This window comes from Amia ocellicauda, chromosome 11, assembly GCF_036373705.1.
Source record: "Amia ocellicauda isolate fAmiCal2 chromosome 11, fAmiCal2.hap1, whole genome shotgun sequence".
Lineage (NCBI taxonomy): Eukaryota > Metazoa > Chordata > Actinopteri > Amiiformes > Amiidae > Amia > Amia ocellicauda.
Genome location: NC_089860.1, coordinates 5,342,517 through 5,486,695, shown reverse-complemented (window position 1 = coordinate 5,486,695; position 144,179 = coordinate 5,342,517). Strand labels below are relative to the sequence as shown.

Here is a 144,179-nt window from a genome sequence, read left to right as displayed (position 1 = left end):
TGGTTTACATCAAAGTGGCAGTCTTGGGAGGATGGCACAGAGAATGGGCCGAATGGCTTGGGATCCCTGCTTTGAAATGTCTGGGGAATAGGGTCTTGCGGTAATAAAGAAGCTTTGAAGTGGACGAGAGCCAAAATCCCGACACAGAGCTACGAACCCGGGCCAACCGGCATTTCCAAAAGATGGCATGGATTGACATCAGTCATAAATCAAGCCTCCTCCAATAGGACACTGGGGGCTGAAACCGAAATCCAATCTCACAAACTCAAGAACCAATCATCTATTGATCTGACAGGTATATAAAGGGTAGCGCACGGCATCTCTCTCTCTCTCTCTCACCTGAACCAGTAACTCGCTGCCACAGCTCAACCTGTAGCTCTGTTGCCAGAACCAGAACCAGAAACGAAACCAAGTCTTTGCCAGCAACAGAAGAGTTAAACTGGGAGAAGGAGATTGAGCCGTAAGAACTTTATTCAGTTAAAGAACTTTAGAAACTGCGCATGCCCGCCTGTACCCATCTGATCAGTGGAGTTTTACAGCTGGACAATTGACTAAGTCGACTGCAATACAAAAGTGTTCAGTCATTTAAATAGCTATTGAGTCTTAAGAAACTTGACCCTTGGAAACTAACAGGGCCCTGCTTTCCTCAAAGGCTTTGTCTTCAAGTAACTATGGTGGAAAAACCCTGCTTGCAAAGAAGATTTTGTGCACAACCTTGAGCCTTCAAACCAGTGGAAAATCTGTTTGGAAAAGACTCTGTTTCGCGAAACCCCAACTTCCAGGTGCATCGACTTAGTGGAAGTTCTTGGACAAAGCCGAACCGGACTGCCTTAGTTCCACACCACACGGACCTCGTGCCGTGTGCTGTTATCTGAGCCCGAAGCCAGAGAGGCCTCTCTGCGACGAAGTTCAGTTAAGTTTAACAGTTTGGAGTTTATCATTCATGACATTTGAGAAATCAATTAGAAATGTTAATCTAATTCATAACTCTAGAATGTGTAATATCATTTAGGTTTGCTTAAATATAAATGTGTGTTGCATTAAACTTTTTTGTTTTGACAATTTTAGAAATAAACCTGTCAACGCCGAGAAATATCTTCTCATTCCTGTTTAACTGTTTTAGTCTGAAATTGACACACGTTAATAGACATTAGATTATTGGTGGCCCTGCCTATCCTTAATCATTGAATAATAATCAGTTAAGGGAAATTGTGGTAACAAGTAATGATAGGATCTTTCTCGGCACCTAAACGAAAAATGAGACTGATATATATATTGAGAAGTTACCTGACATAAATACTAACCTGCGCAGTTATTTGATGTCCGACTAACAATACTAATGAGAGACCTTCGTCTTACTAACCGGTATTGTAGTCAATGTGTTTATAACCTTTTTTGTTTAACAATTTGTGTGTTATCATATGCAATCCTATGGTCTTTGATTTGGTCACGGAAGTGCTTTGTCTTTGATTTGTTGATCTAGAGTGAATTTTAATTAGTTTTTCCCTTTTTATATGATTAGTGTAGTGCTACATTTAGTCTTTGTTTTTAATAAATGTGACAATTTATATCTTTGGAATTGGTGTCTGTGTCCAATTATTACGGAAATTGAGTTCTACAAGATTCCAGGATTCGTGATCAGGTGATACTATAAATTCACTTCTTTAATTGAAATTTATAAGTGTACCTTACGCTACATAAGAAATATAAAAACATCAAAATATAGTTTAATATATATTACAATATATTGTCATTTTTCTGGAAAATATAGTATCTTGTAATATACTTTAAAATATATCAATTGCATTTTTTGTATATTGATATATTTTGTGAAATACATAATTATATTTTTAAAACATAAAATATTGAAATACATAATATTTTATATGTATATATATATATTCTAAACTTCTAAATATATTGTAAACACTTTTAAATATAAAACATATACACTGAATGAAAACTCTTTCCAGGTACCAGATGACTTGCTTTAAAAGGTAAATGTATGATGAATGAAATACAAAAAAAATAACCAGTGTTTTTCAGTAACCCTTTACACTCCTGTGTATTACATGTCCACTGAAGAGAAACACATGTTTTGGTTTGAACAAATAAAACAATGCAAATGCAATATACATAACTTTTTAGTTTACAATATTATACTTTATAATACCTACATTTTGTAGTAATAAAAACAAACAATTCACTTAAATGCAAATAAAGAAAACAAATACAAATAATATGCAACAATGAAACGCTATAATGATAATAAACAATGAACAGTAATTATCAACTAAAACTCATCAAAACCTGTGCCTGTGTTCAATACAATAAACTTGGAAGGCTGCGCTACAGGGTCTGCTGCACAACACTGGCTGCCGCAGATGTGCCTTCATTGCCTTCTATTCAGCCCTGTTTTCAGAACCCATCCCATCACAGGACTGTATTCCTTTTGCTAAAAACTACATAAACTACAACTTAACCAGTACAACTAACAATAAAACAAGCAATAATAATATACAACTATGTATATACGTGTAAAAGGTGAATGGATTGCTGCAATAGACAGAAAACTTCTATACACGCAGAGGTACAGTGGAAACTCTAAACGACATGCGATTGGATAGAAAAAAAAGTCACATGATCGCCTTCTGCCACGGGGCAATTAACAATGAAATAACACTGTTTTCCAGATGAAGGTCAGGTGTCCTCCTTCTCCTTCAGCTGGTAGTGATCTCGTTGATTTTTCCATTGCGTCTTTCTGATGTCTCCTTGTTTAGTGCCTGGACATTTCTTTGGTTTCTTCTGTGAAAATAAATTAGTAATAAGAGAATTACGTTATGAACAGTGACTAAGCCCATAGGATTCACGGTGACTGATCAAAATAATGTATGTGATGTTTACACAAATCAAGTATTGACACTTGTACTAGACAAATCAAAACTTAGCTTTTTACCTGGATTATGTCCACAGAAAAATCACTAGGTAGGGAAAAAGGCTAATGTTTAATAGACATGGTTACTTCATCAGAAGATGTGTTATTGAATGATATTTGATCACCTGTACAAGAATAACTGTAAGCACAAAACAAAAAACATCCCAAGTTACACACACATAGAAAACACTGGATTGCATTTCGCATTCCTGTTTGAAGTCTTCATTGTCATTTTGCTCATTTTGTTTCAGTGGAAGCTCTGGTCCCGATCGCCATTGGTTTAAACTCAACAAAACAAACTGGCGCCAGCGACTCAATCCCAAAAAACACACGTCAGCAACAAGTCTTTTAATTCTTGTCCATGCAGGAAAACATTTGACATAACTGACATGAAGCAAAAAGGAAAACATTCTGTTTGTTGTCCGAATCTCCATCTTCCCAGGGCGACTCATTCAAACCTTGTCTCCGCTTCCGTCTTTGCGTCACATGCACCCCCCTTCCTCCTCCAATCAACTCCAAGTATCCAGTGTTTCAAACCAGCTGAGCCCAGTCTAACCAGCTACTACCCACTTGGGACCCATCTGGGTGTGCTGGCTGGGTAGTTACATATTAAATATTTTGAGTTAAGATACTTGTCCAGACAATGGCTAGTAGACAATGCATACCTCCATCATCTGAATTTGAGACCCAGGCATTTCACTACAATGCAATGTTAAATATGTATTATTGAAATTGGAAATAATATATTCATATTTGATTAAATATATTTTGTAAAAATTAAAAATACATTTGGTGAAATATATTAATGTAAATATATTCTTAAATGTAATTTAGATATAATTTAGGAAAATTATTTTGAACTGAATATATTTTACATTATATCGAATTATATGTCCACATTTTTATAATATATTGCCATATATTTCCGTATGGGAGCAATCACACTGGCAGCAGCGAAAGGTCAGTGCACATAGGGACAGAGAGGGAGACCCAGTCACACAAGAGTCACACCTCATGCGTCATGCGTCAACCAAGCTGGCTCTTCAGTGAGATCTGCTCATACATTGGTTTTACCCCAAAACAACCAGCTGCAGAAAATAGAAATGAAGAAAACAGAGGGAACAAGGTAGGCACAGAAAGATGGTTTTAGAGGAGTGGACTTATCATTTTCCTTTTTCTTTTTATTAAAAGTTATCAATAGTTATAAACAAATATAAACAACTTCAAATCTGTCTGATCTTTTGGTTTTAATACAACCTACTGCGTGAAGCTGAGAGAACATAAGAACATAAGAAAGTTTACAAATGAGAGGAGGCCATTTGACCCATCATGCTCATTTGGTGTCCATTAGTAACTAAGTGATCCAAGGATCCTATCCAGTCTATTTTGAAATGTTCCCAAATGTTCAGCTTCAACCACATCGCTGGGGAGTTTGTTCCAGATTGTGACAACTCTCTGTGTGAAGAAGTGTTTCCTTGTCAGGATGTAAACATGGGAGAGTGGTCTCAAGCAAGAAGTGACACAAGTCCCAAATGAGAGTTCATATCCTTTTGGCAATTTACTTTATTGCAAGCACATCAAGTGTAGCGGACAACTAAATCATCAAACAGCTTCAAACAGCTCTCCTGCTGTTTCAGATTAACAGTTCTTTACCTTCCTAATACTATCAAAACAGAATCTCCACCTAGGTCTCATTTTAAGTCAAACCCCTCTCTTGGTTACCAACATACTAACCCATTTGTAGCTGTGGCTATATCCACCTCTTCCCCAGTTAAATCATTAATCAGACCATTGCATAATTATTAATTTAAATATAAATAAATAAATATATTGTGTTATTGCACTTGAAACTATTAATAAATAACTCAATAAACAAATACATATATATGGAATCACAGTATCAAATAACCCTACCAAATAGCAACATATACACAAATAATCAGTCAGTTTTAACACCTCCCGCCACCAGAATGCGCTCTTCCCAGCTCGTATATGCATGGGTGAAAGCCGCGCACATGCGTTTTGCAATGTTTGTAAAGTTTTATACGCAGACATGTACGCAATCATACAGTACAGAAGGCATCTATTAATTTTACACTCTGTGATGCTGCAGTGAGGGAGCTCAGACTAAAGCTGCTCTGTCACACTCCTGTTTTCCATCTTGAATGCCTTGAAGCCCAATTTCCATTTGTCTCCCCGTGTCCTTGTGTCCCTTAATTTGAATAATGATCCACTCTAACTGGATATCAATGAGTGAATTTGCCTATCTCTGTCTGATATTTGCTACTAATTAACATTCGCTGAACTGTGTTATTAAAATGAAATTCTAATTAGGAGAAGCTAATATCCTTATTAATCACTTTCTAATTGTTCATTCTACTCTGAAAGCTTTTAATTCCAGGAAATTATATATATATATATATATATATATATATATATATATATATATATATATATATATATATATATATATATATTATATAATATACAAGCTTTAATTTGAAACTTATTCTAAGTAGTCTCCAGCCGCCCCAGTCAACTGTCCTGATTAATCATATATCACTGGATTATTGGAGTTGTAGTTTCAAATGAATTTATCAATTTAAAAAAATCATTATAATAAATACAAAATATGCTTAAGTGGAAGTGGAGATCATAATTGTCACGAGGACCAATTATCGCAGGGTTCGATTGTCGCTGGGATGAATTGTAGAGGATGAATTGTTGTGGGACGAACTGACGGGGAAGAACTGTCATGGATCCGTTTCTCACATACCCATGATAGCGTCCTCAGATCAGAAGTCCTCTGTTTCAATACCTTGAGTCTTCTTCACAATATATAGTCACATCTCCATTCACACCCACCATAATCTGGGTGTGATATCATGGTGTTCTTGCTTGTAATTTATATGGTTTATGGGCAGAACATTTTAATTCTGATAAAGACACAGGAACTTGATTACTACTAAACTTGATTACATTCATATGATATGATTGTTCACATTATTATGTCCTTTTAACACTAACATTTATCTATCTTTCAGTTTTCACATATTTCAAAATGTTTACATTCCTTGCTGGACAATGTAGGGGGAATGAAAGGAAAATGAATTTTAATATTCTGTAACATGTTTTTATATTTTGTAACAAGGGTGTCTGCTAAGAAATAATAATTAATAATAATAATAATAATAATAATAATAATAATAATAATAATAATAATAATATGCAATGTGATCCGTCACAAAGAGCAAAGTGGATTAGAAACAGTCAAAATAGATATAGCCTTAATATATTTTAGAACATCCATATTCCAAAAACTTTAATCTAGGCCCAATTCATCATATAATAAAAGACATGTTCATATTCCATTAATAATAGAAATATTAAGTAAACACCACGCGTTTTCTAAATGTCGCTGCTGTTTTCTCTGGGAAGTGTGGGTGTTGTTTTTAATGCCGTTGATATGTTTCAGATGTTTCCACCACTTTCTCTCCACTGGTTGCTGACGTGTTTTCAAAGTTACTGCCCCCTCTCTCTCCTGGTTGCAGCAACGCCTTCTTCTGAACGCTGCTGACGATTTTCAAATGTTACCAGCCCTTTCTCTTCTCTGGTTGCTGCAACGTCCTGTTAACGAGTTTGTTTCGCTTTTGCACTCCTCGGCTTCCGTATGTCAGAGTGCTGGAAACAAAATTAACATGTGTGATGCCTTCTTGCAGCCATGCACGGCATAGCAAGGTTAGCTAGAACAAAAAGTGCACTATTGTTTTAGGTATTATTCATTGAATGTGCTGCTGTTCACTTTATTAATTCATGAAATCTTGTATTTTTGTATTGAGATCTAAAGTAAACCGCATTGAGCTATATATACTTATGTTTTCAGGTAGCTACAGATGCTCTATTTTTATGTATTAATAATTTACTTGCACTTTATATTGAGAATAAGCCTATCAGGGAGCACTATCCCGATTTTAGGATACCAGGTTAATGTAAAAAACAAAGTAATAAAGGAGTTGTTATTTGAAGTCGCAACAATTTGAAGTGTCTTTAGCTTATGCCACTGATGTGCTACTCAAAGAGAATGTCCAGGGTTGGCAGGTCTGATATTCAAAATATTTTAATAGTTATGTGGTAGTACAGTAAGGATTTGAAATTTACAAATTAATCCCATTTATTTCATAATATATTGTACCTATTGCAATATGAAGACTATCAATATGTGAAACTGAAGAAGTTGGATACCTTCTGGTATGGTCTTAAAGTGAGATTTTTTTTTTATTATTTTACTTCCAATCTGCACTAAACAATAAGGTTTTTGTATGTGAAAAAATTTAAATCTGAAATGACCAGAGAGATTTGTATGCAGTGACTTGAAGGTCAGAAGGAAACAGTGAAGTTAACAAAGGAAAGACGATTATCCAGTAAATCATAAAAATGCAATGAGATTGTATTTCTTCATCAGGAAAGTGTATGTGCACTGTAAACAATGTACAATAACTTACTGGCAGCAGAGTTATCAGTACTGTACTGTAATGATTACATAAATATGAGAGTTACTGTAAGGTGTCATACAGTACATTTTACAGTAATAATGTGTTTACTGTAATTATTACAATAACATCTAGTAAGTTACTGTTTTCTTAGTGCTGTGCAGATATACCAGCCCTGTTTACATTCCTCCCCTTAGAAGTAAGCGCTGTGCCGTAGGGCAGATTAGTGTATCGATTTTTGTTATCTTATCATATGCCATTTAATTGGATCATTATTGTCGGCATAACTTGGACTGGCCAAGATTCAAACCTACAATCTTCCACACTAGAAATTATTGTATGTGACTCACCAGCGCACTTCCTTCCCCAACGACTCTGCCAGGATAACATTTATAATCACCCTCCTGACAGGGAAAGCCCTCCAGTGGGCATCGGCCTTCTGGAACCAGCAGGAGAAATCTCAATCACTCACTGCTTTCCTTTCTCACTTCAAGGAAGTTTTTCATCATCCGGCAAAAGGGAGGGATGCCGGTGAACAGTGTCCTCCGACAGGGTGCTTCATCCGCTGCTGAGTATGCCCTTAAGTTCCAGCAGCTGGAATGAATGTGCCCTTCTGACTGTATTCAGACAGAGGCTGAATCTTGAGCTTCAGTCTGGTATAGCCTGTCGGGATGAAGCCCTTGAACTCAAAAATCTAATTCAGTTGACTGTCTGCCTCGACCCGAAAGAGATCCCACACAGTTCATTACTCCAATTCACCAGTCCCAGTAATGAGCCTAGTTCTGTCACTGAACCAGTATCCATGCCCCTTGGTCACACTCATTTAACTCCTACAGAGAGACAGAGGAGTATCCTGCAGCGCCTCTGTCTCTATTGCGGCGAGTTAGGTCATTTCCATGACTCCTGTCCAGTCTGTCCTGGACACCCTGCAATCCCCACTGTTAAATATGGGAAACAGGGGCAATGTGCAGTCTTCACACACTCCAGATGTCAAATCAGAGAAAGAATCACATGGGGTCGAATGAAACACGATTTCAGTTCCATAGCTGCACCTCTGACTTCTCTTCTTAAAGGATTCATCCTTCTGGACTAATTCCGCCGCTAATGCTTTTGCTCAACTCAAGAACCGTTTCACCACTGCCCCCCATTTAGAAGCACCTGGACCCCTCTCTTCCCTTCATCGTGGAAGTAGATGCCTCCAAATCTGGGGAGGGGGGGGGCAGTGGGCAAAATAGCTCTCTCTCATCTGTCCTGTATCTGTCTTCTGCAACTTCTATTTCTGTTTCTCAATAGCACCTATTGTACCTTTTAGCTAACTGTCACCTATTGACACTTAACTAACTCCACCTGGCACAAAGCAATTAACATAATTCTTCAAATTCCATGACTATCTCAACTTTCCTTAAATCTATTTACTAAACATCAAATTAAAAAACATCAAATTGGTGGCAGCTTTATTCCCTGACATTTCTCTATTTCATATTTGCTTAAGAAAAAAGAATGACAAATAAGGATGTAACACCCTACACCTGACAGAACTTAGCTTTTACCGTCCAGGATGTAGGACCTCACTTACTGTACTTGCCTGTGTAAATTGTAAATTAGAAGTTGTAAAATGTATTATATTTTGAATTGCTATGTTTTATGTAAATTGAATTTGTAATGATTGATGCCTTTATTGAGCTGTATTTTTGCACTTTGTTTTGCACTTATGTTGTAAGTCGCCCTGGATAAGGGTGTCTGCCAAGAAATAATAATAATAATAATAATAATAATAATAATAATAATAATAATAATAGAGCCTGGTAATCATGTTCCAGTAGAATGGGATCTTAACCTGCTCCTTGTTATATATGTTGCAGTGTGCAGGATTCTGTCACTCCTGGCCCCTTTTTCATCCATTTATTAAGTAGAGCCTGGCCCTGTGGCCTCTGCTCCTGATTTCTTTGAGTCTCGTTTTCTGTTGTTTTAAACTGTAAGTTTAGCCCTCCCTTAGAACACTTTGGCCTTGGGACTGGCTTCCTGATCTCTCCACTCCACCTCATGAAATTTTGGTTATAGTGTACCCCGCCTTTTGGGTAGTTTTCTTGTCTGGAAAGACAACAATAAGTTTCCAATGCAACCCCGGTTATCTGAAAAAGAGAATAATACCTAAAGGCTGAGCGATGGAAGCGTCAGTAGATAAAGCAGGCAGGAGGATCTGCCTGAATGACTCTCAGGACTGCAGCTTTGTAAGACAATTGTGTTCACTGAGTTCCCATGGTAACAACAATGTCCAACCTCCTTTGGGTAGTATTTACTTTTCAGATAAACCAGGATTGCATTTGCAATGTGTCATAATTATTATTACCACTGTATGTAATCTACCCCATCTAAAGAATGCTAGGCAGACGAACGTGAATACTGTGTTGTGAGCCCACCTTTCTAGGGGCACTAAACCACCCTAAACCACTACTTTTGTGTACATAATCCATGCATGTATTCATTCTGTAAGTAAAACCTACAATAAACAGTAAAGTGTGTTCAGATTGAATAGTATCTGTAGATTTATACATAAAAATCAATACATGCTGTATGTTTATGCCTTTTGTTAACACGCTGAAATTCTGCTTTTAAATAATATGATTGAGTATGTGAGTTACAAGTGTTTCAAGCTTTAAAAACCTTTGAGAGTTTGATCTGTTAGCCTAGGTTGCACATGAAGTAGTCTTCATACCATATGTAACACAAAGATAAATCTGAAGGCTTAGAAGAGTCTGAGTAAATTAGGTGAGGAGATCAGTGTCAAGAATCCCTCATAACAGTCTATGGCACTTTCTCATAGGACTTCTGTTCTTATTAGCAAATACAGTATGCTGAATCGTACATAAAAGTAAGCTACACACTCTGTACAGTTGGTACAATCCAAATAAATCTTTTTTTTTTTTTACATTAAGAAATTATGTTTTGATACTGAAGCATCCTCATTATGCTGCACAGTCAGCTGATCAGATATCTGTGGTCCACATCTTTAAGATCAGGGGTTCCCAAAGTGTGGCCCGGGGGCCAAATGTGGCCCTCGAGGGTGTTTGGTACAGCCCATCAAAGCCAACCTCCAACAACCCCTTTTCTGAAGCTGTACTATATTTTTACATGTAACATTTTCTGTTACAAATTACACATGTAAACTGGGGGACAATAATAAAACAACAATTAAAGTTAATAAATGTTCCCTAACAGAAATGTATAGGAAATTAAAAGGTATGATTTGGGATATATGTCGTTTTCATTGGTGGTTCATTTTCTACTGCGGCCCCCCATCCCATGCAACCTCTGGAAATTGTCCCTCCATCACCAGACATTGGGAACCCCTGTTTTAGATAAACCACAGCAATAACAGGCAGTCATTCATTAACAGAGTTGCCACCTGGGCCCATAATTCCAGGAAACAAGTTTTTAACTGGAATTAATAAATATAAAAAAACTATATTACCAGACAGAATTTGCTACCATTGTATTTTTATGAAACTGAAGGAAAAAAAAACATTGTGAATATATATTAATTATCATTAACATTGGCTATACATTGTTTTGGAAAAACTTAGGTTTTTCAGTTTCAGTTTCTTGTGGAAAGAATTAGAAAAATAACAAAACTTGAACACATAATGAACAGTGATCTATGAACTGTTGAATCTAAATTGCAGGTTTTATTTAATACATTGATTTCATATTTCAAATGAGGCTGGTACTTCTTTTGCTCATATAATACCTTTAGTCTAAACCAAAAAAATAAAAAATAACAGCCCACTTACTGTATATATATATACACACATATATATATACAGTACTGTGCAAAAGTTTTAGGCAGGTGTGCAGTGCTCTGGACTGAGTCAAAATTTGAAATATTTGGCTGTAGCAGAAGGCAGTTTGTTCGCTGAAGGGCTGGAGAGCAGTACACGAATGAGTGTCTAAAGGCAACAGTGAAGCATGGTGGAGGTTCCTTGCAAGTTTGGGTCTGTATTTGTGCAAATGGAGTTGGGGATTTGGTCAGAATGAATGGTCTCCTCAATGCTGAGAAGTACAGGCAGATACTTATCCATCATGCAATACCATCAGGGAGGCATCTGATTGGCCCCAAATTTATTCTGCAGCATGACAATGACCCCAAACATACAGCAACGTCATTAAGAACTATCTTCAGTGTAAAGAAGAACAAGGAGTCCTGGAAGTGATGGCCCCCACAGAGTCCTGATCTCAACATCATCAAGTCTGTCTGGGATTACATGAAGAGAGAAGCAACTGAGGCTGCCTAAATCCACAGAATAACTGTGGTTAGTTTTACAAGATGTTTGTTTTGAAGGCAAAGGGTAGTCACACCAAATATTGATTTGATATAGATTTTTCTTCTGTTCACTCACTTTGCATTTAGTTAATTGATACATATAATCTATTAACATGTCTATTTTTGAAAGCATTCTTACTTTACAGCATTACACTAATGTGTATATATACTAATATATATTTAGTACAGTAAGTGGGCTGCTGGTATATGTCACATTTGCAAATAGTGCTTTATAGTGGACTTAACCTATGCTTACCACAGTACATTGTTTCTAAACTCCACAATTAGATTGAAGCAACTTAGAACTGGAAAAGCTTTCATCAGAATGTTTGCCCAGCTCTATTCCTCCATTTACATTTACAACCACATTTTTATAATCCCAATTTGTTATCAATTGTGAAAGCAGCTGTTAATCATCTCAGTTTACTGCTATGATCCCTGTGTGTACCACATTACTGATATATGCAGCTCACGCTTGTGGGGTCAGCCGAGGAAACCTTAAGCCCCATTCACCACATAGAAAGTTATGCAGTCTTTTTTTATGGCATTTTGTTGCCCACAAGGTCTGTGTGAAGCCAGCATATCAACACCAGGAATTCTTCACCTCGGGACCCAGTCATATTGGGGGCAACGTGTCTTTACGAATGGAGCAGGATTAAGAAAACCAGCATATGACATGTCACGTCCTCGTGATTTCTACGCAGTATGTGACCTAACTGACATAACCAATCAGAATAGTAGTGTGTTTTCATGTTTTGACCACAGCACAACCAGGTTAAGCCACCTATGACCAAGAACATGACCGTGACCGTGAGTCGTTAAAAATGGCGCAGGTTGAAAATAATGTAGTTGATGAACCAACAGGTTGGTGATGTATATAATGCCACACATATCTGTCACAGGTGGTCTTGTGACAGCGGTCTCCTTCACTATGCCACCCCAGTTGTTCGGGGAGAAGGGGACCCTCGCACCACTATGTATGCTCCCCCATACAGGCTCGGATTAGGATCTCATCACACCCACCACAGACACCAGGTATTTAAATTATAACAGGTTTATTTACAACACTTATCAAATAAATCAAATAAATAAAAGTAAATTTCTTAGAGCATCCTTGGAAATGTCTAGTGGTTTATTTTTTTAAATACAAGTAGCCGAGATGCTGTGATGACTAAGACCATTTCCAAGTGCAATAATGAGAGCAGATATAAAACTAGGGAATGTCAAGAGCAGATTACTGTGAGTTAGAAAGTAGATTATAAGGTGAGTACCACTTTATCCAGAAAGGGAGGTTTGATGTATTACAGGAGCAGCTCGAATACTTGGTGAATCAAGACTGACCTAACTTAAATCATTGCTGTTTACAACTTTCTTGTAAAGAAAATGTTTAGTTATCAATATTTTTATTCAGAATATGATATTGATCAGGTGGAACTCATAAAAACAGATAGATCCAAAATGTTTGTGTTTAATGGCCTTCATGTCAATAAATTAGTCATCAATTTAAAATGATAGTGAAATATACTTCACTATCATTTTAAATTGATGACTTCCTTATTGACATGAAGGTCATATTATGTTTCCATGTCATAAGGAAAATAAAAACATTGTGTACGTGAACCATTAAAAGTCAAATGCAAGGTCACAACAATGCCACCCCCGGATTCTAATCTGACTATAAATTGAGATGGAGAATCAAACAGAAAACAGAGAAGGAGACTCAAGCTAGAAAAACAGAAGACGCGACACAGAAAAACAGAAGACGCTGACATGGGTATGTGAGATTCTTGAAAAAAATGAAATGTTTCAATATGTCGGACTGCTCTGTAACAAGAATTTAAGAATATGTCAATGTTTTGATGCAGAACCTCAGATAGGTAATCTGATTTCAAATTACATCCTTTTTCAAAATGATAGTGGATACAAATGTGAATCATTCTGGAATTCTGAAAATATATATATGCATGAGTATATCTAATTGAGTGGACAGTTTTTACATTTCATAAAATATTTTAACAAAATGAAAACTTGTATCCTGTAATATCATACAATTAAGTATCTTACATTTAAATATTAAGATACAATTAGGCTAAGTTATTTTTGAATGTATACAGAAATTGTAACTGCTGGTAGATTCTTAACAGAATTGCAATTACTAAACAATTCTGGTTGCAGTGCAACAGAAATGCATAATTATTAATGATATATCCAGCACTATACTATATCCATTAATAATATTTACATTGCTATGCAGATCACTGCTTACTGATCATTCACACAAAAAACTCCATATTCCAGTTCATATCTTGATTCACCTAGTTGCAAAATCCAATTTAAGAAATAAATAAGCACTGTAGCTTTTACGATTATTATTATTATTATTATTATTATTATTATATAATAAATATTATTTATTTCTTAGCAGAAGCCCTTATCCAGAGTGACTTACAAAATATAAGAGCATTATAAAAGTGCAATACAGTCTAGAATTACAGATCAAAGCACAGTACAAATTACAAGTTCAAAATTACCTAAGTGCATAAGAGAAATATACAGTTAATACAAGTCCTAAATCCTAGATTTGTGAGCTATTAACTGCAGATATGAATTCATAGTTAATAGTTCAGGGGAAGGGGACATAGCGGCAAACAATATAAACAACACAAGTACTAGCAATGTAAAAGCAAGCTGTACAATGAAAACTAGATAAAGTGCAATGTAACAGGAGAGCTGAGCCCCGCAGGGGAATACCAGCTAAGTTACAGATACAGTCTGAATAGGCATGTCTTGGTCAGGGACTCTGCTGTCCTGATTTCAGTGGGAAGGTCGTTCCACCACTTAGGGGCCAGGGATGAAAAGGAGCGGGCTCTGGAGGAAGGGGAGTGGAGAGGAGGCAGAGTTAGTCTTCTGGCACAGGAAGAGCGCAGTGGTCTGGAGGGGATGTATGGAGAGACGAGTGTCTAAAGGTAGCTTGGTGCAGTGTGGTCGCGACAGCGGTAGGTGATGGTCAATGTCTTGAACTGAATGCGTGCCGGTATCGGGAGCCAGTGGAAGGAGCGGAGTTCTGGATGAGCTGGAGTGGGTGGGTAGTAGTTGCAGGCAGGCCGGCTAGGAGGGAGTTGCAGCAGTCCAGGTGGGAGAGGACCAAAGACTAGACAAGCAAGCATGCCTCTATCTGGGTAATACAGTGTATATACTGCATTATATTTTACGTAGAAACTGTTTAAAAAAGTGTGGTGTAATGTGTCGACACGTCTGTAATTTAATACAATTAAATTCTGTACTTTCTATTTGTTTTTACTATTATTTTTTTATAATTCTGGACCTGCTCTCTTCAGACCTAAATTACATACTTTTCTTTGATTTAAGATCTTCATACTTTCTTAGCCCCCCAGACGAGGTGCTAATTCAGTGTATTGTGTAGAGTGTCTTCAGGTGGGTCTAATGGGAATGTTTATCTCCTAGATGCTGTGAGGACTCTGGCTCTGGCCGCAGTGTGCCTGACTGCCCTGGTGTCCTGTGTGCCGTCTTTGTCTGACCTGAGCTTCATTGAGAATCCACAGCTCTTAAACAGTTCCCACCCACAGATCAGCAATCTGAAAACACAGCAGGGGAGAAGTAAATTCACTGAGATTATGAATACAGGTGAAGCTCCTGACTTGAGGAGGGTAAGACGTCCTGTCTTGTTAACTGGCATCTGAGGAGTAAGTCAAATACAAGAGGTCTACCTAACAGATCCTCCCAGAATAAGGGGTTTTACATGTTTAAGCACCCATGACAATTTTATTCTGATTATCACTTGTTTTTTTTCATTATTAAACATATTTTGAAGGTATTTTAATTATGTTAATTATTATTAATCTATTGATAAAAATGTTAATTTGTTCATAGCTTATTTAACACAATACACAAAAAACAGTACTCAACTACTTGTACATGTCAAGGTCTTCTTGCCATTCCAGAACACAGAACTGCATTTTAGAAATGAAGGACAGTGTAGCTTCTATGTTCCAAAGAGATGACCAGTCTGACAGATCTTTTCCTCTGCTGACAGGTTTCCCCATTGATTGTAGCCGTCTCTCAGTCAGCAACCCCAGTGGTGTCTATGTAATACAGCCCATAGGCTCTCATCCTCTGGTGGTGTATTGTGAGAAGACAGAAAATAAGTTCTGGACAGTGATCCAGAGGAACTCCTTGACCACAGCAATGAAGTGGGATGAGTCCTGGACCACCTATAAGAATGGCTTTGGCTCTGTAGATGGTGATCACTGGCTGGGCAATGAGAACATTCACAAGCTGACCTCCCACAATGTTTACAAAGTCCGCTTCATCATTTTTGACAGCCACAACAACTGCAAGTATGCAGACTACAACACATTCAGAGTGGAATCTGAAACCAATGGCTACATTATTAGACTGGGCCAGCACTCAGGGACTGCTCCCAACTCAATGCAGACTTTATCTTCTAGTGTATTACAGGACAACATGATATTTTCCACCAAAGACAGAGACCAGGACCTTACTAGTGTTAAGTGTGCTTCTGGTACTGGTGGCTTTTGGTATAATGCCTGCTATAATGTGTCCCTAAATCGTAAAGCATACCTATACTGGGGCGGTCTATGCACTGGAAACTGCAAGGCATCAGTTATGATGATAATGCCCTCAGATATTTGTGCTTAGGTTACCCCATTAAACCATTGCGGCCTTCAAAACCTAGATGTGTCATTGATTTTCACTACCTTCGTGTTATCTGTATATAAACCAGGAGCATAATCCCTCAAACACATTTTATGACACATGTAATTGTTAACAAATTGTGGGTAACAGCTAGGTCCAATCAATAGACAACGTGATCTTCCATGTTCAACATAGCTCTGGATTAAAACAAAATACCATGTTATTCTGTGAAATACATTATGATTTTAATTTGTGTACAATTTCATGTTGTAACATTAAGTAAGTACTTAAACCTAAAATATGAAGTGAATGTGATATGTAACTAAATTTATGTGATAAAAAAAGGAAAAACAATATTTAAGTTGTTTTTAATATACAAGTTGTTTTTAATACAATACACACAATCTATAACTCCTGCCACTGTCCAAAATAATACCCTTTGTGTTCTTATATCATACATGAACTCAAGGTCTTAATTCGGTGTAAATACATAGATAGATATATCAGTAAATACATATATAAATAGATACAGTATACATATCAAAGCATTTGGTAGGCAAATTCATGTCATGGTTGGTGAGAAACTATAAACCTTATTTGCACAGACTACGCCACCCCAAAGGAACAATGAGGCTGGCGAGGCCTCTTCTCCACCCTTACTTCCCCCGGCAGGTCCAACAAAGATCTCAGTGCACCCAAACAGACACAAGTTTAGCAGCAATTATCACAATTTATTTATTTGCTTATACATCAGTATACAAAGCAGGGCAAGAAGTGCAGTGTATAGAAAACGATACTGTTAAACCACTAAACCGCTGTAGTTATTGAAAAAAAAGGGGAGAGCTAATGACTGAAATATCTATCAATAAAATCACCTTTATGCAATCAGGGTGAATAAAAGTGTCACGTCAGTCATAGTGGAACAGTTTGGGGTGAAGATGACCCAGGTGTGGAACGTAACCTGGTCAGGCGAGAGGTCAAGAGCAAGCTATCTGGAATCATTGTTGGATAAACAGGCAGGAGGTCGAAACACAGGCAAATCCAAGAGTCGAGGTCTGGAAAAAACAGACAATGGCATGCTTAGGTTTAAAAGGGGTTATTTTTTCTTTGTATCTGAAATAACAAACACAGGAGCACATGTAATCAGCACTCCTGTCGCATTGCAACCTCGGTCTACTCCTGATGAAGCATACTGTGCGCACCTTACCTATGACCTCTGAGCTGTCTAAACAATTCTGGAGTAACAATAACCATATTTTATAATCTAAATATATCTTACAAAATACGTGGGTGTACAGTATATCTTTAAAATGTCTGGTCTTATTCAAGTATTAAGCAAAATAACAAAAATAAGGGGGGCCTCATTACGGGGGGGGAAGAGAAAATTGAACTAGGCTAAACGGGAGATCCAAAGGTTGATGGTCAAAAGATGGAAAGTGTGGAAAGAAGGTTTGAATGTCTCTCTTGCAAGGCTTTACAGCTAGTTTACATAAAGAAGATGTCAAGATTAGTGTCAGGCCAGGAGGTACCTTGTTCCGTATCTAAGAATATGCTTCCGGGAGACATTGTTAAACTGTGTGATCTAATAATACCCTGTTTCCACTAGCCATGTTCAGGTGCACCTCTGCCTGGCCTGGCTGTAACCATGCACCTAAAATTTGCTTGCAGCGTTTCCACTCACATTGTCCTGAGGTACAGCCAGGGATGGACTAGGACTCAAAAACGACCATGGACTTTGACCCAGACCGGCCCACCACAACCGACCCGTGGATGCTCCACTTTGCTGACGCACACACATTCACACAACAGCCCCTAATACCACCACCTAGCTACATCACAGCTATTGCTGTACACTAATGCAGTACTATTTTCAGGGTGCTACACAACACACACTCTCTGTAAACTGTTAAGAGTTATGACTGAATTTTCATGATTGAACAACATATTTTTCTGAAGCCTAGTATAAAACAGGGACGGTATAATAGCTAGAACACTCAATGAGACCTAGATCACTGTCTGGCAGCCTCTCATGAAGGGCTGGCTGGCTTCACTCTGTCAAAGCAGTTTACAGCTCTACTACAGTTCACATATTTGATGGCACTACTACAGACAGCACAGTGGACCAGGAAAAATAGACCCCAGAAATGCAAGTTATAGAAAAATATGTCCTACCTTATTAGAGGAGCAGTTTTCTCAGCAGCTCACTTTTTTCTGCAACTCTACCGATCACCATGTCAGTATCCAGGGCCATTAGGATGTCCTTCTCAGGTGTTCTTGTGAAAGGGTGCTCCTGAGTCTGCTCTTGATAAACTTCAAGGTAGAGAAACTTCACTCACAAGCTCCTGTGTGACTGAGAGGGTGAGTAGAAACTTATATCCAAGGCCAAGGATATGATATGCATCAGTCAGCAAGTTGTACCGTCTCATTATCTGGTAACAACACAGTGGACACTCTTTGCAGGATGAGCAGCCTTTTTTTATAATTTTCACTTCATCTTCTTCTCCATCAGGTCCATCCTCCACTGTCCTGGTCATGTATTCCTACAATCCTGAGGTTTTCAGTCTCTTCTAAGCTGCACGATTAATCATATCACAATCGCGATGTCAGCCTGTGCGATTATATGACAGCAAAATGCTGCGATTTTATTAAATAAATAAGTGCATGTGTGGACGTGACAATGCATTTTCTCTGAGAATTGTTTGCCCATTTTCTACACCGCTAATAAAAAGATGACCAGTCAGTCTCAGTTTAGGCAGTGGCATGTGTGGCGCGTATAGTCATGTCATGTGACTTTCTGGTGTGCAGCGTGGAGACCAGGTGAAGATGGATGCCGAGCAGACCGACACTGAACTTGTGGCCAGACAAAATGCTACCTCTGTTAAATGGCGATATTTTTGCTTTAAGATAACCGACACTGAGCAGAGAGAGTACTGTGCAAAATTTGCAAAATTAAAGTTGCTACATCACGTGGCAACATGACAAATTTATATCAGCACCTGAAACAGCACAGAGAAAAGTATGATGAATGTATGATGGTGAAAGCCAGAGAACAAAAGAGACAGCTGAACAAAACAAAGCACAATTACAGATGTGTTTGCGAGTGTCACGCCATATGACAAGTCTTCACAGAGATATAAAGAAATCAGCGACTCCATAACGCACTGCTTGGCAAGAGACATGATGCCCATATACACCGTTAGAAATGTGGGATTTCAGAAAATGATCCACACACTGGACAAGAGGTACCAGCTGCCCTCGTAAAACTATTTCTCTCAAGTTGCAATCCCTGAGCTTTACAGCAAATGCCGTGGTGAGGTTCAACTGGAAATGGTTACGGTGAAGTTCTTTTCAACCACTACGGACCTGTGGTCAAGCAGGACGTCTGAACCACATATTAACCATCACTGTGCACTTTGTCGACGAGGAGTTTGAACTGAAAAGCTGCTGCCTGCAAACATTCTATTTCCCCGAAAAAAACAACAGTTTTAGTGGTTTGATTGAGTGAACCACACTTTTATATCCAGCTTTTCAAAAGAGTTTATACAAAGTATATGTTACATCCTGCTTAAATGTTTGTTTGGACAATGTTATTTTCATGAAAATGTGTATTTTCTTATTTATTGTTCTATTTATTTTACGTAGCTGTATTATTGAGAAAATAACAAGTTTGCAGTAATGCAAATATGTTATTGTTATTTAAGTTTGTAAAAATAATATTTTAATTTGAAAACACTGCATTTCTAATTGTTGTTGCTAATTTGTATGTTTGAGTTGAGAAATACACATTTTAGCATTATCAGTAATCTGTGTGCATTTTCCTTGATAACCAAGCAAGTTGACTCATGATACCATTTGTTTATTATATTGCAAATCGCATATCGCAATCACAATATTGACCTCAATAACCGCAATATGACATTTTCCCCAAATCGTGCAGCCCTAGTCTCTTCCACTGTTGCTGCTGTCAATTCTAAGCAAACATTTGCGGAGATCTTGCATGGCTGTCTGGGGCAGACCACTGGATGTCCAGAAGGGCTAGGTCAGCATATAGAGTGCCATGAATTAGAAACCGCCTGTGGATACTCTCTGTGACTGTGTCCATAATTTGATTGTGGACTTCAACCTTATAGGCACTCTCTGCCTCTGTCAAAGCCTCATCTTGAGCCATGTCTCCAGGCATTTTTTTTACTTCTTTCTTGCCCTTTTCTGTGGCAAAGTGGCCTCCACCTCCTCCAGCTCTGTCTCCTCATCCTATTCTTGTATTGTATCAGCCTTGGGTCTCTTGAAATAATCAAAACTTGGGCTGGCACCCTGGCTCTCCCTGACTCCCTCTTCCACTGTAGCTGAACTGGGCCCATCATCCACCTCAACCTGGATATGAAATAATGAATAAACGTATGAATTAAAAAGGCCCAATATTTTGGCAAAAATACAAAAACACATCAGCAGCCCCTCCATTTGATCAAATTAATGAATTAATGAGAATTGATAATAATAATAATAATAATAATAATAATAATAATAATAATAATAATAATAAAACTTTATTTGTATTGCATGAATGGGGCTGGAGAAAAGTAGCACTACAATTCAGTTGTGTTATATCTGTCCCGTGTAGCCACCTTTCACTAGCATCATGAAATATACAGTCAGTCTATATATGTAGTTTCTTAAGAACAACTAATACATGTATATATAAATACGGCTACAGCACTCTGAGATCCATAACTTACTAGAACAGTCTTTCCACAGATTCAGTGTTAGCATGTTTACTCTGTATACCTGCAGCTTTATCATTGTGCAAAATAAGAGTCACATCAATAACATTGCGGGTGGCAATGGCATCAACCTTTATTTTTAATGGGATTCCTTTAATAAAACACATTTGACACCGTAATTAATGGATCAGTTGTATTAATCGCTTGTAAGGTTTGTATTTCTTCAGTCGGTAAAGCGTCTATACTTGCCATTAAATTACCATTAAAATATAGTTAGTGTTAATGAGGGTTTACAAATATAATTAAATTATGCAATTCTTCATGCGATTAATCACATAGAAACAAGCCTCTATTTTAAACATTTTTATAGTTTTAAGATAAACAGGGGGAAGCTAAAAACCGTGCCATTTAAATTATTTTGAGAGAATTTACAAGACATCGGGACATTTCATTTAAATCCAGGACAAATATTTCATGTTTGCGTGTATTTATAACAAAACAAAAAGAATGTATTTCGTCACGGCACATTGTATTGCAGTCCGATGTAGTCCTTTCTCCGGCAGGATTTTCATGATCTTTTCAAACACTCTTAAATGTCTTTCTGTGCCAAGCAATTGATCCTGTGTGGCACTTTTCCACCGTACATTAATAACTGCTCCAGATTAATCGTTTTCCCAAGGTAAACGCACATATTCCTTCTTGTGAAAAGTTTCTACCGCATCTCTGTCGTCGATAGCGGTCGCCATCACTGTAGTTACAATTTCCAAATGCAGTGGCGTTGTGTAAGGGGTGTCACAGTACGTGCCCTGGACCAGTTTGGGACTCAGCCGATACGATATAGGAAACTGCGCTCCTGAAACTAGTCCGGGCACAGGCGGAGGTGCAGCTGAACCCTAGTGGAAACCCCCCGGCACGGCACGGCCACGCTGAGCTAAACGTGGCTAGTGGAAACGGGGCATAAGTTTCTCTTCCTTATTTGTGCATTAGCCTGGAAACTGTCATCCATTTCTTAATATAACCACATTTGTTTACTTTCGCGTTTAAAGGTGTAAAACTATTTATCATTTCGATTCACTGTTCCTCTCCACGCTGCGTGAAATACGGGCATTGCAATGAACTCACTAACCCGATTCAAGGCTGATTTTTTCCCAGAAAAGCAAGGGTCAGAAACACGGTAGAAGTTTAGAAGTAGAAGTGGGTAACTAGGATTTAATTAACGGCTTTTTTGGAATCATTGTAAGACATGAATGTAGTGACCGATGGTGTAAATAAAATAGGAGAGCGAGCGGATTGCAATTCACTTTATTTAATCTCAGAACCGGTTCAATATGGCTGCACTTTCTTTTCTTATTTATCTCTCCTCTATCTGTTCCACAAGAGAGTACAGTATGTCATTATGTAAATTGTATAAAGTATACTGCCACCTATCGGGTGGAATGTAGAACTCAGCAGGAGAACGTAACGAATAGTGTAGCAGAACAGTATATAATTAAACAGTAAACACAACAATTAAGAAGTATTCGAATTAAATTAAACGAGACAGTAAGTGATCAGGTTGTATTTATGTAGCTACTGAATTGAATACGTACTGTATCTGTTATGTATTATTTGTTTTTAGCACAGCTTAAGCGGTCATTTCCAAAAGAAAACTTGTTGATGACTGTAGTGTATAAAGGGTTAAAATAAAATACATTTTATTTTAAAAGATGCGTTAGTAAAAAGCAGTCTGCTATTGAGTGTTCAATTTGGTGGTGTGATGCTTTGTTTCTTTTCTGTTGGCTATTGATGTATGTGATCAGATGGTAAATGTTGGAACCCGTATGTTCAGTGTATATAAGCTACAGATCAGAGGGCTGTACTACGAAGCGAGGTAACTGGCTTAACCATTTAAATTCAGGAGTAACTTTGTGAGGTCGGGTGTAACTTCCCGGTTAACCCGTACTACGAAAGGTGGATAAGTTTAACCCGAGGTATGCTGTGTCATGGCAATATACGCGGCATCTCTACACTGCTCCGAGCACGTTATGTTCGTGGTTAACTCGGTGTTACCCTGTATAAGCACCGCCCCTCCGCCCACGATCTTGTCGGGAAAAATGCTGCCACATTTGGAAGACCCAATCGACATCGCCGCACGAATTGTGAGGGGCTCACTCCGCAGGGCGAGGGTGTTAGAGACCGTGCAAATCCTCTATCTTACCCCGATGATGCTCTCTATGAAAGATACGATTCTCATCGGAGGGAATTCAGTATCTTTGCCGCTTCTAGGGCCAGACGTCTCCAATGCCACTCGCCGGAGTGATGTCCTCACTGTTGAACAGACAGTGTGCCTTGCTTTGCGGTATTTTGCCAGCGGACACTTCATGTATCCCATCAGTGATGCTGAACATCTGAGCAGGAATTACTGTATGCCGTGCACTTGGTGGCACTTGCTCTCTCTAAATTGCTGGATGTATTTGTTGTGTTCCCTGGCCGTTTAAGCGTGCTAAAGATCAAATAGGCTTTTTATGCGATCGCAGGTAATTCGCAATTTAGAAGTTCTTGATCTATTTTTAAGATGCATAGGCTGGGCCTATATACAGAACACATTTCTTTTCCATAGGAATGCCGAGGATGATTGTTGCGATTGACTGTACGTATATCGCCATTAGAGCACCCCTGGGAGAACATGAGGGGGATTATGTGAATAGGAAGTCATTTCACAGCATCATTTGATCATATCGTATTTGATCTGACATGTAGGTGTGGTATGCTGAATAATTCTCCTTACACTGGATAATTCTCATTATAATTATAACAGTTTATTGTTCCTTGATAGATTTTATTCCTTTATATTTTTCTCCCCGTTATATGTTGCATGATTATTAGCACTGTCACAGTTTTCTTATGTATTTCTGTGTTTTCATGTGTTTCTGCTTAAGGGATTCTTTACAAATGTATGTTCGATTTATATAATTATTATCATTACGGTTTTCATCATAATGCTTATTACAAATATTTTTGGTTCTATAATAAGCATTAATGTTTCCAATTAATATGGTATGTATTATTGTAGCTGATGGATGTGTGTGATTGGTTATACGTGCATGTGCGCGTCCTTGCGTACATTTGTAGAGGGAGTTCTCGCCATACGCTTCATTTGTTATAAAGCATCGGTGAGGAAGCGTTGCTTGAACGTGTATTCATTTAATATCATCCTTAACAGGTGTAAAATGTACAAAATGCACACCATAATTGTTTTAATCGCTGTTTTCTATATTGATTGTTTTACGAGATGTGTATGAGTGTTATGTCTGTAAACTCTGTTTAATGTTAACGATCGGTGCTGAACACATGGTTAGCAGATGTGCCGCGATTAACGTGCATGCTGGTGAATCAGATGACTGAATTACCGACAGTATAAATGTAGTGTTATTGTATGTGTTTCCTGTTTTCCTTAATTCATTAATTTACATACATAGCATGAATTAAATTGTGAAAGTGTTTACATTAACAGCGTATAATTCAAATTCAAAGACTATGCACATGTGTCAATGTACATAATTTGTATTAATTTATGTTGAGATTCATTAATTACAAAGCATCGGTGAAGAAGCATCGCTTGAACGTGTGTTCATTTAATATCATCCTTAACAGGAGTACTACATAGGCTAGTCTACATTATTTTCTACTTATATTCAAGACAATTAAAGACACATTAGGTGGTGAGCCACGACCAAGAGGGGATTCCCGAAATATGCGTGAATCATGCCCACCTCCAGTTTTGAATAGGCTATTATAAGTGTAGGCTACATAGCACATCTGTACTGTACTGTGTATTACTGATGAGAAGTATTAATACACACCACTTGATAGAATATTTTTATATTTCATCCGGACTTGTTGCAGGTGCGCTTTCCTGGGGCTGCAGCTGAAATGATTGTTACAATGAAGTTATTCTGAACACAATAGCATTCAATTCATACAGGCAGCCCTACAGCCTAGGTACTGTAGGTCTTAATTAATTAACAGTGAGTAACAGGTCAATTTCAGAGATGTAGCCCATGTGTAGGCTATAATTGAATTATCCTAATTGTTGTCACATATTTAGATAGACTATTTTACGTGTCCTTACATCTCAATCATATTACAAATAAAAGAAGAATCCGTAAGACAAAATAGAGAACACATGACAAGAATACTGTTCTTACGAATTTACTCTGCAATGCGCTGCCAGCAAGTCTCCCTTGGCTTTGTTGGCCACCATGGTGTTACATTTAGCCGCTAACCTTTCTTTAAACCCTCATATCCTGACATTATCAGCTGCATTATTGCGGGGACAGTCCGGCGCTCAGACACTTCGCACACACTGAGCATGCGCACCAAGCACCAATGCGCACCAAGTGTTTGTCAACCATGACTTTCCTTGATAACCCCGAGTTAAATCTGAGAAGGATAAACTCCCTTCGTAGTACACCCCTCAGGGCTTCCCAACCTTTTCCATCCCAAGGCCCACTTGATCAACATCATAAACCTTTGAGGCCCACTAACCACACAATCCTTTCAAAAACACATTTGTAAATAAGTAAATTTAAATAAATTAGATACATTTGCATAATTGGTCGATGACATCACATTAACAAGTAATTTGTATAGAATAGATTTTTTTTTTTTTTACAGTTAATCCATACAAACAAAATAAAACATTCCCAGGTAGTATAAAATAAGTTATCGTGTTCTAATTTATTTTTTACAAGCACACAGTTTATATACAGCTAGGCTAATGATTTATCTTGCTATTGACTTAATTTTACTCATAATAAACTGTATGGTGACATATGCATGTTAACTTTAATTTGTATTTCATTAATTCCAGAAAATAGTGTTGGAAATATGGCATCGATGTGAACCCCTTGATGAATATACCCCAGTATTCAGTAACATTAAAAACGACACAACTATACTGAAAGTAGTAAATACTACTAGTAGCAAAAAATACCTAACCTAATAGTTGGGTTAACTATAAGTAAAAGACTCCCTTCTACAGTTTGTGTCAACATTATATATATATTTGGTATATAATAATAATAATAATAATAATAATAATAATAATAATAATAATGGGTCAATTGCAATTAAAGTGCAGAGCTGTGTACTAACCACGGGATCGTCTCCAGCACTCTGCTTCCAGTGTGTTGCAATTGACCCATTAAGACTAATACATTATGCATAATAATTTAAACTTACATTGATTAAATGATCCCGGAGACTGGTTGTTCACCCCGTTATACACTCACCTAAAGGATTATTAGGAACACCTGTTCAATTTCTCATTAATGCAATTATCTAACCAACCAATCACATGGCAGTTGCTTCAATGCATTTAGGGGTGTGGTCCTGGTCAAGACAATCTCCTGAACTCCAAACTGAATGTCTGAATGGGAAAGAAAGGTGATTTAAGCAATTTTGAGCGTGGCATGGTTGTTGGTGCCAGACAGGCCGGTCTGAGTATTTCACAATCTGCTCAGTTACTGGGATTTTCACACACAACCATTTCTAGGGTTTACAAAGAATGGTGTGAAAAGGGAAAAACATCCAGTATGCGGCAGTCCTATGGGCGAAAATGCCCGACTGATTCAAGCTGATAGAAGAGCATCTTTGACTGAAATAACCACTCCTTACAACTGAGGTATGCAGCAAAGCAATTGTGAAGCCACAACACGTACAACCTTGAGGCGGATGGGCTACAACAGCAGAAGACCCCACCGGGTACCACTCATCTCCACTACAAATAGGAAAAAGAGGCTACAATTTGCACAAGCTCGCCAAAATTGGACAGTTGAAGACTGGAAAAATGTTGCCTGGTCTGATGAGTCTCGATTTCTGTTGAGACATTCAGATGGTAGAGTCAGAATTTGGCGTAAACGGAATGAGAACATGGATCCATCATGCCTTGTTACCACTGTGCAGGCTGGTGGTGGTGGTGTAATGGTGTGGGGGATGTTTTCTTGGCACACTTTAGGCCCCTTAGTGCCAATTGGGCATCGTTTAAATGCCACGGCCTACCTGAGCATTGTTTCTGACCATGTCCATCCCTTTATGACCACCATGTACCCATCCTCTGATGGCTACTTCCAGCAGGATAATGCACCATGTCACAAAGGTCGAATCATTTCAGATTGGTTTCTTGAACATGACTAAACTGTACTAAACTGGCCCCCACAGTCACCAGAACTCAACCCAATAATGCATCTTTGGGATGTGGTGGAACGTGAGCTTCGTGCCCTGGATGTGCATCCCACAAATCTCCATCAACTGCAAGATGCTATACTATCAATATGGGCCAACATTTCTAAAGAATGCTTTCAGCACCTTGTTGAATCAATGCCACGTAGAATTAAGGCAGTTCTGAAGGCGAAAGGGGGTCAAACACAGTATTAGTATGGTGTTCCTAATAATCCTTTAGGTGAGTGTATATCACTTTTCAGTGGCAGCTTACGTTCAACTTGTGGCGTCTTCTGTGCATTTAGCATCCCAAACAGCAGGCGTTCTTCTAAATATTTGTTTTGAAGTCGAAAAAATTAGCTCAAAAGCTCTGACCTAATAATTACGTATTTTTTCAAAATTACCCCGAGCACACCGCCCCCCGTAATACACCAGTGTAATGGGCTTTATACAAATCTGATGTTTTAATTTAGACATCTGAATTCACTTGCAGTATTCAAAGCCACATACTACCCATACTACACATACTACATATCAGCATGTCATTAATATTGGTATGTAGTACGTGTAGTATGGGTAGTAATGCAAATACAGCTAGTTTATATTAATGAGAAAAAAGAATGATGCGATTGTCACGTGGGTTCTAGGGTTTGTAAAAACCTCCGAACGAACCTTCGAAGACAAACATAATTATATATATTTTTATCTCACAAAAAAAAGAATTCCTATTTAAAAGCATTGTTTCTTAAATATTTTCACGGCCAACCTGCACTACCTCTACAGCACACTAGTGGGCTCCGGACCACAGGTTGGGAATCACTGCTATAGACTATTCTGGAAGAATACAGTAAAATGGTAGCTGTGACCAGCATACACTACTTCATGCCGATGCCTTTTTGAAGTCCGAATAAAGCAGTTAATTCTTTGGAAGTTTTTGTCTCATTTCTTTAAATTTTATCTATTAAATATACAACAGAATTTGGTGACTTTAAAATATAAAGAGTAAAAGAATAGGGCAACTTTCAGGAAATCTGATGATTTTCACTTATGAGCTTATGAGGACAGGCTACAGCAGTTTTTTTAAACTAATGACCTGAAAGAAAACAACAAAAAAAGTCAGTGTTTCTCACAATAGTGGAGCGGAAAACTCATGGAGTTCTAATGGATTTGTGTTCGCCAGTCAAACCGAGTGTAAAGACTTTTAAAGAAATACTGGAGGATATACACCGATCAGCCATAACATTATGACCACCTGCCTAATATTGTGTAGGTCCCCCTTTTGCCGCCAAAACAGCCCTGACCCGTTGAGGCATGGACTCCACTAGACCTCTGAAGGTGTGCTGTGGTATCAGGCACCAAGACATTTGCAGCAGATCCTATAAGTCCTGTAAGTTGCGAGGTGGGGCCTCCATGGATCGGACTTGTTTGGCTAGCACATCCCACAGATGCTCAATTGGATTGAGATCTGAGGAATTTGAAGTCAACACCTTGAACTCTTGATTCATCAGACCAGGCCACCTTCTTCCATTGTTCCGTGGTCCAGTTCTGATGCTAGCATTGTAGGTGCTTTTGGCAATGGACAGGGGTCAGCATGGGCACCCTGACTGGTCTGCAGCGATGCTGCCTCATACACAACAAACTGCGATGCACTGTGTGTTCTGACACCTTTCAATCAGAACCAGCATTAACTTTTTCAGCAATTTGAGCTACAGTAGCTCGTCTGTTGGATCGGACCACACAGGGCAGGCTTCGCTTCCCACGTGCATCAATGAGCCTTAGTCGCCCATGACCCTGTCGCCGGTTCACCACTTTACCTGCCACTTTTGATAGGTACTGACCACTGCAGACCAGGAACACCCCACAAGACCTGCAGTTTTGGAGATGCTCTGACCCAGTCATCACAATTTGGCCCTTGTCAAAGTTGCTCAGATCCTTACGCTTGCCCATTTTTCCTGCTTCTAACACATCAACTTTGAGGACAAAATGTTCACTTGCTGCCTAATATATCCCACCCACTGACAGGTGCCATGATAACGAGATTATCAGTGTTATTCACTTCACCTGTCAGTGGTCATAATGTTATGGCTGATCGGTGTATGTGCAGAAAATAAACTTCGGCGCAGAGAGATGCAAGTTCCATGAAACCAGCTAAAAGGTGAGACCATAAGTGAATACATGGCAAGCTTAAAGAAGTTGTCAGGGAATTACAAATTTGGCCAGTTCCTAGCCATACCGTTTCATCTACGGACTAAAAAGTGCAGAGTTAAGAGACTGCCTGTCGAACGCATTACCAAGTTACCAAGAAAATGCATATTTTGCTCCTAAAATGTTCAAGGCAAATGTAGAAAAGAAGAAGACGTAGAAACTGATGATGACTCATCTATGCTACCGCTGTTTGGGAAGTAACCACGGGGCCAAGGAGTGTTGCTACAAGGATCTCCAGTGCCATGTCTGCGGAAAGCGAGGACACATCGCCCAGGCCTAATGTAGACAGCCAAACTCCAAAGCCGCGTATTTGACTGCCGAGAAGCATGCCAACTGGAGAAGAGACTTGGTAGTAAGCAAAATGGAAGAAAGGGAAGCGGAGTATTCGCTGACAGTTTTCCAGGCTTGCGAACCAGGGGAACATGAGTGTGGTCCTGTGAATGAACTGTTTGCTTTAGAGTCTACTACTGACAATACCAAACCATACTTATGTAAAAATAAATGATGTAAAGGTGAAAATGGAGTTTGATACGGCAGCCACCATTTCTGTAATCTCTGAGAAAATGTACAACCGTAGATTCAAGATGTTAAAATGTACCCTGCAGATTGTGTGCTTAGAATATACACCAAAGAGTCTTTAACATTGATGGGTAAAATTAAAGTGAAGGTGTCCTGCAAAAATGAAACAAAACTCCTGGAATTGTTGGTTGTAAAAGGTGATGCCCCTGCCCTGCGAACTACAGTTAAATTGGTCACGTGTAATATGCTGATTTGTCTGGTGGTACTAAAGTTACCAAGCTTGATTTATCGCAAGGGTACCAGCAGGTGGAGGTATCAGACAGCTCTAAACCTTATCTTACCACCAACATGCACAAGGGCCTGTTAAGGTACAATAGGTTACCGTATGGAGTTGCCAGTGCACCTGCTGTTTTTCAGAAAATTATGGATCAGGTGTTACAAGGTCTGGATGGTGTAATATGTTATCTGGATGATATCCTAGTAACGGGTGGTACTACCAAAGAGCACTGAAGAGGATCTTAAAGCAGTACTAACCATGTTACAGAAATACAAACAAATGTGTGTTTTTTTCAGGATAGTGTGTCTTACTTGGGACATGTAATTGAGTGAGGTTATTCATCCCATGAAGGAGAAAACAGAAGCCATAGAGAGTACATGAAAATGTTACAGAGCTCAGGTCATTCTTGGCTTTGTTAAACTACTATGGCAAGTTCATAAAAAACCTGTCTACTGTAATTCAGCTTATGACAGAGTTACTTCAGAAAAATGCAATCTGGGTGTGGTCAGCAATGTGTCAAAGATCCTTTGATGAGGTAAAGACACAGCTAGCTTCCGCTAAGGTGCTAGTGCATTACAACCCAAACTTACCTCTGATATTGGCATGTGACACTTCTCCTGTAGGAGTGGGGACTGTAATTTCACATAGAATGGACGACGGCAGTGAAAAGCCTATTGTTTTTGCCTCCAGAATGTTAACCAAGACAGAGAGAAACTATGCCCAAATAGAAAAAGAGGCATCGGGGTTAGTTTTTGCGGTCATGAAAGTCCATGAATACTTGTATGGGAGGAAGTTCACTTTGCTCACTGATCATAAACCTTTGTTAAAAAGTTTGGGTCCAAAGACTGGTGTTCCACCCCTTGCTGCTGTGAGAATGCAAATATGGTCCTTAATATTGGCAGTTTACCAGTATGAAATTCAGTACAAGCCTTCACAACACAACATGGCAATGTAGACTCACTGTCAAGACTTCCAGTGTCTGATTGTAAAGATACTGAAGCAAATTCCGTGTACAGAGTATCTTTCATGTACCAACTGCCTCTCTCAGGAACAGACATTGCAAAAGAAACGGAGAGGGATCCTCTGTTATCTAGAGTAATGCGCTACATTTTGTCTGAGTGGCCAAAGTATGTAACTGATGATATGCTGAAACCATTTGAAACATGTAAATTTGAACTGTCTGTGGAAAATGATTGCATTCTGTGCGGGTACATAGTAGTGATCCCTTCAAAAGTAGATTATTAGTAGAGCTACATGAAAGTCCCTGGGAGATAATGAAAAGGAAATCCCTGGCCAGAAGTCACTACTGCTAACTACTGCTACAGCTAAGACTACTGAAGTGCTCAGGGATCTATTTGCTGCATATGGTCTGCCTGAGGAGATTGTAACCAACAATGGACCTCAGTTCACCTCAGCAGAATTCCAAGAATTCCTGAAATTGAATGCAGTTAAACATATCAGGTCAGCTGCATGGGTTAGCAAAGAGGTTAGCTCAGAATTTCAAACATGCTCTGGAATAAAATAAACAATTGGGTTGTAAAAATGTACAGCATTGTATTGCTAATTTCTCGTTCAGTTACAGGAACACTCCACATAGCACTACACAGAAAACATCAACAGAATTGTTTCATACTCAGATTCATACTCAACTGTCTCCGCTGAAACCTACTTTTGCTCACGTGATGGATTCCAAACAGGGTGAGAAATCACAAAGTGGTGGTAGAAAGAAAGCACACCTTTTCATTAGACCAGCCTGTGCTTGTAAGAAATTACAGGGGAGGAGAAAGTGTAAAATGGATAAATGGTAAAATTAAGAAAGTTCCGGGTCTTGTCACTTACATAGTAGAAATTAATGGAAAATGTGTGAAAAGACATTTACCAGATGCTTGATGCAAAATATGACACTGTAACAGGTAAATGAAATGGAAATAGAAATGGGGAAAATGTTTTGGAGGAGTTAAATACTGATGTATTTGGAGACCCCTTTGGAGATTTCAATGTGCCTGACATAGACTCGGTGGGAACTGTGGTTGAAACAGGGCAGGTACAATGCAACAGTGATACTGTGTTGGTGGCAGCTCCTGTGAGCCGTCCTCTCCAAAATGTCTGTCCTCCTCAGAGGTTCAATGTGTAAATGTTTTTATTTATTTATTTATTTATTTATTTATGAATGTATTTGAGAGTTACAGGGAAGGAGCTGTAGTGTATAATGGGTTAAAATACATTTTAAATACATAAAACCCCCCTGTATTAAAATGGCATTGCCCCCCCCCAGTTTAAAAGTTTTACATAAAAAAATGCCATAATGTAATGTAATGGAAATATTGTGTTCCAAAATCAGGGTTTCCAGGTTTTTCAAAGACAACAAGCTCCATTGATTCCCAAAATACAGCAACCAATCAAAGAGATGGGACGGGGCGGCAGCTGCATCAACGTGCTCCTGACTTTTGTTATTCTGCACAAACTTTCACCAATTTAGCCAATGGTTTTCCGAGAATCTTCTGAATTTGCAGAATCTAGACAGAATTGTGAAAGTCTGTGTCTTGAATGCAATATAGAAAACTACTACGAATTATTGTATGAGTTAACCCTTTACACTCATTGGGGAAATTCCACAAATTTCCATTTGGTGGAAGTAATGGAATATTTCAGATTATAACAATTCTCTGTGTGAAGAAGTATCTCCTGTTTTCTGTCTTGAATGCCTTGAAGCCTGAAGAGGGAAAAATGAACTTTCCTAATATCAAACTGGACTCTCATACCCAGTATGAGTATGAATAGTATTGTGAGTATGTATGAAATAAGTAGTATGAATGAAATAATGCAGTATATGAACAGCAAAATGTATGAGAAAATGACCAAAAGTGGCTGGGATCCAGGGTGGGCCCCAGGCAAACCGTGTGAATGGTGGGGTTTATAGAATAAAGAGAAAACTGACAAGGGAATTGTAATTTTATGTCAAATTTTTCCACAAATTCAAGAGAAACTGGTGAGAGTATTGGGAAGGATGAATAATGTACAGGAAGAAAATACATTGTTGACAGAGCAGCTGAAGTTTGTGCATAAGAATATGTCCAAAGCTGAAATAATAACATAGAAAGTGTCTAGAGTAGCAGACATTGGAAGTAAGAAGGCTTTGAACAGTGATGATATTGATTGGGATCTGTTGGAAGAAGAAGTGGCCAGATATAGGGAGGATTGGGATGATTGGGATTATGTTACAAATCAAGAAAGTGATGGTAGTGAAGAGAGATGGCAGAGCCAGAGAGGCTGACAAAGGAGGGAGTAGTGGGGGAGCCGGGGAAAGCTCCCACTGTAATCTTGGACCAACAACTCGGTCACAGATTACAAGAGAAACAGTCGAAGTATATTCAAATAACGAATGGGGCTAAGAAATAGGAGAGACTGGTCACATTGCTGCAGGTCAAGTTTTAAGAAAAAGAGGGTGCTGGTATTTATAAGCACAATTAGGGGGCTAGTTGTGTGACGTGCTATAGGACAGAGGTTCCCAAACTGGGGTCCGTGAGGGGGTGCTAGGGGTGTCCGCGGCAAAATCCCTTCCCCCGCGCATTTTTTAAAATGCGGTCTTGTACTCTGGAATCCCACCTCCCTACCCCCCCTTCCACTGCCATCCTTTGATAGGTGGAGGTCCTCAGCCAAAATCTGGTCCGGCAAAGGTGTCCCTGGGTCAAAAAAGTTTGGGAACCCCTGCTATAGGATACTGGGGCCTCCATCTCAATAAATAACCTACCTCTTTTCCATTACCAGTAGTGTGGAGTAATGGTTAGGGGTCCAGATTTGGGGGGGTAGAGGGCTGTGGGTTCAATCCCAGGTGGGGGACACTGCTCTCGTACCCTTAAGAACATAAGAAAGTTTACAAACAAGAGGAGGCCATTCGACCCATTGTGCTCGTTTGGTGTCCATTAGTGATCCAAGGAACCTATCCAGTCTATTCTTAAATGTTCCCAAACTTTCAGCTTCTACCACATCACTGGGGAGTTTGTTCAGATTGTGACAACTCTCTGTGTGAAGAAGTGTCTCCTGTTTTCCATTTTGAATGCCTTGAAGCCCAATTTCCATTTGTGTCCCCGGGTGCGTGTGTCCCTGCTGATCTGGAAAAGCTCCTCTGGTTTGATGTAATCGATGTCAAACCAGAATTCATTTTCATGATTCCCTCAGTCTCTCTGAGTAGGAAATTCCCTTCAGACCTGGAATACATTTAGTTGCTCTCCTCTGAACTGCCTCTAGAGCAGCAATATCCTTCTTGAAGTGTGGAGCCCAGAACTGTCCACAGTATTCCAGATGAGTTTTAACTAGTGCATTGAACAGTCTTAACATTACTGCCCTTGTTTTAAATTCTACACTTTTGACAATATACCCTAGCATTCTTTTTGCCTTTTTTATTGCTTCCCCACACTGTTTGGATGGAGAAAGTGAGGAGTCCACATAGACTCCTAGGTCTTTCTCATGTGTTACTTCATCTAGATCTGCACCTCCCATAGTGTAATTATAGTGGACATTTTTCTTACCTGCATGTATTACCTTGCACTTGTCCACATTGAATTTCATCTGCCAGGTGTCGGCCCACAACTGAATAAAGTCCCTTTGAATAGCCTGTGCTGCCGAGGTTGTATCTGCTGAGCCACCTATTTTTGTATCATCTGTTACATGACTGGATGTAACAACCCATACTTTTATATGCGAGTGTGGACGCCATACACTCAGATCACATTCAAATCTTAATAAAGACATACATTTGGAGTGTATAGTACCATGGGAAGCCTGTTAGTTTGGACTTCATGTTTCGGAGTTAGGGATTTATATCACATGATTGGATGTAACAACCAATACGTTTATATGCGAGTGTGGACGCCATACACTCAGATCACATTCAAAACTTAATTAATGCTGCCCCTTTTAAAATACAAGTCTGAAACTTGTCACTAACATGCCAGGGTACATTGCGGATGCCCACCTACAAGTAATAATAATACTGGGGAATATGTGTGAGAGGTGGCAAAAAACATGTAACTTTTAAACATTATTGGATATTGTGTCCATTTTCAAAGTTACACAGTTTTATGTATTCAAGACAAGTTAAGGAACAATCATAGGCAATGAAGTGCTAGGACAATTAGTGGCTATACTAAATGGTAACTAAATGAGCAGTGAAGGAGGGCAGGTGACTTGGTGCTTGTTTCCATGTTAGTTCTGTAAAGTATATAATTAGAAATGGCCTGATAGCAAGTGGGGTCAAATCTGTAAGTCGGTGCCTCGGGGGGGGGGGGGCATTGTAATACAAGAGTGTACAGAATTACAAAAAAAAAAAAAAAATCCGTACCAGGGATACCAGGACCCCCACAGAAACAAAATTCACTACAACTAGAAGCAGTGGAGGCAGCTATAGGAATATTTAAGCTATCCAAACAATCAATGCAATTGAACTCACCTTTGCTGAGGTTCCACAAACTTTATTTTACTAACTATATTTTGTCTCCGCAGAGTCTGAAGACAGAACTAACTATTCTTGTTGCAGGTATTAAAGGATCGAGACCCCGGGCCCCTTCGCAGGACAACCACAACAGTGAGACAATAGGTTCTTTTAAAAACATATATAATTGGGCAATGACACAGGGTGGGACTGGACTGAGGTACCGATTGGTTTTATAATATCCCAAATTTAATAGTAACAGGACAGAAAACACAGGGAATATGGGGAGCCTGATGAGGGGTAGGAACTCCATGAAATTGTCATACGACCAGCCCTTATCCGGCGAATGATAATAGGGGGCATGGCGTGACAGATGTTCCACCACAAACGCTGTATGGAAAATCAAAAGCATTCATATGTGCAGGTTATGGGGACTTCAATATGAGGCGTGCAGGGATGGTAATGAGATGTGAAATTGGACCAAATAATCCTACAGAATAGAGGTGGGATTGACCAATTTAGCCAATGGTTTTCCAATAATCTTCTGAATCTGCAGATTCTAGATAGAAGTGTCTCCTGTTTTCTGTCTTGAATGCCTTGAAGCCCAATTTCCATTTGTGTCCCCGGGTCCATTTGTGTCCCTGCTGATCTGGAAAAGCTCCTCTGGTTTGATGTGGGCGATGCCCTTCACGATTTTGAAGACTTGAATTTCAAATTTCAAATTTCAAATTGAATTTCCTTTGTTCCAGGGTGAAAAGGTTCAGTTCCCTCAGTCTCTCAGTAGGACATTCCCTTCAAACCTGGAATAAGTCTGGTTGCTCTCCTCTGAACTGCCTCTAGAGCAGTTCTTGAAAGTGTGGAGCCCAGAACTGTACACAGTATTCCAGATGAGCTCTGTGCATTGTACAGTCTGAACAATACTGCCCTTGTTTTAAATTCTACACTTTTGACTATATACCCTAACATTCTGTTTTCCTTTTTTTGTTGCTTCTGCACATTGTTTGGATGAGTCCACATAAACTCCTAAGTCTTTCTCATGTGTTACTTCTTCCATTTCTATTCCTCCCATAGTGTACTTTTTTCCCAAAAATTTACAGGTGATGCAGGTGAGACTGATTGGTGTGTAATTTCCTGGCTCAGTTTTGTCCCCTGTTTGTGGATTGGTATGACATTTGCAGTTTTCCAGTCAGTTGGCACTTCCCCTGCATTTGGGATATTTGAGTTAGCAGCCTATAAATAATTTCCCTCATTTCTTTACGTACTGTTGGAAATATACCATCTGGCCCAGGTGATTTGTTTGTTTTTAATTCTGCAAGTCCCTTTAGTACCTCCTTTTTGAATTACATGTTTAACTGAAGGGGTCCTGTGTGGGGTGGTTTCAGTATTTTTCTAAATACTCTATTTCCCTTATATACAACATCGTTGTGTCAAAAAAAAAAAAAAATATGCGAAATACATGAATAAAAGACTAAATAAATAAATAAATACATAGATTAATAAAAAAAGGAAATTGAAATATATATCAAGTTATTTATTTTGGCACAAATTACCCTCCATATTTATTTACTTAATTGAATATGTACTTTCAAAAACCGACTACAGCTGTTGGTGTAAAAGTGATTAACTGACACTAGTGAAATGTTCATGATGAACTGTCGCCGGTGATGAAATGTGCATGATGAAAAGATGGGATCCTGTTTTTTGGGTCCAATACTGATAACTGGGAAGCAAAATTTTCGATAACCGATATATCAGCCAATATTTACTTATTTTTTTAGCATACAAAACTGACAATTTTCTTGCATGGATTCCTCAAATTTGGCTCTCAGGGCACCACTTCTCATGATTGCTTTAATGACAAGCATCTATAAAGATTTTTTTATTTGCATTACAGAATTCATCCCAGATGCACACAGATGATGCTATGTATAAACAATTCGTGGAAATGCAGGAATTAATGTTGGAAATGTATAAGAAAATTGACAACATTGAGAGAAAGTTGCCAGTAGGAAGAAGAGGTAATGGTCCTTATTATAAAATAGTCTATTAGTCATTCTTGTTAAGTTTAGTATACCAGTCTCATAATTATTTAACTGTAAATTTGACATTTTATTTGGTAATTAAATTAATAAGCATAATTGAAATTAACATCGTAGTTAGTCAATTTATATTTCCATTGTTGTTCCCTCATACTCCCTCATTGTGCCACAGATCCATCACCAACAACAGCAGAGCATGTGGAAAGATCACCAGTGCAACGGGCTGCAAAGGAGGCACGCAGTAACTCATCACCCACCCAGGTAACAAGCTATCAACTTACTCTGTCATTCAATCCAAAGTTTTAATGTGTGTGCGGTCACACTTAAACCAATGCTCCGCCATGAAGAGGAATTGTAGAAACCATGGCCCATATAGGAGAAAATATTGTCCAAATCTTTTTGATGGAGTAATAAGAAAATAATAATAGAAAGAACAATAAGTTGTTTATTTCAAACTAACTTATTTTGTTTGTGTGGAATGCTACTGTAAAGCTCAGCTTTTAATGTGCATTAATGAAATGAAAGGTGACAGTCTTTATTGATATCTAAAAGGCCAACCCCAATAAGAGCCTGAGAAAGTGTGTGTGAAAGTGAGTAAACTGTTTTCTAATGGTTAAAGGTAACAGCAAACAGTAATATTTGTCACTATATTTACCATACATCTCTTTAATTTCAAAGGTACATTTAAGTTATGTCTCTGAAGTTGGCACTTTAAAAGTTCTAAAGGGGTTTGACGAGGAGGTGGTCCAGTCATATAAGTTCCTGGGGGTCCACATTGACAACAAACTGGACTGGGGAACCAACACTGATGCCCTTTACAAGTCGGTTGTTCTTCCTGAGGAAGCTTAGATATTTTAATGTGTGTAGTAGGCTGCCCAAGATGTTTTATCAGAGTGTTGTGGCTAGTGTCATTTGTTTATGCTGCGGTGTGCTGGATGGGTGGGTGGCATCTTTAAGAGGGATGCAACTGCTGCTGAGAAATTAAGTTTACTCATATAGAGTTATCTTTAAAAATACGCATGTGCAGCATTGCATAGAAATCTAAGAAGGAACCAGAAAGGGGGCTGGGAACTTTTTTATGGCTGGTAACTATTGTATCCTACACTGGCTGCAGCACTGCCAGCTCCAGCGCACAACTAACAAAATCTATCCAGCTCCGCTCCAGCTCTGGGTCCTGGTTGCATGGCGAACCCTAGTCTGGATAACACATGGGCTCCTGCATGAAACACGGGTAACTGAATCTACACGCTGGAAGAAAAAAAAAAAACTTAAATTGCACTTAAATTGATGATTTTAAGAGTGCAGTTCAGATCCTGATGCATTGCTATATACTTAAATTGTCAAGTTACAAATAGCAACAGAATCAAACCTTTTTATAGAAACATACTTCCATGTATAATCGTAAAGAACACAGGAGCGAAGATGGGGAAAACAAAACTGTCTAATATCACACAACCCCTAACCTACTGCACTTATATACAACTGAGCTTGTATCCCACAATGCTCTTGTATCAGGCTCCTCCCCTGTAACAGAGTTATGATTGAAATTCAAGCCCTGGTACTGAAAACATGGTCTTAATAGCCCATTTAGAAAAGATCCACTCTAACATCACATTTAAGTTCTGATGGGAACATTATCAGATGGTTTCACAGACCATGCTTCACACTCGTGTTGGAAAACTCTAGCTCAGGGGTATCAAATCCTGCTCCTGATGAGCCCCAATCCACTTATACTTATAGGTCACCCTAAATCACCAATTTCTAAATACTGGGAACAAAAGTGTGTTATTAATCAATTAAGCAAGTCAACCAAGTGATTTCTTCCCTAAGGAGGCTGCAGGCAGATAATTGCTCCATTGTTTCTAAAGGACTGAATTTACCACACCACCTGCTTCATTGATCAGAAATAAAAACTTCCAGGTGTTTATAAATTGGTGATATAAGGGTGACTTTTAAAACCTGCTGGAGCGGGGCTTTCCAGGATCAGGGGGGTATTCCAGAAAGGTAGCATAAGAAATCCTAAACCATAGCCTGAACTCTGAATTGATTGACAGTTCAGGATTTCTCAGTTCCATAAAGGCTGATTCCAGTTTAAGAAATCAAGTTCAACCAATCTCGGATAGGTTGAACTGAAATTAGGTGTGTTCACGTAGCATTTAAGAAGCCATCACCTATCGATCAGAAAACGAATGATTAATCATGGATATGAAACAGTGAGCTGCTTACTTTTCAAGTCAGGAGCAAGAAACCATCACGAGAGCGTATAATTAATACATTCACATCTTCTCCAGAAAAAGTAATACGGCAGCGAAAGAACAAGAGCAGACTTGGCAAAAAATTGCTGATAGAATTAATGCATACGTTCTTCAATCAAATGCGTGTCTTTCAAGATAATTATTGCAATAGCAATGCGAAAATGTGTGATTTTTGGACAACGTTTTAAAAGAAGTTCATTAATGTGTTGTGAATGTAATTGAACTTGTTACCTACAACAATTATGTTTTCGGTAGCATATTGAAATGGATTGATATTTGTGCCTTTCTTACAGTTGCAACCCTGGGGGTGTCAAGCGAACTTGGCAGCAAATAAGATTAAAGTACAAGAACATTGTTCAAAATGGTAAGGTCATAAACGCTTTATTTGCCTTCACAGCTGCCTAAGCAACACCAATTCAGACGTATAAGCGTTGAAATGGTCGAGCTCAATATACTTGTATGTGCTTTTACTCATTAGCCAACAGGAAAAAAGTGGAGCAGAGGAGGACAGGAGGAGGGCCCCCACCACCAGCCTTTACCACTGCAGAGGAGTTGGCTCTGGATCATAATAGAGGCAGGCCAATAATAGATGGCATTGCTGGGGGTAGCTCATATGAGCCATCTACCCCCCATGACACAAGTGTCTATGTAAAGGTAAGCTGATCACATTTATTAGCAATTGCTCATCCTCATCTTCATATTCATCATCTTCCTGTAGTGACTGACCTCACCGTTAATCTGCTGGAGCCAGGGACCATTGAAAGTACTGTAAGTAATTTCTGCAGTATATGAAACCAAGTTAAATGTGGAGTTGTGTAAGATGTGGATGGCAGGTGTACACTTTAAACCTTGTTGTATTGTAGGATGAGCATGATGAGGACACAATCTCTGCATGTTCTGAGAGGCCTCTAGAGGTACTATTCTTTAACATTGAGTCTGAATTGATTTGGCCACAATCCAAATCCATATCCTCCATGTACTTCAGCAGGACATGGTCCCTTCCACCACTGCAACTTCTGCCTCTGCTGAGCCTTCCACCTCAAGAGATGCTGTATAGCTAGACTTACTTTACTAACATTTTATGTGTATGCTTGTAGCCCATGTAATTTAAAACTGACTCAAGTAAAATAACCTTCTATGTTTATGGCCTTTAGTGAAACCTGTAAAATGATGTTTTGTATCCCCTTTCAGGTGGATGTCAAAGAGTTATATAAGCGCCATCTGGAAGTGGAAATCGAAAAATCAAAACTCCAGATGGAGCATATGAAATTGAAAATGCTAAAGATTGAGTAGGAGATCACTTTACTGGAGCACCAGTTAAAGGTGGGAACACTGGACCTTGTTCTACAATGGTATGAAATAATGTGAAAGGACATCCAGTTGATGATGCCATGTTTTTTTTATTTGCAGCAAATCAAATAAAAGTGCCTTTTTGACAAGCATCATGCAGCACAGACTTATTTGTGTGTGGGGCGGGAGAATGTAACAGAATATTTTACATTATGGTTAAACTTGAAAATGATTGTTGGCAATAGTGTCTCGCACAGCCCTGCCATCTGTGTGGTCCTGGATGTGGCCAATGAGGTCATCAAGGGCCAATGGAGCAACGGGGGGGGGGGTCTCTCTCTCTCTCTCTCTCTCTCTCTCTCTCTCTCTCCTTATTACTGCAATGTTATGGAGGACCACACATGCAATAGTAATATCACATGCCCTCTCTGATGTGACCTGAGGCCACGCAGACAGTAAAAATGGAACTTCATCATGCCCAACCCTGGCTCTTGTCTTGGCATGGGCTGTGTTGAAAAGCATCTGGGTTCCAGGAGCAGGGTCAGGATATGGGGTCATTAGAAAGGGCAGGCAGGGGTACCCCCTATCCCCAAGCAGATATCCATTAAAGTGCCCTATAGTGTCACAGAACACCATTACCATAGGTTGCACAATTTGTATACATTTTATGGTTCTCTGCCTATATGGTTGATTCTGTTGCAGAATACTTTGCATATATCAGTCCAAGAAGTAGGACTGAAAACCTGCTGCTTGGTTTCAAATTCGCAATGTGTCACTATCAAGATATACCTTGCTGAAATCTCTAGTACAATGTGGATTGATGGAAAATGCGCAAATCATGTACAGACCCAGGCCACTTGGTTTCCACATTTGTGATCAGCTGCTGTGTGTCACAAATGATCTAACCAGAGGAGGAAAAAGCTGTGAGTGAAATGTAATTTTGAAATCAAGGTGTAATTTTGACAGGGTTAACATACAAAAGACTCGATTGGTGTCATCATTTATGCATTTTCAATTTCAGATTGACAACATTTACCGTGGAAATTCGTGGCCCCCTACATGGATCATAGGCAACTGCACAATACCAGCGATTCTGTAGAAGTCCTCTTTAATGGCATCCGGGGATTTGTGGCCAGGGAACGAAACAAAATGTGCAAAAAACGCTTTAATGCAACACACACTCTTCTAATGGCCCTGCATACCGTGGCTTTTCTGACGTGTTCTGCATCGCCTATATGGCACAGAAAGCTTCCATTGGCAAAAAATCTAAGGGCAATGCACAGTATCTTTATCTGCGTGAGTGCAAATCCAGGTTGTGCGACGTTGGAAATGTGTGGCTTCAGTAGATTGCCGACATAAACGATTGACTGCACGAAAAACGATAACGCTCATAAAGATATAGCTCTGATGAGACAGGACATCTATTCGATGTCTAACAATTATTTCACGGCGCAAAGCTTGTCGAACAATGCGCACATGGCCATGATGTCCAAGGGAATGATTGGTTGACAAACCATATTTATATGTGCTTGGTCAGGTTAGCACAAGTTATCCTGCCAGGTAGCAGGTTAGCTTCAGAGGATGAGTTGTCATAGTTACTGATATAGAACTACTTTGATCTTGGTTTGTGGAACAGCAAATTCAGGGTTTTATCAAATTCTGTCTCAACAGATCTCGATTACTTGCTAATCTCGCTTTCTGGAATACCCCCCAGGAGACTTTAGCCTAACCTTGGTTAATCCAAGAAAAGTGTTAAACTGGTTCTATGATACCAGTCCTATATGTTATTTTTCCATCCATTTGCAATTTAAAATTATTAGAATATTAAGATAAAACTATTATTTTAATATAAATAGTTGCATAAGAGCAGTTGGCTATAATCCAGTTAATAATCATATGCACAATAATTGATTTATATCCCTGTGTACTGATGGTATCAATTGATTGCAATTTGCAACTGTTTATTTTGTTGATTAAGCAAAACATGTATATAATTCTTAGATAGGCTGAATATGTATCACCTGTGTGCCATATAGTGACATTAGGATGGATTAAATTAAGTGAATGCAATTAAGGCAACTATGTATTGCCAATTAACTAGCACGGAACAGATTTTCATTGTCGAATTAAGGTTTTACGTGACTGTTCAGGACTTTGAAGAAACATTTTGTGCCAAAATAGTGTCCCTCATTAAATGTTAATTGTTTCCCAAAAATCAAGCTGCGCTTTTTTCTATTTTCTTTCACACAATTTAAGAGACTCAGTGATGTTCCTTTATGTTCTGCGCTTCATTCAGGGACAATTTTAGGGAACAATGTGGTAAGCACTTGCGGTTGCATTTGACATGAACCACATTCTTGAAAAACTTACTTCCCAATAGTTTATTCAACTTATAGCACATTTCATACAGGGTGGGAAAATTCGTGTACATAACAAATGGTGGAGATTTTTTAACCACCCATAAACATTTAAATACAATGTTTTCCCTCACGTGCTTCATGGTTAATAAAGAAAAAAAACACGAAAAATGGACTCAAAAATGTGTCAGCTTTTAAATAGAATAAAGCGTAAAGAATTGTACATCAAAGCGATTTTTAAAGGGTGATTTGTAGAACTGAAAAATTGTATTAATATTGTTAAGGTGCAAAAAGTTGATGTGGGACATTGACATCTTTCAGAAATCCCTTCGCAACGAACATGATGCCCTTTTGAAAAAAAAAACTGATTGTGTTTATAGCATACAGAGTCGTCTGTCCATCGTCGTGTCGGGAGATTTAACCGCAAACGATGTCTAAAAATGCCAGCACTAAAGTCTCCACTCTCCTTCTATTTTCAGGAAATCCCACTTCAGCCAAAGGAAAGCGAGGTTATTTCACTTCCTGTCCCACCAGCCAGCAGCTCCGCCCCACGATACCTGCTACCGATGCCCTTCAGTTCCTCTTTAACACCGACAGCGCTGCCCATTTGTGCCGGTTAACAGCAGTACCTGAAATATGGGCAGTGCTTAAAATATTCACAGCTTCCCTAAATAATGTAGATTTTTAATTCGTATTGATGAAATACGACGGAAAGACGGTAACTTAAATGCAATTGAACCCGAGCGGCCCCCTGTTTGCAGTAGGGGTGCTACACTAAATCGGATGCTGCTTGCTGATGATAGCTCATCTCTGGTACGCATTAATGCCGACTCAGGCTGGAACTCACAAATTGTGAAATTTCTGAGACCTTAACTTACAACACAAATGTCAAATTGAACACTTGTCGTTAACAAGTAAAAAAATGGAAACTAAACGCGTATAGATTGAAGGTAAGTGTTGTATTTATTGTTTTGCTTTCGATTACTAGCTTAAGCTACGCTTTTGGATATGGATATTTGCGCCAAGTGCACTCTGTGTCGTAACAAAAGCATAGGGACTGAAGCCACGATGAATATTGACTGTACAGTATATTATTGACAGCGTTTGCTCTTGTATTGAATCGGTGGACGCGTCCTTTGGGCGTGCCACTCACTCCATCGTTACGAAACAGTGATCTGAGATGTTTGCTAATCTATTTTATTAGGTTTTATTTTTATGCTAGTTTTTGGCAGCTGATGGATGTGAGTGAATTATAATTTCCTGTTATTTGGAGTTCTTAAAGAAAAACAACAACAACATACAAACATCATGCATTTTCGAAGTTGAGAAAATCTCACCTTGCCTTGGATTTTAGTGGCATATTAGTACACGTGGTTATTTTAATTCCTGTTATTATTACATGTATACACAGGTTATCTAACGAGGTTGCTCAGGCGATTTGATCATAGAAGCAGAGGGCGATGCCATTTTAAAATATTGTGTATGATATGGATGGCATAGCAGCCTATGTAGCCTACTACTCACAGCACACCAGAACAAGGAGGTGAGGGGCTGCTGTGGTGGACAGTTTGATCATCCTGACAAGAGCATTTATCTATTCACGTCCATGTCATCTCTCGGCGTCTGTTGTCATAATGTAGTTTCATATTTGTTTTGGTGGTTTGTGTGTGTGTAAGATGGTTACTCATTCCTGACACGTATTCACGTGTAAGATAAATCGAGTCCAGAGAGCAGTTTATGAGCAGGATGAGTGTGAGAGAGGGTGGAAAATCGCACTTGTTATATTAACAGCCTTGGGGAAGTCGCAGTAGTTGGCCTACTCCAGTACTACCCGACACACCTTCATGTTTGGGGCACTTTTTGCACGGAGTTCTGCACAGTAGCGTTCTGGTACAATAAAGGAGTTTAGCAACTAGCTCGGTCCTGACCGGTTAACTACTGTGCTGCCGCCCAAGTTGGTTGATACTACAGCGGATGCATTACAATCCTGTACACAGTATAATTTTAGATTACAGTGTAAAGAAAACAAACAAAAAAAAAAACAATACTGATCCGGGATTATGGCCACAATCTCCTCCTCCCCAAAACAAACAATCAAAGACAAAACAATCCATTTAAGATATTTATTATAATACATGTAACAGCTAGCCTTTATTTCAGGGTGCTTCTACAATTGAAGTATAAACAAAATAATAATAGAACACTTTATTTTTAAGCAAAAAATAAAATGAACAAAAAAAAAGTTTCTAAAGTCGCTCTTTTGATGTATTTTAGGCAAAATTGAGAGGATTATGTCATACAGGACAACAGTACTGGGTTAGGATGTTAGTACTACCTTTTGAAACTAAGCCTAACTCTCATCTCATTTTCAGGCTGTTTTTTCTTCCAACCCATTGTCCTTCTCTGCTGCTATGCAACAGATTAAAGGTTGGTGATGCTATCAGACCTTTCATGATTTAGCTGCTAAATTAAGATGATGATAAAGCACGAACATTGTACTCAAATACTGGAATATAAAATTCCAGGAAGTTTTGTACTTTTTATCATATATTGTGCTATGTACTTCAAGTTAAGTTGTTGATTACATAAAGCCCTTACCTTACCCTTTAAACCTCCTAAATATTAACACCCATCAGCATAAATTAATGTGCTGTTAAGTGTTGTTACACTCAATTATAAAGGGGGACCTAACGTTTCTTTAAAATGCATCATTTGACAAATATTTTTTTAATCTTCCAGCAAGAGCAGTGTTGTGAGCTGTGCCCTTCCCCCAACCCAGTTCTCTCTTAAAGACCCCCGCCCCAGACCCCGTCTCCCCTCTCCCATCATGAGTGCCCAGCGTGTGGATGCCAAGGTGGTGATGCTGGGGAAGGAGTGTGTTGGCAAGACCAGTCTTGTGGAGAGATATGTGCACAATCGCTTCCTCATGGGCCCTTATCAGAACGTGAGTGCCTTCTAATGTGGCAACATTATGATCTGTAACTAAGACTGTACAGACTTAGCCTAAATATGCTGAAGGCCAAAGAATCAATAAGCCACACATTTTAGACAATTCTGCCTTAAATCACATTCCTACTTACAGCTTGGACAGAGGAGCCACACAGGCTGCAGTGAGGTCTAGCAACGCAATAGAGTCCCTACGAGTCCCTCAAAGGCACAAAAGGTGGTTAACAAATTTGTTCCAAAATATCACTCCCTGTTTTTAAATAATCAGCCCCACCCCAAATATCTGAGTTCTAACTGAGTGTCTGCAATCAGGTCGCATGTATAACCTGTAATTGTAATCCACCATTATAAAACTTGTTTTCAAGCATAATACTTGTGAAATTTAAATATTTAAATAAGTATGTTTTTTGCATAGTCATTTTCACATTTCTGTAAGTTTAAATCACAGGTGTCAAACTAAGGGACAGGCTACACATTATGTTACAAGTAGTGTACCTTAAATCAAAATAACCTTTTAACTCTTTAACTTTAAAATGTTATATCTGCCTAATTCTAGGGTCACACTACACGTTTTCTATAATCCGACCCGAGTTGGAGAATGGTGGCCAGTTCATACATAATGATTCATGTCTTCTGCATCGTGAACACTACACGATTGTTAAGTACAGCTCCAACACAGTCTCAGAACTCCCCAAATCTTGTGGAAACCTGCATGATCCATCCAGAGAAAAAGTAAACAAACATGGATCTGGACACTCGGCTCACTGCTGATTGTCTATGAGGACAAACGCAAAAAGCGTAGTGAAAAGAGGATGTGGGTGAAAACATGGCTGGGGAGGCGAGGGCAATAGCCTGTATACTCTGCTGTGAGAGCTGGAGGTGATTAACAGTCACAGACTATATCCATCCCACATTATGAGCATTGTATTGTAGGTATTGATATTTTGCACAGACCTGAGTCACTTACAGATACTAATTGGTATTGAAAATATTATCTTCTCTCTATTACAGTATTTTTAAATAACCTGCCCCAAAACAACCATTGTTATTTGAAGTATTTGAATAAATAAGCTACTTATGAAAAATCAAATACTCTTGTCATTTTTGTTCTTCCTGGGCTTTTTTTTTTCTTCAATCAACACAACTCTCATTGGCTGCTGCCGGTCTCCGTGTGACCCTGATCACATCACCCTACGCGACCCGTGCCGTTTGAGTCGTAAATATTATACATGTTTAATAAAATCATAGGGGCGCCGACTAGCTTACGATTGGATCAGAGGGCAAGCAATGGCATCGTGGACCGTCTCACACTACACTGTCATCGGGCACACACTCTGACCAAGCTGCTTGTCGTCCCGATCAGTGCAGATTTGTCGGGAGGGCCCAATCAGGCAAAAAATTGTGTAGAGTGACCTTAGCTTAATTGATCAAATTACATGGTTAATTTGGTAGTTAAAAGTTCCAGCTGGAAACTGCATTACTCCTGGAGCTCAGTAAATGAGATTTTCAAAAATGTTTACAAGCTTATTACAATAGCGATTGCATTGCAATAGAAGTGATACTTATGCAAATACAAAATAATCACTAACTACAGCAAATCTTTATATGCATGTATCATTTAGTTCACCAGAAATTGTTTGAAAATAAATAATTTCAATTGTTGAATTATAATAACTGTTTGTAATAGGTCTTGTAAGATGATACAAAGTCCAAGATACAAGATACCGTAAAATTTGAGGAGGAGCAAAAAAGTTGATAAGTGTGCACATTATGTTTGTGCCTGCCTGCTCCTAGATAAGTTTAAGTCACTTGCTGCTGATATAGAGGTTGATAACTTATTCAGATTTGTTTACTTTTACAGACTATTGGAGCAGCATTCGTTGCCAAACCCATCCAAGTGGGAGAGAAAGTAGTGACACTGGGAATATGGGTAAGCAATGGAAATCCACAAATCATGTAAAGTGAGTAGATATCCTTCTAGAACTGCCATCTTACTGGGTTAATAGTACACGACTCCTTGATGCTTGGTCTCCATGGTCACAGCTAGACCTGTGCAAATTGCTGTGTGACTAAATTTAAAAAAACACTTTAAAAAAGTATTTGGATTGGAACAATTGGGACAACTGCAGTTAAACTAGGGCTGTCAAGTGGTTTCCGAATATTTTTCCTTTAAGTGATTTTCGGAATGCAAACTATTTAATTCAGCGGTGTAAAGTTCTTAAATCTTTGATGTAGTTCTGCATATAGTCTCCATTGTGCTTTCAATTCGAACAGAACAGTCAGGTTTTTGATTATTGTCACCTCAGACATCTCTCCTTGTTTCACTTCAGACTTTACGGTAGAATAAATTACAATAACTCCAAGCAAGAAGGGGAAATTGTATGTATTTATTTTTAAACCCCTACTGAAGTGGTTACACTTGATTTTACCTGTGTGTTTAGAAGCTATATCTGCATCGGACACCAAGAAAATCAGGTGAAGTCCAGTACCGACAATCTGTATTATTGATATATTTATATACTCAATGAAAGTATTCAGGAGACTCTACATAGAAGGATCTAATTTCATTTACGAGCCAAACTGCTGAAATGAAGGTTCAGGGAAAAAACTTTGGTTCAGACCTAGTTTTAGCAAAGGTTATGTTGTAAAGTTTGTAAAGATACAACAACAACAAACACAACACAATGCCTCTTTCCTTCACTTTGCTTTTACTAAAACCACAAAGTAAAAAGTTTGCCACATGTAAAAACTTTTTTTTTTTTTTACCCCCTCCCCATAACTTGTCCCAAAACAGTGGGGTAGACCATCCATTGATGGTGTGGGTGCTGTGTTATAAGTGGTGGATGCGAGAGCTCTGTTTCTTAACCTTTTCCCAGGACACTGCTGGTTCAGAACGCTATGAAGCCATGAGCAGAATCTACTACCGGGGAGCCAAAGCAGCGATCGTGTGCTATGGTAGGGACACTGCTCTTGATCACCAGGGCCTTAAACATGGGCACCCACCGACTTTCCTAAAACTAAGAAGAAATTAAGAATGTTCTGCTATACTCATAATTAATTCAGTTCTGGAGTTAGATCAAGTGACGTGGGGCTGAATTCATAAGAGTCCATGGCAATTCGCAATGTCTGACACATTTTAACACTTTACACTCAGCCCCATTTGTGCCTGGTTGGAACTACTTAGATTTGCAAGTGTTTAATATGGACATTATAAGGAGTACAGGTATGTGACACCTATCAAATTAAGCTAGACAACCTGTACTATAATATTCTCAGTGGTGGTTCTAGCTTGTATGGCTCCCTGGGTGAACCCACTTTCAGCGCCCCGCCGCCAACCAAAAAAAAAAAGCACCATTCTGTGCTGTAATAACTAATTTTTATTAAGACATTTGGAACAACACAAATAAATATACAATTTAAAACTATATAAAATATATACAAATAAGACTCATAAATATCAAAAATAAACAAATTGTAGTATATAAATACAAATAAAAAAAGAGAATCGAATTAATACACTGTTACGCTATTGCTAACAAAAAACACACAACTAAATTGCACAAATTCTAAATCACACAAATACACAAATAGAATAACACACTTATAAAAAAGAGAACCTGATTATTACACTATTTCACACAAACCAGAAAACAAATGCAACTATGTCTGTGAAACTATATATTCACAGTATTATGAATGAATTGTGGTTTATTTGGTAGCATTTCGTAGTATGACTGATTTTACTTATTGCATTAGTACTGTACAAAGTTAGAGGTGCGCTATTTGATAGATTCCCCCGCTTCCCCTACCTCGGGCTTCCAGTGGGGAGACCTGAGGTCAGCCTACCCCCGCCCCCCTCCCCATCTCGTACTTCTGAGTGGGAGACCTTCCCAGGCAGTAGCCTGCCTAGCTCACAAACTAGAATCAGGGCGCCCACTCCGACAAGGTTAATTGGCCCACAGTCCCACATGGTGACATGATATCATTGATGTGACGTGCAAATGAGCAATAGAAAACAGATCATGCAAATGTCACCATTCCAATTTTTTTTGTGTGGGCGCCCTGTGCCGCCCTTAGCAAGATGCTGCCCTGGGCCTGCCCATGTCACCTATACATTGAGGGGAAAAAAGTATTTGATCCCCTGATGATTTTGTACGTTTACCCACTGACAAAGAAATGATCAGTCTATAATTTTAATGGTAGGTGTATTTTAGCAGTGAGAGACAGAATAACAACAAAAAAATCCAGAAAAATGCATTTCAAAAAAGTTATAAATTGATTTGCATGTTAATGAGGGAAATAAGTATTTGACCCCTTCGACATAGTACTTGGTGGCAAAACCCTTGTTGGCAATCACAGAGGTCAGACGTTTCTTGTAGTTGGCCACCAGGTTTGCACACATCTCAGGAGGGATTTTGTCCCACTCCTCTGTGCTGATCCTCTCCAAGTCATTAAGGTTTCGAGGCTGACGTTTGGCAACTCGAACCTTCAGCTCCCTCCACAGATCTTCTATGGGATTAAAGTCTGGAGACTGGCTAGGCCACTCCAGGACCTTAATGTGCTTCTTCTTGAGCCACTCCTTTGTTGCCTTGGCTGTGTGTTTTGGGTCATTGTCATGTTGGAACACCCATCCACAACCCATTTTCAATGCCCTGGCTGAGGGAAGGAGGTTCTCACCCAAGATTTGACGGTACATGGCCCCGTCCATCGTCCCTTTGATGCGGTGCAGTTGTCCTGTCCCCTTAGCAGAAAAACACCCCCAAAGCATAATGTTTCCACCTCCATGTTTGACGGTGGGGATGGTGTTCTTGGGGTCATTCCTCCTCCTCCAAACACGGCAAGTTGAGTTGATGCCAAAGAGCTCGATTTTGGTCTCATCTGACCTCACAACGAGGTGAGATCTTGCATGGAGTCCCAGACCCAGAGGGAGACTGACAGTTATTTTGTGTTTCTTCCATTTGCGAATAATCGCACCAACTGTTGTCACCTTCTCATCAAGCTGCTTGGCGATGGTCTTGTAGCCCATTCCAGCCTTGTGTAGGTCTACAATCTTGTCCCTTACATCCTTGGACAGCTCTTTGGTCTTGGCCATGGTGGAGAGTTTGGAATCTGATTGATTGATTGCTTCTGTGGACAGGTGTCTTTTATACAGGTAACGAGCCGAGATTAGGAGCACTCCCTTTAAGAGAGTGCTCCTAATCTCAGCTCGTTACCTGTATAAAAGACACCTGGGAGCCAGAAATCTTGCTGATTGATAGGGGATCAAATACTTATTTCCCTCATTAACATGTAAATCAATTTATATCTTTTTTGAAATGCGTTTTTCTGGATTTTTTTGTTGTTATTCTGTGTCTCACTGTTAAAATACACCTACCATTAAAATGATAGACTGATCATTTCTTTGTCAGTGGGCAAACGTACAAAATCAGCAGGGGATCAAATACTTTTTTCCCCTCACTGTACCTACATTTGCTGCTGAATATGCTGCATAGTTGGTCATTATTAAACAAACTATATTATAGTACTACCCATTTTCTTCCCAATTTTTTTTTTTTTTTTTTTTTACATTTTTACTCCATTAAAGTTTGTGAAATCTTGATATGAAAAGTTAGTTGAAATACCACTCAAATTTAAATTTGTAGAAGTTGTTGGGTGAAAATAGCATAAGAAATTAAGGAATAATGTGCATTTGAAAGAACCTAGCCTATGCGGAAAAGTTTAGAGAGAATTTGTACCACAAAATACTTGCAAAAGGGCCATTATAAGGGACATTATAATCATGTGGGACCAATCAAATTAAAGCATACAAACTACAGAATCAGTTTCTGCATTGTTGATCATGATTAGACACCCTGTATTGCAACACTACCATCTTTTTTCCCCAAGATAAATAGCATAATTATGAATTATGACATTTGTGGATTTTATGAAAATTACAAGCTGGGTAAAAATTGGATAAAAAATAAATATTTTTTGTGTATTAAAAATGTCAATTCTCGAACCCGAATCAAGCTTCCCCCCTACTTTGCATTAGAAGTCTCCTTTCCAAAGGCAGCACTGTGGCTCTGGACTTGTAACCGGAAGGTTGTGGGGCAATGCTGTTGTACCCTTGAGCAAGGTACTTCACATAGATTGCTCCAGTAAAATACCCAGCTGTATAAATGGGCACAAATGTAAGTCGCCCTGGATAAGGGCGTCAGCTAAGTATCTGAATTATTATTTGATACATCTGGTGTAACGATGTATATGGCTATAATAGTGCCAGAGTTATTAATGGATACATCTCAACCCATCGGTGGGTTGAAAACAATGGGGCTAAGCTCAAAACAAAGGTAGTGGGCTACTGGCTGAATACCAAGTGAAAGGTATAGTTTGGAAATGGAAAATGCTACACAGACTGACTGGCGGAGTGCACAGAATTGTTGATTCTTCTTCCTGCTCCTTTTTTCTTTTTTTTTTTTACCAATATATTCCTTTTCCAAAATGGATAGCTGGTTCAAGTGTAATGCCATTCCAATGTGTCCTTTTACACAGCTGTTGTTGGAATGTTTATGATTTATTTGAACACAATTATTTCAGATGTTTCCCCAAACTTTCCCCAAATTGATGCAAATATGATCCCTTTTCTCTGCCAGTACAGGGACCTTTGATACTCATTGCAGGAGCTTTTCCTTCCAATATAGAACTTTGGGCTGTTTCCCTACATTGGGTATTTCCTGCCTCAAATTATCCTGCAGTTAATTGTGTTGGATTGCAGACTTTTTTTCAAGGGATTGCTTGCAAGGCATTTTTGTTTTTTGTAGTAAGAAAGTGGCATAGTATAATTATGAGACTTTTTTTGTGTGCTGTTGCAATAAGGGGACATGTTGCTAATTAGTAGTCATCAAAATAACCATCAAGGACAGATGCAATACAGTACTTTCTCTGTTGTACTTCCCTCTTTCACCTTCCTTGTCTCTTGTACTTTTGTTCCATCTTTGAAGCACTGTACACTTAATTACTATAAATAAATAAAAGCAAGAAGGGTGCCTCCAGTAAATACATTGCCTAAGTGGTAATGTATTCAGGGTGTGGCCTATTGATTGGGTGAGCTGGTCTACATTCCAGCCTTTGGCGGGGAGATCCCAGGGAGGGTGCACGATTGGCTGAGTGCTGTTGAGGGGGGAGTTGGGCCAGCTGGGGAAAATTCAGTTTTCCGCATCTAAGTGACTCCTGTGGCTGTTCACGTGCCCGCAGGTTTGTCTTATGAGCTACTACCTTTTGGATTAAATAATCTGTCTAGTCTCTAGTGTGATGCATTAACTGTAGGTACTCTGGGCCTGCAGCGTGGAAAACAGCAGATGACTTTGACACTGAGAATCTGAGGACAAAATGCTTTGTCTTGAGTTCAGTAGTTGGTCACTCCAAATTGAGGAGGGGGAGGGGGTGTTGAAGGTATCCAATAATACCACACAATAATACTGACAATAATATGTCAACACCAGATGCTGATAAGGTTAAATATTCCAAGGCAGCAAAGAAGCTCCATTCACTGGTCACCTTCAGAAGAATTTGCTCATAGACGGTGACAAGGAATCATGCTGAGGTTCCAATGACTCAGTGCTCATCTTTCTGGGGCAGGGGCATCTATATTTAGAGTCAGGAGATCTGTTTCTCTGTGGTGTTTGAGATCTGTAGATCCTCTAGCTTGCTCTGTATTCTTCTTTAAATAGAAGTTGTAGATCAGGGGAAGAACTACTTACTATCCCTCCGCATTAGGGCCTGCCTACTAGAACTCTAGGACATGTGCAGCATTCTGACTCTGTTAGCTCTGAAGACATTGAATTCCCCACAAATATCATGTGTAACCATCCATTCTTTTATTTGACAATTCTAATGTCTGAGTTTTCTGAAATTGGCACACCCAGTGAGAACACTCTGATTGCTACCAGGCCGTACTGTGTTTGTGTCCTCTCCCTTTTCTGCTTAGTGTTGTGCCCTGTTTACATTTCCACATGGAGACTGCTCATTTAAGCTGTGCTCAGTGTTACAAATGTTTTACTTACTTTCATTACACACTAAACACCATAAACCCTTCCCATTCTATGGTTATTCATATGTATAGCTCTGTACACAACATGAACTGAAATATTTCCATCCAATGGTGAAGCTTCTAACTTGTTGATGTTTTTACACACCCCCACCCATACTTTAGATCTGACTGACAGTAGCAGTTTTCAGAGAGCCAGGTTCTGGGTGAAGGAATTACAGAACTGTGAGGAGGTCAGTCTGTTTTTCTCATTTCTGATGCTGTGATGATTCATTTAATGGGCTTTGTCAGTGCCAATGCTTGTAAAACTGAGTGGGTGCAGATGTTCAACATGCTTTTATCAAAGTAGGGAACATGTGGCTTTTTGGTTGCTTTTTCAGAAATCCTTCATAAAAATATAACTAATCCTCACCCCTTCCCTCCTGGACGCATTTTGTACTTCCTTAACTTAAAGGGATACTTTGATATTTTGGCATTTCTTACTCACCCAGAGTCATACGAATACATGGATACCTTTTTAACTATGTGTTCCAGTTTGAAGGAATTTTGAATTTAGCATTTTGTTAGCTTAGCACAATTGCTGGAAGCAAATGGTTGCAAATTGTGTACTCTCAAAAGGAGTAATAGATCTTTTAAATACTAAAAAGCTTTGGTGTTTGTCATTTGTAGTCCTGAAATACTATAAATAGTAAGTTAATAGTTCAATAAATTAATGTACTGGTAGTCAATAAATGTTTCCACATACTTCCTTATTTTTGGACTGTCGGTTCTGCCTGTGCTCTGTGTTTTCATTCACACACAGGAAAGCCTATCCTTGCCTACCTCCTCAAAGCTGCATAGTTCGGCGAGAGAGTTCCAAAATAAACAAAATTTAACTCATTAATCAAAATACTTTTGAAATTGTACAGAAATGCAGAGAATACTTGTGCTATCCACCCAGCTTTTAAGAAGTTAAAAGAACTATTACCCGGCTTTTAAGAGTTAGCAATTTGTGATAATTTGCTTCCAGCAATTGTGCTAAGCTAACAGAATGCTAAATTCAAATTACTTCATACTGGACGCACAGAATTAAAAAGGTCTCCATGCATTCGTATGACTGGGTGTGTAGTAATAAAAAAAAAAAAATCAGGCTCAAATGGCAAGATACCAAAATACCCCTTTAACTACCCTACTCCCCACCCAGATTCTCCTTACTACTGCTCTTATTGCATAAGTTTTTATTCTTGCTCGTTTAATCAGTTGGAACCGTCTCATTATCTTTTGGTTATTATGCATGCTTGTCCTCACTGCTTGTAGCACTAATGTCACTATTGTTACATTTCTGCCCACACTTCTTGTGAACTACACCCGTATAAGAACCTTGCCCTGTATTTTTGACTTTGGTCAGATAGATCCTCGTTGCTGTTTTGTAAAAGGTTTTGTGAAATTAGTTTATTTTAAGCCTAGTGTACATATATGAACAGAGATGCCCATGAACACAGACTGGATATTAATAGCAGTAAAGTACAGTGGTGACTGTTCCAGTGTGTTCATATCTACTTCCGCAATACATCCGACATTGCTAATTTTGTTCCTCGATCCTTTATTGCAGCACTGCCGAATTTACTTGTGTGGTACAAAGAGCGACCTGATACAGGGAGACCGCAGCACCAGAAAAGTGGACTACCACGACGTTCAGGATTATGCAGATGGTACACACTCACCTGACCACAGACTCCTCCTCTTGTCTCTCTATTCACATCCTGTGCGTCTTCTGTCCTGCTTGGACACAGGATCCAACATGTTAGAGAAAGCGGAATGGTCAAATGGAATCTAACCTGACTCAGTCCGAGATAGCTTGTGTATAGGGTGCATTTAGAACTATAATATTTTGGGTGACTTCAGTCCTGGTGAGTTTGTAGTAACTAATCTCCTTGAGGCAGTATATATGATATTCCAAAAATTACCCCTGCTTTAAGATGATGTAATCATAAAAGGCTTCATGTAAACCTAGATATGAAATACCTTTAATGACTTGTTAGGATCCCAAAAATATTTTAATTCAAGGTTAACCATGGTCCGAACATGTGCATTTTGGAAGCTGGTTTTAAACCATTTATAAATGTAACCATGTGTCTGTCATTTCAGAGGCTATCAATTCTGTTTACTGCTGAAATTACAGTAGTAGTATATTTTCCTAAAAGGTTGAATGGTTATATTACAGGTCAAAAGGTAACTTCCTGTTACACTTTTAGTATTTTCAGGCAGAACCAGTTTTTATAACACCCAAACACATACTTGCCTTTAGATGTCAATAGGAATGTGGTCTGATGACTAATGAGAATGTTGACTGCTTTTCTTCCTGATGGTCTTTTTCCTGCTCCACAGAAATAAAGGCTCAGCTGTTTGAAACTTCAAGTAAAACGGGGAAAAATGTTGGTGAGTGCTTCCTTATCTCTGCGTTTCCTGGAAATGGATGTGTATAGATTTTGCCCATTTCCCAGAACGAAATTTGCAATACACAAATAGTATGCCAGTGCTGAGGGGGAAGAATTTAGATTATCTTGCTGTATTTGCAACTTTTTAAGTTAAATTACTCATTACTCATGCACAATATTTTTGTTCTGCAGTAGAGAGCCATGACGCATCTACCCAGAACCTGTTTATTTTATGGAGCAGCAAAAATGTATGGCTTTACAAGTTCTCTGTCCCAAGATGAGGCAACCTGCTGATTCAGGCTCTCTCTTTGACTTTTGCAGATGAGCTCTTCCAGAAAGTAGCAGAAGATTACTACAACAGCAGCTCCTTCCAGCTCATGACAGGTCAGAGTTCACTTCGGGTGTGGATTGACATTACCCCTCTCAGACACCCACAATATGCATCTGAACATGTGTGTCTGTACATTCTCTTCCTCTTGAGTTACTACTTAAAGCACAATATATTTATAATAGCAATGACTACTTCCCTTAAGTGTGTGCATCTCTTTACAAGTTTCAGGTTGATGCAAGGACAGGCCAGAAGGTTTAAAGCAGCTGCTGTGACACTGACTGCAGGAATGCTTTGTTTTCATAATCAGTTTAACTGCAGCAAACCATGCAGATAGCTGAACTATACAATTGTTATATAAATGTAAGGCAGAATTTTTTACAACCATCTCTCTGCAATCACCTTAATGATCTGTTACACTTTTTAAAATTGTGTTATTGCACATTCAGGAATTAAAAAAAACACACACACACACACACACACACACACACACACATTATATAATGTGTTTTAATATTTTCCGAATGTGCAGATCCCCCAAAATAATGCTGTTCTCTGGTACGTCCCATGAGTACAAATGTACGCAAAGCCATGGTTCCAGTATAAAAGTATAATTGATTTTTCAGTCACGTGTTATAGTGGCCTTATTGCTACATCAAGGTTAGTCCTTACATTATTGCAGGACTCCGTATATCCTCTTATTTTGCACATTCATGTTGCACTGAGGTGGACATCAAATCAAATTGACCTACCCCCAAAATTTCAGATTTAGTTTTTACCTAATTGAAGTTTAATTGATTGTCAGAGGCTACCGTCCTATTTACTGCTTAAAGACGCCATGAGTCTGCTGATGTGTGGATGTGAAGGCTGCTTGCATTAAACTCTGCTGTGACTGACCCAATGCTCCTGTTCACAGAGGACAAAGGTGTGGACCTGGGCCAGAAAAAGGGCTCCTATTTTTACTCCTGCTGCCATCACTGACCTGGGACAGGTTCAAGACCAAGGGGAAGGGAAGGGCAGAACCAGCTGAAGCTTCAGGCTTTAAAAAAAAATAAAAAAAAAATTTGTTATTTGCATTTCCAGTTCTGAAAATATATGAACAAACAACTTGCTCAGCAAGGTGAAAAGACTAAACCAGACTCCAGATAATCCAGTTGTGGAATTGACCATTTTTAAGTTTTGTTTTTTCCCCTTCCCCCTGGAACAAAGCAGTGGACTGAAACATTAACCTCACGATTGCCTTCCTCCTCTGAATGCTCTTTGTTTAGATAAGCAAAGAGAAAAGGGAAAGACATTTTTAAACTGGAATTGTGAAGCAGTTTTATTTATAGTGACTTGCATTTTTTTTTTTGTATTATTGGCCTTATTGCACTGAAATGAATACAGTCTATACTTCAATGGCCTGTGATCTAGAATAGTCTTATTAATATTATATATATTCAGTTTACAAGGGTATGGGCTTTAATTGGCTTTTTTTAATCCCTTTGCCCTATAATTTGTCATTTCCTCTGATTTGCTCTTTGGTTTATCAACTGAAATACAGAATGGTGCATGTTCAGAGTATTTATTCGAGTGAACTCGGTCAAAATAAAACTTTTAATCCAAACCTCCACTGCCCCAAGAGAAAGGTGGAGTAAACTGGTTTAGAGAAAGAAATCAAGTTTCCTCCATCAATCTTTACTGCTTGGTATTTCAATATTTGACTTGACTTCTCGTATAATATTTCATACACAGGTTAGCTGGGTTAGAGCTATTTTGTTTAGTTCCCCCCTAGTTTTCTTTGGTATAAGGATATTCACTTAGTCATTACAATGCTTTTAGTTCCTTTGTGGATTCAAAAAGACCTCACAGAAATCAGTCATTTTAAACATTTAGTGCCTTATGGTACAAACCAAAAAAAGCATTATCACCACCATCCCTTAAACATTCTAAATTTAACAATTTAACCATCTCACTTCTGTTTATTTGCAAACAGTGATGTTGATTTCACAGCCTTAAACATACGATCAGAGATTAAAATCTCAAAGCCATTTTGAAATGTACAATCAAGATAAAGCACCCGAGTATGTTTATAGTTTTTTCTACCATATTCTATCAACTTATTTTTACCAACTTATCAACTTGTTGGCTGGGGTAAGGAATATTTAAAAGCATCTGAAGCTATAACCTTAGTTTCATAGTTAATTTCTTCCTTCACCTTTTGCCTTTTATGATTATGTATAGAACATTGGCTAATTTCAGGGATGTAAAACAAACCATTTACAAGGACTGCAAGACTTCTACAGTACTCAATGATGGCAAAACTGATTAATGAAGAACAACTTTGAAAATTAGAAATAGGATCAACGAAAAGGTAAAGAGGCAGCATACATCCAGCAGGGCAAGTTTAATTACCCCTTCTTTATAAATGATGAAAGGGTGAGTATATATTCTAAAAACAAATAAGCTTAAGTGGTTGAGACCACAACAAACACAGTGACCTAACAGGCTTTATCACAAACTGGATATTTTGTTGGCATGAAACCTGTTGAAGTTTTAATTCAGACGTACTGGAATCTTGGCAACAAATAGTTCAAAGTTCATATCCAGGGAGATCTGATTGTGCCAGCTGCCTTACGTTAAAATCAGATATTTTGGGATGTATTTAGCATTGAATTTAAGAGTTTAGCACAAGGATATCAATTTGTGTCTTTGTTTATTTAGAAAAATATTAGTTATATAGATTTATATTTTGTTCCTGAAAGGCATACATCAGGCAAAAGCACAACATTGGAGTACTTTGCAGACTGTCTGAACCCTTAGGCAAAATTCATAAAACTCAGAAAGCAAACTGTAATTTCTGCACCCTTTACTGCCTTTACTGCTCCGTTGTATCGGGAGCAAACAGTGGAACATTGACTGAAATCTGCTTGATTGTTGGGGTGAAACTGAGGTTGTGACAGCATTTTGTAGTGTTATTTGTGGTAAACCAACCTAAATGAAAACATAATAAAAAAGGAATTGGGCTTCTTTGTAGTGAAATGTCCTGCTTACCTTTATATTTATTTTGGTCGATGTCTCCTGTCGTCGAAGACTTGGACAGCTGCAATAAACACCCCTTTTCTGAAAATCAATGTGTCACAGATGTTACCACATATTACATCTCAATTGTGGTTTTCATTTGTATTCATAGTAAAGTTATACACATTCTACAAATGAAAGACTAAGGGATAAAAGGTAGTGAGGGAATGACTAATTGTGTAGATTGAATATTGTCAGTGTTCTGACTGAATCGCATTTAAAACTTACTAAAGAATGCTTACTATAATCAAACCCTGGTTATCACTTCTTTGCTCGAGCTAATCTAAAGCCACTGACCAAATGCATCCATTTTCTGGAGTTGCTTTTTCATAAAGATTTGCACCAAACTGGATAATCTCAATACTATTATTGAATAATTCATTGACTGCACACTTTTCATTTTGTTTCAGACTACACAACCAAAACCATTCGTTTTAGTTAATTTTAAGCCTCGTCCAAATAACCACAAACTGCAATGAAGAATCACAGCAGATACCTTATGACTTTACGAGTAAAGTGAAACTTTACTTACAGTATTCTTTATTATATACAAAGGACTACAGTACAATTCAGGAATCCTCTCACAAGGCAGCATTTAGTTTTTTTTTTTATAACAGTAATTTCTCTGCTAAATTAGCTGTGACATGGGGAGATGTGAGGCATGGGGACTGTCAGGAGCATGAATCAAAAGCATAAGGGAGCAGGCACACTGATTTCTCAAATACAGCAGGAAAGGACAAAAAAAATATCACCTACAGTAACTCACAATTTTGTTAAATACAGCTTTAAACACTGAAGGGGGCAAGATGACAAGACTGTTCTGTTGTACAAATACTCAATTGGATAAAGCAGCATTTAAGTAACAAGCTCACACTACATGCTTGGGGATGCGCCGTTCGATACGCACACGTCTTGTTCGTTGTCTGATGATGTGCATTTCTGTTGTATATGGGGAGCCGTGTCAATCCCATTTTAACAGTTCAAGCCATTTGGCTAAATAAAACGTGATCCCGAACAACCAGCTGGTGACAACATATTCCTGAATGAGACCGTCAAGGCGCTGTTTATATTGGAAGCAAACAGATACCCCTTCTCTCTTTTGCAGTTCTGGGCCCTGAGTGACAAGATTCGCAATGTCAAAGTCAACATTAATTTCTTATGTTCTGTTACACAAATGTCTTTATCGCAGTTTTTAAATGCCAAGTGATTTCTTTACTTTTTCTTATTCTCATGGCCTGAAAGACAAGAGTGCAGCACTGATTGACAGATTCCTGGGAGGGTGTGGATCAGATGTGTGACGCATATATACATGCACAGCACATTTATATTCAACAGACTGTCAGGGCCTCGTGAACATGTTTTCATAGGACAGATGGCTAGATCAATAAGTACTAAACTTTTTTATGAGAATGGATTATCTATACAAATGTGGATAGATCTCCCCCAATCCTTCAATGCTTTTAAAACAGAGCTACTAAAAACACAAATCGGTCTTGTCTATTCCTCTGCAAAGGTTTTATTATAACATTTTTGTGAGTGCTAAATCACAGGAAAAACATTGAACACGCTCACAATTAGGACTCCTGTTGCACAGCAGTCTGGTCCATTTCATGGATTTGGATGGAACAAAAAAAAAAAACTGACATTTCATGATTTGAACATGTCACATCCGTGCAAAATGTACTTAAAATATATTGACACCTGGGGTTAACATATATAATGGGAGGTGGGCCAGTGAAACCAGAAACAGATTTTATTGCTGTGCAAAGGGGGGCTGTGTAAGTAACCAGCAGTGTGTGAAGTAGCCCTGATTTAAAATGTGCAGTAATGACAGATAGGCAACAGCAGAGGGTGCCATTACTACTGACAGAAAGATTCAGGCAAGGCAAGACCAAATCACTTCAAGCTGCTACTTAGCATTTTACCAGTTTAGTCTGTAAACAGTGCAGAAGAGGGATTCATCCCTTATCCTCCCAGCCTCCCCCCTCCCTTTTTAAAAAATACATGATTTGGTTTTGCAAGTACTGTATTCCACATTCTCTATACAAAGCACCATACAAGGTTAAAAGAGTCCCTTATCTTTACTATGTTCAGATGACTAGCTACTGATATTTTCACTGTATATTTATTGGTAGTGGTGTGTATTGATGGGTGTTGTTCATTATGCTGATCCCGAGCCAAGAGAAGAAAAAAAGCTTGCAGCTTGAGATTAATAAAGCAATAAAATGCTATGACAGAAACTTTTCTCCACAAGGTTTCCTATCACCCAATCTACCTACTAAAAGGTATAACAAAGGCAAACATCAGCTTTCCAGAGGAGTGAAGCTACCAATGACAAGACAGGATTTGGAAATCAAATACCAAGAGAACCTAATTTCCTCCCAAACCTTTCAAAATGTCATATTTCACAACAAGCCTGAATTAATGAATGTAAAATCCTTTCATGTAAAGCCTAAAACAAACCCCTCAGTTTGCGATTTAAAAAAATAATAAAAATGTCAGTCTTCATTGCTACTAAGCAGATTGTATTTAGGCTTATTTATACAGGACTGGACTATTAAATTACATCCTATCCTATTCCATTTACCCTTCCTAGCGTAATAAGTGGGCCAGGCTTTTGTGTCAGACCTCTTGGAAAAAGCAAACCAAAATACAGCATGCATTGGAGGCAAGTGCTCGTATGGTACAATCATATCACCTCTTGCAAAAATCAGATACCAACTTTTAAAGTACCGGCAAGGGAGGAAAAGTACCAGATTTGCTTCTTAAAAGGAAGAGGTTCTAAATGCTTGATAAGGGGAACTCCAGGATAATACATTATACCTAATTCATATATTCAGTCATTTCCTTCAATATTGATAGATACTAATACCTCTCCCTTTCTGCTCACCAGCTACTGAAACAAACTATTTTCACATTGATGTTTTGACCTAGTATCAGTCTTGAAATATCAGGATTAGCAGGAGTAGGGTGTGCTTGTCTGGTAAATCAGACAAAAAAGAAAAAAAAAAGAAAAAAAAAATTAACAGGGTTAAAGAGTAATTTGAGTCTTGGGTCCATATTCGGTGGAATATGAAGGTCATAGGGAACTACTCCCAATGGATTCCATATCCAGCATTCTTTCCCACAACTGGAAAATACTCTACCACGCCCCCCCTTCCAATTGTGCTAGGCCTGAAATAGATCAGCAACTTTTTCCAAGTTGTTTTTCAACATTTGAAATGCAAAACAAGAACAAAACAAGGAGCACTGCAGCCCAACAGATTGAGATCTTCGACAAAGCACAAGCCTGTGTCCAAATTACGATTACCTACAAGATTACCAAGCCACAACAGTGTAGGACAGAAACTTACACAGAAGTCAGATGAGTAGCTACATGGGGAAAAAAAAACAAATTCCAGTACACTGCTGAGACATCGGCAATACTGACTGCTCTGGCTTCCAATAAAGGAAAGGTCGTGGAACGTCAGCCACCAGAACGAGTCTTCTAAGTGGGTGTTCCAGCATCGGAACACATGTACATACTCTTGGTTCCGTGACAGAATGCCGTTCACCGATCAGAACAATCTGCTTGTTAAAACATACAGGAAATGTAACCCAGACGGGAGGGAGTGCTAGCAAAAGCCAGAAAAAGCCAACAGTCCGGGCCCAAATGGAAAGATCGGTTCGTGGATTTTGTGCGTTACAAGTTTCAATAGAACCGCCTTATAAATATATTATATAGAATATTATACACACTGCTTACTTACTACTGAAGGTACAAAGTTTTCATAATACGAACAAACATTTAGCAAGTACACTGGCACTTTCACATTGAGGTTTATTTTGAGAGTGAATTCCTTCGTGACTAAGTGGCTGAATAAATGTGATTTCTTTCTCTACTGTAGTTGAAGAGCTTTTTCTAGAACACATTAGGCGAGACTAGCCCTACTGACAACATGAAGGATACTGTGAATAAAAACTGTACACTCAATAAGAAAATAAAGATGCAGGACTTTGCAATGCATTGTGGGAATACAAAGTCCCTTTTTTTCTGCTGCCATGTCCTCAGAGGTTAAAAAATAAAATAAAAATTAAAGCGTTGTCAATGACTAATTAACATGTAACAGTGATCTACACATTACTTGTGTATGGCGGGAGCTTATTTTGTCCAGCACCTGCTCTGAGTGGAGAACGGAATGCACTACTGCATCCAGACAATGAACGTAGTGCCATGTGAAAACCAAACATGAAAAGCAAAATCACAAATACCACTGAAAAATGTAGTATGGTCTGAAGCAGTGATGGATTTTGTAGTTATGAGCGCAGTCTGAAAATGTATGGTTTCTCCAGCAGACATGCAAGAGAATAGGTTAAACAAAACTAAAATCAGACCTCACAAGCACACACACACACATGCTATATGAAAGTCATTGGAGAACCTTGTGAATACATGGAATGTCGTGAAATTTCCATGCCGTTCTCCCTCCCCGAAACACATGGAAGAATTGCTGTGATCTATAGTCAATAGCTGGTCGACTCTGATCCTGCAAGAGCCATGGGGTCTTCCGCTTCTTGTTATATCCAAACCATCACCTGCTTACTTGATTGGGCTTAAATTGTTCACAATTGCCTGAAGTACTGTGGCTCTCCAGGAACAGGGTTGGCCCAAACTGCTATATATAGGGGGGCCTCTATCTGGTTTGTTAACAGTTCATAGTGCAGACACTATCCATTCACCAGCACAATACATCACATAGTGCAGAAGCTGTATAACCGACCCAGAAGAGTTGAACATTCATTAAATAAATAAAACATTGACTACGGTTTGGTAAGTTAAAGTAGACAATTATAATCTCATCTGACGCACTGATACGAGCAATGGTGCTTCAAGAATTAAGATGTATTTGCTAACCTAAACAGTGAAGACAATGATAGCTGATGGAAATGTGCTGATTACACACACACACACACACATATATATATATATGTGTGTGTGTGTGTGTGTGTGTGTTTCACACCAGTTCCATGTATCAGTTTTTAAGTATTTTAAATGTACAGATTTTTAAATGAATGTGATTCTATTTAAATTCCCTCCATTCTCCTATAAATAATTTCCACTGTAAATTTCTACCCAGCCTATTAAATGTGTTTTGTTACACATCCACACTTCCCCAGTAAGAAATTGAAAACATTGGTGAATTTGGTTTTGGAGGCAAGAATTTTGGCTTTAGTTATTGGTTTTCACTCAATTTTTTTTTATTTGTTTTTTTACTTTCTTTCATTTTTATAGGATGTTATGAATGAAATGTAAACGTGTGTAGAAAAACTAAAAACTAAAAAAACTAAAATTTCTGAATATATTAAAATGAAGACAAACACTGATAAAGCATTTCTTTTCATCCAGCACCATAGCTCCATCTTTTAAAACCGTCATTCGGAGAGAGATAGGGGAAGGATGTTATTTTCGAAAACGTTAGCAGCTCTTCAAAAGATCTCACAGGGACTCTTTATGAATCTTGTGTGTGAACTGACATTTTAATTTCTCTCCATATGGTTTTGAGAATTCCCTACCTCTTTTTATCTTTATGATTCAGCTACCTCAGCCACACCGGTGTGTTTCAAATACCTTGCAGAAATTAGAGAATGCAGGAAAAGGGGCTAACGATGGTGTATTCATTTCTACCCTTCAACCTCCTTGATCACCTCCCTTGCTGAGGAGGCGGCGGCAAAAACAGGGGCGGAGGGGGCAGTGGGGGTGTGTGGATCACTGGGGGCTGTGTTGGTTGAGCGAACAGGTGGAGAGCGGGGTGAGGGCGAGGGTGAGGGTGAAGGGGCAAGGTTAGGAGGAGTCAGGGTGGTGGCGGGAGGCTGGGGGCTGGCCATCTCTCTGGCAATAGTTTCCCGCATTGGGTCCTTGTCCTTGCCAGCTTTGGGTGGCTCGGGGATGTATTCACGGATCTCTCCAGGCTCCAGTGGGTCTGGCCCACAGGGGTCGTGCTCGCTGCAGGACAGCCGGCCATCTAGCTTGGAGATGAACAGCATGCCTTCCCGATGCTGCTTGCAGAAGGAGCTGGGGCACATCTCGCAGAAGGAAGCAGCCTCCTTGCCACACTCATCACACTGGTGCCAGGGGCATTCCCAGCGACCTGCAGCAGGGATATAGGGACAATAAGCTTAATTTTGTCTACATTAATTAACAATAATATTAATTTATTTAAAACTAATAAGTTATTTTGAACTACTGAGAGAGTGTTGTATTCTGCTATATATTTTTTCTGTTTAGTACATAATTATTTTTGAGTGGCCCCCTACCTTTAATGAAATCATACATATATAAAAAAAAATGCTTTGCACTTCAATCCATGGTCAGATTAACGATAGAAAGAAAATGGTTCTAATTATTGTCTGTATTTGATGTATTATCTTTCCCTCTCTGACATTTCAATACGCATCTAGATGCACTGTCACCGATACGATACAGGAAAGATACGTTTAGAAAACTGAACAATTCGATACGATTCAGCTTTGAGGCAATTTAATGCAATACAATATGATTCAGTTTAGAGATACATTTAAAATAATTAAATGCAGATCATCCAACGAAGGCATAGAAACTTACAAACTGGCTATTTCCCATGCAATTACTATGACAACCAATTTAACACAAAGCAAAGCACAAATCTAAAAAAATATATATATTCTGAGGTTCTCAAAGGGAGACAAAGACTGAATACCTGTAGGACTAGAAGATTTTGTGTGGAATTGAATGTTTTGGCTTAATCTGAATTTATTTTCATTGTTTCTTCTCAGATCGGTATTGATAGGTTTGTGATTATGGTATTGAACACATACAGTTAGGTCCATAAATATTTGGACAAGGACACAATTTTCATAATTTTGGCTCTGTACGCCACCACAATGGATTTGAAAGGAAACAATCAAGATGTATTTTTGAGGGTAGTTATATCCAAATTGGGTCAATGGTGTAGGAATTACACCCATTTTTATATGTAGTCCCCCCAATTTTAGGGGCTCTTGGACAAGCTAACATATTCATGAATTAAATTGTGAGTTTCAATACATGGTTGCAAATCCTTTGCAGTCAATGTCTGCCTGAAACTCATAGATATCACCAGATTCTGTGTTTCTTCCCTGGTGATGCTCTGTCAGGCCTGTACTGCAGCTGTCTTTAGTTCCTGCAATTGCTGTATCGGTTTGTTGGCCAGTTTGTGATTAGCAGATCGATATTTCTCAAACAGCTGGACCTGTGCATCAGTGAATCGTTACACCTATTCTACCAATAATCTTTATGTTCCTTTTTTAAATTAATGTTTTTTTTATTTTTTATTTTTTATTAAGTTACCAAGTAAAAAACAAATACTTTGTTTAATTCTCTAGGATACCAAATCATTACATTCCAAAGAGTTTGTGTATTATTATTTATTTCTAAGCAGACGCCCTTGTCCAGAGCAACATTACACTACATTACATTATTTGTCATTTAGCAGATGCTCTTATCCAGGGCGACTTACATTTGTACCCATTTATACAGCTGGGCATTTTTACTGGAGCAATCTAAGTGAAGTACCTTGCTCAAGAGTACAATAGCACTGCCCCACCTGGGATTTGAACCCAGTTATGAGTCCAGAGCCCTAACCACTACTCCACAGTGCTGCCTTATACTCCACAGTGCTGCCTTATTACAAAATCAATATATATATAGATGCATGCATGCACTTTGGAATGGAATTATTTTTATTTTTTTGGAGAACCCCTCTGCCTTTTGACATTTAGTCTGAGAGAATTAAACAAATAAAACATACCAAAAAACCTTGCTGTGCACAGAAACCGCTCCCTACTGTGCTATTCATACATCTGTGGGGAAAGACTGAGGACAGAAAAAGTGGAATAGGCTGCCACTGTCTATTGCTTAATATTAATAAGAGTACTTATATATTGTGGAATATAATATACAATATTTGTGGAAACCCCTAATTTCCCACACAACACTATTACCTATGGGGCAGAGCTGGGGAACATTGTGGAACTGGAAATAAATTAGGAATTGAAAACCATTTTACATTACATTTATTCAATTTGAGGTCTATTTACATATTGTGCTTACAACACACTTTGACCGAGGGCTAATTTATGTTGAGCCTCTGAATGTGGTTATACTAGATATCATTTATTGGTGGTGCTGGATTAAGCTTCCACTGATTATGACAGTTGACAGCAGTAGTAAGCATGTACGTAGTTCTTAGCTTAGGTGGTATTTAGACTGTGTTAAAAGTAACAATATTGTGTCAGTATTACTTATCGATTTATTTAATTATCTAGTCGAGTAGTGAAGTCAGTGTTTCTGTGCTCTGGTCCTGCCCTGATTGCTTCTGTTCCCTTGGTTCTCTTGGTTACGTCAGCAAATTAAGATTTAAATGTATTTCACTTTCTAAACTGCTTAAGTCCCTGATATCATTTTTATATTTAATGTGAGTTCACCAACTGTATCAAATAATTAAACAATTTCAGGCAAATTAATGGTTCAATTAAGTAATTGAGCTTGGTTTGAACAAAAATCAACAGGGCGATCTTCAATCCTGAGGACAAGGGTTGAGAATCACTAGTTAATCTGGATAATTGTGTCCTGTAAGTCATCGTCAGCAACAGCTACAGGGCACTGGAAAAAGGGGCATGGTCCTGGAGGGGCTGATCTTACCTGCTGGCCTCTTAATGAGGTTGAGGCAGTCGGCATGATACACCTTCGGGCAGCCGGGCTTCTTGCAGGACACAATCTGTCCGCCATCGCCACAGCTGAAGCACTCGTCCTCTCGTTCCTTCATCACCTCAGACTTCCCCTTGCGCTTCATCGGGAGCTTTTTCTTCAGGTTCCGGATTTTCTCCTCCGACGGTGGCTGGTTCTGAGGAATACATACAAGGTGGTAATGCACTGACACAGGGTTGGCAATAAAAAAAAAAAAAAGAAAACTTGTTTAGCATGACAGGACTCACTGCACACAAACCCATTACTTGGATGTTACTCATCTAGATTTTTTCAACCCCCCCGCTGCTTCAGGGCACTGGTCTTTTGTCATAGCTGGTTCATCGCTCATTTGGGGGGCTGTGCAGATCTGGCCAGAGTCATGCCAGAGACAGCGATGGGAATTCCAGTGGGGGTCCGAGTGCACATACTACAATAGGACTCTTCCACATTTCACAACCTGTCAGGTTCTGTGAAGTAGTCTATACAAAGGGCTGAATATGACTGTACCAGTTACATGATTTAAAAAAAAAATCATTATTTTCATCAGTGCCAATTTAAAGGCGGAAATGGTTTGCATAACCAGAAATAGGATAGGAAATAATCAAACAGCTACTCAGTGGAAATCTCATTCATCCATGTGATCTGCAGTGTGTCAGATAAAAGTGTACAGTAGGTGCTTGATATTTCCTTGTGCTCCTTACTATATTTTGAGGACAGTTCCCCAAACAGACACGTAGTCTTAAATTAGATGAACAAATTTGCTCTTTCAGTGTACACTCACCTAAAGGATTATTAGGAACCTGTTCAATTTCTCATTAATGCAATTATCTAACCAACCAATCACATGGCAGTTGCTTCAATGCATTTAGGGGTGTGGTCCTGGTCAAGACAATCTCCTGAACTCCAAACTGAATGTCTGAATGGGAAAGAAAGGTGATTTAAGCAATTTTGAGCGTGGCATGGTTGTTGGTGCCAGACGGGCCGGTCTGAGTATTTCACAATCTGCTCAGTTACTGGGATTTTCACGCACAACCATTTCTAGGGTTTACAAAGAATGGTGTGAAAAGGGAAAAACATCCAGTATGCGGCAGTCCTGTGGGCGAAAATGCCTTGTTGATCCTAGAGGTCAGAGGAGAATGGGCCGACTGATTCAAGCTGATAGAAGAGCAACTTTGACTGAAATAACCACTCGTTACAGCCGAGGTATGCAGCAAAGCATTTGTGAAGCCACAACACGTACAACCTTGAGGTGGATGGGCTACAACAGCAGAAGACCCCACCGGGTACCACTCATCTCCACTACAAATAGGAAAAAGAGGCTACAATTTGCACAAGCTCACCAAAATTGGACAGTTGAAGACTGGAAAAATGTTGCCTGGTCTGATGAGTCTCGATTTCTGTTGAGACATTCAGATGGTAGAGTCAGAATTTGGCGTAAACAGAATGAGAACATGGATCCATCATGCCTTGTTACCACTGTGCAGGCTGGTGGTGGTGGTGTAATGGTGTGGGGGATTTTTCTTGGCACACTTTAGGCCCCTTAGTGCCAATTGGGCATCGTTTAAATGCCACGGCCTACCTGAGCATTGTTTCTGACCATGTCCATCCCTTTATGACCACCATGTACCCATCCTCTGATGGCTACTTCCAGCAGGATAATGCACCATGTCACAAAGGTCGAATCATTTCAAATTGGTTTCGTGAACATGACAATGAGTTCACTGTACTAAACTGGCCCCTACAGTCACCAGATCTCAACCCAATAGAGCATCTTTGGGATGTGGTGGAACGGGAGCTTCGTGCCCTGGATGTGCATCCCACAAATCTCCATCAACTGCAAGATGCTATCCTATCAATATGGGCCAGCATTTCTAAAGAATGCTTTCAGCACCTTGTTGAATCAATGCCACATAGAATTAAGGCAGTTCTGAAGGCGAAAGGGGGTCAAACACAGTATTAGTATGGTGTTCCTAATAATCCTTTAGGTGAGTGTAGTTTGGAAAAGACCTTTCATATTGTAAAAAGCTAAAATGGATCAAGCTGCTAAGCAAAGGCAACTGAACAATTAGTAATACTCCTTTATATTCCTTTTATGATTTAGTGGAACTGAAAACCACTACGAGACCTGTCAGGGGCAGAAAAATCGTTAGTCTGGACGCCCAGAACTAACAAAAATTGGGACCGGACTACCAAACTGTAATGTCCCAAAGCCCGTGGGACTACCGCGACTCTAAAACAATATTGTTTATAGACTTCTGATCTTGATTGACGTGTGGGGGCGAGTTCTGTGTTGAACGCGAGTTGTGATGGGCTCTTACGCCTAAGGGGGAGGGCTTTATGCTGAACACAGAGTTGTGATTGGTTGTTCCACTAAGTTTGGCTTGCAGGTGGGAGTTTGTGTAGTTGTCTAAATTGCTGAAGAAGCCGACAAACAATAAAACTGCATAAAATAAATATCAAGTAAGGCAAATTTATTAGGAACTAACTTACGTCGAGCTCTGTGTTTAGTTGTGCAACTGAGAATCTTTTAAGCCTAATTATAATATTTGTGTTGGCGAAGTGAGTTAGTTGTACAGTAGTAGACATCTGTAGTTTGCTGGTTCGTTTTGTAATTGATATCTATACACACAGACACAAATAAATATATATAATGTAAGGCTGTAAGGGGAATGATCTTGGATGGGAGGTACTATAGGTGGAAATGGCACCATCTACCGGCAGTTTGAGGTACTGCGTCCCTACATGGAGAAGCAGCCCCACAGCAGGTGCAGGTGATTGGAGTCCACCACACCTGGTGCTCGTTAACCTAACTCAACTTCCTACATAAGGGGATGGGTTTCCTTTGTTTGACAGGGAGTTGGAAATGAGGGAGTTGGAAATGAGGGAGTTGGAAATGAGGGAGTTGGAAATGAGGGAGTTGGAAATGAGGGAGTTGGAAATGAGGGAGTTGGAAATGAGGAACCTGAACCTGCCAAAGACCAAGAGCCTTCCTTCTTCCTATTTGTTTTGTTTCCTAACCCGGTAAGCCTCTCTGAGGTCCAGAGCTAGTTAAGGCCGACGCCCAGAAAGAGGTTAGCCAGACCTGAGCACGGAGCATAAGTTTTTTTTTTTTTTTTTTTTTTTTTTCCTTTTTTTTTTTTATTCTTTACAAGACCCCGTCTCGCAAACCAACTGCCGTTAATAAAATAACGGAACGCTCCGTTCTTCAACCCATCTGAGGCTTCCTGGTTTGTCTGTCTCCCTGTGCACTAACCTTGACCCCGTGTCAACACGTCCCAACCCCCAGCCGTGTTTCACTTGGTGGAGAATGCGGGCAGGCTCTGGTGGTTCATAGACAGACCTGTCACCTTGGAAAATGGAAGCAATACTTAAACAACTTGTAGAAGCCAATCTCGCTCAATGCGCGTCGACTCACGAGTTAATCCAGGAGCAGCATCGGAATACAACAATGCTGCAGGGTGAGCTGCGACGCCTCACAGAGGGGATTGACTGCTGCCGGAGGGGGCTCACAACAATCTCCCTCTAGGAATAAAGTGGCAAGCTTTATCTCTAAAATGAATGAACATGATGACGTGGAGGTATACCTGAGTGTCTTTGAAAGGACTGCGGAGCGAGAGAAATGGCCAAAAGACCAGTGGGCTGGGCTGATCGCACCATTTCTAACGGGGGAAGCACAAAAGACGTACCACGACCTTGAGGCAGAGACAGCACGAGTGTATGACACCCTCAAGGCTGAAATACTGAAACGTATTGGCCTTAACCCGTATGTGAGAGCGCAGAGCTACCATGCCTGGACCTTCCAGAGTGGACAATCACCCAGAGCCCAGATGCATGATCTTATCCGCCTCACCAAGAGATGGCTGCAGCCGGAACAAGGAGGAATTTCTGCGGTCCTGGAGAGGATTGTCATGGACCGCTATTTGAGAGCACTACCATGGGAGATGAAGAAAGTGGTGAGTCAAGGGGACCCTATGTCCGCAGATCAGCTGGTGGAACTAGTGGAGCGCCACCAAGCCACCGTGGAGTTATTACGAGGCCCCAAGTCCGACAAACCCCAAGGAGTGAAACCAAAGAAAAGCCCAGAAACAGAGGCAGGACTCCGACCTAGTTGGAACTACGAAAGAGGCAAGGAAAAGGGACCTCGACAACAAGGAAAGGGGTCGAGGGGCCTATTTGACCGAGATGCTCGGACGTGCCACCGCTGTGGGGAGACCGGACATATCGCATGGCAATGCCACCTGAATGATGTCCCCATGCCAACTGAATCTTCTTCCAGACACTCGAAAGTAAGGGCTGTAATCTCTTGACCACCTTCCTGGAAACCAGAGTGGAACCCCCACCAGAATGTTCTGTCAGAATCGGAGGCCAAATGGTCCAGGCACTGATCGACTCAGGAAGCATGGTCACATTGGTCCAACGGTCTCTTGTCGACCCTGCTGCACTTGACCCAAAATAACCTCTCTCCCTTTCCTGCATCCATGGGGACACCAGAAGTTATCCAACCCACTCAGGTGATGTTAGCCACACCCCGGGGTCTGTGTACACTCCAAGTAGGGGTGGTGGAAAACCTACCTGTGCCCATTCTCATTGGGCGTGACCGTACACTTTTCCATGCACTTTGGGAAGAAGCCCGAAGGGAACCCGGTAACATGGTGAGAGACCGCGAAACAGCAGGTAAAACAATAACCAAAAGGAAAAGAAAAGTGTTAATCAAAACCACAAAATGGGCTCGTCGTAATCCTCCTTCATTTCAGGTCTTCCAGGGAGATGCCGACTCGGAGAGGGAATCCTCGGAGGAGGATGGGGAGACGGCCCTCATTGACGAAAGGACAGGGGTGAGGCTACTGGACAACGTAGCTCCGTGATTGCCTGAGAATGAAGAGCCGGACCAAATGGAAACATCGGCCCCACCCCTTTGAGGCCAATTTGGCACAGCCCAGCTGAATGACCCTAATCTAGCCAACGCACTGAAAAACGTGAAAGTTCTGGAGGATAGACAGCCGGATGAAAGGCTCCCTTTGACATATCCCCATTTTGCTGTCAGGAATGGGTTGCTTTATCAAATAAGCAAGAAAAACAGTGAGGTTATTGAACAACTGCTTGTACCTGCGGCCTATCAACCAACCGTCCTGCAGCTGGCCCACAGCCATGTCCTGGGGGCACACTTGGGAGAGGAGAAGACCAGAGAGCGAATTCTAACTTTTTTTTGGCCAGGTGTTTACAAGGCTGTGGAACGATATTGCCGCTCCTGCCCGAGGTGCCAGAAGACGGCTCCTCGACCAGTTCAACGTAACCCCCTTGTGCCTCTACCCATAATAGAAACCCCTTTTGACAGGATTGGGATGGACTTGGTGGGGCCATTAGTGAAGACAAACCGGGGACACCAGTACATCCTGGTTATACTGGATTATGCCACACGATACCCCGAAGCCGTGGCCTTGCGCAATACGTCCTCTAAAACCATTTCCAAAGAACTTTTCTTGCTGTTCAGCCGAGTTGGCATACCGAAAGAGATACTGACTGACCAAGGAACCCCCTTCATGTCTCGGCTGATGAAAGACCTTTGTCGCCTCATGCAGGTGAAACGGCTAAGGACGTCTGTGTACCACCCCCAAACAGATGGATTGGTGGAACGGTTCAACAAGACTCAAAAGCATGTTGCACAAGGTTATAGAGAAGGATGGGAAGAACTGGGACCAACTGCTGCCATACCTCATGTTTGCCATCCGGGAGGTCCCGCAGGCATCCACAGGATTCTCCCCTTTTGAGTTGCTATATGCCCGAAGACCACGTGGCCTACTGGATATAGCCAAAGAATCATGGGAGGAGCAGCCCTGCCCACACAGAACCCTGATTGAACACATCGAGGGGATGAAAACCAGAATGGAACAAATCATGCTGATTGTAAAGGAAAACATGGAAAAAGCTCAACATGCCCAACAGCAAGCTTATAACAGGGTTGCTCAGCCACGGGAGTTCCAGGTCGGAGAAAGCGTCATGGTTCTCATCCCCACGGCAGAGTGTAAGTTCCTGGCTACCTGGCAAGGTCCGTATGAAATAACTAAGAAAGTTGGCGAGGTGAATTATAAAGTGAGGCAACCTGGGAGAAGAAAAAGACCCAACTGTACCATGTCAATTTGCTTAACAAATGGATTGAGAGAGATGCTCTGTTCAGTTTTCTTCCCCAAACAGGTTCCAGCCAACCACCCAGGACTTCATGGTGCACCTGCAACGTTCCAGCGTTTAATGGACCGAGTTCTGAGGGACCACCATCAGTATGCCGCCGCCTACCTCGACGACGTTGTCATCCACAGTGAGGATTGGGAAACGCACTTGCCAAAGGTACAAGTTGTACTTAATTCCCTTAGGAGAGTCGGACTGACGGCCAACCCAGCCAAATGCAAATTGGCATTCAACGAGGCAGACTATCTGGGGTTCACAATCGGTCGGGGCCTGATTAAGCCTCAGGAGAAGAAAGTGGCAGCAATTAAAGACTGGCCCAGACCTGTGAATAAGAAACAGGTGAGAGCATTTCTGGGGTTAGTCAGTTACTATCGCCGTTTTATACCCAATTTCGCTACGATAGCGACTCCCCTCACAGAAATGACAAGGAGCAAACAACCGCAGATGGTGCAGTGGACCACGGCTGCCGATGGGGCTTTGAAGGAACTGAAGAAAGCGCTGTGTTCCCAACCGATCCTGGTGACCCCTGACTTCAACCCATGCTCGTACACACGGACGCCTCCGAAACGGGTTTTGGCGCCGTCCTTTCACAAACCACGGAAGGTGAGGAACACCCGGTTCTCTACCTTAGCAGGAAACTCCTACCCAGAGAGCAGAAGTACTCCACTGTGGAAAAGGAGTGCCTGGCTATTAAATGGGCACTCGAGACCCTGAAGTATTACCTCCTGGGCCGCCAGTTCACCTTGGTTACTGACCATGCTCCACTTACATGGATGGCACAAAATAAGGAGAAAAATGCCAGAGTGACGAGATGGTTCCTGAGCTTACAGCCTTTTAAGTTTACTGTCATCCACAGGTCCGGTTCCAGACACGGGAATGCAGACGCCTTATCGAGGGTCCACACTCTCTGGGCTTCCATTGCTCCCGGCCCCACCTCAGAGCTGGAAGGGAGGGTGTGTAAGGCTGTAAGGGGAATGATCTTGGATGGGAGGTACTATAGGTGGAAATGGCACCATCTACCGGCAGTTTGAGGTACTGCGTCCCTACATGGAGAAGATCCCAGCCCCACAGTAGGTGCAGGTGATTGGAGTCGACCACACCTGGTGCTCATTAACCTAACTCAACTTCCTACATAAGGGGATGGGTTTCCTTTGTTTGACAGGGAGTACAACAGGGAGGAAAGGAGGGAGTTGGAAATAAGGAACCTGAACCTGAACGAGCCAAAGACCAAGAGCCTTCCTTCTTCCTATTTGTTTTGTTTCTTTTGTTTCCTAACCCGGTAAGCCTCTCAGAGGTCCAGAGCTAGTTAAGGGCGACACCCAGAAAGAGGTTAGCCAGACCCGAGCACGGAGTATAGGTTTCTTTTTGTTTTGTTTTTTTTCCTTTTTTTTTTATTCTTTACAAGACCCCGTCTTGCAAACCAACTGCCGTTAATAAAATAACGGAACGCTCCGTTTTTCAACCCATCTGAGGCTTCCTGGTTTGTCTGTCTCCCTGTGCACTAACCTTGACCCCGTGTTAACACGTCCCAACCCCCAGCCGTGTTACAATAAATATACACACAAATATATAATATATACACACACATAAGTTTACTCAAATGCCACCGGGGGAGTTTACATGCAATGTTGGTAAATTTGGCCCGAAAATCAATAGTTTTGTGGCCAAATAAACGTGTCAATCCCAAATACTCCAGCATATTACGTAAAAATGACAAAAAATGGCCACATTAAAAAGTGAAAAGTGAAAAGTGAAAATATCTGGTCAGATTATGTGGGTTTCAAGGTAAGTTGCTGAGGGACATTTCATGGTTAGCATTGGTGTATTTCAGGTTAATGGCAATATGGGAAGCTGTTTCTTCTTTTTTTCCTCCTCTTTAATCATTATGCTTTCTATATTGTACACTACTGAACAGTGCACAACATCGTGTTCTAATCCTAATAAAACCTTTATATTCATGGCTTGCTGCTCCATCAGTGACGTGAAAAACTAATTTGAACAAATTATCAGATGACAGCTATGTATTCGATTATGTCAGTGGCTGTATTTGAAACTGCATAAACGTACTACATAACCACATTTCAGTAATGTTGAAATGCTCATATGTAGTATGTGTATTAAGTGATTTTGAATACAGCTAGTGTCTCAAGTATTGTTCTTGTGCATGTAAAACCTGTTCTGTGATGTTCCTGCTAAAACAGGAGTTTACATATTAATTCACTCCTTCGCTATGAATTTGCATGACGTCAGGTAAACAGCAGCTCGTCTCGAGTGCAATAAACTAAAACCATGTATACCCCCGAGAGGGAGAGGTGCATTTAATCTGTGACTTGAGCACATTATCTCAAGTAATATCAAAACACATTGTGTCTTTTTTGAAGATCTCTGTCAGTCTTTGTATTGTGCGGGTGGGAAGGGAAAGTAGTGTAAGTAGTCTATCTATGTAGGGATGAGTGCTGACATTGAGAAGGAAAGCATTTCTCTTTCTGGATGAGAGTCCTTAACTTATAAACACCGATGTGAGTCCAATGCATCAGAAATAAAACTATGCCGAATTTAATTACTTTATGGGCTAGTACTAGGTCTATTGTTCTAACATTCACAGATGTGTTTGGTGTTATGCCAGCCTCATAATTGCGGAAATGACGTTGGCTACTTATTGAATATACATGGACCCAGAGTTTCCATATTGTTCGCGACAAATTTGACAAGCCTATGCAATTTGATGGTGTACCCTGCCTGGACCTTTGTCTAATTGAAAATAAAGATTTAAAGCACTTTTTTAAATTTACAAAACAATAGAATTTGTTTTTTAAAAAAACTTGTATTTTAGTTTTACAAAATATATGTAGGACAGACCAAGGAATGCACAGGCCTTTCTGTCTAGGCATAACATATTACTTTCACTCAATTTATAATTTTGCTGTCAGGGGTATGCTGTTGTCAAGTTTTGACAATTTAAAATGTGGAATGTTTCAACAACAAAAAAAACATTTATAGTTTATGTAATTGGGAGTGTTTGTGTTTTTCTGTTCTGCACCTTTTACCACCTTGAAATTAGATCTGTCTACAATTTATTTATTGGAGCTTTAAAGGTAAATAAAAAATGTGTGGCGGGCTACCATAGTTTACCTTTTGGTAGACCACTGGACAAGTATAGGGAACCATTAAAGAAGAACAGAAGGAAAAGGGGTTTTGGGTTGTCTAAGGGTCAAGGGGAAGAGTTTTCTTTCCAGAGTGAAACTGGAGCAAATAATTACTGTAGCAGTTGATGATCAAATGTAAAATTTCTACTACAATAGAAGTTAACATTAGCAAAATGGGATTCTGATAAACATAATGTGTTACAAGGATGTCTTTACTGTTCAGAGGAAATGCCACAATGACATTCACTCACAATCCACATACATTTGCAGTCGGGCTTTGCCAAATCCAGCAGATCGGTGTAAAAAAATCTCTGAGAACCAGTGTTTCAAATGAAAGTTAAACACACAGCAGAAACTAATTGTGTGATTAAAATGTTAAGTCTCTGGTTTCAATAATAATAATTTGAAAAACCTGCTTTTAAATGTCAACAGGTGGTTTTCACATTTTTCTCCACAGATATAAAATACTTGAGCAAAACAATTGTATGTAACGTCATCACTTAAGATTAAAATAAGAGAAAAAAAAAAGCGCTCCCTCGTATTCCTTCATTTATTTGTAGCTTCACTGGGTCAATGTATTTCTGTAGGGATTTAAAACTTTGAAGAAATCAGGTGTATTTGGTGACCGATGCTTTGAATAGATAGCCCACTGGGGTGCTGTAGGCAGTATGATTGCAGAGCAGATGCAGAGCAATTTAATTGAAATATTTCTGTACAGAGCTCTTTAAATTAAAATAATTTGAAACAGCTGGGCATAGCCCATGTTGGAATAATTACAACAATACTTGCCATGTACTATGTTAATCAACTGGGGAATCCACATCACAGTTGGCTGTGCTCTGAGCAGAGTCTTTTACTTCTACTGGAGAGCATGCAAGGAAAAGCACATGTGCCCTCACCTTTGGTCGTACTCCCAGGAAGCCACTGCAGTTGGGAGCTCCACATTTACACACAGTCTTGCCATTGCCCAAACACTCCAGGTTGTAGTTGAAGGTAAGCTCGGTTCCTGTGTGGGGAGGTCACAGAAGGGCAGAATCAGTACAGCATGGGAAATGGTTTCAATCCAACATGGCAAAACCATAATATACAAGGTTTCCTTTGAAAAAAGGTTATCTGGTGATTCATATCCCTTAGCAAATATTGAAGCTTAATCTAGACTTGTTTATAAATTATATATTTTTCAGAGACTTGAACACTGATTCAGCCTGGTGATAAAATTTAGTTATTCCAGTTCATTAAGAAGAATTATGACAGAGGGTGTACAGATTTCTATGGAGTGGCCTTGCAAAGTTTACAACCCCCTTTTAAATCCTGCAAGTTTCCAGTCAATTCTCTCTGTGTTCAACAAACTGAAAATATATCACTGAAACAGGAGTATACATTATTTAATTGATACTAAACAATGTACTGAATAACACTGTTTCAAGGAAAGGCAAGAATAACTAAAATTGTATACAGACAGAGAGAGACCTGTAGATTTCATGAAAATATGAAAACACCCCATAAATGTAGTTCTGCTCTGTTCATGTGTTAAACAGCAATGCCAGATAAGGAGTCTTAATCTCACCAGCAATGATGTCCACCAGGGCAAAAAGCCCAACCCTGGTGTCTCCATTCACAGTCCACTTCTGGGTCTCGCAGTTGGGCTGGCAGCTATGGTTCATGAAGCGAGCCTGGTTCCCCTTTGGCCCGGCATCGATGATCCGATCCTGAAAACACACAATCAAAGCCTCATAGCTTTCCATTTGTGTTTTGAGAGAGACAGATCAATCTGGTTTTTTTCATAGGATTCCTGTAAACCATTTCCAATCTCAGAGGCATATTTTACCCTTATCCCAGTCACTTGGATGTTGTTGTAGGTACTGCAGGGCTCTTGGAGCCACCATTTTGTCAAGTTCAGTTGTATAATGGGTGTTAAGTGAGCTTATGTACATAATCCTTTCATTTGATGTAGGGAAACTACTGCAGTACCTCACACCCCAAAGGTTTAGTTTCAGTAAGACATAAAAAGAAAATACTGTACTGACCAGTTGTGTAAGCATATTCAAATTGGTGTAATTAATTGAACTGATGTAAAGGGGATTCCGAATTTCTTCACATCTCTGTCCCTCCAGAGACTGGAATATGTCAGACAGGCTGTTGTTTTTAAGCTCACAGCACGATTCAACAGAATCCAGCCAGCAATTTGTCAGGCAGCACCAGACGGAAAACCCTTCTGCTTCAGCATCTGTTTGCAGACACTTCACACAGAATTGAAAGCTTCAATCCCATGTCTGAAGACGCCAATTGTTGTCAATAGAATTGTTTTGAAAGAATATGTGGCATTGATCAGCTGTCCCATCAATTGCCATCCCCTCATGAAGACCCACCACTTCATCCAATGCCAGAATCGGGAGCTCTGAGGCAGCAAATAGTTCCTTAACCTTGTGGGCAGGATTGTGAGCATCTCTCTTGGCCAGTAATTGAGCCTGTCAAATCCTGAAACACTGAAGAAATCTCCTTTGGGGCTATACTTTAACATTTTAAAAGTTACTAAAATGACAGAATTGCACAAAGAAATCTATAATACCTTTCTTATATACGCCTACTAAAACACGAGTACATATAAACTAGGGCTGCCTCAATTAATTGGGTCGAGCATATATATATATTTTTTTTTTTCCCCACATCCCCGATTACATGGTTAACACTAGAAACGCCAACATTCTGAACACACAAGAGCCGATAGCTCTATACGCTGTTGCAAATGATTGAATAAAACTAGCACAAATGGAGTAGTATTTAAATGTAAATATGAACATAAAACATTAAAACGATTTGTATAAATAACATCAAAGAGCAAAACAAGTGTAATAGCAAGTGTAATTGCGGCATAATCACACTCAGTGTCCACTAGAGGTGGAGTGTCTGACTACAGTTCTAAGACACTTGTAATGCTATACAGTGCATGAAAGACTGTAGACAGGTAAGGTAGAGATTGCGACTTGAACTTGATTTGCGTTTAAGCAGCTAAAACGCCGTAGGCATATTTAATACATATATTTAGGAAAAGTAAAGAACAGGTATGCACAGTATTCAGGCTCACAGAGTAACTCAAATTAAATTGTTCAAACTGACCAGCCCTGCGCTTTTAGTGTTAAATTATAAAGGCAAATCACACAAGATATTACATCACAAGAGCTACAGTACAGTATCTGCACACAAACTGGAGGGTTACAAGCCGCTAAGGAAACATTGAAAACAAAGGAAAGGTTCTGTTTCATTTGCAAGCAATGCTTTTCTTACAAGGGCAATGTGAGTAGTTTACAGTATCATTGTGATTCTAATTTAGAAATTAATATTTTTAAAAACACTAAATCATTATACTTTTTACCATTGCTGTTCAGCATTGTTATACTGTAATATCAATGCCTAGTATTTATTAAAGTATTACTGTGTGGCACCACCACTTAAAGACTGTTACACTTGAAAAAAGTAAAGTGCCCGATTAAATCTACCGATTAATCAACTAATGCCCAATGATTAACCAATCAAATATTTAAATTGACTGCCAGCCTTAATATAAACCAATCATTTTAGTGACTGTGTTAGCTGCCTTTAACTAACCATTAACATACTTGGCAATGGTTAGACTTATAAAATTTAGCATTAAGCATTGATTATAAATATTGTAATTATTAAGATCAGTAATCACATGTAAACACAACAGACGATGGTTACATTTGCAGTGTTTCCTACACTACTATTCTGGAGCGGCGGTACGCCACTGCTGAATCTACACTGCCACTGCAAAACTATTTTATATTTTGGTTGAGTAGCGAATGTGCAGTCTGAGTTTAACTATGTTATCATTGGCATTTCCTTTACATACATGTGGGGTTGCTAGACAATCCAGGTTGGATGTGCAGTGCTCACAAAGTTGTAGCAATGTAAATCATGTTATATTATGATGTGTGAGCCCAGGAGGCGCCACCAGCAGAAGACTGGCCTGCTGGCCCCCACTCCAGCCCATGAGGCCATCCAAGACTCCACTGGTAGAAGAAGTGGACTCCAGCAGGTACTATTCCCAGGGTCAGCACTGGACAACTCTCAGCCTCTACCTGCTTCAAGCAGCTACAGCACCATGGAGAGTTGCTAGAGGCCAGCAAGGGGCAGCTGACAGCACTTCTAATGAGTAGAGGCCTTATATAAGCAGCCCCTGCACTCTCCCTGGCAGTTGGGTTTCAGCTCTGCTGCTGTGCAGAACTAGTGCAGGTTAATCTCTTGCACTCTCTTGACAACCTCGGATGACTCCCCCTGGGAGGCTCTCTGGACCTGGACAGAGCCACCAACCCTTCACGAACCTGCAGCCCAGAAGGGAACACTACAGTAAAGAAGACACCCTCTTCATACCCCCAAGAGGCCCTGAAGGAAGAGGGAGTAATATTTTATTTCAATGAAATAAGGCAAATATGCCTATTTTTCATTGCACACTGTCTCTCGTCTCTTCTTCACTCCAGGCCCACCCACCTGGCTCACAGTTGTTACAATGCTGTGTTGCAGGGAAGCCACCCCGCCCTCTTACTACTAGGCTAAAGCGTGAGCTACTCCGGTATATTAGTCCTTACCAGCTAGCAAGCTGAGGCAAGAAGTAAAGGAACAAGGTAGCTATCCACCTTCTGTAGGATTTGGCTTGAAAATACTTTCTATACTGTATGTTATGAATGAGACATTGATTTATCCACATTGTTTTCCTTGTTGCAAAGGTAATGAACAGCACAAGTAAGCTTGACAAAATGAATTAGTTATTCAAACGAAAGCATCACCCAATCTTATAGCTAAGTGGTATCTAACGTTGCTAGATATTACAGATGAGTCTGCTATGGGTAGTGTCTTTGGATTAGGGATGTGCATGACAAATATTTTTATTACTGATAATTAACTATTTGAATAGTTACCCTCCCCCCCGCCACCCATTCAAAATGTGACATACATTAAATGAGAAATAATGCAATGTGACTGTTTTTGCAATTGTTGTGAACTTAATTTTAAAATACTTATCTAACATCAACTTTGTTAAATAAACATTAGGCTATGTAAAAATACCTTCCTATTAGAAGTCTTACAGAAATTACATAATTACAGCAGCAATAAGTACCTGCCAACTCAAGCATCTCATGTCAGACTCTTGTATTACGGTTTCCCGATACTGACAACTTTACCACAATTTATAATGGCTGTGACTAATTGTGTATAAAGGAATATTTTACAATTACATCTGTAACTGACTGACCAAAATATTTTCTTTCAATTTTTATAAAATTTTAATTCAATAATAGTTTAGCAATGTGAGCTGCAACAAAAATGCCTGAACATTAGCGTCCTTATGGCAATGTTTTCCAGTCATAACAGCGAAATACAAAATGTATTATGCCTACCTATCTAATTTATATGATCTACTAACCTGATCGATTTACTTTTCCACGTTTCCAAACCACACTCAAACTGCCGGTCTACGTTAGGAAACATAGCTGTACGTTCGAGTTCCAGCAAATACAAAATAAATAGCAATAGCTGTCCATTTATGTTGCTTAATAATATTAATGTTGGTTGCTCCTCTTTCCTTTTCTGTTATTGCTATGGTTTTGCAGAAGGGTGTTTGACTTTTAGGTGGGTTAACACACCAGCTGTAGATTTGTGGTAGATTAATTGCACTGCACATATTATACACTTAACAGTGTTTTGTGGGGAAGCCATTGGTCGTGTTCTTGTGCCGCAGATTTCCGCAGATCTGCGCAGAACTGCGGAAATCCACGCTACATGAATGCAACCATTGTTAGCCAATCACAGACAAGAAATAACAAATCCCACCTGACAATCTTGATTACAGCTACATAGAGAGTAAATCAAAAGTATAGGCTTTAAAATAAAATCAATATATACTTCTTTTTTTTTTTTTTTACTTTCAAATGTTAGATTGACTTGTCCATAATCGGATTTTTGACTATTTGGTCTCATCCATACTTTGGATAGTGGGAATTAGTTATTCTTCTAGTTATTATTGTTTTTGTATTCATATCTGTAGCACAATTATTATAATAAACATGTCTTACTACCTGTTTGTTGACTAGATAAGTGGATAAGCTAAAATACAAATGTATCATTGCACACAAATAAAGCATTCTACTTGATTTGTTGTCACACTAAAGAACAAATTAAGCTAAACTGCCTTTCACCAGAGGTGACCTTCTGACAGCTGTTCTACAAAACAAAATCTCACGGGGGAGGGCATGCCCCCAGACCCCCCTAGAACAATCAGTGCTCCCGCTGCAAACACAGAATCCTGTTAGAAACACTGCATTTGTATCTGCATATTTAGCATAAGTAGCAGTTTCCAAAATAAAAACCTTTTTATATAATTTTGAACTCGTGTTTGTGTTTGTATTATTCTAGAGTGGAGTTCTACTAATTAGATAATTGTTCAGGAGTTTTTTCAAAGTTAATACTTTGTGTGAAGTGGCCGCTTATTGTACAAGATAGGTCATCTTGTGAAGTTTGTGTTGAGAGTTCTGGCTGCACAAACTGAGCAAAATAACACTCATACAGTAAGAGACACCCTTCACACAACGCATTAACTTATTATAAAACATACATTTATTTTCATTAAAACATAACAACCCCCCTTCTCCCAGTGAATAAAGGTTTTTGTCCGGGATCCCCGATAACTGACATAAAATAGTCAATTTGTGTTGTATTTTCATGCTAGCTAAACTTAAAACTATTTCTTAAAAACAAATGTACATCTTGTGAAACTTGCACCACTAGCCTTTACCTGCCCTGTAATATCGTTGGTAACTGAAGCATTTTTAAATACTGATAATTGTTTGCATGGGATGAGACTGATACACAAGAGGCAAAGGAATATTTGGAAATGCTGCTTTGTGATTGGCTGGTTTCTCATGTGATTTATTAAAGTAATAAATCGGCATCATAGTGATATATCTAAGCACTGCAACTGTGTGTGATTAGCTGGCATTAGTCGCCGTTTTTCTTCCAAAGAGGAAATTCCTACAGTAAGATCCAACTAGACAAATCAAGTCATTGCTTAAGGAATCGTATTGATGCAGATGTGATGTTTAAATATGACGACAATGTAAAAACAGACTGCATTTGCTTGATTTTCCCAAGAAAATCCAAAGGCAGCATTGAGAACAAGCCAGCTGTACCAGGGAAAACAAGGAAGGTAATCGGTGCTGCGACCATGAATAGAGGCAAAGAATATGTCCAAAAGCAGGGTAGTGAAGTTGTAGGTCCTTACCTTGTCCAGTGTGAGCATGTAGAAGTTGAAGATGTCGTTCTCCTGCGCATGTTTGATGCGAGCTCGGCACTCCTCTTCATCAATCATCTCCCCCACGTACTCGTTCACAAACTCCCCCTACACACAGAGCACCAGGCAGCGGGAAATGAGCATTAACCTTGTATTTTTTCCAATTAGGCTGCAAAGCACACCCAACCTCACCACCTTTTCATTACAAATATCACACCACTCCTCTCCTTTTTTTCCCTTATTATACACCTTATTAAAAGTTTCAGCCAAATTATTAATTTAACTTGTTACTGCAATTTCAGTATGATATAGTTTTAAAGGAGTCATGACACTTGCAAAGACAGATTGATTATTTTGGTTTGTTTGTTGGAATCGTATTCCCTAGACAGTGGATTTCAACGTTTTAAGCACGACACTTTACTGAATATACTGCACAACAATCCACTGTGACATTTATACAACTGGTGAGTAAAGGGAAAACAAATTAGGACTTGGAACCCTACAACTCCAGATTTCATTTTTTCTCACCAAATTGATTATTAGTCTACCATACTTCATGTATACATTGACTTTTCTTCATGTATACACTAATCCTGCAAAATGCTCTGGCAATTTATACATCAAATTAACATTGATTTCATATAATACAGAAGTGGTTAGGAGTTGCCAAAGTCAGACACAGGACAGGTGAGAGGCCATTTTGTTGCGTTTCTTCATTGTAGTTTGCCTTAATTGAAGTTAATCTTGTTTCTAGTTTGTGCTGCTTTCTTGGTTATAGTAAACAGATTGAAGGAAAGGTGATCTAGACAAGAAATTTGGAGGTGTAGCCAGTTAGGTGTCAATTGATGGCAGTTGATAACCACAGAAAAGGGCAAACACACACCTTAGAAGAGACAACCCAAGAGCTTGAAATGCCCAACAGGTTGAAACTGCTGGAAACGGAGATGGACAGTGACAGCTCAGAGGGTGATGGGAGGGCAGTTGAGCACCAGAGCATCATGGTGCCCATTTCCCCCCAGAAGTTGTAGATCACGCCGTGTGTTCTAGTGATAAGGAGACCCGCATGGTATCTTGCCTGCCTGGTGCTCAGGTTGCAGATCTCCCTAAACTAGATGGGCTACTGGCCAAAGCAGGGGGGAATCCACTGGTCATGGTCCACACTGGAACCAATTACATAGGAAAGGGTAGGCCAGAGGTTAAAGAATTAAGTAAGAAATTAAGAGCAGAACCTCCAGAGTAGTTTTCTCTGAAAAACTACCAGTACCATGTGCCACGCCACGGAGACAGTCAGAGATTAGAAAGTTCAACATGTGGTTGAAATCCTGGTATAGGGAAGAGGGCTTTAGATTTAAATGGGGCATTGGTCGTTCTTATGGGATAGATGGGACCTTTACAAAAAGGACGGTCTACATCTAAACAAAAGGGGGGCTTAATGCATTGGGAGAGCGTATGTGCAGAGGAATTGAGGATCTTATAAACTAGGAACCAGGGGGGCAGGGAGCTCTGACAGTGGGAGATGTTCTACTAAGGAAAGAATACAAAGGGAAACTGCTGGTAGGAATGTCCTGAAAACTCTGTACCTCAATGTCAGGAGTATAAGGAACAAGATGTTAGACCTAGAAGCCACAGTGCTGGCGTGTGACTATGATGTTGTACGAGTGACAGAAACATGTCTTACAGAAAATGATGGTGATGAATACAAGTTGAAAGGATATACACAGCTTAGGAGAAACAGGCATAAGCAAAGAGGTGGTGGGGTAGCATTATATATCAGAAATTACACTGAGGCAGAAGAACTCAAATTAGATTCTAACAAAACTGCTTTTTTGTGGGTTAAACTGTTGAACAAAAGATCTGGAGGATTAGTGGTAGGAGTGTGTTACAGACCACCCAACTCAGATATTCAGAAAGATGTTACATTGTACAATGTAATCAGGATGTGGCTGTTATAATGGGGGATTTCAATTTCCCAAACATAGACTGGGAAAGCCCAGTTGTGACTACAGAAGCAGAAATAGAAATGGTTGAGATGTCAAATGACTGCTTTCTAAATCAATTTGTCAGGGAACCAACCAGAGTAAGCGCATGTATTATTTGATATTTTCAAATTACCAAGATCGAGTCAGAAAGACATTAGTTAGAGAACCAATGGCAAACTGCAATCACAATATGGTTAGCTTTGAGGAATACTTTCAAAAAACAAGGACCAAGTCTAAAACAATGGTCTACAATTTTAGAAAAGCAAACCTTGAAGGTATGAGGCAACACTGGATACAGATTCAGTCAAAAATGGATGGTTATATTTCAAAAATATACTATTAGCGGCTCAGAAGAAATGTGTACCATTGAGGACCAACTGGCCAAAATGGTTTAATAAAAAAATGCAAAAAAAAAAAAAATCAAAATGTTGTATAGTGCATACAAAAGAGTTAGAGACTAAAAAAAATCCATCGAATATACAAAACTGCAAAGATGTTAAGAGAGGGGATGGCAAAGAGGTAAACAGAAAGAAACATAGCTCTTGGAGCTAAAACTAATGCAAAGAGCTTTTTCTATATTTCAACAGAAAGATGTCAATAAGGGAAGAAGAAGTGAAACAGCTAAAAGCTAAAAAGTATCTTAGAAAATGAAAAATATGTGGCAAATGTTCTACATTAGTATTTTACAAAGGTTTATACAACAGAAAAAAAAAAACTGATAACATGTCACAAGTTAACAAATCAGTCCAGTCAAATCCTAAGAAAGATCAGGATAAATGAGGAGGAGGTACTAAAGGGACTAGCAGAATTAAAAACAAACAAATCACCTGGGCCAGATGGTATATTTCCAACAGTACTTAAAGAAATTAGGGAAATTTATAGGACATGTGCCAACTGATTGGAAAATTGCAAATTTCATGCCTATCCACAAGAAAGGGGGCAAAACTGATCCAGGAAATGTCAGACCAATCAGTCTCACCTGCATTACTTGGGAGAAAAATAAAAAATAAAAAAAAATGATTAGACAGAAAATACAGGAGCATCTTTATGAAAACCATATTCTTGGAGATAGTCAACATGGGTTTAGACTAGGCAGATCATGTCTTAATAATTTGAGTTTTTTAACATGCAACTGCAGCTGTAGATCATGTGAAAGCATATGATATGATATCCTCAGATTTTCAGAAAGCTTTTGATAAGGTTCCACACCAAAGACTGATCCTAAAATTGGAAGCCGTAGGCATTCAAGGTAATATAAATAGATGGATTATGAATTGGTTGATGTATAGGAAATAGAGGGTGTTGATAAGAGGAGTTGCTTCTAACTGGGATATTTAGCAAACTTGTCAAATTTGCAGATTATACTAAAATAGGTGGCTCAGCAGATACAATCTCTGCAGCTCAGGTTATTCAAAGCAACTTAGATAATATTCAGTTGTGGGCTGACACCTGGCAGATGAAATTCAATGTGGACAAGTGCAAGGTATTACATGCAAGTCATAAACATGTCCACTATAATTACACCATGAGAGAAAAAGAACTAGAAGTAATGCATGAGAAAGATCTAGGAGTCTATGTGGACTCATCTCTTTCCCCACCCAAACAATGTAGGGAAGCAATAAAAAAGGCAAACAGAATGTTAGGGTATATTGTCAAAAGTGTAGAATTTAGAACAAGGGAAGTAATGTTCAGACTGTACAATGCACTAGTTAGAGCTCATCTGGAATACAGTGTTCAGTTCTGGGCTCCACACTTCAAGAAAGATATTGCTGCTCTAGAGGCAGTTCAGAGGAGAGCAACCAGACTTATTTCAGGTTTGAAGGGAATGTCCTACTGAGAGACTGAGGGAACTGAACCTTTTCACCCTGGAACAGAGGAGACTACGTGGGGACTTGATTCAAGTCTTCAAAACTTGAAAGGCATCAACCACATCAAACCAGAGGAGCTTTTCCAGATCTGCAGGGAAATTGGGCTTAAAGGCACAGGAAACAGGATACACTTCTTCACGCAGAGAGTTGTTACAATCTGGAACAAACTCCCCAGCGCTGCCAATTTGGGAACATTAAAATTAAAAAAATGTTTTCAACCAAAGAGAAAAGCTTGATCTTGAAAATATTTATACAGATGAGGCAAGTGAGGCAAAATCTGTGTGGTTTTCAAGAGGAGCAAAATAAGAAGCTGTTGGAAAAAACATAATTATAAAAAAAAACTAAAACAAAAAAACAAACTAACATTTACTTAAATTAATTTCAATGGGAACCTATGTATGCATTTATTAACATAAAATGTATTTTGTATTCACTTTCCACAATTAAAAAAAAAAAAAAAAAGAATAAATTGGCAGGGTATTTGTTTTCAAATCTTGATACATGTAATCATGCACCAGTCATTTTGCATATTTGGATAGCCTCTGAAACTACTTATTCATAGATCAAAAGGCATATTTTATTAGATTGATAAAATTTGAAAATTAACCTCCAGAATCCACATTTGTGGAAAACAATCAAATGTTATTCAATCATTTGGGGATCCTGGCATGTAAGCAAAGATACTTAATATCATGTGGATAGATTAATAACAGGCATCTCAAACTTAATTCCTTGGGAGAGAGATTGGGTCTTTTGTTTTGTTCCAGCTACTAAATTAGTCCTTTTAGCAAATTATCTGGGTGAATAAATAACTTTTCTACATGCTGCAGATGATGTTACAGGTAGTGAACATTGAATCAAAATTAATCTTTTAAACCACCAATTTTAAAAGACATAAAACAAATGTTATACACGTCTTTTTTTGTTCTAACCTTCTACTGAATTCATATACACTCACCTAAAGGATTATTAGGAACACCATACTAATACTGTGTTTGACCCCCTTTCGCCTTCAGAACTGCCTTAATTCTACGTGGCATTGATTCAACAAGGTGCTGAAAGCATTCTTTAGAAATGTTGGCCCATATTGATAGGATAGCATCTTGCAGTTGATGGAGATTTGTGGGATGCACATCCAGGGCACGAAACTCCCGTTCCACCACATCCCAAAGATGCTCTATTGGGATCTGGTGACTGTGGGGGCCAGTTTAGTACAGTGAACTCATTGTCATGTTCAAGAAACCAATTTGAAATGATTCGACCTTTGTGACATGGTGCATTATCCTGCTGGAAGTAGCCATCAGAGGATGGGTACATGGTGGTCATAAAGGGATGGACATGGTCAGAAACAATGCTCAGGTAGGCCGTGGCATTTAAACGATGCCCAATTGGCACTAAGGGGCCTAAAGTGTGCCAAGAAAACATCCCCCACACCATTACACCACCACCACCAGCCTGCACAGTGGTAACAAGGCATGATGGATCCATGTTCTCATTCTGTTTACGCCAAATTCTGACTCTACCATCTGAATGTCTCAACAGAAATCGAGACTCATCAGACCAGGCAACATTTTTCCAGTCTTCAACTGTCCAATTTTGGTGAGCTTGTGCAAATTGTAGTCTCTTTTTCCTATTTGTAGTGGAGATGAGTGGTACCCGGTGGGGTCTTCTGCTGTTGTAGCCCATCCGCCTCAAGGTTGTATGTGTTGTGGCTTCACAAATGCTTTGCTGCATACCTCGGTTGTAACGAGTGGTTATTTCAGTCAAAGTTGCTCTTCTATCAGCTTGAATCAGTCGGCCCATTCTCCTCTGACCTCTAGCATCAACAAGGCATTTTCGCCCACAGGACTGCCGCATACTGGATGTTTTTCCCTTTTCACACCATTCTTTGTAAACCCTAGAAATGGTTGTGCGTGAAAATCCCAGTAACTGAGCAGATTGTGAAATACTCAGACCGCCCCGTCTGGCACCAACAACCATGCCACGCTCAAAATTGCTTAAATCACCTTTCTTTCCCATTCAGACATTCAGTTTGGAGTTCAGGAGATTGTCTTGACCAGGACCACACCCCTAAATGCATTGAAGCAACTGCCATGTGATTGGTTGGTTAGATTATTGCATTAATGAGAAATTGAACAGGTGTTCCTAATAATCCTTTAGGTGAGTGTATATCCAGAAGACACTGGCCCTCCAGGAAGCAAGTTTAGGATGGCTGGGTTAGATAATCAATAATTTGATTAAAGTGATTAGAGAGGATCTCTACTGGGATTGCCCACAGGACAGGTACCTTCTTGATGTCCGAGATGCAGCGCAGTCCCCAGCCTCGGGCCAGCGTCCTGAAGATCTCCACCTGGGCATACTGCCTTTTGGTGAAGCATTGGTTCTGGCATTTGTCGCCAGCGGGGCACACCTGGGGGTGGCACTCGTACATCAGCATGCGGTTGATGCACTCCGAGTCCAGGCCACAGGGGTTCTCATCTGACGCCTTGCAGTTACAGCGTGGAATGTCCGACAGGTCAGCTGTGATGATCTGCACCTTCCCCACTGGCCTGTTCACCTGCAGGCATGGACACACGCAGACACCACACACAGAGAGCTCATCAGCACTTATTGCACACTACAGTGCCAGTCTTTACAGAAGTAAGTAGCACAATCTCAAACACACTCATCACTGTCCTACTTTAATTTTTGTATAGGCAATAGTGGCAAGTTGAATGGACTTCGAACTAGTTTTCTCAAAAAAATACGTACATGATAGACTACTACTTTAGTCAAAACAAGTTTTTTTTATATACACTACCGGTCAAAAGTTTTAGAACACCCCCATTTTTCAATTTTTTATTGAAATTTAAGCAGTTCAAGTCCAGTGAATCACTTGAAATGATACAAAGGTAAGCGGTAAACTGCTTAAAAAGGTTAAAAGAAAAAAAGTTTAGCTTACCAAAACTATTTTGGATTTCTTTGCAAATAGGCTTGTTTTTTCAGAACAACCTAATGATTAATCCAGTATATATTATTTGATGTTCTATTAAACACAGAGAAGTTCAGATCCAATTATTTAAAATCGTTGTACACTGAGTTTTCCATCTTGACTTTCTGAGTGCTCTATGGGTGTGTGTTGCTTCTACCAAAACGTGGATGGTCTTGTTATGATCAGTTCCAGAATATGTCATAATTGTCAATATTTTCTGAGATTTTGGATTCCTACTCAGACCAAATATCCCCTTGTGGGGAGGGGGGTATAAAAAGCAAATGTTTCAAATCGTTAGAAAGCTGAGAGTCTCAGTGGATACCTTGGCAAACAACAGTGAAGAGTACACATGGGATGAAAGAGATGCAGACAGATCTGGTGTACCAGAGGGGTTTGTCAGCTTAAGGGGTTACATTTTGTTAAACAAAACTATTCCATGATTTATTTACATCCAATTGTTTATTTGTTCTATGCTTTTCAAAGTACATTGAAACATTAAACTGCGTAGATTTTAATTAAAACTGGAAAAAGTGAGGTGTTCTAAAACCTTTGACCAGTAGTGTACATTCAATTCATATAATTTAAAAATTAGGCATTTAGTAATATGTGCTTTATGCAATAGCAATATATAAGGAAAAATAATTATATATATATATATATATATATATATATATATATATATATATATATATGCTGAAGGAAAGCAAATTAAAATATGGGAATGCATTTCTGTGAGGAATTTGGAAAAAAAATACAACTAGAATAAGCATTTATATAAAACAAATTAAAGAAATCTCTAACTGGGGATACAATCAGCTTAAAAGATCTTTACCTCCTTAAAGAGTACAATCTGCCAAATGCAACAAAGTCCAGTACAATACATAAAAATAAATAAGGGATCTTTAAAGGAATAAAACTGCATTTATGACCTGAACAATAACACTGCTGCGTAAAGGAGCAGAGCATACCTTTATGTGTCTGTAAGGGGGGGGTTTCTTGTCATTTCTCCTGTCTTCCTGTAGCTGCCTTATCTCCTTCTCTGCCTGTAGCTCCTGGAACCTCTTGGCAGCCTCCTGCAAAGCTAGAGGGAGACAAAGAAAGAATGTCACACCTGCAACAAAGGCTTACTGGAATCCAAATGCCCTGTTTCCACTGGCGGTCCGGCGTGTCCAACGCGTCCGGCCCCGGACACTTAAACAGGCGTTTCCACTGGCTCAAGTGTCAGGACGCGTCTGGACATGTTCAGGTTTTGTAGACGGTTAACTATCTGCTGCCAGACGTGCTTGACTTGTACACAGACAGGGAAGAGATCAGCTACATTATGATGGAAGATATAATCTCAAGTGCCGTATGTGATCACAAAGAAACTACAGTTTTATTAGCAACATGGAGTGAAAACCATGTACAGAAACAATTACTGGTTACAGTTAATATGCATTAAAAACTTGCCGAACACGGATTTCACAGGACCATGGTGCAGTGCCGTGACTAGTTAAAAATAAACTCAAGGATAATAATAGGATTGGTAGCAGCCGATATTATTAATATTTTATGAACAACTGGACGGTGTTTCAGGCTGTCGTTTTCTGAATGGTTTGCAAGTCTGTTGTACAGTCCCACAGAGACAATCAGTATGAAGGGGAACACGATTTAGTTAACTTGTGCCCAATTACAAGTTAAATTAATTAATAAATAAATACAGCAGATCTGGGTTTCCCTCTAAAACATTAAGGACTGGTTTAATAAATGCATCCATAAATCCATAAACACCATGACTGAAACGTGCACACTTACAAAATTATAAAATTATAACCTGCTATATTGTAGCTGCTGTTACTATATTGTTAATCGTGAAATGTGCGTATTTTGATTCAACTGTAACTTGTCCTGGTTAAGGACGTCTGATAAGTAAATTAAAAATAATACGGCAAAAAGTGTTGTTTGCAGTTACAAATCTGTAGTAAGAGTAATAAGTTAAGGGAGTCAAGTTGTGCCATTTAAAATACATATCTACTAGCACATATCTTGATGATGATTACAACAATAACAATAATAAATAGCAAACATTTTATTGTTGCACATGGAAACGCTTTCTTACGGTAACATAATGCTTGTCTGAATATAATGTTGTCTATACACGTTTAGCTCTTACTAATATCTCTTAAAAAAAATGGTATTTATTACACTCTTTCCATTCATGTAAAGTATAAAGAATAAAATAGTCACAAAAGTCCTTTCCACATCAGGCTCTATCGTGCGTAGTGTTTTTTGTCTTTGTTTTAAAAACGAAACACAATCCAAACCCACAATCTCTCTGCACCTCCCACAACAGGGGACGGACTTGCTACAATGGCCTGGTTTTCAAAAAGCTCTGGGACGCGTCCAGCACGGCACGGCACGGCATGGCACAGCACAGACGCTTAAGCCAGTGGAACCGAGGCAATAGTCCCATTCGTTGCACAGGGTGCTTGCCCTTTTCTCATAGACAAATTCAAGACTTTTTCCAGACTCCTTCCAAATTGCTTTATAAGATTTCAAGGCAGCCACTTTTTGAGTTAAGGAAGTGCATGTTTATAGAGTATTTTCACAAATATTTAGCAAATTTTGATCAATAAATCTAATGAATAAAAAACTACTTAAGACATTACCCCTTGAACTTTTTGCTGTCCTCTGGCAGTGTACTGTATTTTCATAAGACTGCAAATAAATATTTGTATTTATCATAGTTAAATGATTTTTAGGTTGACCCAAACTATGATTCCATGGTTCCATGATTCAATTCACAATGCCCAGAAAAATGGAAAGGAACAGATCCCTCGATGCAGCTTAGTTTCCATTTGCTACTTTTTGAAGACAGGGGCTCCCCTGGAAAACTTTTGAAAGCTTAATAGACTCATAATTGTAATGAATTTGGACTGTGATAAACTTTGCTGTACTTAACTAGGAGAAATGTAGTAGTTCAAGTATAATAAAGTATAGTTAAAACATACCCATGATTAAGTGCAAGGGCTTACATAGTCTTACATTTGCAGTCTCATTGATGTATCTTTAGGGAATCTATAGTGTCTTTATCTTTGATAGTTTGTTTTTTCTGGTGTAGGATACAATAGTTCCTGGCCATACAAAAGTTCCCAGCACCCTTTCCGTTCCATCTCTACCGGAAAGGTAGAGCTTGCATATTTTTAATGACCAAAACTCATTTGCGCAAACTTCATTTCCCAGTGGCAACTGCGTATTGACCTTGAAACTCCGGGAATACTTCAGATTAATGGAAGGAAACTGCACTAAAGTTTTAAAGTAGAATAATTATTTCCCAGCATCAGTGGATGCTGATTATTAAATATAATATGATACGATCAGTATTTGTAAAACAAATTCACATTTCTGTTAGATTATTTATTTAATGCGTTTGTTATTATACTCTAATTTAAAAGTTATACGTGATGTGTATATGATATGTAAATGAGTGATATTTATTGAGGTTTTGTTAATGCAAATATGAATGTACACATACAATGTGACCTTTAATATTTATCAAATTAGAGAATCTGCCCATACTTTCCACATGCTGTAGCCATAATAATGAATTATACATTTACAAGGAACAAGGAGACTGCATGGAGATGTAGTATACACTGACAAAGCTTTGCAGAGAGTGAGAGTCAGGGAGGGGTTTATAACGGCCAGTGGGAGAAGCAGATGATGGACAGCAGTTGTGCGGTGAGTGATCAGAGTGCTTGTTGTGATGATCCAATGAGTGACTGATTGAAGCTGGGAGAGGAGACCGGTATGGAGAGGGTAATGGCGACCTCAGTTGGGGACATCTGGAGGTGCATTATACAGTGGTTGTCACACTAATGGTGTGAATAGATTTAATTAAAAACTAAATAAATCTTCTTGATTTAAATGTATCACTATAAAATGTTAATTTAATAGATTAAAGGTTGTTTTACATTGGGCCACAATTCTATAAATTCTGATGCTGTATTGTATATTTATGTGTATTATGCAACATAATCCTTGGTTGGTGTTTTTTTTTTTTTTAACACTAAAAGCGTCGACATTTCAAACTACCTACAAGCGCCAAAGCCGGTCATTGCAACCGATAGCTCTTTAACAGCTGCAATATGACAATCAAAGGCAAACAATCGTATAAACCTCAGAAGTTTTATTCATGAACATCAAATCCAACAATTACGTAGCACAAATGTAGTATTTAAAATAAAATATGATCATAAAACATATTATTGCTATAAATAACACACTTTTTCTAAACGCGCACACTGCAGTCAAAACATTATTATTATTTCTATTTCTTGGCAAATGCCCTTACCCAGGGCGACTTACAACATAAGTGCATGAATAACATGAATAACTATATAGCCTACAATAAGCAAAAAGCTCAAAAACAGCATACAATAAGAGAATGAAACAAGTGTAAACGTAAATATTGGAATAATGCTCAAAAGCAATATTTTATAGTTCAAAAATAACTATTGCATTCATCAAAACATAATTGTACACTAAAGTAAACAGTTTCAACATTGTGTAAATTTTGTTTTCAACATACACTGCTTTTATTCACTGTAGTTTTGTATTTCAATAAACTATTTACTATATATTTAGCCTGCATACCTGACAGCTCGGGACAGTCCACACAGGACACGTTTCTGCACTTTCCCTGCATGAGCTTGTACCTCACACTGCATTTTGACAGCTTTTGCTCCACGAATATATAGCTTTGCAATAAATGCTCCTCCACTGATAATGTCCGTGAATCATTATTTTGCATGCAATGTGCCTGTGCTATTGCACTCTGTTCTTTGTACAGTAGCAATCGCGTATTGATCTGTAGAGTAAACTTGACACTCGGTGCCATTTGGTCCTGGTGTTTCACTCGCAATGTTTTCACACCACTGGCACAAACCCACGAATGATCTTTCATTCCCAGTATCACTGATGCCCCTGAATCAGTCATGTTCATATATACGGCAAGTCCAAAACAAGCTCTCTTCAATCTCCATTTCCAATCCATGTTTATTTGCCGGTAATCACTGAATCCACTCAATGTGAGTACAGCTGTAAGAAAACACCTGTAATGCTGTACAATTTGTGTGTTTTTCAAACTCATGAAAGTCTGTAGACAGGTAGAGATCGCCACTTGAGCGCCAAGACTGACTATTGTAAAGGGCAGGCAGGATTATGCGTTATATTTGATTTATTATGTATTCAAATGACCGGTCAAAATAACCTGATTTTGGCTATTCTAGGTAAATGTGTTTATAACTTATTTATTTTCGAGAAATATCGAATTGGAATTGAGTTTGCAGAATTGATATGAATTTGGAATTGAGATTAATTGAATTGAAAAGGAATTTAGGAAAGTGTTTTGGATAGTGAATTGATTTGATGGAATTGATCCCAACCCTGCAAATAAGTATATGATCGAATTCTGTATTGTTGTTATACAGTTTGTAATATAATGTATTTAAATAATTAGTTCCAAACTTTAAGGTTGGTATTTTATTGAAAGTCCGCATAGCACTGCATGGAATAGCCTACAGCCCTTTACAGTATTTTGACATAATATTCTCTTTATTCATCTTAATATGAATTACTTATTCATTAAATGTGAGCCGCTGTTAATTTACTTCATTGTTTGATATGTTATTAAGGATTTCAGATTAAGAATTTCAGAAAAGTACTTTTCACACAAATGTATGAAAAGAAAATTCCCCCAGGGAAACGAACTTGTCTTCTATTTCACTGTGTAAACATTAGATAAACATATGCTATTACTATAGCAGTTTCATTCCAGTATTCCAGAGTTTCGAGGTCAATATGCAGTTGCCGCTGGGAAATGAAGTTCATTCATACTAGTTTTCATGTTAAAAAAAAATGCATGCACAGCATTGTGTAGAAACCTAAGAGACAGAACCGGAAACAGGGCTGGGAAGTTTTGTATGGCTGGATATATTCTACACCGGGTCGCACCTAACACCTGACTACACAGCAACAAGAGCCAATTTCAATTTAGATTTATACGTAACAATTTATCAAAGATAAAGGTTTACTGATTTACTTCAACACCTACAAAAAAATATATAAGTTCTCAGCTATAATTTCAATTCTGGTAGAGTTTTATATGAAAATTTAAAAACTGCAATAGTTTAATATTTAATGATATTGCATTGAATACAAAAATACTGTGATACTAGCTCAAGATGACAACAACAACATAACAGGAAGCTTTACAGGAATGCAGACTGTAGGCTATATTTAACATTAGTTGACTTTAGTATACATTATTTTGGCAATAGGATTTCCATACTTTTCCCAAACTTATAATTTATTTTCCTTACTTTGGAAACCAGTCTATTAAAATTCCATTCTTTCTCAGACAAGCACCTGTTTGCATCAGGCCTGTCTAAGGATGAGATTTATATAATTTGCTTATTTGCAAAAACACATAAATTCCCATTGCTTAGTGCTGAACAGAAATAGGATGTTCAATATTTTAATTCTATGCATTACTTCTACTGTAAATGTGATCTAAATAAATCAGCAAATACACATTGTGGCAGTGTGAGAGGCAAGGCCGGGGTCAGGGTGGATCTTTCAGTGGAGGAGACTACAAAACCTCTCTTCCAAGACTCCAAACCCCAGAAGCCAGCAGGGCTCCTGATAGCCATAGCCCCGCCCACCACTTTCTCTATAAAAGGAAGCAGGAAACTAACCAATGTGTGCATTCTTGGCTGTGGTAGCAACGTGCACAGAAGACAGAGAGAAGAGAGTGGAAGAGCAAGTGAAAGAAGGGCGAAGTGGCTTGAGACCCTTTTTCTGGACCTGGACCATTCTCCCTCTTGAACCCCGGACTGTCTGACAATCTCCCACCGGTAACGAACTTCGATTATGGACTTTGATTAGGAACCTGCCTTCCCCCTCTTATACTTCTGTCTGCCCGGTGTTCAGCTCTGCCAAACCAGGCATTTACTGTTATTATTGTTTGTTAGTTAGGGACGGTTTAAGTTTAGTTAGGGCTTGAACAGAGCTAGGTTTTGTTTAGTTTGTTTTTGACACTGTGCCTGCCATTGAGGGAAGAAATAAAATGGCGAGCCTGTTTTGTACCCTCTGCCAGCCTCCCTACTGTGTGTTTCAAGACCAGACCCCGCCTACACACAAGCCCTTTTTGTGACAGGCCCCGCAACCTGCTACATTAATTTGTCAAGTATGCCGTGCAAACCTTATCATTCTAGATCACAAAATAGAAAACTACTAAAAACAAAAAACTTTCACATCGCAGCAAATACAATTAACACAGAAGAGAAAACTAGACAACCTAATCAAATATGACACCAATCTAAGACACTGTACTATCCTGATGCTCATGGGCACTGTGAGGCAAGAGAGGCTGACTGAAAGGACAAGAGGTCATGGAGGGAGACATAAAAGACCAGAGACATGAAGGAACAGCTTGGTGAAGAGGGCAGAAGGTAGGGATTAGGATCTTGAATTCATTATGGGGAGCAAAATAAGTGTGTGGGGTATGACATATGAGGGGAACATATGATGTATCACACGTACCTCTCTTATAGATGTGGTCCACTCCCTTGCCCATCTTGTCTTTGCTGCTGGCATCTCCTTCCATATAGGGGAAGACACGGGCCTGGTAGGTCCACAGGTAGTCATTGGAGCCAAAAAAGTGCACAGGGAACTCCCCAATGTCATGACGCATTCGCAGGATGTTGGTGGGAATGTTTTTGGGGTGACTCACCTCCGCGGGCCACCACCTACGGGGGGGAGCAGGACAGTTAGACCACAGAGGGAAGTTGAACAAAACTGACTCCAGAACAAAGTTAAATACTAAAGGGCCAGGCTCCTGCAGGCTTACACAGGTCACACTGAATCATCTGTACCTTAAGAACCAAAAAATAATGTTCAACTGTCCTAATAAAAGGTCAACAACACTGCACAATAGCAATTAAAAAAATTATATTTACTCACTAGTATTAAGATTATTATTAGTTTGTGAGGTGGTACGGGGACAATGAGGTTAGCATTAATGCCATACAGCTTCTGGGACCTGGATTCAATTCTGGCCTTGGGTGTGGATTTTGAATTTCATCCCCATGACCAGAGTTTTCACCAGGGCCTGTTTTTTTTTTCCTACATCCAAAAGCCATGCTGCTTAATTAATTAGTTAATTGGTTACTCTAAATTGCCCTGTAGTCATATAGGTGTAGGGTGTGTGCTGCTCTGTGACAGACACAGGCGTTGACAACACCCCAATAAAGCTGCCCCCTCTTTTCTCTCTCCCTTAAGAGAGCACAATGGAGACAACATGTATTTGTTTACTTTTGTTGATAAATATTGTGTTCCTGAAGTACTGCTCAATTGACCTTTAAGCTAATAAGTATTATAATACAATAGTTAAGAAATAGGAAGGCGATACATTTGTAAGAGAGGTGCCCCCATGCTCTAGACAGAACTGATGCTGAACAAAAGAAAACTGTACAATGTGTTATTTCCCCCTCAACTTTAATCCCTGCCTCTTTGAAACCACTATATACCCAGACTGACCTCTGCAGCACCATCACATTGCACTGGCCTAAGAAAGATGAACTCAACCCAAGCACTCCCCAACATGTAGACTGTCAAGCAACCATTTCTTATTGCACTGGTGAGCAATCCAGTTCACCAAAGACATCACAAACCAATGCCAAATGATTCCCCAGCTAACCTCTGCTTATGCCACCCTTGCCAATCATCACCCACCCTCCCTTCCTTGGGACATCTGGATAGACCATAAATGGCATGGCACATATTGCAATTCAGGGGTGTGCAATTCCTAACACCCGACACCTGGCACAACAAGATTTGCGTCATGGACAAAAAGTTTTACCTGTGGGACAAGTAAGGTTATATCCCATTTCCCCCACATTCATTGATTTGCTGACCTGTATCTGCCCACTTTGACCCACACCACCTCCTTGTAGTGGGGTTTCTTTCCAGCACGACAATCATTGCAGAACCAGCTGCCCTCGGGCATGTCGATGTTCAGACATTCTCGGTGGAATGCAGCAGGGCAGGACTCACAGCACAGAAGACTGCCCCCTGCAGGGAGGGAGAGAAAGTATTTTATAAGTCGACCTGGATAAGGGCATCTGCTAAGCAATAAATAATAATACAATAATAAAGTAGGCAGGGAGAGAGAAAGAAGAGCCTCAGCTGAAACGTCACAGAGAAACCCATCCAAATCCACCATTTTCTTCACACAAAATAATAATGGACTCTGATCTTCATACTACCATCTGCTGCTGGTCTACTGCCTGTAGGGGAGGCAATCATTAGGAGTTTTTGTTTTCGTCTCCTCCATACAGAATGGTTACTTTGTATTATTACATTGATCTTTTTCATTGTTTGTTTTAATGCGGGAAGTACTCTGGCTACTATGCAAAGGGTGCTATATATATATATTAAAAAAAAAAAAATCCAAATGTTAAAAAGTCAGGTTTTCATACAACACGTCTGCACCCATAGTGTTTCCCGTAGTGCTTAAAAACAATTCAGTGTCATACCACCTTGCCTATGCACATTTCTAAGGGAAACCCTGCCCATATACAGTGAGGGAAAAAAGTATTTGATCCCCTGCTGATTTTGTACGTTTGCCCACTGACAAAGAAATGATCAGTCTATAATTTTAATGGTAGGTGTATTTTAACAGTGAGAGACAGAATAACAGCAAAAAAATCCAGAAAAACGCATTTCAAAAAAGTTATAAATTGATTTGCATGTTAATGAGGGAAATAAGTATTTGATCCCCTATCAATCAGCAAGATTCCTGGCTCCCAGGTGTCTTTTATACAGGTAACGAGCTGAGATTAGGAGCACCTAATCTCAGCTCGTTACCTGTATAAAAGACACCAGTCCACAGAAGCAATCAATCAATCAGATTCCAAACTCTCCACCATGGCCAAGACCAAAGAGCTGTCCAAGGTTGTCAGGGACAAGATTGTAGACCTACACAAGGCTGGAATGAGCTACAAGACCATCACCAAGCAGCTTGGTGAGAAGGTGACAACAGTTGGTGCGATTATTCGCAAATGGAAGAAACACAAAATAACTGTCAGTCTCCCTCGGTCTGGGGCTCCATGCAAGATCTCACCTCGTGGAGTTTCAATGATCATGAGAACGGTGAGGAATCAGCCCAGAACTACACGGGAGGATCTTGTTAATGATCTCAAGGCAGCTGGGACCATAGTCACCAAGAAAACAATTGGTAACACAGTACGCCGTGAAGGACTGAAATCCTGCAGTGCCCGCAAGGCCCCCCTGCTCAAGAAAGCACATGTACAGGCCCGTCTGAAGTTTGCCAATGAACATCTGAATGATTCAGAGGAGAACTGGGTGAAAGTGTTGTGGTCAGATGACCAAAATCGAGCTCTTTGGCATCAACTCAACTCGCCGTGTTTGGAGGAGGAGGAATGACCCCAAGAACACCATCCCCACCGTCAAACATGGAGGTGGAAACATTATGCTTTGGGGGTGTTTTTCTGCTAAGGGGACAGGACAACTGCACCGCATCAAAGGGACGATGGACGGGGCCACGTACTGTCAAATCTTGGGTGAGAACCTCCTTCCCTCAGCCAGGGCATTGAAAATGGGTCGTGGATGGGTATTCCAGCATGACAATGACCCAAAACACACAGCCAAGGCAACAAAGGAGTGGCTCAAGAAGAAGCACATTAAGGTCCTGGAGTGGCCTAGCCAGTCTCCAGACCTTAATCCCATAGAAAATCTGTGGAGGGAGCTGAAGGTTAAAGTTGCCAAACGTCAGCCTTGAAACCTTAATGACTTGGAGAGGATCTGCGAAGAGGAATGGGACAAAATCCCTCCTGAGATGTGTGCAAACCTGGTGGCCAACTACAAGAAACGTCTGACCTCTGTGATTGCCAACAAGGGTTTTGCCACCAAGTACTAAGTCGAAGGGGTCAAATACTTATTTCCCTCATTAACATGCAAATCAATTTATAACTTTTTTGAAATGCATTTTTCTGGATTTTTTTGTTGTTATTCTGTCTCTCACTGTTAAAATACACCTACCATTAAAATTATAGACTGATCATTTCTTTGTCAGTGGGCAAACGTACAAAATCAGCAGGGGATCAAATACTTTTTTCCCCCACTGTAAATATATTTTCATAATTATCTCTATGCCAAGAATATTCACTTTAGTAATACAGGCTATACTCTCTGTATGTGTAAGGCTAGTTAATCATAGTGGCAATTTCAACAGGCAGATCCCACTTTTCCCTTTAATTTACTGAAAATTCAAACAGACAGGCAATCAGAGAATAGCATTGTTTCAAGTGAAAGGTGTGAATATTATTGAGCTGCCAAAAACTGAAAATGCTTTGAGTAAAGGGGAAATGAGCTCACCTTCAGAGCACACAAAGCACCAGCTCACGTTGACATGCTCATGGTTGCGACAGCCCTTGCGGGGAGAGAAGTGGTTGGGACACAAGAAACTGTTGTTGGCCAAGATAACACTCCCAGCAGCCATGCAGAAGTCATTGGCATGATAGGCCACAGGGCAGCGCACACAGCGGGTCAGCCGGCCTAAGGAACCACAGGGAGGGCGGGAGGGGAAGAGAGAGGGTTGAGAAACACGTGGAAACTTTGGTGAACTAGTACAATCCAGTTTGCCACTATTACAATATAACAGCACAAACAACAGGGTGTCACCTCAAAATACACAAATACATAAAATCTACCCAGACAGCGAAGTTGCGCACTATAGTCAGAGAACAAAGTTGGTTCCAATGGTATGATTTTGCACTAGCAATATCACACTATTACAACTGTACGACCAGAATTCATACACGAGTTACTGTGGCTGTTCAGGTGCCGGCAATTTCAGAATATTAGCACTTCCCGCTTGAGTTTGAGGCTGATTCCACTACAGTAACCTCCAATGCTGAACTGGATGTAAAAAGGGGAGAATAAGTGGAGATTACCAATTACAATACTATTAATAAACACTTAATTATGCTCCCGATTATTTAAATAAGAATATAATTTTACTGTAACTTCTCCTATGCCTGCCCCAACTCTTCAGCACATACCTGGGACTTAACTGTATCATGTCTGCACTTGTTAATTCATTTGAACAAGAAAGTACGCTGTATGTATAAATGTATTTTGTACCGATTTACTGCACTTTGTAATTCTCAGTTTCTTGTGAAGACTGGGTAAGAGCATCTGCTAATATTATTATTATTATTATTATTATTATTATTATTATTATTATTAATAATAATAATAATAATAATAATAATAATAATAATAATAACAATAATAATAATAATAATAATAAAAGAAACATAACCATTAAGTCAGGGCAGTAAACTAACCTTTGGAGACAGAGGGGTTGGCGGGGTTGGTAATATAGCAGGACAGGCAGACGTGCAGAGAGCAGCGGAAGCCGCGGTTCTGGGGAATGGTGGGAGCGTGTTTGGCGATGCACTCGGCGTGGTAGAACTTGCCACACACAGGAATCATGCAGCGCTTCACATCCAAGTCTGGCTTCTTGCACACGAAGCACGTGTGCATGCCTGCAATACACACGCCAAAACAAAGCTCATTTGCAGAATGAAAGAAAACAATTTTGCATAGTGCCTATAACTCTTAAATGGACTTGCTTAGCCACATTAATATGTATGCAGTGATTAAAAGAATAATTTAAAAAAATGTTTTTGCCAATATCTGATGATCACTAACACAGGATGCATTTGGAACATAATCTATGGTAAAATACAAATCTGATGGCAGATTGTCTTTGAACTTTGGAAATTATAATAAGGAAATGAATTTAAAAAATAATAAATATAAAGTTAAGCATGTAGAAGAAATGTAGAAGATAAAATAATCGTCTATTCCTTGAGAAATCTAATTTAAGCAAAAACAAATGTCTAAATGTCAGCAAAAACAAAACAATTGTATTCAGACCCCTCAAATCAATATTTGGTGGAAGCACCTATGGCAGCAATTACAGCTGCAAGTCTTTTTGGGTGAGTCTACCAACTTTGCACACTGACTTGGTGCAATTTGTGCACATTCATTCATGGCAGATTTGCTCCAGTTCTTTGAAGTTGCCTGGGATTGCTGAAAGACAGCTTTTTTTCAAGTCTTTCCACAGATTCAAATCAGGACTTTGACTGGGCCACTCAAGGACATTCAATTTCTTATTCTTCAGCCACTCCAGTGTAGCTTCTGATCATTGTCCCACTGAAAGGTGAATTTTGCCCCCATTTTAAGCCTTTATCAAACTGAAACAGGTATATGCCTGTACTTTGTTCCATCAATTTTTCCTTCAATCCTACCAAGATTCCCACTCCCTGCTGGGGAGAAGTATTCTCATAACATGATGCTGCCACCACCAGATTTTACTGTAGGGATAATGTTAACTGGGAGATGTGCCGTGTTGGGTCTGCACCAACTTGGCCTTTAGACTAAAATATTCCAAGATTATCTTGTCATTTTTGCAGGATCACTCAGAGGTTTTGTTGCGAACTCCATGTAGGGTTTGCCACCCTGCCATACAGGCTAGTTTTGTGAAGTGTTCTGGATACTGTTGACCGATACACACTACAATGCACCTTCCATTTCTTGATGATTGAGTAGACATCCCTGACTTGCTTTGAATGCTCCTCGGTTTTCATGGTTGAGACTTTGCTTGGAATTCAATACCTGACCAAGGAACCTCACAGAGAAATCACAGGGCTATTCAACTAATTGTGTGGATCGTTAACGTCATTTTGTGAAACTGAATTAATTTAGGTTTGTCACACCACAGGATTTGAATACTGTTGCAAACATGACTTTTCAATTTTTATTTCAAATTAATAATCTATTATTTTTGTTTTTGATTTGAATGTGTGGAGTAGGTTCTGTAGATTACACATTCATTCCTACTTCAAAGTGTCATGACAGTAAACTTTAAAGCAACACAATGTGAAAACTGTTCAACCCTCTAACAATTTTGCAAGACACTGTATATAGAATTATTAATGGTGCCCATTTATATGTGCTGCAGTGCAGCAAGATCAGTGAGTGGATGGCGTGTGTATAGATGAGTCGGTGAAGAGCAAGGCAGACTGACCGCTGGTGCATTCCTGGCACACGAACCTCCCCTTGGGCATCTCAGTCAGGCCGATGCACTGCAGGTGGAAGGCGCCGCAGCACTGGCCTTCACACAGCAGTAGCTCACCTGTCTTCTCACACACCTGAGGAGGGCAAAATAACTGCTGTCAAAACCTGTCTGGATTGCAGTTATATTGAGCATGGTATTCCACAACCCTCCCTCCCTCACACCCTGAGAAATTCCAAAGCCAGTGAATACTATATTAAAACACAGTATTGTTGAATATTCAATTACTATTAAATACAGCAACATTACACCTTAAGTATATGGTTTTCAGTGTGGTCTGTGTGACACCCTTATAATCAAGGAGCACTTGACTAAGGGGAAGTACAGAATAACTGAGGATGTTTAATGTAACTGGCCACAGATACATGGGAAACCAGAGACTTTCTAATGTTAATTGATCTTACCATCTTAATTATTTGCTAAAGCCAACAACTCCTCCTTAAGATACATCAATTTAGATTACAACTGCAGATTACTTATTCATACAGAATTGTAACCATCTTCCAGCAGGTTGTTTCAGATTTTAGGTTTAGGTTTTTTTTGGGTTAATCTTTTTTTTTAAATTTAAAACATTTATTTTTTTCTCCCCTATAATCATTATGCTCTCTATATTGTTGTGGGTCTGCTGTGCACTGTTCAGTAGGGTACATCATGTTGTAATCCTAACTTTATAAAACATTTATATTCATAGCGTGCTAGTGCCATCAGTGACGTGAAAAACAGCTGTACCCTGTTTTATTTGAACAAGCTGTCATATGGCAGCTATGGATTAAATTATGTCAGTGGCTGTATTTGAAGTTGCATACTACACGTACTACATACCAAGATTTCAGTAATGTTGACATGTTTGTATGTAGTACGTGTGGTATGTGTAGTGTCTCGAGCATTCTCGCGCATGTAAACAACACTTTTGGTGATGTTCCTGCTTTGACTCGAGCATATTGTCTCGAATAATGTCAAAACACAGGTAACCTCTGCCACTGTATCTGATTTTCTGGAGATCACTCGCAGTCTTTGTATTGTGCGGGGGGGAAGGGAAAGTTTGCAGTAACGTGATGATTTATTAACTGTAACTACAAGTGTCTATGTAGGGATGAGTGCTGATATTGAGAAGGAGAGAATTTCTCTTTCCTGATGAGAGTCTTTAACTTATAAACACCGACATGAGTCCAATGCATCAGTAATAAAACTATGCCAAACATAATTATTTGATGGGCTACTACTAGGTCTACTGTTCTAACATTCACAAATGTGTTTGGTGTTGGGTCATAATTGCTGAAATGACGTTGGCTACTTTTTGAATGTACATGGACCCAGAACTTCCATATTCAGGCCCACTTGGTAAAACAAATGTGTGAACATCGGAAGAAAGTTAAAAAACAAAACAAACAAAAAAAACATAAGCACCCTTGGTCTTGCCACCCCACCCCTGCCTCCCAGCTCTTGTTCACAACAAATCTTACACTGACCGACAAGCCAAGCAATTTTATGGTAGAAACCCGGCATGGACCTATGCCTAATTGAAAATAAAGATTTAAAGCACTTGTTTTATTTTACAATTAAACTTACAAAACAATATAATTTGTTTTGAAAAAACAGTGTATTTTAGTTTTACAAAATGTATGTAGGACAGACCAATCAGTATACAGGCCTATCTAGGCATAACATTACTTTCACTTGATTTATAACTTTTCTGTCAGGGGTATGTTGTCAAGTTTATATAAACATTCCACATTTAAATGGTTAAACAAAACAAGAAAAACATGTATATAAATTATGTTATGTACATGGGAGTGTTTGTGCATTTCTATGCTGAACCTTTTACCACCTTGAAATTAGATTGGTCTACAATTTATTTAATGGAGCGTTAAAATGGAAATGAAAAATGTGGGCTACCAATCTGTGGCGGGCTACCATAGTTTACCTTATGGTAGCCCAATGGACTACCACACATAGGCTAGTAGTGATTTGTCCACCCCTGCTCTTTCTAAATCACAAATATCAATTTCCTTGAACTCTTAGACCTTCTTTTTGAAAACAGTCCATCTGTCAGTGGAGCTGATGCTTGCTCGCCTTAACTACTCTAGTAAATTAAATAAGTAGAGTACCAATGGGATCAACTGCCATCATCATCATCATCTAATATTAGAGGTGATCTACACTGTTTTCAGGGAGCCATACACACTCGTTTTAGAACTCCAGGTGCACATCATTAAAATCCAATTGGCTTTATATCTTCTTTGTAATCACATTAGACCTAGGAGAGGGGTTAAGTGAGTCCAGTCAAATTAGTCTTGAAGGGCCACAGCCCTGCAGCTCTAGTAGGTCCATACATGCCCTAGAAACAATGCCTTGTTGGTGCAGTTGAGCCAATAAATGGTCCAATTAACTACTTGAAAGCAGAGGTAGAACAGAAACCAGGAGACACCGCTGCCCTGGTAGACCAGCATTCCCTGACAGCGTGGTCAAATTAATAATTAACTGAAAATTCTCTGTAAGAACAACAGCGACCCCCAGCGTCCGAGATGAAAAAATTGACCAAACAGGCCAAAAAACAACTGGGCTAAAAAAAATAATAATAAAAAAATAAAATAAAAAAAAAAACGTACTCTCTGATCAGAAGCTCCTGCTACTCTCCAGGACCAAGGCCTGGCCCCACTGCTCACCAGACTACAGGCCCGATATTCAAACTTCACGCTATCTTGTTTCCCTAAACGCACCCTAAAGAGCACACCACGACATGCCATGCCACTTAGGACTAGTTAATTCAGTCTGTGTGATTGGTTTGCTATTTTAGACTACGTTGTAAGTTGTTATTTTGGTATTATATTAAGGACAGGATAAAATCAAAAATGTTCACAAGCTGCGAACACACAAAATTGCAGAAATGTCGCAGGAGGGAATCTTGCAGTTCAGCTTCTCGCTGAATTAAAATCTAAAATATGAGGAGCTGCGAACAAGGAGGAGACGTGTTTTGCTGGTGTGGCTTCCAAGATGGGCCGGCAGCGTGAGAGGCACCACCAGCCAATCACAGTGAAATTGGAGAGAAACCAGAGGCGGAACAGAGATGGTCCTGCGAGAGGCAGCGAGGGAATTCAGTCCATCACAATGAGTAAAAGAAAAAAAATATGAAATAAAAACCGAAGCCACCATTGATGACAGCTGTGTAGTTGTTATTATTATAATTATGAATATTATTGGCAGACACCCTTAATCTATTAGCGGGTGGATCAATGGTGTATTATTAGACATGTATTATTTGAAGAAACTAGCAACGAAAAAATAAGCTGCACTGTTTACAATTGTGTAATTTTCTAGTGCGAGTCAAAGTGTTGATGTAATCCAAGCACTGGACACGGTGTTGTGATATAAACACCTGTTGCAGTTTTTATCATCACCGCTTGAAACTGAACAGTGATGTGTACGTCACTACAAAATACATCATTTTAATATCACTCAATGCCATCTACTGTAAGAGGCAATAACTTTTTGCTCAGTAGTACTGGATCCTGACAGTAGCCCCTACAATACAGCACAGCTGCGCACGTCATATTCTCTCCAAAGAATGTGTGGACTGTGGCCACACTGACAAAAGATGTAATGCAGAAACCAGTGTTCAATGTGTAAACACGCATGTTAAATATATATATATATATATATATTTACAACTTGTACCATTGTCTAAATTGCATATCCTTTCATAACTACTCTTTACAGTACACCTTGTAATATGTCAGGTTGTGTGCGTGTGTGTGCGCGTGTATGTGTGCGTGCGTGCGTGCATGCTTGCGTGGGGGGTGGGGGGGGTGTTGGATGACCACCCACTACAAGATAACTGTTCATAAATGTATCCGATGCATTGTGCAAGTTTGCCTTTAGCAGATTTATTTATTAATTTAATCCACCAATGTGCAGTGCATGAACCTCATACACTGAATGTGTTGGCTTGCAAGTTAGGCAACCATATACACTACCGGTCAAAAGTTTTAGAACACCCCCATTTTTCAAGTTTTTATTGAAATTTAAGTAGTTCAACTCCAGTGAATAACCTGAAATGGTACAAATGTAAGCGGTAAACTGCCAGAGGTTAAAAAAAAAAGTTTAGGTTACCAAAGACTCATTAGGAAAAACTGAAAAATAATTTACGTGTTACGTGCAGCTCCTGTGTATAATTACACTGTATTCCTGCAATGCGCACATCATTTGAAAGCTTATTCTCTTGGCTACCAGCGCGTTTCATTCTCAGTTTACCGCTTACATCTGATGTACAGTTTCCGTGTCGCTCGCCATCATTCAGAGCTTCGAAAGGATTTCTTTGCAAGTAGGTTTGTTTTGTTCAGAACAACCTACCGATTAATCCATTATATATTATTTGATGTTCTATCAAAACACAGAAGTTCAGATCCAATTATGTAAAATCGTTGAGTAAACTGTAAAGTTTTCCATCTTGACATTTTGAGCTCTGTACGGGTGTGTGTTGCTTCTACCAAATCTACCAATGCCTCGGTTCCACTGGCTTAAGCGTCCATGCCATGCCGTGCCATACGCGTCTGTCCTCGGACATTGTAGCAAGTCTGTCCCCTGTTGTGGGAGGAGCAGAGCGATTGTGGGTTTGGTTTGCGTTTTGTTTTAAAAACAAAGCCAGAAAACAACACTATGAGTGATAGAGCCTGATGTGGAAAGGACTTTTGTGGCTATTTTATTCTCTATGCTTTACATGATTGGAGACAGCATAATAAATACACATTTTTGTTAAGAGATTAAGAAGAGCTGAATGTGTATAGACAACATTATATTCAGACAAGCATTACGTTACCATAAAAAAAATGTTTCCATGTGCAACAATAAAAAAATTTTTTTTGCTATTTATTATTATTATTGTAACCATCATCAAGATATGTGCTAGTAGATATGTATTTTAAATGGCACAACTTGACTCCCTTATTACTCTTACTACAGATTTGTAACTGCAAACAACACTTTTTGCCATTTTTATTTTAGTTTACTTAGCAGATGTCCTTAACCAGGGCAAGTTACAGTTGAAACAAAATCCTACAGTAACAGCAGCTACAATATAGCAGTTTATAATTTAACTAAAGTGTGCATGTTTCAGTCATGACACTTATGGGCACATTTATTAAACCAGACCTTAATGTCTTAGAGGGAAACACTGCTGTATTTATTTATTCATTCATTTAAATTAAATCATGTTCACCTTCATACTGATTGTCTTATAGTCACTTCTGGCACCAGATAGATAACCGTCCATAAAACCTGGACGCATCTAGATGCTTAAGCCAGTGAAAACACCTGTTTAAGGGTCCGGGCCGGACGCATCCACCAGTGGAAACGGGGCATTCAGATTGCGGAAGGGGGTGGGGGGTATAAAAAACTAAATTATCGATAGAAAGTGGAGAGTCTCACTTGGCAAACAACACAACACTGAAGAGTACACATGGGATTAAAGAGAAGCACACAGATTTGGTGCCCTTTAAGGGGTTACATTTTGTTAAACAAAACGATTCCATTATTTATTTTTTATCTCCAATTGTTTATTTGTTCTATGCTTTAATTACACTGAGACATTAAACTGCATACATTTAATTAAAAACTAGAAAAATGGAGGTGTTCTAAACTTGTTAATTTTAATTAACATGCATATTTTCTACTCGCGTGTCAAGCATTATTGTATTACGACTGCACACATTTAAAAAATAAAATCTTACCTCCAGATGCTTTTTAGATTGGAAGTTGAGTCTTTGGAATCTTTTATTGCACTTTAATATTTGTTCCATTTTCTTTCTTTGCAAGTTAACAATTGCCTGTACTCCACAAGTTAAACCTGCTAACCCTGCTAACACACAATGTTACCACAACGGCCTTAACATTGTAGAACTGTGTGTTACTAGCTGCGATGCTGACTAGCAGCTTCCATTACGCCTGCCTGTTGTAGAATGGTGCTGAATAACCAGCTCTTTGGCTAGAGACCGTAAATAAAAACAATGTTGCCAAATTACCACACGTGGGCCCCTTCAGATTCCCTTACACTTATACACTTTCATGTAAAGTATTAGTAATTGGAATACCCGTCTGTAACGGAAATACAGTTATCAAAATTCTGTATCATGACTACGTAACGCCATTACTTGTATTCCGTACCACATCAGCAACGTAATCTTAAGTCAATTAAAACCTGTCAACCAGAAAACAATACATTATACATATACTTCGGATAACAACTCCTTTATTACTTTTTACATTAACCTGGTGTCCTGGTATCGTGATAGGCTTATTTTCAATATATAGTGCAAGTAAATTAATAAACAGAGCCTCTGTAGCAACCTGAAACCATAAGTATATGTAGCTCATTGCCGTTTACTTTAGCTCTCAATACAAAAATACAAGATTTTATGAAAAAATAAAGTGAACAGTAGGGCTGGGTGATATGGCCAAAATTCAATATCACGGTAATTTTCACATTTTTGACGGTATGACAGTATTTATTAATGGCAATTTTATACTGTTCGTAAAGCAAAAATAATAGGACATTGAATTACGTTTCGCTGTTCTGTGTCAGTTGTCTTGAAACCAAATCATGTCCATATCAACAACGCGCCTTTCTTCGGGACAGATTAACTGGGGTCTTCTTAGCGGTGAAGTTTCACCCGCATTTATCACGTTTGTTTATGTGAACACGCAATACACATGGAATTTATTTTAGATATTTGGCTGTGACTGAATGACATGGTAATTAGGTAATTATTAAGTTTAGCATAGAAAACTTTAAAATACCGATATGAAGGTATAGTAAAAGTCCAAACCGCTCCATAAATGGGTACCGGTATATCGTTTTTTTTTTTTTTTTACGGTATACCGCCCAGCCCTAGTGAACAGCAGCACAATCAATAAATAATACCTAAAATAATAGGTCACTTTTAGTTTTAGCTAACCTTGCTACACCATGCATGGCTGCAAGAAGGCAACATACGGGCCAGGCATTTTTGGCATTAATCAATAATAAGCCCCAGAGCTTAATTCTGCAGTTGACGCAGTTAAATTCAGTATTTGTATTAGTCCTTTTACACAAGTAATTACGGTATGTTCAGTATTCTAATGCTCAGTGTATACGTGTAATTACAGTATATTCGGTCTCCTAGGATCTAGCGCAGTGTTGTTGTTTTGAAGGAGAGACAAAGCAGTTACTGTGTTGAGAATGAGTAATATGTTGAGACAATAAATTGTGTCATCTCTTGTTGATGTGCTTGTAACTAAATAATCTCCTAGCTCTCTAATAATTTGTTTACAGTTAATATAAGTTTGCGGATTACTGGAATTGTCACCATGGTTTCGACTAGAGACACTACTGCTTCAACATGTATCTCGACTTAAGTGGTACTGACTTATGTCGCTGGTCTCAGAACCAATTAGGACATAACTTCAGGGGAGGACTGTACATGAAATCCACTCTCTGCATTGCTGTGACTGTCCCTAAGGTGCTGCTCACATACTGGTCCACTCATATGTACACATTATATATTCTCTTTTATTGCACTTTCGTAATGCTCTTACGTTTAATAAGTTGCCCTGCCAAGAAATACATAATAAAATAATTAATTATTGGTCCTCATTGACCCCCCTTCCTATTTTTTAATTAGTTGCCACATTTACTGCAAGTGATTAAATGTTTCATAATGCATAAACACTGAGATGCTTTATTTCACGTGTAACGAATATACATTCAGCCAAGTCTGTTAACGCTCGACTCCAGGCAGGGTCTTGGCTACCAGGAGAGTGACGGTATGATATTATCAATCTTCCATATTTCAAGCCTGGATTGGCTCTGCTAATTTTTTTAATCAATCTTGTTAATAATGGCAAGTGTGCAGATTTTTTTTAATCATTATCTTCATTATATATGACTGACTTTGGCTTTTGATCTACAATGATAAGTCTTCAATTTAAAACAGATTTTAATTCATAGCTTTTTTTATGTAATAAAGCATGCACAGTTGGGCGAAAAGTCAATGAACCTGCAATTCTCCTTCAACTGCACATGCGCAATCAGTCAGGGGTGCAGGATTCCAGGGGATGCAAAATGTCATTGTACATCTTGTACACCCTTCAGCATATCTTCGCCTATGTCGGGGTTGCTGTCCAAATGTCCATGGATATGCTGCATGCTACTAACTACGTTTCTTATGTATGTATGTATTGCCATTCAGTCAAAACAATACTGTTAGAAACTTGTTCTGGTGCAGCACACATACAACTTAATATAAAAACAGACCGCCCCATTGTTGACTGTGTACTGTAATGACACTATCCTGGAGCTGTCCCCTGATTTAGTGTTGTGAAACCTGGTTTTTGCATGGTGCACAGCTACGATTATAACAGGAATCATGCATAATTTCAGCCACTCCCTCCATTTTGCACCTTGCATACAATTAAATAGTGAAAGGCGCAGAACAGAACGGCGCAAACCCTACGAATATCTGGCCCTACAACTCTCACTGTCTCACCTGGCAGACATTCTCCTTCATTGAGGCTGCTCCTCCCTTCTCTCCTGGCAGCTTTTTACTGAAGGAAAGGCACTCCTCCTTCACTGCCAGCAGGCTGTCTTCTTGGCTGGAGGCAGAGCTCTGAGGACACAGTATTGAATAACTTACTGGCAAGTAACAATATTTAATGTAGCTGCTTTTCCCTTAACTTGGACATGGATTTCAATGTGTTAGGTTACTTTGTCCAACTCAAGAAAGGAGGAAGAAAACGTGAAATGTGACTTGATGTTCGCAACAGTTCACTGCACTCTTTCAAAAAGGGGGAAAAATATCAAACAAAAACTGTGCACAAAGGAAATATTTATAGCATTATACAAACATAAAACCGATTTGTAGCATTAGGAATTAGATTAGATGAAAGCATTAGTGATTAGATATGACATTACAAGAATGTCACATTTTGTTCTATTTTATAGAAAAACTTTTTCAATTCTAACAGTCCATACTTAACATGGAGCGGACTGATTTTTGGAAATGGGAAAAATGAAAATATTCCACCAAATCCCACCTATTTTACTAAACTTGTCAAATTTGCAGACGATACTAAAATAGGTGGCTCAGCAGATGCAATCTCAGCAGCACAGGTTATTCAAAGGGACTGATAATATTCAGTTGTAGGCCGACACCTGGCAGATGAAATTCAATGTGGACAAGTGCAAGGTATTACATGCAGGTAACAAAAATGTCCACTATAATTACACCATGTGAGGAATAGAACTAGAAGAAGTAACACGTGAGAAAGACCTAGGAGTCTATGTGGACTCCTCACTTTCTCCATCCAAACAATGTGGGGAAGCAACTACAAAGGCAAACAATGTTAGGGTATATTGTCAGAAGTGTAGCATTTAAATCAAGTGCAGTAATGTTCAAACTGTACAATGCACTAATTTGACCTCATATGGAATACTGTGTACAGTTCTGGGCTCCACACTTCAAGAAAGATATCGCTGCTCTAGAGGCAGTTCAGAGGAGAGCAACCAGACTTATTCCAGGTCTGAAGGGAATGTCCTACTGAGAGACTGAGGGAACTGAACCTTTTCACCCTGGAACAGAGGAGACTACGTGGGGACTTGATTCAAGTCTTCAAAATCATGAAGGGCATCGACCACATCAAACCAGAGGAGCTTTTCCAGATCAGCAGGGACACACGCACCCAGGGACACAAATGGAAATTGGGCTTCAAGGCACTAAAAAAGGAGACACTTCTTCACATAGAGATGTGTCACAATCTGGAACAAACTCCCCAGCAATATGGTTGAACCTGAAATTTTGGGAACATTTAAAAATGGACTGGGTAGGATCCTTGGATCACTTAATAATGGATACCAAAATCAGCATGATGGGTCAAATAGCCTCCTCTCATTTGTAAACTTTCTTATGTTCTTAAATACATTTAGATCAAAGGCCCTCTACCTACATTGTAAAGTATGAAAGGGACATATTTTCTTGCAGAATAAATACTATTTTTGGATGCTGAGTGCATTTACAAATAACCTACTGAAGGCAGAAAAATGACAGTCGCTAAATTTAGAGCAGTTGTGTCCGTGGGGTCTCATTTGTGGTTCAGGTTACTATAGAGACTTCAGATGGACTTGTGTGAATGTAAGGTGTTTTAAGGTGGTTTTCAGTGGCCATGAGCCTTATGTTGTGCAGGTTGTGTTAGTGTTGCGCAGATTTCCGCAGTTCTGCATAGAGCTGCACAATTCCACAGATCCCATTGGTGGAGCAGCGCAGATCTACACAGAACATGCCAAAAACATGCCACTACCACAGAATGTAGTTCGCAGATTATCTTTTTTCATACAGATGTCTTTAGATAATAAATGAAAAAAACACAAGAATAATAGATAATGACATGACTCGTGTAACACTAGTGGTATATGTTTTGGGAGAATGACCCATATATGAATGTGGTCCACAGAGAAACCGAGGGAGGGAAAGGGAGAGGGAGAGAGAGAGAGAGAGAAACAGGCTGACCTCTGCCTCCAGTGGGGTGTCACAGTCTGTGTGAAGGTGGCCCTCAACAGCAGAGAAAGGATCAGCTTCAGAGCCTCCTGCCAGCTCAGGGCTCTTGTGTGTAGAGGGCGAGGATATCTGTGGTCGCCTGCTCTTCTGTTTGTCAGAGCGCTGCAAAGAAGCTGCAGCACACACAAACCCCATCAATTCACAACACTACTCCACACTGCCACCACAACCTCACAGCAGTTTCTACATGACAAACCCTTTAGGAGTACCAATAAAATGTAATCCTAAAACAATATCCTTTGTGATCATTATTGTCATGATGTTGAACATTAAAAATGTACAGCGATGAACAAACTTCAAACCATACTTTTGATGTAACCCAAGATTACAGTTGTTTACACCGCTTGAACCCATCATTAATTTTTCTTTACAATTTTATAAATAAAAAATTGTCATCACTTTCCTGTGCAATAAATACCACATAAGAAATAAAGTGCTAAAATTATCAAAATTTCATGACATGACAAAAAAAAAAAACATGCATAAAAACATATTTGGTAATTTGCCCATGGACATATATACAATCTGCAAATTAGTTCTGGCAATTAAATTATTTTTCAAAGAGTGATCGTTTGCCATGGAAGTACCCTTACCCACCTGAATGGGCAACGTGATACGATAGACTGGATTCAGGCACTTCTTTCTTCACAGACTTCATCTACAACACAGAAGTTTTGCATTTAAACTGAACATGGAGACCATTTACTAATCTGCATTAAGACCCCTGCACAAAAAAACAAAACAAAAAAACAAAAACAAATGGCCTTTCCATGTCTTCCGATTCCATCTACACCTTGAGGGTGTGGATGATTAAAATCTGAGGCTTTCTTCAGGGTTACATTGTATTGTCTGTGTATATGCCTCCTGCCCTCACCTCTTCCAGCAATTCCTGATTGTCCTCGCCCTCTGCCTCCTCCTCTGTCAAATTACCTTGTTCCCTACACTCCTGACCGCCCACCGGAGTATGAAAAGAAAAACAAAACAAAAAAACAAATACAAACAAAAAATAAAACGACAATCAATCAGTTCCACATTTGTGTTCCCATCTTACAATCTCGTCCTATAGCACAGGTAGCACAAAACAGTATTATCATAACAAAGAGTCCTTAATAAATCCCTATTATCAACCGATAAGATTGCTTCTTTTTTTTCCAACAAGCTTTTCTCTTTTTTTTTTTTTTTTTTTCCCCAGTCTTCAATGCCAAATTCCCCAGGATTTCTGAAAGTTCTTGTAAATGTTTAAAGGTGCAAATCTGAGACAACATACATGTAGAAGAAAGAACTAACCTCTCTTATATGTAATACCTAGGCTAATAAAGTAGGTGTGGTTCATGATTTCACTTTGTTATAAGAAACTTCATTACAAGGTATACATAACATAGGAGGCATAGGGGTGCATTTCAGGACTTCAGAGAAGATGTGTAGGTGGGGGTGTACAGTAGTAAAATATAATTAAATACTAACAAAGAATAATGTCAAATGTGTCTGAAAACATTGACTACATATGCACCAAAGCCTACACTTTGCCACTTCACCAGCTATGGATTTACACTGCACTTTTTGCCCAGCAAAGTCACTAGTATTACTTAAGATAATGGGGGTAATAAATTAGCTATCACTACCAAAAACACAACAAGATAAATGTTCTATTATGAAGGTCTTGAGAAATGAGAAAGGGAAAAGGAAGACTGGCGAAGCACACCACTGACTCGACCAGGTGAAGGAGACTCACGATTCCCTTCACTGATTGGCTTCTGATAATGCCTCCTTAAACTGCATTTACACGGCAAGGGCAATTTCCCATGACTTGAGATAAAAATAATACATTTCAAAATCTGCAAAAATATATAAAAACTAAAAAGTCTGACTATTAAGAAGCTTCACTCACAGAGAATGTTAACTGAGGTATTGTATTTAGAGCTGTGGATTTAAAGGGGTCATGAACTGAGAAATAAAAATTCCCTTGATCTTTTGACATATAAAAGAGGTCATTGTAATATAAAAACATCCTGTAAGTTTCAGAACTTTCAGAACTCGTTAGTCTAAAAACAGCTCATATTGAAGCCAATCTGCAAAAACAACAGGATTTGGAATGTGCCACTTAATTACATAATAGTGTGGCTAAACCCCGCCTCCGCAGAAGATCAACGCCTGCTTCTACATTACTGCCTGCTTAGCCCCGCCCACTGAATAACGCATATAGTGGGTAAATAACGAGAGACAAACGCAGGTCTATGCAGAAACCAAACGATAAAGATGGCTCCGAAGACAAGATGCTGTGCATTGCCAAGTTGTCGAAAAACACAGTCATTGCATTGGCTTCCTTCTGATCCCAACATTAGGAAAGAGTGGATGAACTGTATTTTTAATGAAGTTCCAGACCGCGTCAGTAAGAACTTGGTCCTCTGTTCACTTCATTTTACCGCGGATTCGTTTACAAACAAGGCACAATTCGACGCAGGATTTTCAGAAAGATTGAAACTAAAAGACGATGCTGTGCCGACTATATTCGATTCGACAGTAATGTCGCACCACACAAGTGTGAGTAAATGTTTTTATTACGTGGTCACTATTGCTTTGTCGGTTATTACAGATCGTTTGATATGTACTAAGTATTTACGTGTTTTTAACCTAAATCACAGCAGCGTCCATCTCTGAAGGATGTAGGCTGTCAAACATACATGCAGTTTTCAAAACAATTACACACATGTACTGACGGTGGAGTTGAACATTTTTAAATAAGCAAAACTGTTAGCCAATCATACCAGTGGGCGGTTACTTCCGAGTCTACAATCCGCCACATCTATTCAAACTGTGTTCCGATGAGGGGTGTCAAAACACGACAGAAAATAGCCTATTACTTCTAAATTATGATGTTTTTTGATGTAAAAATCTTGATAACATTATAAGTGGACCTCAGAGAACAGTACAAAAAAAAGCCAGTTCATGACCCCTTTAAAGAGAGAAAAGTCAAATGGAAACTTACAGGCTCACTTTATCTGAAGCTTTATTGAAGCACTTCCGATCTTGTGAAGACTGTTTGGCACTTGCAGAGATAAGATCACAAGTGTCCCCAAGCAGCATTCACAGTGTTTTGATTTGTTTTGAGTTGAAAATGTAAGATACTGCAGTGTGACATTTTCCTTTTAAATTTACAAGTATATACTTCAGAGATGATGTTCCATGTGAAGTGGTGAGTGCATCATACCAGTTTGCTTTAAACACCTACTGTGGAGCACCCATGCTTACAGGCTATACGAGCTATACAGGCTTGTGTACTTGGGATGGTTAGTTCTACTGTCCCTACCTGTCTTTAAAGCTTTAATTAGCACCGGCTATGCATATCACTTTCTAAATTAATACTGTCACTAGAGTACTCTGAGCACTGAAATCGTGCTAATTTTGTCACCTAATTCTCAGAAAAGAAAGACTGAACTCACAAGATTTGATAAATGGAGAAAAGAAACATTGCCACAGCACCTCTACCGACTAGTTGAAACCAAGTTATTCAGGTGCATTGTTCAGCAGCTAATTCCAGCAGGTAGGGGCAGCAGAAATGTTGAAAGAAAGGACATCTATACAGTGCATCAGCATGTGGGGAAAAAAGCCAAAACACACATCGATAAGACAAAAACAAAAACGGGATGGCAAAAACAAAAGGTACCTCACGATTCTTCTTCTTTGGGATGAAAATAGGCTCCGCTTCTAGCGAGCACTCCAGAATTTTCTTGGTGGGCTTCCGAAGCCTCTTCCCATCTTGGGACACTGAGAAAGAGCACCACAATAAATACAGCAGACTCCAATTCCACTGACCTTTTTTCTTGCCATTTATTATTATGATGTGCAGATCTGTACTGTACCATGTATTTTACAGTTTTACATTTTTATGCAGTCTTTTTACCATCAAAACAACGATTTAAAGTAGAATCGTAATTATATTTTTCACAATAATGTATTGATACTCTAACCTTTAGAATCAATATTTATTTCTATGCAGGTAATCTGTGAGAAATAATGTTTGCCTTTGAATTAACACAAATGCAGTACTAACCACTATAGATCGCAGTAAGCAGGGGAGCTGCTTTGCAACCTTTGTGAGTATCAAGTTCTAGCAGAAGCAAATTAAGTCTGTCTCATTTTCAAAAATCTAAACCAGCAAACAGAAAATGTAACAATAAATGTTATTTTTTAAAGGCTGACAGAAACAAAGACAGATCACTAGGCTCATAGTTTTTTTTTCTTCTTTTTATGTGTAAGGCGTACATGGCACATTTTCTCTCAAGGAAATAAGTTTCTTCTGCAGATAAATATATAGCCGAATACATTAAATAAGTAAATAAGTAAATGTAACGGTTCTAATTTAATGAAAATAATTATCCAGATGTGATATTGATGATACGGGTGTACATTATCCATTGCAAGTACTGTATATTGAAAACTGTCCACAAAGTAGTATAAAACAAAACAAAAAACACTATTTATTCTAATTACTAAATCAACACATTCAATATTTATACAGAAATACTGAAGGATATACAGACAGACAAGATCCATCCGTTTTGGGGTGTTACGTATCTTTAAATTTGCAGGACGTACCAGTACCCCACTAGCTAACAGTGCCGTCAACATGTCCTCCTGCTTCTGAGAAAAAAGTGTTGACAATAAACCTATTGCTGTTGGCTAGCTAGCTTGTTATATTTTATTAGAGGGGGTTAATGGGAATTAGCAAAAAAAAATCTGGAAAGACATTTTAAAACTGTTAATAAAAATGAAGATTTTCCAATTAAAAAGGGGAGGTTAGCAAACTCAAATTATGCTTAAACTTAAGCTAAGCAGTATATGTTCATTAATAAATCACCAAATCCAAGGCAGCAAAGATTGCTTCATTTTGTGCCAGTAATTTGATAGCTAAATGAAAGAAACCATTTGAATAGGGAAAGCTTTATAAACAAGCAGTTAGTGTTCTAGACTAACTTTATCCACTAGTGGCACTGGCACTAACATTCAGCTGGTGGCACCAGCAAATTTTTTGCCAATGCGTGACGATAATTAACTGAACTGGCTGTGTCCTATTATGTACCTGAATTCCATACAGAACCAGAATAATGACTTCCCTATTTTATACATTGATTCCGATAGATATACTGACAATGGTAAAGTAAAGTGTAAAATGTATTTAGTGCAGATTTCAAAGTGTCAGTCTGGCATGTGTTACTTTCTGAGATTGGCTGATATGGCTGTTCTCCTGAACTCCAAGTAGTAAAATAAAATAAATGTTATCCATAAATAATATGAAATAGGTTGAGGAAGAAAAACAAAATGACCCAATTTGTTTAAGTGCTATAAGATTGAAAACTGTTTTGTTCTTCCATTTTAAAAATAATTATTCAATGGGAGCCTGATACCCGAACACATTATCAAAGCGTTGGAGCCCAAAAAAGCGCCCCCTCCTATCATAACAATATTAAAAACTAAAACAAAAACACTAAAATAGCCTACAGTGATAAAAATAAGATTAACATAACAAAGATAAAAATGCCCAAAAGGTATTTTCCGGTTTAATAAGTTAAGAGGACACTTTATTCTCACAGCACTTGCTCATGGAGTGACCGTAATTACACATCTCAGTTCACAAGTTATATATATTTTTCTATATGTTGAATAATAAGTGGCCTCACGTAGTTTTCTTAACTTTGCCCAAATCAATATTTTCGAAAATTATAACATAAGAGAATCATGAGAGAATGTATTAAACTGTTAAAGACAAATGTGGTTTGGCAACTGTACAGAAAGTTATGCAAATTAGTTGATGCTGCATCTATGAACAACCTGATAGACACCTATTCCAATGTCTCATGCCAGAAATTGTTTTATTTTCATTTTCTACCGAAGCTGCAGGTTATTAAGCACAGCTTTATATATATATATTTTTTTTTAAAGCCACTACTACAGCCCTAGTCAATCATAACCCATCCTCAACCAAATACAAATATTTACACTGGCACACTTGCGACTAATACAAAATTGGTGTCGCACGGCCAAGTGAAAGGGTCACAAAGAATTGGTTAGGAGTTGCCAAAGTCAGACACAAGACAGTATATAGGTTGAAGGAAAGGTGTTTGTTAAAGAATCTGGAGGTGGAGCCAGTTAGGTGTCAATTGGTGAGTCGGTACTTAAGCAGCTGTTGAGAAACAAACGGCCAGATTAAATCAAAATTTGATGCACCTGCTAATCGAAAACTACAAAACTGTACTCAGTTGTGGCTTCATTTTTAGTAAGATGCTACTTTCTTCTTTCTTCATAGCAATTAGCGGGTGGGTCAAAGTTTTGATTTAATCCAGCCCAAAGTCAACAGAAGTGGTTAGAAGTTGCCAGGACAGGTGAGAGCTATCTTGTGTTTCTACTTTCAGACAGCCTTAGCATTCCTTATCTTATTTTTAGTTTGCCTTAATTGAAGTTAAGCTGCGCTGTTTCTCGGTAACAAAAAAATATTTTAGTTCAATATAACGAAAATTAAATACCATGACTAAAATGTGACTAAAATTTATGTAATTTTAGTTGACTAAAACTAACAAAGATTTTAGTAAAATTTGTCGACTAAAAATAGTGTATGAATAAAATGTGACTATATATCTCAGACATTTTACTCGACCTACCACTAAATCAAAAACTGATATTTAAATTAACACAAGATGTTAGACCTAAAAGCCACAGCGCTGGCATGTGACTATGATGTTGTAGGAGTGACAGAGACATGGCTTACAGAAAATGATGGGGATGAATACAAGTTGGAAGGATACACAGTTTAGGACAGACAGGCATAATAGAAGACGTGATGGGGTAGCATTATATCTCAGAAATTATATTGGCAATACAATGAAATTAAACGTTTAATAAAATATCTGGAGGATTAGTGGTAGGAGTGTGTTACACACCACCCAACTCAGAAAGATGTGTTGTACAATGTAACCAGGACTGGATGTAGCAAGGATGTGGCTGTTATAATGGGGGATTTCAATTTCAAAAACAGACTGGGAAAGCCCAATTGGGACTACAGAAGTAGAAATTGGAGCACACTGGATACAGATTCAGTTGAAAATGGATGGTTATATTTTAAGAATATACTACTTGATGCTCAGAAGAAATTTGTACTAAAACTTAGCAAATTGAGGACCAAAAAACATTGGCCAAAATGGTTTAATATAAATATGCATAAAAATATTGAGAGAAAGAAAATGTTGTATAGCGCATACAAAAGAGTTAGAGACTAATCAAAAATCCAAATTATATATAAAATCGCAAAGATGTTGAGAAGGATCAGAAAGCAAAGAGGTAAATAGAATTAGCTCTTGGAGCTACAACTAATGCAAATACTATAGCAGCAAGAGGTCAATAATGAAGAAGTGAAACAGCTAAACGGCTATATGAAATCTGTTTATTTTCAATTTTCTGATACATTTTTTTCTTATATAGATTCTTCCGTTTTTAAAAAAGTGGGGGGGGTAGATAATGAGTTGTATAAGCTTGTAATTTGTTTTTGACATGTTCAGGCACCCATTTTTATTAATGTAGCTGTGTGAACCCCTGAAACATTAAGATATGAGCAAGATGGACCTCATTTCCCCACAGAGCAAGATTTTAAATGCCCCATTTAAAGACCAAAACCCTGGTATTTTGTTAGATTATGGATATGTAATATATATACATGTTATATTACCATTCTAATATATATGCTAATGTATTGTTTTGTGCTATAAATATAAATACATATAATTGTTCTAAAAATACTGCATTTGAAAAACTTGTTTTTGTTGCGCTGCCAAGAAACAGCAATCAGGATAAGTTTTAAGCATTGACATTGACAAGTGGAACACAAAAGATCCCATATATAAGGCGATTTATTAAGGTTACATTTTTGCAAACGTAAAATAATGTATTTTCTTAGATCAACAAATCATTCTGTGATTTGTGGGGTCATTTCAAATGCTATAGAAGTCACAATGTGGTTTACCAAAAAACACTTTTAAAACTAAATCTGTAACCAGTCTGTACAACATGAACAGAAAATAAAATTAACAAAACAAAAAGCCTGGAAAGAAGAGGGACAAGTCAGAGGATGTTCGGATTGTGAGCCACTGTGCTCCTCACCCCTTACCACCAGCTGCCGAGAAGAAGTCGGGCAAGACATTTTTTATAAAAAAATGACTGTGTATTTCTAACTAATTATTTATTAATTTTGCTTAACTTATTAAATTATTAGGCTTATGCATTCTCTTCATCACCTTGGACACACTGTAGTAGTAGTAATAGCCTAATAATGGTGGTAATAATAATACATTTTTACCATTATTACATACATACCAATCATTTTCAACAATTTGTGATGACTTGTGAATGTCATGTTTTTTGTTTTTTAACTTTATAACATGTAAAAATGAATAATGAAATATTATTTATTTAACAGGAGTTATTTACTTGATACAGAAACATACATTGTATGACTGTATTGTATGAAAAGTTGTAGTCTTATCCTTCCGAGACCCACCATTATATCTCTTATTCGTTATTGGTTGTCATTTTCACTCAGGGGATACCGGAGCTGCAGTGGAGAGAGTGAAGCGGCACGAGATATGGGCAGCGCTTTTCTAATGTTTAAATTTCTATACAGGTCGTGGATGGTGGCTGAAAGGTAACACTTTTTTTTTTTTCATACGTCCCAATGATGTGCATTTCTCAAAGCTTCTTATTATACAAACACTGTACTATTTGTGTTTTATATATATATTTTCAGTTTTTTACCCTGAATTCTGTGATCCCGTCCGTGTTCTCCACAACATGGGTTTAGATGAGGCAGATCATGTCTTACTTATTTATTAGTTTTTTGGGCATGCAACTGCAGCTGTAGATCACATGATAGCATATGATATGATATACTTAGATTTTCCAAATGCTTTTGATAAGGTTCCACATCAAAGACGGATCCTCAAATTGGAAGCTGTAGGCATTCATGGTAATGTAAGTAGATGGATTATGAACTGGTTGATGTGTAGGAAATGGAGGGTGTCAATAAGAGTTGTGGTTTCTAACTAGAGTGAGGTTGTTAGTGGAGTTCCACAGGGATCAGTACTAGGGCCTTTGCTGTTTCTAGTCTATATTAATGATCTGGACTCTGGGATAGTTAGCAAACTTGTCAAATTTGCAGATGATACTAAAATAGGTGGCTCAGCAGATACAATCTCGGCAGCACAGGTTATTCAAAGGGACATCGATAATATTCAGTTGTGGGCTGACACCTGGACAAGTGCAAGTTATTACATGCAGGTTACAAAAATGTCCACTATAATTACACTATATGGGAGGAATAGAACTAGATGAATTAATGCATGAGACCTAGGAGTCTATGTGGACTCCTCACTTTCTCCATCCAAACAATGTGGGGAAGAAATAAAAAAGGCAAACAGAATGTTAGGGTATATGGTCAAAAGTGTAGAATTTAGAACAAGGGCAGTAATGTTAAGACTGTACAATGCACTAGTTAGAGCTCATCTGGAATACTGTGTACAGTTCTGGGCTCCACACTTCAAGAAAGAAATCCAATACACTTGTTAAATCTTACTGGTTTCTGGAGACTGTTGTGACAGCAAGCTGGGGGAGGGGCGCTCCAGTAAGAGGGGGCAGGGCTTGGCCTTAGCCAGCTCTGCCCCACAGCCTTGAGGTAACAGCTCTTCTGAAGGAGAGGGAGCTTCCGGGGGTGGGGTCAGCGTGTCTGGGGGCAGGGCATGAATATCTGGGGGCGGGGTGTGTTCCACCATCACAGAGGCTTGTCCAACCAGAGCCTTGGATTGCTCCTCTGGGGGTGGAGTCAGCATTTCTGGCAGAGAATGAACCAGCCCCCCTTGATCACTCTTCTCAGGAATCTAGATGACAGAATTGGACAGATGGAAAGTGTGCTATTGGCAAATTAATGTTCTTTGAAAACAGTGCAATACTGAAACAAGTTATACCCTAGATCAGGAGTTCTTAACCCTGGTCCTGGAGGACCCCCTACCCTGCTGGGTTTTGTTCCAGCTGAGCTCTCAATTACTTAATTAAACCTTAATTGAAGTAACAATCTGCTTAGATTTGATTTTTTAAAATTGTGTAATAAAATAATTGGTTCTTAAAGAAGTTCTTTACACAATTCTATACTTAACTTAACCCCTATTTAAAATAATAAAAAGGCTCTGATTTAGTACATTTAGTTAAATTAAGGGTACAATTAAGTAATCGAGAGCTCGGTTGGAACAGAAACCAGCAGAGTAGGGGATCCTTCAGGACAAGGGTTGTGAACCACTGCCCTAGATGACCAGCCTCTCTCTCTCGTCGTGGATGTTAGCTTTATTTTTGTAATAATTGCACTTTTCTTGTGATGATCAAATACTTGGGGAAAAAAAATTAACATTTGTTGTGGAAGAAAGTTACAGCAATGAATACTTAAAAGTTGTTCCATCACCTTGTAGTATAAATTAATTTTGTTTTAATTAAACAGCATAATCAAAAGCAAAACAATGGTATGTTATGACAGGGAAATAATGTGTCAATATCAGCTATTGGTATCGGTCAAGAATGTTAGGACATTTCTTATTACAGATACGTTCACGATTGGTGTAGGAGAAAGCAAAGTCAAAGTTGATCTATATAAAATACATAGGAAATAGCAAAGGTAAATAATTTGTGACCTCTCCAGAGGGCTCAGGGCTTTTCTTCTGCTTCTTCTTGGATGCACTGGTGAGATCATACTCCTCAGTCCACTCCAGGAGTCTCTTACTGGGTTTTCTAAGGCGTTTACTTTCTGAAAATCCTGCGGATCACAAGTCATGTTTCAAAAACCATTGATCAAGTTAGCTATTCAGACCATTTTTACATCTGCATTTGAGATGATATTATTGCAAAGCATCATCACACTATTATTAATAATAATCAACTGAGTATTAATTTTCAATTCAGCATGTCATTCCACAATATAAAACATGCCTGCGGCCACTGAAACAAATATACTGAATCATTTTTATATTGACTGAACTATGGTGGTGCAAACATAAATGGAAGTCATCTTAATAGTTCCAAAGGACTCACTAACACAGCTTGAGACAACGTGAACTGCACCTTTAAATAGATACCAATCTGATATCCAAAGACAAGTCCACCTCTTAAATAAACTGAATAAACTCCCAATGAACTGAAGTTTCCATTTCATGTTCACTAGCTGCACACTTTTATCAATTACAGATGGTGAAGGATATTTGAAACTTGATACTTTAGTTGCAATACATTTGCATAAAGATATGGCATAATATATAAAATGGGATTAGATATGGATACAATTAAGAGGGAGATGCATTCATTGCTTTGATAAGGGATTCTCATTAGTGACCTAATCTTACCTGGTATCAAGACACCTTTGTCCTCATTGACACCAAGAGGTGAAGTTTTAGTGTGCACGTGAGTGCCTGTCAGCCCATCACCTCCCTTCTTTGGTTGAATGGACCTGGCAGGGTGCAGGACATGACCCCCCCTACAGTCCCCGCTCAGCTCTGAAGGCACCTTGGCTACCACACCCCCACTGCTGCCCCCATACCCCTCTGTCCTGATGGCTTTCCCAGCACCCTGCTCAAACCTCTGCCAGCGTTTCTTGGGAGCGACTCGGGTAAAATTGCTCTGGTTGTAGTTGGCAACGGGGCTGTCCGAAACAGAAGCATAGTCCAGTCCCGGGGGCCCCAGCACCTTCCCATCAGTGTGCACCCGCGCACAGTCTTTCCCATAAGCATGTTCCGCCAACTCCAAAGGCACATTACTGATGCTCCTTCTCCGGCTTGCTGATGGCCGGCATTTTTTCAGTCGCTTGTTTAAAATGGGAGGCTTTTCAGTAGAGGCCTGCTCACACTTCTGGCCAACCAAGCTCTGCTCTACTCCTTGGCTTCGTTGGGTGATCTTCTTCTGTGTTGGTCTGGGCCTCACGCGTTTAGTTTTGATCTGCTGCGTGGGCGTCTTCACAGCCTGCTGGGCACTTTGCCTGCTGCTGTTGTTGTTCTTGTTTCGCACCTTGTTACTAATTTTGACCCCTTCATATGAAAGAGACCCCCTCTTGTTTGCCTCCAAGACCGGACCATTCAGAGGAATTGGCGTAGGCTCGGGTTTGATAGGAGCAGTGGAAGGGCTTGTAGTGCTCGGACCCAGGACGAGTGGGGTGCCGTCTTTCTCCCGGCTGTCGTGCATGTCCTTCAGCAGCATCAGAAATGTGCTAAATTTATAGTTGGCGTCAGGGCGGAAAGTTGTAGGCTTCCCAGAGTCCCCTTCTTTGTTCACCAGAGACCTAAAGGAAATCTCTTCAAGCTTGGGGAGGGCCAGTTTGGGCACAGAGTTCTCGACTTCTGCGGACGACAAAGAGGGTGAAGGGGAAGAGGAAGAAGAAATATCTGACAGGTAGCTTTCTCTTTGAACTTGCGCGGTCTGCACCCAGTCCTCCCCCTCCGAACCTAATGCCTCCAAATATGAAGAGTCCCCTAAGATCAAATGGCTCTCTGCTTCAGGTTTTATTTCCAGGCCATTTGAATTTGGACTCGTGACTGTCAGTGTGGCAGAGGGAGAGCTGTGGCTTAGTGAAGCAGCAGTGGAAATGGTGGCGCAGCGTGTCTGGCCATCGCTGGGGACCTCCGAAGGCTCGCTCTTTGCACAGATCTCCGAGGAGACTGATTTCTCAGCGGGCGTTTTGGTAGCAACATAAGCATCCCCCTCTGTCATACAGTTTGGTAAAAAGGACTCTGCGTTTCTGCACACAATAAGGTGATCTTTACAGTTGGCCTTTTCCATGGCTTTCAGAGCTCTCGTCATCAAACGACTACTAGCAGGGAGACGCCTTGACCGCCTGTCATTGTGCTCTTCCATGTCTGTGCTCACACTGCCCCTCACAATGCCTCCTGGAACCGGATCATCATTTGAACTGTGCTCAGAGTCCGAGCCTGTGCTGTGGGCCTCCCCGGCTGACCCCCTCCCTGCTCTATAACACCGCATTCCCTCCAAGCTCTTTCGTGCCACTCTTTTTCTGGCATCCTTCCCAGGAGGCCGAGAAGTCTGATTCAAGTCAAGTTTGGGGGGGCGATCTGAAACCTTGGGACAAAGGATCCTAGGTACACTGTCCATATCGGAATAAGGACAATCTGAAGTGAAGGGCTCTTCTTTGACGTGATCAGAGAGCACACTTGGAATGGGGGCTAGGTCCTTTTTAAATGCCATGCCTTCTTTTTTGATGGTGCAGGTTTTGCTCGAGTCACTAGGCTTCTTCCTGACTTGCGGCCTCTTGGTGCTGTTGCTGCTGCTCCTCTCTCGCTTTCGACTGGGCTTCTTGGGAGGCTCTTCTTTGCCGTTGGACAGGTGGGTTGATGCTGGGTGTGTGGAGGTGTCTGACGTGCTCTGGGAGGCAACAGAAGCTCGGTCTTCATTCCCAAGGCTGGACTGCAGGCTGCAGCTCTTGGAAGGCAGGGCACACAGGGAGGTCTTCGTTGGCTCCAGCAGAGAGGATTCAGCCTCCTTTAGACTGGCTTTCCATACCGCCACAAACCGTGCTGGTATCTAGAAGATAACAAAAACCTATCTAGTCAAACTATCACATAGCACCAGCCTTTTTATCGTTGCTGCTGGATTTATGTTCAGTTTAGTTTAATGGAACATTTTGGTCCATTTCAAATTCTGTAAGCTTCTTAAAATCAACCAAGCTACAGGATATAGAGAATTAAATCATTTACATTATTTTACTCTCATTAATAGACATGTAACATTAAAACATTAAATGTATTTTCTGTTCAACATTATAAATGCAATACATAATGCACCAAGAAAGTCACAATTGCTGAAATAAAGCAAACTGCTGCATATTATTTGTAGTTATTTGTTTCAATTCAATTTTAAAAATAATATGGATAATAGTAATAACATTTTAAACTTTGCTGCTGATTTCCATTTTAGATAATTACTGCATGTGCTATAAAGCTGCAACACCATACTCTCACCAATCTGTTTTGACAAAGTTACATTGTAGATTAAGTTAAGGAGTAAGTAATACAATTCAAAAACATAAATAAACTAAATGCAAATTGCAACAATAATAATACTCTTAAATGATACAGCCTCCGAACTGAAATGCAACAGATCTAAACCCTATGCCCGGGTAGTTTGTTTGTTTATTTATTTATTTATTTAACCGTGTATTTGTAGTTCTCGTCCTTCTGCTTGCCCCTCCGTCGCAGCACGGGGAGGTTCTCAAACTGGTGGCCACCTTCAAAGGGGACGGTGGCCTTCCCAGGCACCCAGGCCTGGTCCAGGATATCCCCAAACGTCCTGACGAAGTACTGACGGCAGGGTCTACGGCTGGGCTCTGCAAGCACACCACCGTTCAGAATCGGCTGGTTAACACCAATAGCAGGGATTCACTTTAGGGGACTTTAAGGGGTTGATCAAGTAAGGAGCAGGCCCACAGGACTGCAGGCTCTGCCTTGTCCATCATAAATGGCTATTTGAAGAAGCAAATATTAGTGCTACTGTCTCAGGAAGGTTTAAAAGGGGAGAACTGGACAACCCTCTTATGTTTAGAATTGTCTATCAGCTTCCAAGACCAGGGAACTGCTGGAATATGCATGTCATTTAGCCATTTAAGAAGAAGCCACTGATGGACAAATCTGCAAGAATCTACCATTCATATTTGGTTCCCTGAACTGACAGTGAACCATGTGCAACAGCTAATATAAATCAGTGCCAAATCACTGCCGTGCTTTTTTTTTTTTCTCTCTCATGTCAGCAGTGTGATAAAGGAAATGTTTGCATTTGTATGTATTCATCGGTGGAACATGATCAATGTTGTGGATTTGGTCAAATTATTCTATTTGAAGCTAATTAAAATCACCAGATGAAGTTCTGAATCAAAGTTGTATCCTTTTGAATATACTTTTATAGATCTGAAGCATTATAAAGTAGTTCAAACTAATATTTAAGTGGTTCCAAACATAAAAGGTATAAAACTAAAATGTTTCCAGGGTGATTCAATTGTATAGGCTATATATTTTGTACACTTCTACATAACAGTGAGCTCTCATTCTAATATGATGGGGTTCTGTAAAATTAAAGTGTAAAGTCATGAAGATGTAAAGGCAGAGACGTGACTAGAAAAGGCCCTAATGATGAAACTAAAACATTTGCTCTCTATCGTTCAGATTTCTCATCTGTTAGCAACAAGCAGGCAGTGTGAAATTGCACTGAATGACATTAAGAGATAAAAAAAAAAAAAAGGAGGCAAGGCATATGCACAAGGGTACTCTCCACATAGGGGCACACTTCCTACAGAGACACAGGCCCACCTTTCATCCTGAAGTAGCTGTCAAGTTGTGGGTCACAGCAGATTTGGCAGGGCCACCATGGTCTGCGGTTAAACTTGGCCCACACCAGGTCTCCGAGAGCATACTTCACCAAAGGGCTGGGCTTCTTTTTTGGGCTGCAGGGCTACAAGTCAACATGAGACAACCAGTCAGGAAAAGTGTACAGACCAGGGCATATTCATACACAAAGGCACACACACAAAATAAATAAATAAAATGTAGTTTTCAAAGCTTTTCAGACAGTCTTTGGTCTTGAAATGACCATCCCAAAACACAATGGAAACCATTTTCCTCCATCAATTTCCCACAGTACACAGATCATCTTTCTCCAAGGCTTGCTTTTTACTAACAAACATTACTTGCATTTTATTTGGTTGTGAATTGTACCGAGTTACAATGCTGGAATATACTCACTCCTCTGCCATATCTTGGTCTGGTATTTCAATCTTTTAATGTACAGAGGCAAAAATAAACAATACTGTTAAACATAAATTATTAATCAGTGGCTCAATCTAAGACTAAAGTTTTACTCGCTAATTTCACGTACAAAATCAGCCACATTACCTTGGTATTTCCAAGCGAAATGTAGAACACACTGTATTAGATTCACTGTGAGCAACTGTCATATTAATATGATCATCTGGTGGTTAAAATGTTGATTTTTTATTAGGATTCGAAATCTTTATGAACAATTAACAAAATCTAAACACAATCAAAATCATAAAATAAACTTTGCTATAAACAGCCTTATGTAATTGAAAAGAATCTGCAGACGGAGACTATAACACTGCAAAAAAGTGATTAATCGGAACCAATGACAAAATATAGTTGTAACTATCTATGTGGGTAGTTTGTTTTAGTTAGAGACCAAGAAGGAAAAAGTATGGACATAATGCAGCATTGGCAAATAGGTTGAGGTACCTGATAAAACTGGTAGGCCTATCAGGCTCAAATGAGTTTATATATATATAAAACAAATATATAGAAGACATTTAAGGTCAGTTGGTGATTGGGAAAGTATTAATTTTCTTTGGCTAAATGAACTACACAAAAAGCTAGATGTACCCAATTGTTTTCAGTGTCACATACTCAATTGCTACTGAATGCAAGAGTTTTGCATGTGACTTGTGTTTCTGTAATCTGCATTACAATAGGACTAAAAACCCATAAACCAGGTTTCCTAACACTTCTAGCTACACTTTTAAACCTTTGTTAGATTTAAGATTTAATTGCATTACAATGAAGCACAAAAAGAGGAGTTGTCAATAACTAAAACAATTTTAGAATCCTATAATAATTAGGGAGAAAAAATACATTATACAAAAAGAGTAGGCCTATTTGTTTGTTACCTACAGGTTTTACAGGTTTCTCTCTAAATGATCAATCACTGAATACCCTGAACATAACAACAATGGGCTCAAATAAGAAGTTAACAATTTAGAAAAAAATAAAACAAGAAGGCACTGTGGCTCTCCAGGACCAGGTATGCCCACCCTTGCACTAGATATGCTAAATATTACAGTAAACCTTCCATAAACTATTGTTTTCTATACGATAACACTATAAAAACCCAGATGAAGACAGTCAAAACATTTTTTTCTATATTAAACAAATTGTTGAGTTTGTAATTGAGTGTGCAGTTTACTTTTAAGTTACAAAGATTAAATACAAAACTTGTCAGCTAACAGTTTGTATTGCACCAAACTTAAGAAAAATAATAATATGAACTATGTATTTTCACTTAACTTTGCTACATACCTAGATTATCTGTTGCCAGATTTTCAACATTAAACAGTTACAATTTCCATTAGAATAACAGAGAAACTTTTAGCTCTCAGCTAAGAGGTCTGAATATCACCCTTTTGACCCAAGTGTTAGAATAAATACTTAAACAAATTAAGGATTCATTAAAAGCTTTAAGCTAAAGTCTGGGTGCAATAGACAGTGTTCAGACTGATAAAGGGGAATGACACTTCACTACAGAAATAGTATTTAAAGCTGGAGCTTTATCAATTTTCTATTTTACTTTTTCTTGTTTTTTTTAACTTTTGATATATTGTTTCCCACCCAAAAAGACACTTACCAAATCAATGACTAAAATGGATTACCATCTTGAAAACAAAGTTAATTTTTTTCTGATCCCCAGACATAAAACAATTAATCCAAAAACAAAATGAAAAACAAAAGTATAAGTTAATGAACTTGTTCAACAATATATTAATATCCCTTCTCACAAAACTAATTTTGTTAATGCATATAGTTTTGCTCTCCTTTCAATGAAACTCAAGGTAAGCTTAGCGAGACAATTATATGATAAACAGAACAGAAAATGTCCTAGTTAGATGTCAGACAGATTGAAAATATAAATATAAAGTCATCTTAAGTCTGAGCTATAACTAGGCCTATGCCTATGAGAACTGACCAATTTCACACATATGATAGATTTAAAACATCGTGCCCTGAGGTAAACTGTTTCACAAAATGCCTTGTTCACACATTTTAGGTTTTGGGCCTTTAGGATGACATCAACTGTTCATCAGTTACCTTATTTTCCATTTCAACCTTTAACCCTAACATAACAGGCAACCATAATTCCGTTTACTTTTACTGCACACTCACTATACAAACAATATATTTTAGTCATGCACCCAATTTACAATGTTTTAACTGTATTTTGCTTTTCCATATAACCGTTTGCATAGCTGGATTATATTTATTTTTGCTAACAACCTCTATGCACATTGTAGCTTTCGCACAGTATACACTTTTACAATTTCTTTTAGGTTTAAAATGCAGTTTGCATTTTTGAATCTGGATCCCCTTGGATAAAGGTTACAGCCCAAATAAATTAATAATTGTTATTGGTGATATGCAATTAATCTGCAAATTACCATAGACCCCTACACAATTCCCCAAATCTTAATTTATACATACTACAAATTTGTATGTATTGAACAGGTCAATCAATATGGTTTACTCTGAGGCCTCCCTGTGCAAAGATCCAGAAAATCTAAATTTCTAATCTGCTTTTTGTTTTGCCAAATGCATATAGCCGACCATTTCTTCAATTCAACCTATCATTCAAATGGCATGCTGGCTTCTATGAGGCATTTCTAAGTTCAAAGTTGTGAACTACACACACATGGATCTACATACATGGATCTGTAAAACTGACAAAACAACTATCCCAATTAAACGTCATTTCTTGACTGGTGTGTTGATGCTTAAAGTGAAGCTCCTCACAAATGTGTTATGTTAAGTAACCAATTCAAAACAGGTGATTTATAAGAGCTTATTGGCAGTATTTGTTTGATCAAGTCAATAATCACTTAATTCAGAACAGGTTCATGGTGACCCAAAGCACAACCCTGTGGACACAAGGTGCGGTGTAGACCCTGGACAGAAAGCAAATCCATCACAGGGCAGCAAAAAAAAAAAGTGACACATCCTGGGGTGCAGTACATAGAAGGAGACAAGCACTACCTCCTGTGTTGGAAGCACACACCCGCTGGTGATATGGTCCTGCCGACTATAAAATGAATGCTGTCCTGTTGATCATTGCATCATACCACAAGGGAAGTGTAGGAGGGCAAAAGAGCACTTAGACCACAAATTAAATATTTGTTACATTGTATTGGATATCCTGGTTCGGCCTATTCGGTATGACTACCTGCTTTGTTTACTTGACCTGCTACCAAAGACAAACAACTTACTACCCCTGCTCATGGACAACAACTATGAGATCGCCCTGCCTAAAAGACAGCTTCCTCTTCCCCACCCACAGCTTTCAACCTGCATCCCAGGACACACCTGTCCTATGTCCCCTTGACGTGTCACAATATAGACACATGCCCACACATCAAAAACAAAAAAACTATTAAAACAAATACATGGATATTTATTATTTCTAATAAAGGGAAGCTAATAAGACTCCAATTGCATAACAGATTGATCCATCTCAGCTTTTACAAGCTGAATGTAGTGATGCAGAACAAACTTTTTAATTTTACATCAGTCTTTCTATATAAAATCTACTCAGAATAAGCTGTATATATATATGTTGACCTAACTTGCAGCCTACTGCTATAAATCCTGATCTCAACCAAAACACTGTGCAATGAAGATTTCTTGGTTTCCCAGTAATAATTTAATTTTTGAATAACAAATTAGAAAGAGATTACTCTCTTTATGGTCTCCTTAAAGTCAAAAGTTATTAATTATTAAATTATTTTAATGACAGCTCAATGTTGAGACATGTCAAGTTTAGCACTACAGTTACTCAACTAATCAACTATTAATCTATTAATTATTTACTATGAATCAACTATTTTGGAGGCTAACTCATAAAATGTCCACATTGGTTACCTATTTGAACTAGGATGTATGATTTGTATATTTGAACTCTGCACTTATTTTATTTTTAAACTGTAATTATTTGAATGTAGTACTGTATTAGTGCACTTTTGTATTGTTCATGTAACCTGTAAGTCACCCTGGATAAGGGCATCTGCGAAAAAATAAATTAGTATTATAATAATACAAAAATGGCTGAATCTCCTACATTCTTAAAGGCCACGTTTCTTCCAATTTAAAACTTAAATTCAAAAAATGTAATAACGCTATGAGGAATAAGGAAGCTACACGTACTTTAGGAAATGCCAAACAAGTTTGCAAGTGCTTAAATGCAAAAAGACTGTTTGGAAACCATTTAAACGTTTTACACAACCCCAACTGAAATAAACGCAAAAATGCTGAAGCACCACAAGTCACCAGAACAAACAAATATTTTACATTTTAACCAGATGCTGAACACTGGGGGGGGGGGGGGGTGTTAAATCCAGTATCTCTAACGAAAGGGATAAAGCAGGGAAGAGAAACTCTTAATGGTAAGCTTACAGAATTCAAATGAGAGACAGCAGGCGATGTGTTGCAAGGGTCAATCATGCTTTGGGAGGTTTCAGTGACGGATCTTGACATTTTCAACCCTGAACTGGGGTCCCCCAGCTCCTCAGACTCAAGCCCTCTGCTTTTACGGGGCGAAGTCACCAAGGAAGGTGTAAAGTCGCTGTCCGAATCCTCCTCCTCACTTTCTGAATTGTCCACAGCCATTTCAGCAGATGAATATTTGTGGAGTGGAAGGCCATGCCTGTGTGGATCTGTAGCCATCAATATGTTGACACCGAGAGCACCCTTGTCTGCACTATTGCTACCTGCTGCAGTGCCACAACAAGTACTGCGTTCAGTTACTTTCCTCTTTCTTTCCTTTCTGGTGACATTTTTCAATAGAGCTCTGCACTCCTCCTCCTCCTCCTCCTCCTCCTCTTCCTTCACCTCTCTGTCATCCAACACAGTTTTGTCGAACAACATGGACTCAAAGTGCAGGTAGCCATTCGGGCTAGTGCTTGTATGTCCCAGATTAAATTCCAGGCTGGGAGGAGAGAAGCAGTTCTGCTCCAAGTCCTGATTAGAAGGGTAAGTGCAGGTCTCATTGTCGCCAGGTGATGCAGGGTCATGGGGCAAGGCAGTCCCAAAGTCAATCCCCATGGGGTTCTGCATGTGCAAATCATTAGGGCCGTGGGGATCTCTCTCTTTGAACCCCAAATCAGGTCTGTTCACCATGGAGGTCAGGTCCTGGAGCCTCCGGAGTGGGCTATAGCAGGGGGTTGTGTCTGGCTGATTGTACACGTAGGAGTTTCCAGGTTTGAAGGCAGGGCTAGTGGACAGCTGCATGGCACACTTTGCTTCTAATCCAGCTTCAGTGCCATACTCTTTTGCATATGGAGCGCAGGTTCCACCAGGAATTGGGAGGTCCAGTGGATTGGAACAGCACTCCAATGCATCCCTGATTGTCAGCTCACATGACTGATTCATGCTGTCATGGCTCCATCCTAGAAAAACATTTAAATTATATTAAATGACAAATGAGAGCATTATACATCTAGGCATAAGTGAAAACATTTATTTACAAACATATACACACAAATTGTGTGTGTGCATCTAACTATAAAACATTACAATTTTCCTGCAGGAGGAAAAGGTATTTTACATTATATATATATATATATATATATATATATATATATATATATATATATATAATTGATTATATGGACACTAACTAACTATTTAAAGAAAAGGTTAAATGTGATTGGTAAAACCTGAACAAATGTCAAGGTACATCATGTACATTTAAATTAAAATTCTCAACAATATGGTCACGAACTTCACATATTTCCAATTCTGTCATTCTTTTAAAAATATTCTTAGTGTATTTCACAGACATGTTTTGCAGTTTAAAAATAAAAAATAAAAATAAAAACATCAGTAAGACTTCAATGAAATTACAGAATGTATTAAATAACCAGATCTCTGTGATAATTACGTTTCATGTGGAACACGCTTCGTCTGTTAGTCACATAGCAGCTCGTCTACACATCATACGTTTGACGCGCTCTGCTCCCTTATTCTAAAGTTTACGCTCTATAAAAAAGTATATTTAGAAAAGGATTACCTTAATATATAAAAGAACCTGTTTTCATAATAATACAGCACTACATTGCCTTTAGCATCAAAGTCTAAGTCTTGCAGTACTGTACTTACCATCAACACTAGTTCACACATACATGCAGACGTACAGGCACAGACAGATATACACACCGAAAAATCCCGATACGTTTAACACGTTCAAACCCACCGGAGTTTTAAAATCCACTGAAATCTTACCATTTATATCTCGTACACAACAAAAGGAATGGAAACCCTGACAAATTTTGACATATAACGTGACTTTTTTCCAATTTGTGAAAGCGGATTTGCAAAATCCCGGCTGCACTGCTAGGCCCGGATACTGTGCTCATATTCTTTTCCACTTTATCACTTCACCGGCGGCCCCTTAAAAAAAAAAAAAAAAAAAGGCTTTTTTACTTTCTTTCTCTCTCTCTCTAAAATCAGATCCTTACATCCCAGCGAAGTATTTAAGTGCTGGAAAGTTTATATTTTCTAATTGCTTCACGTTTACAATTTCATTTTAAATAAATGATTATTGTTTCCTTGCTGCCGACCTGCCCCTGGTTATATTAATACAAACCCTGGCTGTGTCTGTCTCTCTCTGTGAGCAACCAATCGGCAGTGCTACCCATCCCCCAGTCTATATAGCAGGATACTTAGCTCACAATAGTGCATTGCCACTCTAGAAAAGAGCGAGAAAATCCCAGTTAACTCCAAGACGTGTCAGCTGAAAAACAGTTTGACCTGATATTTTATACTGTCTAACCCCAACGAATGCCTTTCTCTGTCGTCTCCTTAACCAAATGCACAAATCTGGTGCATCTGTTTAGGTACACCATACCAGTCAAAGCGCGCCATTTGTCCTCATATTCCCTACAAGGGCGTCACTTCCTCCATCTTAGGTTACAAGTAGGATAAGAAAATGTATATAAAACACAGACCCCCCACTTCATACGTTCAAATATATACCAGGAAACACGATGGTTTTCCGTTGTTTGTGCGTGCTGTGGTCGCTTGTCAAAGGCTTACCGAGTCCTTTTCTCTTATTTATATCCTCCAAAATGGAGTCTGCTGAAGTTTCATATTAGGCAGGCCACAAAGTGTTAAATACATCCCGATAAAAGTAATCATGCTTAAAGCGTTACATTGTAATATTAGGTCCTCCACAAATTTGCCAAAAAAATGTTACTTGTTTTGCAAGCATTCCCCTTTGTGTGTGTGTGTGTGTTTAAGACTCAATGTATCCTTCATTGACAGCACAGAAATGTCGTCATGTTTTGCGTTTCTAAAATTAATACATGTCACAGGAGATATGTATCTTTGCTGGAGTGGTAACACGCAGCATGTTAGTGGTAGATGAGTGAAATATTGTATTTTTTGTCTTTATTTGTTGAGAAACGAATTAATTGTTGTTAGCTTTGCTATATTGTCTTCTTTGAGAATTCTCATTTTATATCCGATATTGTATTTAAACGTGCTCTTCATTTGTCGCCAGTCTTCACAGAGAGGAGGGGGGGTTGTGGTCAAAAATACTTAGTTGCCGTCAAAGACAAAGCCATAACGCACGCAATTTCATCCATTTTGGGAATTAAAGCAGTAATATTATCAATCCACACATTTAATTCAAAACAAAACTACGTCTTTCTATTTAACCACCTTCCTTACATATTCACGGTTTTCTTAGTCTCTGCCACCTACAGGCAGAAAAAGGCGTGTGGTAAGCAGGTACCAAAGGAGAGGCACTGTGATCTACTAAACTAGTTGATTGTCGATGTTTTAAACGCATACTGTGTTTCTATTGAGAAATAAGAAAATGAAAGTTTCAGTGCTGAATGTGGTCATCATGTCAGAAACTGTCCAATCCTCTGCACTGCTGTGTTTGTTGTGGGTGCTGCTCAGCGCCGCACATTGCCAGAACTGCAGTGAGCCGAGAAAACAGGGCCTGCAAGCAAGTTCAAACAGCGCCCCGATTGACAAACACACCAAAACACATTTTTTTTCTTTTTCTTTAATTGTCTCTGTTATTCTTGTAAATGCAGAGAGGAAGAAAATAAAACACCGTTTTATTGAAATTATGCTTCCACAAAGTGTAGGTGATTTTAAACAGTGTGACGAATAAGCACTCTACTTCCTGAAGCACACGTGAATAAAAATGTTATATAATAGTGCGTATAGCGCAAGAGCAACACTTTTAAATTACAGAAAACTTGCGTGTTTCACGGGCTTTGTGTGTTAAGTGATTATGCGACCATTTAGTTTTAGTGTTAGAAAACGTTTTCCTTTTTAAGTTTTTGCTTCACAATAGTTGTCCAGTCAGCGCTGAGGTCAGACATATTGGAATACATGGACAATAGTGACTCAAGAGATGAAAGCGCTGTAACAAAAGAAAAAAACGGTGCTTTTATTTCCTGATCACACAGAATACCATACCAATCGCGTTTTTTTATGCAATTGTTAAGGGAAATATGGCATTTATAAAATGCCTATTGTCCATTTGTTTTTGTTTTTTTGTTTTTTTACATGCAGTATTGCACACGCTGTTTCCAATCGCCGATTTAAACGAAACACAATTACGCACAATAGAGGCGTATATTTAATGTTTATTTATATCTATAGTCAGTGTATAATTATTTAATTCAAGTCACACTAGCACTCATTGCAATCAAGTGTGCTACGATTATCTGTATACATATATTGGCACGATTATAATGTTACCTTTCAGTGGTACATCAGCGACGATATAAAGTCGCAGTTATGTTTTAATGAATTAATTTATCTAGTACATATGTTTGTAAATTGTGTGTATATGTTATATATAATTTAAACATAAATGTTGTTAGTTCAAAGATAGTTACATATATATATGCAAATATATCTTAAAACAATAGTCAATAGATATCTGAACAAATCTCAATACTGTACCATATCATATATACCATATGGATAGATAGATGTATTGTATATTGTTGACCCAAATATATGGTGTAAAACTGTGAAATGTAGTCCAGCCATAATGTATATGTGCAGACAACAGTCTCGCCTTGTCAGTGATTAATGTCAATCTGTAGTTTAAGGAAATTCTGTGACATGTCTGTCACTAGTTTGAAGATGTTATGAGGATAAGATTGTTAAAATGTTAACTGTACCATGCTGGACAGTGTAAACATGGGGATGCATGTTCCATCTGATTGTTCATGACTTGATTGCAAGTCTTGCTGTGTGTACATACATATTACACAGATATCATGCATGCATATTAGAGTTGGGTACACATGTTGTTAAACATGTGATCATGCTTGAACATGTCCCAATTCAAAAGAAGTAGAAATAATAAAAGTGCATTTTTGTACACAGTACACTATTTTTTGAGGGGAAGCTGTTGTAAGATGGAAAGTAATGTCCCCTTATTGAAGTACTATGCCCACGATTAAAGCAGTTGGACAGGATGTCTAGATTGGAAATCCATTGTGGAAAGAGTGAAATTCACCATGAGGCCTTGACACAGGCTTTTGTTCTGGAAAAGGGGAAGGCCTTCTTGATATTTTAAGGAAAACATGTGTCCACCGATATGCAAACATTAATTCAGCACCTTCCCCCAGCTCTCCACCCCTCATTTCCCACCACAATCAGAAAAAACCCAAACACATCATCCCTTAGGAAGGTTTACAACAGTAAACAGTTTGCACTGTAATTGGGCTGGGTTCCCCTGATTATACCATTGTATGTGCTTTTTTGCATTGCCTTGCCATGACTTGTATCACAGATTGCTATAACTGTCCAAGTTTTTGTTAGATCATAGAGGTTAAATTTAAGAAGCCAAGACTCAGTCATGTGGGTGGCTTTCACTGGAGAATCCTGAAATGAAAGCAAAGTGTTATGACAATTTGTGGATCTAACTTTAAAGAAAAAGTGGATGGAGCCATCCATGACTGCAGTTAATGTCTTCAACTTTACCACTGTGGATCTGTTACAAGACCAGGCCTCAACATGTGCGTACTGTAGAAGAATTCAGAGTAGTTCTTTGTAGTTGGAAAACTATTACACATCCTAAACTTATTGAATCTTATACACTTTAACAAGAGTGCTATCTGGTTAAGCCAGTGGCTGTGCAGATACTGCTACTATGATGATCTTGGTCCATACACTTACTGTCACCTCTCTCTGTTTATCTATGAATGTCTCTTTGGATCATATTAACTACAATGCTTGCACCTATATTTAATTATACATGAATAGCCGAATAATGAATGATTGCCATTTTGCTTTTTCTTACTTTGTTTATGTCATATTGTGCTCCCAATCTCACACTGGGTGAAATGCAACTGATGCTTTAGTGATTGGCTCATTCAGGTGGAAAACACAAATGACACTGTGATATTTATATTTTGTCCCAAAGCCTCACATGGAAAAGAAGAAAATAAAAAGACAACAAAATAATGTATGCACAGTGTGTGAGTAAGCAGTGAATGCACTAATTTACTTACAGGACTTGGGCATTTTCCTCCTTCTGGTAGATGGGTAGAGCGCAGTTTATTCTCAGTGCTTGTCATTCAGGAACTGGCCCGATTCTACCGCTCCACGCTCGTCCTCCCTCCCTCCTGCTACATTATTCACAACCTGTCCTTTTCTATTGGCTGGTGTGGCATAGAGGAGGAGGAGAAAGCTGCAGGCCCCGCCCACACCGAACAGGGCAGCTGGGGCAATTACTATATACCAAAGGTCAGACTGCATAAGAGTTAATTTATAGATGTTATGAATCTGGACAGTAGCACAAAACAAGCAGCAGTC

At 39.1% G+C, this 144,179-nt stretch overlaps 3 protein-coding genes across 7 annotated transcripts; 2 read left to right on the top strand and 1 right to left on the bottom strand.

Moving 5' to 3' along the window:
* The first annotated feature begins 13,516 nt into the window (after positions 1-13,516).
* On the top strand, positions 13,517-16,726 carry LOC136763620 (fibrinogen-like protein 1-like protein). The gene is made up of 3 exons (XM_066717742.1): positions 13,517-13,520; positions 15,212-15,364; positions 15,801-16,726. The coding sequence occupies exons 1-3, from the start codon at positions 13,517-13,519 to the stop codon at positions 16,424-16,426; spliced, it is 783 nt and encodes a 260-aa protein (XP_066573839.1). The 3' UTR covers positions 16,427-16,726.
* A 27,551-nt stretch (positions 16,727-44,277) lies between these two features.
* On the top strand, positions 44,278-60,447 carry rab24 (RAB24, member RAS oncogene family). Of its 3 annotated transcripts, none has more exons than XM_066716446.1 (10): positions 44,278-44,662; positions 46,085-46,139; positions 46,492-46,656; positions 48,520-48,588; positions 49,535-49,613; positions 54,853-54,920; positions 56,279-56,378; positions 57,055-57,105; positions 57,426-57,488; positions 58,349-60,447. In XM_066716446.1, the coding sequence occupies exons 3-10, from the start codon at positions 46,540-46,542 to the stop codon at positions 58,411-58,413; spliced, it is 612 nt and encodes a 203-aa protein (XP_066572543.1). In that variant the 5' UTR covers positions 44,278-44,662; positions 46,085-46,139; positions 46,492-46,539; the 3' UTR covers positions 58,414-60,447. The 3 variants fall into 3 exon arrangements, with proteins under 3 accessions (XP_066572543.1, XP_066572542.1, XP_066572544.1); XM_066716445.1 differs by having other exon boundaries at positions 46,452-46,656; XM_066716447.1 differs by lacking the exon at positions 46,085-46,139 and having other exon boundaries at positions 46,452-46,656.
* A 542-nt stretch (positions 60,448-60,989) lies between these two features.
* nsd1b (nuclear receptor binding SET domain protein 1b) lies at positions 60,990-143,944 on the bottom strand. Of its 3 annotated transcripts, none has more exons than XM_066716443.1 (24): positions 143,876-143,944; positions 137,781-138,772; positions 132,867-133,008; positions 131,718-131,890; positions 128,904-131,088; positions 128,199-128,320; positions 127,097-127,397; positions 121,145-121,245; positions 118,355-118,426; positions 118,078-118,138; positions 117,433-117,593; positions 115,417-115,536; positions 106,850-106,973; positions 105,102-105,302; positions 104,128-104,307; positions 101,646-101,802; positions 100,273-100,478; positions 93,657-93,769; positions 92,005-92,274; positions 85,862-85,978; positions 80,132-80,273; positions 79,464-79,570; positions 69,191-69,392; positions 60,990-66,620 (listed from the first exon to the last, which is right to left on the bottom strand). In XM_066716443.1, the coding sequence occupies exons 2-24, from the start codon at positions 138,753-138,755 to the stop codon at positions 66,154-66,156; spliced, it is 6,699 nt and encodes a 2,232-aa protein (XP_066572540.1). In that variant the 5' UTR covers positions 138,756-138,772; positions 143,876-143,944; the 3' UTR covers positions 60,990-66,153. The 3 variants fall into 3 exon arrangements, with proteins under 3 accessions (XP_066572540.1, XP_066572539.1, XP_066572541.1); XM_066716442.1 differs by lacking the exon at positions 143,876-143,944 and adding an exon at positions 139,608-140,201; XM_066716444.1 differs by lacking the exons at positions 118,355-118,426; positions 143,876-143,944 and adding an exon at positions 139,608-140,202.
* Positions 143,945-144,179: the final 235 nt, after the last annotated feature.

Coding starts and splice junctions, on each gene's coding strand:
- rab24 (XM_066716447.1), top strand. CDS start 46,540: ATGAGTGCCCAGCGTGTGGATGCCAAGGTGGTGATGCTGGGGAAGGAG. Junction 48,589..49,534: donor TAGTGACACTGGGAATATGG/GTAAGCAATGGA, acceptor ACCTTTTCCCAG/GACACTGCTGGTTCAGAACG. Junction 57,106..57,425: donor TAAAACGGGGAAAAATGTTG/GTGAGTGCTTCC, acceptor TGACTTTTGCAG/ATGAGCTCTTCCAGAAAGTA.
- nsd1b (XM_066716443.1), bottom strand. CDS start 138,755: ATGAATCAGTCATGTGAGCTGACAATCAGGGATGCATTGGAGTGCTGT. Junction 133,009..137,780: donor CTGTCTCTCATTTGAATTCT/GTAAGCTTACCA, acceptor GTTGACTTGTAG/CCCTGCAGCCCAAAAAAGAA. Junction 104,308..105,101: donor CAACCCCTCTGTCTCCAAAG/GTTAGTTTACTG, acceptor GTGGTTCCTTAG/GCCGGCTGACCCGCTGTGTG.
- LOC136763620 (XM_066717742.1), top strand. Junction 15,365..15,800: donor GAAAACACAGCAGGGGAGAA/GTAAATTCACTG, acceptor CTCTGCTGACAG/GTTTCCCCATTGATTGTAGC.